Genomic DNA, 142094 nt, shown 5'->3' with positions numbered 1-142094 from the left:
TATTCTTGTCAGTATAATGGGACCATAGAGTAAAAGGACTTTAGTGGTTCTCAAATGTTGCCACACAGTAACAGGTCCATGCAGGCCCTTCCCTTCCTGTCCTGTGCAGTCCTGGGATACCATTTCCTTACAAAAGCACTCAGTCACTGTTGCTATGGTGCGTGCAGCTTCCCCTTGGAGCATAGGTTTAAAGATGGCTGAAGAGTGGCCTCTTTAGAGCAAGAGAATGACAAGAAACTGTCTCAGGACCTGGAGACCTCAGCTGATCTCTCCTCTCAGACATTTCCAAATGCTGGCACCAGCATCCCGAGGGGTGGCAAGATGGCTTTGATCTTTCCATCTCCGTGGGCATAGGGCACCTCCTCAACCACATCAGCTGCCAACTAGGCAGGATGACCAGCAGCCAGTGGAGGTTGGGTGTGTGGTGACACCTCTTTCCCAAAGCTGTCTCCCTGGAGACCCATGATGTTTGTGCAGGAGTTGCTCTGGGAAACTCAGTGATGTTCAGGGCCCAGTGGTCATTGAAATAGAAATCTCCACTCCTCCTCGAAACCCATGGTAAGGGTGACCGCAATGGCCATTTAAATGCACATCTGAGAGCCCATTGCTCTTCAGCCTGCATGGAGCACAGACAAAGACCTGGCATGTTTGGCTGCTGCTTGCAGGGGAGTTTGGTGCTTTGAAAGAAAAGAGGTTGGAACCACTCATGCCTCTGGGAGGGTCCCAGGCATGCTTCAACCGACTTGAGGATCCGTTCATGTGCTCCCCAAATTTCTTTCCTTTCTAAGTCAGAGGGACCAGCTGAATTCTGCTCCATCTGAGGTGTAGTCAAGTGCCCAGAGCAAAAGAACACCCCAACTCTATAAATATGGGCACTTTTAAAAAGTCCAGATGTGAGCTGGCTTTAGATGCAATAGGAACTGAGGACACACTCTGTCTGTCTGTCTGTCTGTGCCTTCCTCCTTACCCTGTGAACTTTCCCATGTGGCCAGTGTTACAATCCACTGACAGGACATCCAGCTTTCCATCTTGCCATCTGGATCACTCAAGAGAGAAGAGTGGAACTTTCTGGAAAATCTATGAGAAATGTCCTGGGAGTGGCTGGGTATGGCGAGGCCACATTTTAATGTCATAACCATGAGTCAGAGGTTGCTTTGATAATTATATTTTAAATAGTTTTTTTTATGCTAGAACTATTTTAGACTTATAGAAAAAAATTGCTAAGCTAGAACACACAGTCCCCAGATGTCCCAGAGTGGTTCTCCTGACTGCTAACATCTTAGAATAGCAGGGCACATTTGTTAAACTAATGAGCTGACATCAGTACATTAGCACTAACAAGAGACCATGTTTTATTCAGGCTCCTTGGGTTTGCCTTCTCTTTCCTTTGTGTCCCCAGATCTAGTGTGACACTTTTCATGTCTTCTACTGGCAGCTGTGGCAGCCTCTCAGCCTTTCCCCTGTTTGATGACCCTGACATCTCTAAGGAGGCCCAGTCAGCCCCTTTGTCAACTCTACCTTAATTGGGATTTGTCTGATACTTTTCTCCTGAGCAGTCTGGGTTGCAGGGCTAAGTATAAGATAAAGTATAGCTCCCTTGTGCTGGATAAAAGGCAAGGCCGTGTGTAGAGCTCATTGCCCATTGCTCTTGGCCCTGACCTTGATCAGCTGGCTGGGGGAAGTATTTGTCAAGTTTCTCCCTGTAGAATTATTCTTATTTCTTATTTATTTATTTATTTATTTATTTATTTATTTATTTATTTATTGGAAGCGACTATATGCAGCCCATTCTCCATCTCTGACTAGGCACAGTGTGCCCACATAAACCTCAGATTCTTCTTCTTCATGGGAAGCTGGATTCTCTCCCTCTGTCTCTTCAACCTCTGACTAATATCATTGAGACCTCATGAGAATCTGTCCTGTACACTGAGTTAAATGGCTGCTTGTACTTCTTGTTTACATTATTGCTCAATTTGCTTCACTCTTTGCTCTCAGATATCCTGTTGGTTCTAAGCCTCTTTGGCGCAGGTTTTCACCAATGGGCTTCACCTTCCTTTTCCCTTTTGTGAACAAACATCTCCTCGTCCCAGATAGGAAACTGATGGTGGACCAAAGTAAAGACACCACCAAAGTCCAAACTAGCTATGTCAATAAGTGTTTGGGGGTTACTCAACACAGTTGTATCACCAAAGCCCATTCCAGTGTAGGTGACAAGGCCAGGCATCCATCCCTGGGGTTCTCTGCACAGCCTGCAGGCACCTCTGTGCTCAGAGAGTTTCTTCATATCAGTAGTTTACATCTTAGATAGCTTTGGGGAAGGAGGAACCTTGCGAATCTGGTGAGTTTTAGAGACTTCCTGATACTTGTGAGTTGTTGAATTTCTGAATCTTAACAAGCTTCTCTCAGGGATAAAATATTTCGATTCAGAGAAATTACTACACAGCAGGTGTGTGTGTGTGTGTGTGTGTGTGTGTGTGTGTGTGTGTGTGTGTAAGAGCTCTTGGAAGTCAAAAAAAGGAGTCAGGCCCCCGGGAACTATGTTATAGATGGTTGTGAGCTGCCATGCTTGTAGGTACTGGGAACTGAACCCAGGCCTTCCATAAGAGCAGTAAATGTTCTTAACCCCTGAGCAATCCTGAGGTCCTCAGATTGATTGACAATTGATAACCTCACACTGCAGGAAAGGGGGACAGGGACAGGCTTCAGGGAAGAGGACTCTTGAAGAGGTAAGAATGAAAACCCAGTACAGATTGCTGTCATCAACCTGTATCAGTCTAATGCCAGGCGACTCATTGATGGTATATTTCAAACACAGGACAATTTGGAAAAAGGGTCCTCGGCAACACTCAATCCAATTCCAGGTGCACAATAAAGCTTAAGGTGTGGCTAAATAGAAACTCCTTTACAAAATACATATGACCATGCTGGCGGGTTCTGTAGCAAAGGCCTAGAATCTAGTGTAGTCTCTGAGATAGCATAGAAGTCAGCAGGCCATAAAGTACATGTGACATCTCCCACAAGGAAGGGTAATGGTCCAGGGAGGGATGAGTCTGGGATAATAATTTGGGGGAGTTTGGGTGATGTCTGTCTCAGCAGCATAAGGTGGGTGAGGTCTCCCTCTACAGATAGCAGAAAGATCACCAGGTCATTAACAAAATCCACTTCCAGCCTTCTGGGCAGGAAAATAGATATTTTCATCTATTAAAGACTCCACACAGAAAAGGTCCTTGTGTGTTTAACATTGCTGGCTTCCCTTAGTGATCTGTGGGCCTGAGGCTCTTTGTGCCTACAACATCACACCTTTCTGGGGCATGGTGTGAGTGTGGGTGTGTGGAAGAGCTGTGTGGTGGTCGGCCATTTCCCGCTGTCTCAGACTCTTCCCATTTCTTGGTGTGAGAACACTTGCAATCTTCTCCCAACTGCCTTTGCCCTACTGTACCTGTGTCTCTGGGGAGAGATTCTATGATCAGAGACATGAGTCGGTGTGCTTATGCACGTGGAGAAAAAAAAATGCATGCAACCCGTGCTCCCATCGAATGCAGCAGCCTGTCCTGCTTCTCAGGCTGGCTTGAGCGCTAGCTTCCTGCTCACGTCCTAGCTCTAGAGAGGGAAAGCAGGACACAAGGACTGGCATCAAGTCGGATCACCAACCTCTTCAGGAAGCAGGCCAGCCTTGTCTAGAAAAGTTCCTCAGCTGTGGAGTTGAGGTGTCTGGGCAGTGGGATTAACGGGTTACACAGCGGTACCTGGCAGGGGAATGGCCTCGCTTCCGGTGGATTGAGGACTCTGGAGTACCAATCTGGGCATCTGAGTGCATTTAAACCTCTCTGCGGCTGGCTTGAGGGAGGGGCTGTGGTTTCATTGCATTGTTGTTAAAGCCACTTAGGAAGCAAGAACTGTGCTGTTCTTAAATAAGCTAAAGGACATCAGGGTGTGCGCGCTCCAAGGCCATCTGCTCTCAAGCATTGGATGGTGCACCGTCTGCTGGGCAAATGAGAAGCACAGCTGTGACCACACAACACCCCTGCCTCCCGAGTGTTGAAATGTCCACCCTACCCTGTTGGTTATTTTGCAGTGGAGATGAGACGTTGTCCCAGTTTGCTTCCTGTTGCTGTGAAAAACACCATGACAAATGTGGAGGAGAGAAGGGTTCATTTGGCTTCCTCTTCCATGTCACAGTTTATCCCTTCAGAGAAGTCAGGGCAGGGACTAAAGCAGAGCGCATGGAGGCATGCTGCTTACAGCCTTGCTCTCTGTAGTTTGCTCAGTCTGATTTCTTACTATACCCCATGACCTAGGGGTGCCACCGCCCACAGTGAGCTGTGCCCTCTCATAGGCCAATCTGATGGAGGTATTTTCTCAATCTTCCTCTTCTCGGAGGACCCTGGCATGTGCCAAGTTTACAAGACCTAACTGTCACAGATGGCCTGTCGTGCCTTATCTTCCCTCTGAGGTTCTATCTCAGAAGCACTCGGAGATGCTGATGTTTATGTCATAGGCTTGTTTGGAATGATGCCGGTGTGGAGAGGAGAGGGGAGAGATATCTTGAGGATGGATGGATCTTGGACAGATAGGTGAGTGGATGGATAGAGGGTGGATAAATGAGTGGGTATGTGGATGGTGGACAGGTGAGTGGATGGATGGATTTGGTGGATAGATGGGCAGATAAAGTCATGAATGTGATATGTGGGTGCTGAATGGATTATGGATCTGTGCATCTATGAATGGATGGATGGATATTTAAATGGATACCTAAACGCATACATATATGTGTGGATGAATGAGTAAATAAGGATGACAGGTAAATGTCAGCGCCTTCACTCGCAGAAGCCCAATCATAGGCAGGCATGCATGCATGCATAGAGTACTTACTATGAGGTAGGTTTGCTTTTAGGGGCTGAAGATTTCCGTCTGGATGAGGCATCCCTTTTAAGGGTTAAAGACCACTACCTCTGATAAAGGATCTGAAAAACCTCTAAGGAAGTGGCATCTGGCCTGAGCCAGACCCAGGAGCCAGCGTTGCACATGGCAGAGTGTTGCCACAGAAAGAAATCCTGAAAGATCATGACAGGACATTGCTACCATGTGGAAGTGGTAGTCCACCGTGGCCCCAGGAACACAGCACATGCTCAGATGCCTCCAGCCCTACTCTCTGCCTTCTCTATACTCTGACTGACCCACATGGGGACACAGAACCACGATGGGCTTAGCCAAGGGAGAGCCCCATCAGAAGCTAGGAGACGGGATGAAGATCAAGTACTCACCTCTAGCTAGTGACCAAGGGTCACCTGCTCTTCAAAACAGCCCCTGCGTGTGACTGGAGGCTGCCAGTGTTGTGTGTAGTTTTGTACTACCCACCTTTGCTCCAGGAAGGGACCATGCTACCAGCCCCTTCCCAGTTTCCCTTGAATCCACAGATAAAACACACACACACACACACACACACAGTTGTTCATTTACAACTTGCCTTTTTTGGTACAACTCCTGGGTGCTACTATCTCCTGATGTGTTATTAATATCAATATATCTTTAGCGGATATACCAAACAGCAAACCAGGCCAAGGCAGTTCCACATGAGAGAGGTTTATTGTGCAGAGACAAAGGAGGGCGGCAAGTCGAGTAGAGGGGCAGAGAAGAAAAGAGAAAGAGGAAAGAGAAAGAGAAGAAAGAGAGTGAGGAGGGGGTGATCTCCTAATTTATACAGAAAATGACGTCACACAAGTGAGGGTGAGAAGTTAGCCAAGTGGGTTGTGGGATTGAGGGTCGTTGGCTTGGCAATGCAGGTCAAGGGTCACATTGTTAGGCCTGGGTTTGGAGTGTCCTGGTACTATCATCTCCTGCCTGGAAAGCTTGTCCTTTTCATTACTCTTAGCTCAGCTCCTCCCACCTGCCCTAACTTTAGTCAGTCAGTTGAATCTAGTCCTTGCTAGACATCTCTGGCCTCCCACCTACTGGAGTAGCCATAGCCCTCCTGAGAACCTCACATGGTTGCCTGGTTCTGCTCTTTCCAAAGCATGGCGAACTCTCTTCTTTCTTTCATCTCCTTTTCCTCCAGTGACCCAGAAGTCCTGCCTGTACCTTCCATTCAGCAAAGAGCCCATGGCTTTCTTTACTGACAGATCAAGAGCCAATTGGGGAACAGGACCCTAATATTCAGACCCTCCCCCTACACAGGGCTTGTTAAACACTTAAACTCTGGCCCCTTTGACACAGGGTGGTTCCAGGTCCACTGTGCTTGACCCCTGGTGACCACACTATTATCTGGACACCTCTGACCCCCTGCCTATATCTTTACCCCAGCCTCTTTCCATATAGCATACTTCAATCGTTTCAGTTTGAACTTTGTGTCCCGTGAGGACAACTGAGTTATGGTCTATCAACACCTTGACCAGAAAAAAAAATAGTCCTCAATGTGGACTGAGATGGGCTGTCATTTATAGGAGCTGGGTAGGAGGATCCCCTTGCTGGAGCAATGTGATGTGGGCAAACACGGACGCCGTAGCATCTCAATGACTAAGATGGTTACCAGTGTTAGCATGGAAGGAAGAGAGGGGAGGGTGAAGCCCTGAGGAGATGCTGGTGTTGCTATGGCAATGGCTGTGATTGAGAAAAGGGAGAAATGAAACCCACCAGTGTGGTACTTAAGAAGCCAAGGGACCAATAATCAAGCATCGCTGGGATATGTCACTTGTCATAGCTGGGAGGGACACTCCCGGGTGGAGTGTTGCTTATTGTGCTGTGGTGAACAGGACAGATACACAGAGACTTGTTTAGCTCAAAGGTCAACAATGCCCAGGCCAGGGTAGTGATGATAACAAGGTGGGGGCCCCAGTACATGGCATGGAGACCTTTGAGCATGAGTGACTAGCTCAGAGTCCCCTCAAAGCTCTCTTGCCCCTGTGCCAGGAGACCAGGGCTCTGGCCACCAAGCAGTTAATGTATATTGCTTTTTGTATCACCATGCCCAAACCTGACAGAAACAACTGATGGGAAAGGAAGGCTTACTCCCTGTGTGTTGGGGAGTGGGGGGAGGCATGATGAAGCAGAGGCCCTCATCTCACAGTGACGAGGGAAAAGAAAAGCAACAGAGGGAACAAGAGAGAAAGCTTGTCATAGTTGGCTTTCCCCCTTCTTCTCTTTCATGTGGCATCTCAAGCCACATTCAGGGAGGGTCTTAGTTTGTCTTCTCTGGAAAAGCTCTTTCACACTGAGCTGCGCCTTGGCCTCACAGGTGGTTCTAAATTCAGTCAGGAAGAGAGTGAAGAGGAGCTGTGGGTGCCACAGCCTGGTTCTGAGGGATGCGGACCTGCTCTGAGGAAGACTGTTATGAAGGAGAATTCCTGGAAACCAGCCGTGTCTGGAGGCTGACTGACTGACTGACTGAAATTTCAATGACTGTGGAGAGGTTAGAATGTTGCAGGTCCATATCCTAATTATAATCTATTGTGGGCCATCCCTCCATTCTTTGATGTCTCTGTGTCAGACCTAGCACACTAACAAATAGATTGAAAACCTTTTAGAATGTTTCAATAAGTAGAATTCCTCCCCTGGCCCCCTGTCAGGGTCTTCTTAACTACTTTAAATGACCTGGTAAAAGAATATTGTTGCCAGGCGGTGGTGGCTCACACCTTTAATCCCAGCACTTGGGAGGCAGAGGCAGGTAGATTTCTGAGTTCCAGGCCAGCCTGGTCTACAAAGTGAGTTCCAGGACAGTCAGGGCTATACAGAGAAACCCTGTCTCGAAAAACAAACAAACAAAAAATATTGTTAGCTGGATGTGGTGGCTCGTGCTTTTAATCTCAGTACTCAGGAGCCAAAGGCATGTGGATCTCCGAGTTCGAGGCCAGCCTGGTCTACTGAGTGAGTTCCAGGACAGACAGAGCTATACAGAAAAACCCTGTCTTGAAACAAAAAACCCCACAACCGTGTTGGAGAGATGGCTCAGAGGTTAAGACCACTGTTGTAAAAAGTTTTAATCTCAATCTGGGGTTTCTACCCTGCCTTTGGCCATTTAGACATTTGGACAAAAGACACGCCCAATCTTAATACTTACAAGAAGCCTTAATCAGCACAAGAGCTGGGCAGATATCTACCCTCCATGCTATTAGAATCTACTTCCCTATCAATAACTCTAGATTATTACTTAATATGTTTCGTCTGGGCTGCTCTTAACTCCAATTGGCCAGCCCTCAGGGCCATGTTTTCATGACTCACCTAACCCGTGGTGGTTTCTATCTCCTCCTCACCTCCTTCTTTCCCCTGTGAAAGTTTCTCCTCAGACCCAAGCCCAGGAATCCTAAACCCCACCCATGTCTCTTCTGCCCAGCTATTGGCTGTCCGAATCTTCATTTACCAATCAGAAGTAACTTGGGAGCCAGGTCGTATAGCTTCACTTGGGTCTATGTGTGGACTCTAGGTCTTGGGGGCCCACACTTAACATTACGATACACAGCAAGACCAAACCCCAACAGATCACTGGCTGCTCTTCCATAGGAAGAGCTCTTCAATTCCCAGCAACCACATGGTGACTCCTAACCATCTATAATGAGATCTGGTGCTCCCTTCTGGTGTGTAGGCAGAAATAAATAATTCTTTAAACAAAACAAAACAAACAAAACAACAATAAAACCAACCAACCAACAAAAGAATAATAATGTTAAGATACGCAGGGCAGGGCAGGACTGGGCCTCCGTGGAAGTACCTGGGTTCTAGCTTCAGCACCCATAAAAATGAAGTGAGCAAAACGTAACGTGTAGAGTGTAAATTACCTATCTCTTTTCCTCCTGCCCTATTGGGTCAGCATAGCCCTGCCCAGGTGTCAGCTCAGAGGCCACAGGACATCCAGTTAGTGTGCCTGAGGGACACAGGGAAGGGTCTCTCAGGAAGCCCTGCCATTGTGACTACCCACAGTTGAAATTTGGGTTGGAGATGAACTTAGTTTTTGCAAGTCCTGGAGTCTCTGGCAGCCTCTCCCATCTTCCTTGGCACAGCAACTTCTGGGAAGGACTTCCCACTTTGGCATCTTGAAACAGCATTAGAATGTCACTGTGAACTGAGGCTTTGGGGGGCTGTGAAGGCAGGTGCAGCTGCCTATCAGATTCTTTGTGGGGCTTGGTGGCCCCACAGCAAGCCACTATAGCAGGGACCATGAAGGAGGGAGGCAGAAGGCTTTAAGTAAGAGCCAGGGAGGTGCTGTAGTCTGAATAGCTTTCACCTTTAAACTGACTCTTCACTGAGTCCCCACAGGCAGCATAAAATGTCTCCTTTCTGATTGTATACATTGGTCCCAGTTGGCAGGGTGAAAAGGCGAGGCAGTGACATATTGTAGATGAGGCGGGTCTTGCCTCATTGTAGATGAGGGGGTCTGTGGAGACCCGCTGGTCACAGGGAAAGTCAAATTTCCAGCTCTCCCAGCTCTCCCAGGGGCCCACTACCACACTGAGAGATGGGAACAGCCGGGGCCAAGGACAATGTGAAGCCTGTACAATCTGTTGAATTGTAGCCCCCCTGTGTCTATCTGGCCCAGGACTGTGACACTATTGGAGAAAGGGGATGGGTAGATGTGGGTAAGTTAGTGTCCTGGTTTCATTTCTGTCTCTGTGGGGAAAGAGAGAGAGAGAGAGAGAGAGAGAGAGAGAGAGAGAGAGAGAGAGAGAAACAACCCCAGATGGAAAGCCACTCAAGAGAGAAAGGATTTGTTTCAGCTCACAGGGTTGCGGGGAAGGCAAGGAGGCAGAAACTTGAAGCGGCTGGTCACGCTTGATCCATACTCCATTGAGTAGACAGAAGAGCAGGCACACGTGCCTCGTGTTCGACTCACTTTCTCCTGCTCTTATACAGCCCAGGACTTGGACTCAGCGAACAGTGCCTCCTACTTGCTGGCTAGTTCACACCACACACACACACACACACACACACACACACGACCCCCCACAGAGATGCCCACAGGCCAATCTGATCTAGACAAGCCCTTGCTGAGATGCTCTTTCCAGGCGATTTAAGGTTTTGTGTCATGCTGACAGTTTAAAACTAAGGATTGTTGAGATGAGATGATCCCAGGCTTAAATAAGACCAAAATCCAACTCACAAGTGTCCCTTAAGAAAGGAGAAGGCTCAAAGTCAAGGGGGGCAGGGACATGAAGATGGGCGTGATTATTAAAATGCATTCCCATGGGGGAGATACACGCAACACCCTGGCCTCCTTCTAAGATCCTAGCACTCATCTGGGGGGGGGGGGCAGTGAGTTCCTTAGGCTTCCTTACCAGGCAATGGGATAGGGATTACAGTAGGAACATGGCTGATCTTCAGCCAGGATGATGGTTTCCTTAGCAACACTAGTCTAGTGGAAACTTCTACCCAATTCTTGCCCACTCAGATGCTCTATCTAACCTTTCTCCCCAGGCTACTTGTCATCAAGGCAGAATTGTGTGCACCTGGGTGAGAGGGACTGCTGGATACTCAGCTGAGGGTCTGAAGTCTGCTTTCCACCCTTGTGTCCTGTGTGTGCTATCAACAGGCCCAGCTGTGAGGAGCTTTCGTGAGCAATTTCAAGAGAACCAAAGATGACAGCTGTTTGGTTTAGAGGATCGTTTGGAGGATTGTCCTATTGTTCAGAAGACGGAGAGCCTGGAGCCAGGTATCAACAAGCTCAGAGAATACTGAGGACTGTAGGTGACTCTCGGGAGTCAGGAAAGAGGCATGAAGACTCTCCTCAGAGAGGACCAGCCCTGCCCCATGTGAGGTAGAAAATATGGCGGTGTGAAGGAAGAACTTCTTTGTGGAAGACAGGCGGCAAAGAAGGGGAAAGCAGGACGGGGCTAGGCGACACCTGACAAGTGACCTACTTCCTTCAACAGCTCATTCCCACAGTCCACCTTCGGTCACCTTTTGTGATTGCTTTGTATTATGAACCCGTCAAGATGATTAATCCACTGGTTATCATAGTACCTTTGAGATCTAGCTGGAAATGCCTTCAGAGACACACCCAGTGGTGGATCTCACTGACCCAGTAACAACCCAAGGCAAACCAGTATAAACGGGAAGGCGTACATGGAAAGGGGTCCAAAAGAGAGCCAGATCTGATGGCCTGTGAGTGTGTGTGTGTGTGTGTGTGTGTGTAGGGGGCTGTTGGGGGTGGGGGGTGCCGGCCATGCGTCTTCACATGTCTGGAACCTCGCTGAGCATGTGCGCACTGTGCCGCTGTGGTTCTGAGCTCTAGTGGATAAGCTTTGTGAAGACACCGAAATGCTAACCCCATGGCCACTTCCTTTGAGGGAGTTGCCTGCTTTTGTCTAAACAACGCTGGCAGACTGACTTCTTCCCCATCTCAATAACTCCAAGCCTGTGCATTTAAGATTTCTTGTTAGTTTTTTCAAGACAGGGTTTCTCTGTGTAGCCCTGGCTGTCCTGGGCTTGTTTTGTAGCCCAGGCTAGTTTTAAACTCACAGAGATCTATCTGTCTGCCTCTGCCTCCCAAGTGCTGGGATCAAAGGTGTGTGCCACTACACTTGAATGGCATTTATGATTCTAATTCCTGCACAAGACAGACTCTGTTGCAAATACCAGTGAAGATGCTTGCGGACGCCATAGAACGCGAGTGCTGTGTGGATATAGGCACAGCAGGGTCTTCCGTTTATCCCGCTGGCGAGGCAGGGGACTCCTTCAATGGAGATAATGGGGCTAGGCGGAGGCAGAGACAGATCTCAAGGCAGTGGTGGGCTTGGTGTTTGAAAAGTTGGCAGTAGCCTCAGCAGCAGGGCACACAGCCATGGCAGCTAACATGGCTGCTGCTGACGCCCTGGCTTTGTTTCAGTGATCTGCGACTTGGCTAGCATGCTCAGAATGCTAGCTTCTAAAGGCGAGGTTTATGCCAGTACTGGAAGGTCAGCGCTGTATGACCTGAACAGGGTGTTCTTCACAGCAAAGTAATAGGAGATCTAAGGACAGGGACGAGGACCACATCAGGGTCAGAATACAGACACTGCCCACCGGCACTCACGGCTCATTGTGCTTGGTTCTGAAAGTGAAGGCGTGGCCCGTTCAGGTCCCGGTGAGAGTCTCTCCTGTCTTCAAGTGGGCTGTTTCTGATCATGGCCTCTCAAGTAAGAGAGAGAAAGAGGACTCTGTCCCATTGCTTCTTTACATAATAATAATAATGATAATGGTAATAGCAATAATAATAATTATAATAATGTAGTTTGTTTTGAGGCAGGACTTCTTGATGCCCTGGAACTCACTTTGTAGGTCAAGCTGGCCTTGAACTCAGTGATCTACCTGCCTCTGCCTTCTTAGTGTTGAGATTCAAGGTATGCACCACAACATTAACTACAATACACATCTAGCTATTGTTACTATTATTATTGGTTATAGTAGTAGTAACATCAAAACAGGGTTTCCTGTAGGTCATACTGGCCTTGAACTTGTCATGTATCTTGAACTTTGTCTGATCCTCTCATCTCTATCTCTGGAGCACTGGGATTACAGGAGTGTATCACGCTTCGTTTATGCAGTGTTAGGATCTATCTAGCCCAGCGTTCAAGTGTGCTAGGCAACTCGAACTGAGCCACACCCCTGGCTCTAGACTGTCTTTTGTTTTAAATTTGTTTACTTATTTACTATATATGAGAACTCTGTCTTCAGACACCCCAGAAGAGGGCATCAGATCCCATTACAGATGGTTGTGAGCCACCATGTGGTTGCTGGGAACTGAACTCAGGACCTCTGGAAGAGCAGCCAGTGCTCTTAACCGCTGAGCCAGCTCTCCAGCCCCACTCTGTCTCTTCTTATGAGATCATTAATCCCATTATAAGAGCTTCACTTTTAGGACTCCATTAACTTTTGTTACTGTCTCTCTCCAAACACAGCCACTGGAGGGTTATAAGGTTATTTGGGGGTCGGGGGGACACAGTTAGTTTAGACACTTCTGCCACTAAAGCTATGACAGTGTCTTTGCTGTGTTGCTCTGTGTCCCTAATCTCACTGTAAACTTGTGTCCAGGGGGTGTAAGTCCCTGGACCAGGTTTCTGCAGAGGTTGAGGAATTAGGATTATTGATGTATAAACTTGGGACCCAAGCAAGTACTATGATGGAGAAACCTCTTTAGTGGAATACAGCATCTATATGCTCACCACTGCATGGGCAAACTCACCACTGCATGGGCAGGCTCACCACTGCATGGGCAGGCTCACCACTGCATGGGCAGGCTCACCACTGCATGGGCAGGCCCACCACTGCATGGGCAGGCTCACCACTGCATGGGCAAACTCACCACTGATGGGCAGGCCCATTACCAGATGGATGCAGACAACACAAGAGGTAGTTATCGGAAGACACGGAGAACAGCACACCGCTCATTTGGTGTCTATATGATGCAAACTTTTACCATCTAACTTAATGATATGGCTTGAATGTGAAATGCCTCCCACAGGCTTGTGTGTTTGAACACTTGGTCCCCAGCTTATGGTGCTGTTTGGGAAAGCCATCCATTCCCTTTAGAAGGTGGAAACTTGCTAGAGGAAGTAGGTCAGTAGGGGTAGGGCCTTGGGGTTTGACTCAACCCTCTGCTTCCTGATCACAGACACAAAACAACTGACCAGCTGTCTTCTGTCACCATCATGACTGGCTGTATCTTTGAATCCTTGAGCCAAGATAACCCTCCTCGTCTCAAGTTGAATCTTGTAAGATATTTGGTCAGCGCAAGGAGGAAAGTATTACACTCTTGGAAACAGCCATTTTTTTCTACACTGTTTGGGGGCAAAAGTGTAGCTTCTCCCATAGAGTAAGCTATTTGAAGCATTTAAAATAGAATTCAAGGTTTCCATTCAAGCATCGATGTGTATAGAGTTGTACCACAGACCTGGGTAACAAGGTCTAGGATGGGCAGATTCCAGGGCTGCATCCTTAGATCAGTTCTTCCAGCAGGAGAGTAGTTTGTCACTCACAGGTGTCTGCCTGGGGACTTCAAAATTGCCAGGGATACTAGGTATGGTGGAGTGAGTCTTTAATTCAAATACTTGAGAGGCAGAGGCAGGTGGATCTGTACAAGGTCAAGGATAGCCCAGCCTATGTAGTGAGTTTCTCAGTTAGCCAAGGGCTGCATAGTGAGACCTATGTCTTTAAAAAAAAAAAATACTGTTGTCTGGGTCTAACCTTGACCATAAGAATCAGACTCTGAAGGTGGAGGAACCTGAACTGTCATGTGTACTTGGGTGGCCCCGAGGTTACATCTCTTTGCTGCAAACCCAGAATCCATCTGATGCCAAGATATGGTGAGGCTCCAGCTAAGGAGTGAAGCCCACTAGGAATGGATCCCCAGGTCCCTCCGCTGAGGAGTGACACAGTTGTTTTGTCTCCTGATTAGGTGGATCTGGCCTCCCGATGACCCCAATACCGATTTCCATAGAGAGTTATAAGTTTGAGGAGCACTAACTGGGTCATCCCATTTCTTAGCATCTCCAAGCAGACAACCTTTTACTGGCCCCTCCTCCACGTTAGTCACTTATGAAGCCATCCCTAAATTAGCATAAGCACATAGCCATATGCATGTCAGCAAAGTGGTGACGGACAGCCTGTCCCAAAATGGAAATGCAGATGACAGAAGTTTCCTGTGAAGTAGCACAGGGATTATATTTTGAAGCCCTCACATGAGAAGCCCAGTCTGGGCAGTAAAAGAAGCCTAGTGGCCTTGACCCAGGCGAGCTGCAATGGGGTATCTCAGCAGCGCTGAGGAGTGATTCTCACTGCCGGTGCAGCAGACTAGACACTACTAACCACACACACACACACACACACACACACACTGGGCTGTGAGGTCCTTGACTCCTGTGACAGTTCCATACATCCCAGTGATTGCCATGGCACCCAGAAGGATATGAGGCACAGAATTTAACTGGTTAGCTTCTCAGGAAAGATGAGGGGACCAGCCATGGCTGGTTATCTAAGATAGAATTCGAGGCTTCTAAGAGGCATGTGCCATTGGCTACTGAGAGGCTCCTCCTGGGTCTTCATGGAGACTGGGGTGAGGGGTAAGAGCATTTGGCATTTCCAGGATGGCAGCAAACTGTCCTCTTCCGAGCCCAGCCACTGGCAGTTAGGATCGAGGGCAACAGAAGAAAGGCGTGTCCTTCAGGTTCGGCTGGAGAAGATGACTGTCTTGAAAGTAAGATCTTCATGCAAAGCTTTTATGAAGGAAGAAAGTAGACATGCTGCCAAGACCCCTTTGACTCAGTCATCTATTAGTAGGATGTTTGGGGTGTTATCTGTAATTGGACAGTGTGTTGAGAACCGGTCTGCGTCAACTTGGCCTGCCCTGGTAGAGGTTACCATTGAGCATGAAGGCAGACTATTGGTGAACAACTCCAGCTTCATGTGGCAAGGTTAAGATGGTACACGAGAAGCTCTGAGACTCAGATGAGGTGCACAGACCCTGCCCAGGGAAGGGCGCAGCCACACGGGGCCATCTCAGTCTAGAGGAGTCAGGGCAAGGGCAAAGGTAGCCTTCTGCTCTCTGATCATGGGGTCACTTTACAGTCTGGCCAAGTGGTATTGACTTTAGAGAATGAGGGAAAGAATGGAATACCCGACAAAATGATTAAAGAAAACTCTGGTCTTAGTTCATGCAGGTAGACCCCCCCCCCCCCAGCTTGCTGGACTTCTGCAGAATAACACGCTCTTTGCTATTGCATACCATTTGAGTCTGGGGTCTCATTGAGGATGGAGAGCCAATGTTCAACCACCTCTTCTAACTCAGCGCTTTATGACAATTCTCAGTAAGGCACAGGCTATGGCCAGAAGAACCCCATCCCCACCCCCACCCCGGCACACACACACCACACGTGCCATGCCCCGTGATGCACACAGATGCTTGTAAATGCCTATAGTTTCGTGGTAAATGCTGCTCTTATTTTTAGCCTTTGGTTGTGATCATTAGACTAATAATACAGAAGAAGATGCTTAAGATGTGGGATGTGCCCAGATGGAGATGGCTGCCGTGTGGCAGGTGCTTATATTTGTCTCGGAAATCTGATCTCTCTGTCCGTTTCTCTTTGCCAGAGTCTGCCTTGCAGTCTTTCCGGGGCTGGGATGAATGTCGCATTTTTCATTTGCATCACGCAGAACATAAAATTGCACCAGAGAAAAAGGTTATTTGACTCAAATAGCTATGCCCAAAGGCAGGGCTTACTCAACTCAAATAGGTACTTTGTTCAGTGAACGGTAGCTTACCCCACCCCCGCCCACAGCTGACTGAGTTAAGGCCTCTCATGGGTGGCTAGGGATGGTGACATACATCTTTAATCCAGAAGAGCCAGGGCCCCACAAAAAGACCCTGTCACAAGACAAAACACAGAAACAAAAAGATTCCTCAAGGCCAGCTCCTCTCAGCTCGCCTCACAGTGAACAACTGTGTGCTCTGTTAGGTCACAGATACAGTGTGAGAGTTCCATCTTTGTGGGGTTCCTGAATAGATTTTTCCATTAAGAGTGGGTAAAGACAGTGGCTGGGAATGCTTGTTCATTGTTTATGTACGCTGCTAGCTTACAGGCCATTCCACTAGGCTCCTCCCAGGGACCTAGCAACCCAGGTGCACCAGGTGTGGGCTGCATATAAAAAGGACTGCCAGCCACCCCCACCCCATCTCTCTCTCTCTCTCTCTCCTCCCTCCCTTCCTCCTTCTCCCCCCCTCCCCGCCTTCTCCCCTCTCCCTTTCTCCCTCCCCCTCTCCCTCTCCCCCTCTCCCCCTCCCTTCCCCACGTTCTCATTCCCTCCTCCCATTTTCTGTCTTCTGCATCTCCCCTTATCTGCCCTCATATACTCTGCCCCCACCCCCGTTCATCTGCCTGTCCACACGTCCACTCATCTGCTGCTACCCCATCCCAGATCCTCACTCTCCTCCCCTAATAAACCCCTTTATAATAGATCTCTTGCACGGCTTAAATTGCTCAGGGGCACACCTTGGCGTGGGCCTGCCAGGTACACCCTTCGCCATATTATATTTCATAATATACACTCTCATGAATTCTCTGCTAGATCCTGCTGGGAACGGGGCCTCAGCAATTTACATAGAGCAAATCATCATATATTTAAGTGCCCTGTACCCCGGATGCACCTCAATGAGGACTCAAAGAGGGTTTTTTTTTTTTTTCAGTCGACTCCTGTCTGAAACCCACTTCACAGGGCCATTAAAAAGTCCTTTAGTATTCTTTGCAAAAAAAAAAAAAAACTCTTTCAGGGAAATATTCGTATGTTTGGGAAAATATTCACGATATGCTGGGAAAGTTATGTGCTGTGAGGGAGTCATTAGAGCTGAGTTGAACTGCAACACCCACAGTGATTCCTGTGTGTGGGAAGCTGTCAAGGGCAGTTTTCCCTGAGCCCGACAGACAGTGGTGACTGCCTCCTCCAGATGGAGAGATTGAAGGCAGTCCCGTGGTGGTCGGGGAAACTAGAAAATGAGAGCTAACCACTCAGCACATCAATACCCTGTTCCTGTCTGGAAAGAGTTACCCGCGTGCTGTGACTGAGGTAGTAGCTGCATGTTGGGGTTACCTGATAACTGTGCAGTCAAGAGTACCTGTTATGGTTTGTCTATGCTGGGCCCAGGGAGTGGCACTATTAGAAGGCCTGGCCTTGTTGGAGTGGGTGTGGCCTTGTTTGAGTGGGCGTGGCCTTGTTGGAGTGGGTGTGTCACTGTGGGTGTAGACTTTAAGACCCTCATCCCAGCTGCTTGGTAGTCAGTGTTTTGCTAGCAGCCTTCAGATGAAGATGTAGAACTCTCAGCTCCTCCTGCACCATGCCTGCCTGGATGCTGCCATGTTCCTGCCTTGATGATAATGGACTGAACCTCTGAACCTGTAAGCCAGCTCCAATTAAATGTTGTCCTTTATAAGAGTTGCCTTGGTCATGGTGTCTGTTCATAGCAGTAAGACCCTAACTAAGACAGTACCTGTCAGGTATATTGTTGGCAAGGTCCTGTCAGGTATACAGTTGGGGGTACCTGGTAGGACCCCTCACAAAGGAGATTAGGACTCCAACAAGAGGCTCAAGAGGGATTAATTATCCCTTCTACGTGGCACTGTCACAATCTTCCACAGACTGACCGTTTGGCTAAATGAGTGGCCTTTCCTTGTGGCTCTTCTGCCATGAAGATGCTATGGCTTCTGCCTCATATCCTACATGTTAGGCCAGCTTAATGAGAAGTCACCTTCTCCACTGTCTGCAGTCACCATGGCCGAAGTGATTCTTGTGTTAGTTAATCTTGGCTCTCAACTTGATTGGATTTTTAAATCAGCACAGAAATACACCTTTGTGTGTGCACACAAGGGGGTTTCCAAAAAGGTCTTGCTGCCGAGGGAAGACCCACCCTGCTTTGGGGATCCACCATCCCACAGACTGGGACACTGGCTTCATCTCTCTCTGCTTCCTAACTGCAGACACAGTGTGACCACCCTTGGCACCCTGCCTCCATCACCGCCATAGATTGTCTCCTGAAACTGAGCCACAATAAATCTTTCCTTCTTTACAATGCCTTTGTCAGAGTAAGGAGAAAAGCAATCCATACTTTCTCTCAGAATGTCAGCTAGGCAGTGACCTGTGAGTAGAATGGCACAGGAAACTGACTACTGTCTACCTCAGAAGACCACATGTGTCCTTTGGGGGTCCCAGGACAATTGACCATTATTAGATTATCACCTAGGGCTGGAGGGCAGAAGTCCTACAGAGAGATGTATACAGTCAGAAAAGATAGTCTCTTACCTGCTCAGACCCCTGGAATCCCTTCACACATGCCCACATACACATATACACACAGGCTTACATTTTTGAGGGTGTCCAGATCCAAACCCAGGGCCTCATGAATGCTAGACAAGCACCCTACTATCAGAGCTACCTCCCCATCCCTATCCTGACTAGATTTTACAGGCAGGTACCTGCAGGGCTGACTCTGGTCCCTCCTGTGGGCACCTGAGGCTCACATAATGAAAGCCCACCAAGTTCCTTTGGCTCATGGCTGGGGGCCCAGGGATTTGAATCAATGGCTCCTCCTTTCTGGCCTGGATTCCCTGGCTGCTCTGTGTTTGCCTGCAATCCCGCCATTCAAGGACTGCTTGCAGACTTGAGTGGGAGCCACAGGGTAGCACATCTCCATGTGAATGCAGTGTGGGTCTCATCTGCTATTTCCAGATTCCAAAGATCTCAGCGGCTGGATGAAAAGAAGAATATATATATGATACATATGTATGAATATATATGTATATATATCATATATATATTGAAAACTGCACACTTGAAAGTCATAGCAAGGTCTTCTCCACTCATGAATTGAATTCCTGCTATACTGCTCTTAAAAGCAGTAGGGTGTGAGTGTGGCAGTAGGGTGTGTGTGTGTGTGCGCGCGCGCGCCCGTGTGTACACGTGCCAGAGAGAGAGAGAGAGAGAGAGAGAGAGAGAGAGAGAGAGAGCTAGCTTTCAGTTTCTGAAGCACTTGTCAGCAGGGCTCAGTCTGAAAGTGAAGGACTGCGGGATAGCTTTTCCTCGTGGGCCATGGGAGATTTTCTTTCAGGGCTTCAGTACGTTGAGCTGGATGCATGAACTCACCCTTGAGGTTTCCTGCACTGAATACCTGGTGGCCATGAGCTGGGAGTTCCCATGGTCATGGGATTCCACTGTCCCACACCAGGAGACATGATTGCTGAAGGCTCAGAGGAATCCTTCTGTAGGCAGAGAGCCATGAGTTTCAAAGAGCTTATTTAATTTTTTTTTCCCCACTGGGCAGGGGTGGTGCATGCCTTTAATCTCAGCACTCGAGGAGGCAGAGGCAGGCAGATCTCTGAGTTTGACACTAGCCTGGTCTACAGAACAAGTTCTAGGACAGCCAGGGCTACACAGAGAAACCCTGTCTCCAACAAACTAACATCTTCCAACAGGGTAGTTGTGTATATGAACTCACAGTGGTTGTGACAGTATGCACAAAGCCAGCTCAAGCCAGACAAAATCCCATCATGGAGGCTGGGAAGTAGGCACAGAGGAGACCCAGCCCCAGCTAAGAAGCTGTGGGGGTGGGAGGGGGTGGGGGAGGGGGAGGCGGGGGGGGGGAGTTAGGGTGTGGGGGGGGGGTAAGGGGGAGGGAACTCCTGGTCATGAGAACAGAACCTCCAGCTCCAAGGGGCTGAATGTGCTTGATGACTGATTCAGTCATTTTGGCATCAAGACCACTCGTAGAAAGGCAGGCTCAGGCTTGGGTACAGTGGTGCTAAAGACATGGGCAGAGCACTTAGTCCTTTAATGAGTGAGCCGCTGCTTTTCTTTCCCAGTGTCCTCATCCCCAGGGGATTATAGACCACAGCCTACAGACCTCGCGCCGCCAGGGCCCAGCTTTGTACTATCTCTTTTTCCTTGGCAATGCTTTGGGCTTTCTGCCTAACCTCCCTTACAGGCCCCGCCCCGCCCCACCAGACATTCCAGTTTTCGTGGGGCTTGTCCTCCATGGTGTCTGCCCTCTATGCTAGGTAAAGGCTTGGATTTTCCCTTCTGTCCCCCTCAGGCCAGAAGCTACCCTTTACAGCTTGTCTTCCTGGGGGCTTTTCTTTTAAACTCTAATAATCTTACTCTAATGCTTCCATTTGAGTCCATTCTTAAATTCTTTTATTAATGAGTCTAAATCTGGAAGCGGGACCCCACCCTGCCCTGTATCACGAGGATTGGTGACCTCTGTATATAGGAAAAAGACAATGAAGTCAACGTTTGTAGAGAGTTCACTTGCAGGAAGAAAAAAAAATTATACTTGTGGCAATAACATCAAAAGTAAAACAGCAAAGCCTCCTGCCCCACCCCCAACAATGATAACAACTAAAGAAGCCAGCCCAGTGATGGCAGTGGGTTTGCAGGGGTTGTGGGTGCTCCACCCTACCCCACGAGTCCGTGGCAGTTGCTATAGATACCACAGCAGAACTGCCTTAAAGCACGGCACCCCACCATTGGGAACAAGCACCATGAGAGCTGAGGTCACTGCAGGTCCCGGTGTCTGAGCATGCTCACTAAGCGCCATTTCAGTCAAGGACAATATCTGTGAAATCCCACAACTGACCAGATATCCAGAGCTTGATCTTCCTGGGCCCTGGCTCAGCCTCTGAGCTGAGCCCCTTTTCTGTCGCAAAAGTCATCAAAAATATCTTTGTAATGATTAATATTAATGAATATTAATTATTAAGATGAAATTATTATATTTTAATTAAAATATAATTAATATCAATTAATAATCTAGAACTACCAAAGAAACAAACCTTTGGGCATGTCTATGAAGAATGTTCTAAATTGGATGAACTGAAGGAGGAAGGCCCATGTCAGTGGGCAGCAGACTCCACGGCCTGGGGACCGTACGTAAAAGAGAAGCTAGCAGGAGCAAGCACCCATCTCTCTCTGCTTCCCGACCACCAGGGCAATGTGCCCAGCTGCCTCCAGCTCCTGCTGGCATGCCTTCTCTGCCACGAGAACCAAAAGAAAACTTCCTTTCCTTGAAGAATCTTTGTCAGGCCGGGCGTGGTGTCGCTCGCCTTTAATCCCAGCACTCGGGAGGCAGAGGCAGGCGGATTTCTGAGGTCGAGGCCAGCCTGGTCTACAGAGTGAGTTTCAGGACAGCCAGGGCTACACAGAGAAACCCTGTCTCGAACCCCCCAACCCCCAAAAAAGAATCTTTGTTAGGCATTTTGTCCCAGCAACATAAAATAACTAATACAGTCTTCAGTCTGAAGAAAACCAAAGTCACACAGTCTGTCTGGAGGCTTTTGTTAGCAGGATGGAGACTTGGATGGAAATCATCATTTGTATTATATGTGGGCTTTTTTTTTTTTTAAATAAAAACTCATTTATTTCAAAGAGCAGATACAATCAAGACAACAGATGGCCACGGAACAATCATGGTTTGCCTTAATAAATAACAAAATGCCATTTATGTCTCTTTAAAATCTATATAACACATCATACATTTAAAATAAATAAATCCCTGTGGGTCTAGAAACAACCCCAGTCTGGGATGAGTGGGATGGCTGGGTGAGACCCATTGCTCTCGGTAACCAACAGAGTCCCCTCCCCAGCCACCACGCTCTCTCCATTCTTCTGGGGACCGCGGCACACGCCGGTGCTTTGGAACTGGCCTTCCTAGTGCCCCTGCCTTGCTGGGGACTTATTGCTTCACAGACATTCACATCTTGACGTGGCTGGTCCTGAGCATGGGCCTTCATGATGGCTGGGTGTGGACTCCAGCTCAGTCTCTGACTGTGACCAGGCTTTCACATGCTATTCAGAGGCTGTTGGTTGGTTGCTGAGACATCTGTGACATGTCCCATCCTTTCACTGTGAACATTCAGGAAACAGCGGGGCGGGATGGCTGGGGCTCACAGGCTATATAACATTCTGCACTTGATACCTGAGAGGGGTGGGCTACCTGGGTGCTTCAGGACAGTCCTACCTGTCACTGTGCAGGCTAGAGTTCAGAGCTAAAGGGCAGTGAGCATCTGTCAGGCTGGGGCTGGCTGGACCACTGGGTCTTGGCCCATTAAGGCAGTGGGACACAGACAGACAGACTCCCCACTGTCAGCCTGAGCTCCGCGTCTGTCTATACGGCAAGTCCGAGTTGCTCCCAGGTGCACGTGGTAAGGCGAGCCTTCCTTTGTGGGACAGGATCCTTCACTTCATCTTTTCCAAAAACTGTGTGTGTAAGATGGGCCCAGGCACTCCAGAGGACTCCATGGTCAGTGTTCCTTCAGCCTAAAAAGCAAAGGACACGGTGACAGATGGGCCACATGGCAGATGCTGAACATACACAAAACACACAAACCCATACACAGCCCTGTGCCCTCCCCATTGCTTCTCAGTGGCACGGAAGGACAGGAAGACAGCTGCTAGTGAGACTGTCTTGGCTGGGAAGCCGCAGCTCACAAACTCCACAAACAAGGCGTTTTCCTCACATTCCCCTCCCTGGGAGTCTGAGGAGCGATTGCAGAATGGCACCCACACGGAGGCACTCAGACTGCGGTGTGCCAAGATCGGGGATGACTGCTAAGTTCTTTCCTTCTTGTCGGGCTGCCTGGAGAGTCGAGTTCTCTCCAGAGAGGCCTCAGTGGACTTACGGAGCCTGGATCCCTGCGGCTGGGCCTGGACAGCTCAACTCCTTGTGTATGAGGCGGACCAGGAACTGCACCCAAAACAGAGACAAGACATTGTCACCATCTGGGGACACAGGCAAAGGGTCGAGTGTGGCCTGCTGAGGCTGGCTGGACACCCCCCTGCTCCCCGAGGAGGTACTGTCATTAGAACAGAGACCTCGCCAGCACCTGCTTCACCTAAGTCCTTGGGATAATCCAGACGCCGGCAGGAAAACAGGCATTCAGCACAGACTTCAAAACCAACACAACCACAAGGTGCCTGCCCCACATGGGAACAAGACAGAAGATGCAGGGGAGGTGGCTCATGGTATGGAGCTGCATGGGGGACTCTGGAGAGGTGAGCAGGTCGTGAGATATATTGGGAGGCTGAAGTAGTGTCTCAGGACTAGCAGTGTGTGTATGTGCAATGCGTGCACTAGCGTGTGTTTATATATACCTTTGGCTGCCTTCCACATAATGCTAAATGCTAGGCTTAGAGCCACTGGCTCACCTAGTTAACTTTATGCTCTTCATGTGCTTTTGAAAGGCTTAGAATAACCAAGGCAGAGAAATGACTGGCTACCACCCACAGCTCAGGCCTTTACCCTGCCTGCAGGTCTCTGTGCAGCCAGGTTCGGGAGCTGTGTGGAAGGGGGTCCTGAGGGAAGTCTCAGCTTCCCATGACAAGTGCTTAGAAGGCAGCAGGCAGCCTTAATCCTGAGGGGCTTGGGGTGGGGAGCAGGCAATGTAGGCGCTAAGGGACCACGGCTGCCCGGCCATCAGCTTGACATTAGGCCTTAGGCGCCTAGATGCCTCATGTTCAGGAATGGAAGCCAACATGCATAAGCTAAGGATGATAGGATTATCTCCTATGGATAATAACAGTCCGAGCACTCAGCCTGGCCTGAGAACAAGGCTGTGGCAATCACTGGACAGCAGTAGGAACGAGGTAACACCAAACCCAGAGTTGGTGGCAATAGAATAACTCCAACTTCAGCTCTCACTACCCAGGGCTGGACTGGCAGTTACCAACACCACCACTCCTGCCAAGCACAGTATGTGGCAAGTGCTGGCAGAAGAGGCCTGTGGCGGTGAAACCAGGATGCCAAGAGGAAGAAGGAAGACGGAAAGCAAATGTTGCCTGTGGGCGTGGGACAGCTGGTGGCAGGGGTCACAAGGAACCAGGTCACCTTCCAACAAAGCTCTGTGCCCATGCAGGTGACAGTGACCAACAGAAAGGAGTCTGCCCATTCCCAGTGCCTGCCCCAAGATGCTGGGAACCTGGGCGGCAAGAACCGGAGAGGAGGCTAAGAGGCAGGGGGTGTGATCAGATCTGCTGCTCAGGTGGCAGATGCTAGGAATGTGGTCCCCTAGCATCTCTGAGGAGGTGACCTCAGGTCCCTGAGCACTCAGCCCCTGACTGGGAAGGAGGTGAAACTGGTTTATGTTAAGAGAGAAAAACAAAATGAGCAAACAAAACCCAAAAAACACTAGAAAGAGAAAGGGCCTGGCTGAGCTTTTATCTGTTTATACATAATTTGAGAAAGTCTCCTGCAAGCACGCTCTAAAACTGTTTGCAGTGTAGTGTTGGGAATGATCCCAGTCAGGGTCTGTGCACGCTAGGAAAGCATGCGTGACTGAACCCTGACACGGCCAAGGATGACCTTGCCCTTCTGACTCCTCTGCCTCTACCTCCCAAGTGCTGGGATTATAGTCACCACCCCAGGTTAATATACTGCCGTGGATTGAACCGGGGGCTCTGTGCCCCTTAGGCAAACACTTTGCCAAGCTGGGGCTGGACCTTATTAAACAGCTTGGGCTAGCCTCAAATGTGTGGCGGTCAGTCATATACATTCTGAGTGCTGGGATTATGGGCCACTGGGAGGTCTGTAGATCACTGGACATGCTCCAAAGGGATTGTGGGAGCCCAACACTCTTTCTCTATTTTGATCCCTGGCCGTTCGGTGAGTGGTTAGTTCCTTTGCAGAGGCTTGCCTTGTCACAGGCTCAAGGCAATCCTGGGTTGAAGTATCCAAAGCTGTGGGCTGAACTGAGCCTTTCAGAGCTGACTATGTTGGGCGTTTGCTACAGGGACTGACTGACCCAGCAGGCAGACCAGGACGGGGCTCTCTCTGCTCACTGGCTGCTTTAGTTCCGCAACAGGCCCACCATCACTATCAACACACCCTTTTATAATGTGGCTGCTAGGACTTGGGGGATGGTTCGGGGATCAAGAGCGTTGACTGCTCTTCCAGAGGACCTAGGTTTGATTTCACGTACCAACATCAGGAAGCTCACAACCATCTGTAACCTGAGCTTTGGGGGGGTCTGTTGCCCTCTTCTGGCCTTTGAACACATGTGTACACTCAGGCACACACACATACACATAAAACAATAAATAAAAAACTTGAAACGTGAATGCTGCTTTAAGAGAGAGGCTCCGTGATCTGTCCCATGCCAGCTTTGACTCTCAACATCCTACAGAGCAACAGCTTCACCAGTTTCTCACTTATTCCCCACGGGTGGAAAGAGAGAAAGCCTCAGCTGTGTGGACTTAGAGAAGGTGGCAGGTCACACAACTTTGCTAGGGGCTGTAGGAGTCCACAGGAAGACAGTCAGCTAGGGCAACATAGGTCATGACCCTCAACCTATGGGTCATGACCCCATCATGAAAATCACAGATATTTACATTACTATTTACAACAATAGCAAAATTACAGTTATAAAGTAGCAACAGAGAGGATTTTATGGTTGGGGGGAATGGGGTCACCCCAACATGAGGAACTGTATGAAAGGGTTGCAGCATTAGGAAGGGTGATAGCCCTTGTGGTAAGGTCTGACCCATAGCTACAGGGATGCTAACTGAAAGCACATAGGTTACAAGCAAAGAGACCCACCAGTAAGGCACAGGCATCTGCAAACATCAGCATGTAGAACACGTTGCTCCATCCAGAGGGGGAGATGAGCCCTGCCAGCAGGGGCCCCAAGGCAGCTCCTGAAATGGGCATAAAGATGCTGGTTACGGAAGGCTAACAATGGGAGATGAACTCAGAGCGGAGCAAGGAGTGGCTGGCATAAACGTCTTCTGAAACCCATTCTAAAAGCAGGTGCTAATCTTTGAGATGTCCACTCCGTCTGACACACCATCACTATAAACGAGCTTATATAGCTAGACTGGGTGGCACATGCCTTTAATCCCAGTACTTGGGAGGCAAGAGGATTTCTGTAAGTTCAAGGCTAGCCTGATTATATAGTGAGTGCCAGGACTATATATAGAGAGACTCTGTCTCAAAACAAAGCAAAACAAAACAAAAAACAAACAAACAAAAAAACCAAAATCAAACAATAAATAAAAGAAATCTGAACCCATATACAATTGTAGATACCCTTGTGCTCAAAGAAAGTGTTACTGAATAAATCTGTGTAAGATACACAAGACTTAGACTCTGCTGATGTCAAGTGCCTGATTCTGACCATTGCAAGTCAGGGGTCTCCCTGCCTTTTGAGAGGGATGCTGACCAGTTATTTGCAAAGGACAGTGTGTAGCTGCATCTTATAGTGGTGGTTCAGAAAAATAGGCCTGTACACGTGCAAAGTGTGTGTTCATAACTGCGCATGGGCATACATAATTATGCATACACACATGCATGCATGCATGCTAATCATGCATGTGTATTCATGTGTATGAGCATGTGTAGGTATGTAGCTGTACAAGTGCTATGTATGTACATGTGTGCACAAATGTGTATATACATCTATGTGTGTCTACATGGGAACAGGTGCGCATGTGTATGCATGTGTATGTTCACAAGTGTGCATGTGCATGCATGTGTGTATAAGCATTCATGTGTATGTAGCTGTACAAGTGCTGTGTATGCAAGTGTGCACAAGTGTGCATGTGCATGTATGTGTGCACATGGGCACAGGTGTGTATGTGTAGGCACTGTGTGTGCACGTGCATGCATGTGTATGTACAAGCATACATCTGTATGCAGCTGCACAAGTGCTGTGTATGCAGGTGTGTCTACAAGGGTGTATGAGCATGTACGTGTGTACATAAGTATACACGTCTGTACATGGGCACAGGCGTGCACGTGTACACATGTGTACAAGTATGTATGTGCATGCATGTGTGAATGGAGCAAACTCAAGATGTCTGGGAACTCTTTGCATTATGTTTGTGAGTTTTTTGTCTTCAAGTCTTAAATTATGTCAAATAAACTTTGAAGGCTACACAATCAAGAGACATCTGTAGGGGGTGGCTTGCTCCAGCACCCTGAGCACTTGCCTCACAGCGGGTGGGTGATTCTGACAAGAAGACGTCCTGTCCAGCATGCTAAGGTGTTTGGAGAACTGCCCGCAGGTAACTGATTGCCTTACAGTACCCAAGAGCTGGGCTCTCTGCTCTTTACCCACACTGACTGCTCCAAGTGTGTATACAGTGTACACATTAACCTGTGACCTGGGAAGCTACTTAATAAACTTTCTCCATGTCTCAGCACAGTTGCAGGCAAATGGCACTACTCATGTGAGTTTACTCTGCACATCCTGGAGACCACAGTGTGGACCATGCCCAAGTTTTAAAACTGTAAATCCACAAAGTAGAGAGCAGAGGAGAGAAAAAACATGATTTTTTGGTTTGGTTTTTTTTTTTTTTTTTTTGACACCCATAGGGCAGAACCTGGGGACATCTCCCCATAGCTATGCTGGCTGAGCATGTGGCACAGTGGAAGGGGCAGCAGCAGCAAAAGGCCATCGGTTGTTCCCTCCACCACCTCAGAGTCTGGGTACTTCCTCATCAGTGACTCAGTGACACCCCACAGAAGAGCAATTGCTAAACCTCTGGGGATAGCAGACCTTATGAGGGGTATGAGGAAGGCACCCAAGAGAGGACAGGGATCCAGGGGACAACACCAGCCCCAAAGCAGACATCCACGCCCCAAAGCAGATATCCAAGCCCCAAAGCAGACATCCATGCCCCAGCCAAGGCAAGAACAATGAGCTCCCTGTGGGCAGGCTGATTCCAGGCACAGCTGTAAAGACCACCAGGGGGCGCTCTCCAAGCAAAAGGACTGCTCACACTCATTTAGTGGCTTACTCTTAAATACAAAGATTCAATGTGGCAGTACAAAAATACAACATAACATGGCTGCTTAGGCCGGGTGGTGGTGGTGCAAGCCTTTAATCCCAGCACTTGGGAGGTAGAGGCAGGCGGATTTCTTTTCCTTTCTTTTCTTTTCTTTTCTTTTCTTTTCTTTTCTTCTTTTCTTTTTTGGTTTTTCGAGACAGGGTTTCTCTGTGTAGTCCTGGCTGTCCTGGAACTCATTCTGTAGCCCAGGCTGGCCTCGAACTCAGAAATCCGCCTGCCTCTGCCTCCCAAGTGCTGGGATTAAAGGCGTGCACCACCACGCCCGGCTGGCAGGCGGATTTCTGAGTGAGTTCCAGAACAACCAGGGCTATACAGAGAAACCCTGTCTCGAAGAACCAAAAAAAAAAAAAAAAAAAAAAAAAAAAAAAACCCAAAAAAACAACAACAACAAAAAAGTGGCTGCTTAGAGGACCCATGGCTGAGAACAGGAACCAGGAGGAGGGAAACTCAGGGGCAGTTAACAAGGCAGATAAAAACCCCCAGCAATTAATTTTCACCTAACACGGTGTTTGAGGCACTAAAAGGACAGCTAAAATAAGAACAGAGAGGCTGAAAGATAAAGTCAAGGATGCCATTGATAGAACAAGTGAGGCAGGAAGGACAAGCAATCTGGAAACCTGACATCTGACTAACGTTTTCCAAAAAATGAGAAAGGCAAACATGTCAAAGAAAACTACAGTGCCCAACCTCCCAAATGCAGGCCCTGCTTCCAGGTGGGTGGAGAAGAGCCTGGGTGGGTGGTAAAGGGGAGACCCCAAAGCCCCAGAGGAGAAGAGTCAGGTCTGTGTGAAGAGCAGCTGAGACTGACAACTGATGCCGACTGCCAGCAATGGAAACTGAGAGACGATAGAGCTCTGGAAGAGGTGCTGATGTTAGGTGGAGATGAAACCCCAGTTCTACAGCCGTGTAAGCCCCAGGGATCTTAGGAGGCTACTAAGTGACAGTCCTACCACAGACGAGCAGTAAGTAGGAATCTGGCAAACAGGGCTCTGATGTCAGAGGGAGGAGAAGCCGGTGTGAGGGATGGGGAGGAAGCAAGGCTTATGTAGCTAGTGGGCAGCTGTGTGGCCTGTAACCAGGCTGCCAGAGGGTGGTGGTATCAGGGTAGGGACAACCAGGACAGAAGCAAACAAAAAGCAAAAGGAGGAGGGATGACATATCTGAGGACCTGCAAGGCTGACTTCCTGGCTGGAAGGAGGCAGCGTCAGCAGGTTCAGTGTGACTGGGAGCAGGGAGTGGGGAGTGGGGTGGGGGGGTGGGGTGTTGCAGGGCAGGCAGTGTGACAAGAGCCATGTCTAGTTTTCTTGGTTAGAGGACATGAGATGGTGCCTGGACTGGCGAGTCTAGGAAATTCACCTATTCGAGGAAGCTAGAAGTAACAGCTGGGAGGGACCATCTCTAAGAAGAGGACGGAAGCAGGCAGAGCCAGGGCCTGTCCCATTGCATCATAAAAGTTTATAGAACTAGCTAGTCCCAGTGGCTACAATATGTATCACTTTGATACAATGAAACCCTGAAAACATGCATGGCTACATTTAACTGTTCTATACACACATGTAGGAAGAAGGGCAGCCTTGGGTCACTCTGGGCTGTCCCTCTGGACACTACAAACACATGAGCCAGAAAGCACTCCCAAGTTGGGAGAAGGTCCTGGCTGGGTTTGGGATCAGTTGAGCTGTGCCTTTGCCCAAGCCTGCACTGACTAATGGACATGAACACTTGACAAGCCCGTGGGGCAAGCACTTCTCCGTGTGATGCTTTGCTAAAGTGGTGTGGTGTCCCTCGGGTCTTCTCCTGCTTCATCTTGTGGGAAGCGTGGATGAGAGGCATAAAGCTGGGACTTGGTGGAGGACCAGTGTTCATGCCGTTTCCATGGTGACCAGCTGCTGAGTCCCTGTGCATTTGAGCAGTCAGGGAAGCATGGGGGCTGGAGTCTAGGAGTCCATCCTCCCAGGTCCAAATGTTACTGCTGTAGAAACCCAGGTGGTCCCGAGCTTTGAAGAGGGCTGGCACCAGATGCTGAGGGCAGGGAAGGCCCACTGGCCTTGCTGCCCTTCTGTTTTGAGCATGGTTCTTTCCTCCTTCACAGCCCAGTGTGCTGTGGCAAGGTTCACCTCTTCACCGAGACAGCCTCTCTCCCTCTAGCCTCATATTTGAGATGAATGTCAAGAAAGAAGAAGAAGAAGAAGAAGAAGAAGAAGAAGAAGAAGAAGAAGAAGAAGAAGCATTTTTCTACCTCCTTCCTGATTTTTCTTTCTCCTCTGATCCTCTGTCTTACTATAGTGCCCGGGCTGCAGGCAGGACTCCATGTTAGCTTTAAACATGCATCCTGGGAACAGCAGAGTGACCACAGAGACTTCTGTGGGACAGTGCAAAGTGACAGAGAGAGACAGAGACAGAGACAGAGACAGAGAGAGACAGACACAGAGACAGAGACAGAGAGAGACAGAGACAGACACAAAAAGACAGAAATAGAGAGGCAGACACACACACACAAAGATAGAGGTAGAGACAGAGACAGGAAGAAACAGAAACAGAGAGAGACATAGATATATAGATGGATTATAGATAAATGATAGATAGATAGATAGATAGATAGATAGATAGATAGATAGATAGCTGCGTAAACTGGGAGAGTAGTGGACCACTCCACTCAGGAAGGGCTGTGCTGCTTCTGAGACCCATCACCAGATACAGAGACCCTCCCCCAACACCTTCCATGTCCTGGAAACTCTCCAGGGTCCAAGAGGGACCAAAACAAACCTTTTCCTCTATTGAAGTTGACCATCTGTAGTGTTTTGTTACAGTAACACAGAGCTGACTAACACAGGGATGAGCTGTTCCCTCAGCACCTTTTGTCACTCTAGAATGTGCTAAGGAATCTCAGCCAGGTGGAGGATCTTGGGTACATCAGAATTTATTCATTTTTTTCAGTAACTTAAACTGAAATACGATCCCGTCTTTTCCTTGAGGGACAGCAATGAAAAGTTGGAGCCTAAAGTTTGCCAACCCCTGGGTCAAACTAGAGTCTGGAGGAGCACTCTCTCCCACTGAGGAAGCAGAAGCAGCCACCCACAACTGTCTTCTCTAAAGTCACATGCCACAGCCTTCAGAGCTTCAGACACCCCTGAGCTTCTAGGAGCAGCCGGTCCTGACACCCGCACCAGAGCCTTAGACACTGGTTAGGAACAACAGTTTTCTTCCTGCACCCCACAGAGAGATAAATGAGTGTTCTCTGCATACCTACAGACCCAGTGCCGTCGATGATGGCTGTCACGGTGGACAGGGCGTGGGAGTTCCCTTTCAGACTCTTGTGAGTCCCCTGTGGGAGTGGAGGAGAAGGATGTGAGACACAGGCAGCTAAAAAGTGAGAAATAAATTCACTCTGGACCCACTCAATACACAGAACCCTCTCCTTAGGAAGTCTGAACCCTGTAGCATTCTGAGCAGAGCTCCAAGGGCTTCTAAATGATAGAAATCCTTCAAAATACCGGCCCGAGCCTATTTAGTTATTTGTGACTCCCTTATTTAGTCTGAAAAAAATACAGTTAGGATTCCTCCCCTACTTCTGCCCCTTGTGCATTGACCATTTTGTTTAGTCAGGTGTGGATCCTTCAGGACCATTTCTTGGCACGGAGCTGAGTCTGAACTCTCATGTCTATCCAAGGATAAGCTTCCTATGGGCAGATTCAGAAATACAGCTAACATCAAGGCCCAGGCAGGGCCACCCTGCTGCCTTTCAGAGATGGTATGGGGTGGAAAGGTCACAGCTTCATCCCTGTGTCTCTCAGCTTGGCACTCTGTTGACCACTCAGGGATAGGAGTTATAGGAAGACAGCTCAGGGAGGGTGGCCAGGGACAGATGCTAGAAAACTCTCAAGACACAGGCTCTCTATGAACAAACTGTGAATGCCGTTTCACCCGCTAAGGAAGTGCTTGTCCCGAGTAGAGGAAGCAAGGTGTGACTTACCAAGTCTGCAGAGACGGCAGTGGTGATCAGTGCGTAGGGCCCGCTCACCAGGGCCCCACTGAGGAGCAACATGGCTGTGGAAAAGAGACAGAGCTCAGAGCAGAGCCTGCCCGGCCAGCAGTCCACTGGTGAGGGCAGGCATCTACAGGGAAGGGACCCATCCCACGGGGGCCATCTCCAGAACACAGGACAAATGGCTTCTGTACTGTGCCGGGGGTTGCATTATCATGCTGCCCCAAGCCTCTAAGGCCTGTTTGGAGGACCTAGAACTCAAGGTCCCTGGCCTCATGGACAGCAGCTGATGGCAGTACTGGGAGGGGAGGAGAGCCTGGGTGGATCAAGGCCAGGCCAACACTGGGTATGTGCTATAACATGGAATGTCCTCTTCACCTCAGGGGACAGGGACACTGAACCACATGTCCCCTCCCCTCAGCTGGCCCAGCTCATTTTCCTGAAGAGACTTTGGGTCTATGGCAAACACTGGCAGAGTGTTTTCTAGGTCACTAGTGTGACAAGACCCTCCCCTCCCCTGCTCCCTCCAGTCTCCTTGGCTGGCTGGCTCTCTACCTTACCCAAGGGCTTCCAGGGCTGTGGCTAATGTCCTATCCCCAAGCTGATCAGACGCTCCCCTAAGTAGCAGAGCACAGCACCGCTAGCCAGGTGGCCACTTAGCCACACTGACTGTCACACTTGCCCGGAAACAGGAGCCTGGCCTCCCCCAAAGAGGGATATGGGGCCACGTAGCGACTTGTGTTCTCATGCAAACTATGTTACCCAAAAACCTGTTTGCAGTGTCCCACCCGTGGGAAGCCTGTCCCCAGTTGGTTTTTGACTGGTCAATAAAGTTACCAGCGGCCGATGGCTGGGCAGGGAGACAGAGGTGGGACTTTTAGGATTCCTGGGAAGGGACCAAGGAAGGAGGAAGTCCGCCAGTATGAGGGCGTAGGAGACAGACTATGCCAGGAAGGTGCAGGAGGGAGAGACAGCCAACATGTAGGTGCAGGAGGAAAGCAGCCCTAGGAGGACTGGCCAGCAGGGTCCAGGGCAGCAAAGATAAAATATAGATTTGGTAAGTATTAACTCAGGAGTGTCGGAGGGGAGTGTGTGTTACCCTCGTGGAATAGGCTGGGTATGTGTATCTTTCTTTCAGGAATCCAGAACACTGGAGAAGCCCTTGTGCACCCTCGGGGGAGTTTAGAGCAGATTAACATATGATCACAACAGGGCCACACTGCTCAGTCACCCCTGCTTAATGCCTCTAGATTAGCTGTGTGGAGAGGCTTCACATACTCACCTATGGTGGCTTCTAGGCCCATTCTGCTGACGGAGGAGAAGACATAGAGCTACAGGAGGAAAGAACATGAAGAGGAAGGCTCAGCTCGGGCAGCTGCAAGGCCACCAGGAGCCCACGGGAGCCTGCCTGTAAGGGAGCCTGCCTGTCGAAGAGGGTAGCTCTGCACCTTGGGGAAATCGCAGGGTGGGACTCCAAGTGCCCAGAGCTGGTGGCAGGATACTGAACAGTTCCTAACTCCTCATCTGAGGTCTGGGGCTACCTGTCTGAACATTGTACCTTGAGATGCCATCCTCCTAGCAATGGGGCCATGCTGCTAGTAATTTCAAAGATTCCTTTATAAAACCTTAGGCCCAAGAGGACTCAGAACTAGGCCATATTCTGAGGACAGTCACAGCCTTGGGAAGAGAGGCACGTGGACAACTATATATGTTAACAGAATGGCCCCTCATCTCCCAAACAGCAATGACAGGCCAGTGCCACACTAGCTCTGCACAGCCACACTGTGGAGTTGATGCTACTCAGGACCAGATGAGGAATCGGAGGCAGGGGAATCACCTGACCAAGGTCATGAGCGCCTAAATGCTTGAAGAAGGCTGTGTCTGACACGACAGGGCTCACTGAGGGAGGGATGGCTCAGAGCTCCTAAGGGACAGGCAGGAGTATGACTGATACTGAAGAGGGACAGAGATGGGTGTGAAGGGTACCCCATGGAGAGGAGCAACCCAAGAGAAACACAGAGAAAGGGAGAAGTATGCCGCATGCAGCCCAGGGGCTGAGGCAGGCAAGCATGGAGGCTCTGTGCTCCCAGCTAGGCACCAGATGGGTTTCTAGGGATGTGGGTCTCAGGTACGGGACAGGGGTGGCTAGCAGAGACGAAAGTGACGGTCTGTAACTGCGGGCAGAGGCAGGGCTCACCGTGGGTGCTGCCAGCAATAGCATCAGACCACAAGTGGAGGCTCGTTTCTCCAGACGGTCGGAGATCACGCCTGCTAGAATCCCACCTGTAACAGAGATGGGGGAGGCTTCAGGAGCTGATGCCTGGCATGAGCTCCCCCTCCCCTGAGGAGACCAAGTCCCAGAGGCGAGAACAATAGCAACTGTCCCCGAGCCCATCTGAAGTGGCCACTTGGAGTCTGGCCTAGCAGGACACATCTTTACAGGCCTCAGGAGTCACAGGCTGTCTAGGGTCAGGCTTTAAAAACAACCTCAAAACCCCTTCACCTGGTAGGTACTAATGCCACTGCCACCTGCCTGGGACACCCGTGTGTCATTTCTGAGGGCAGCTGGCTCAAGGTCAGAGACGAGCTGCTTTCAAAGCAATGGCCATGGTCACTGTGTTACACGGTGCTTTCCTAGCAATAAAACTAACCAGAACAGGAATTGATAGATTTTTTTTTTTTTTGAGACAAGGTCTCACTGTGTAGCCCAGGCTAGCCTCAAACTTGCCAACCTGCAGCCTCAGCTCCAGAGTGCTAAGTCACAGGAATGTCAGTCACCCAGCTTTATTGTTAAGTTCTTGACAATGCAGAGCTCACCAAAGATCCCCGCCTTGAACTCACCAAAGATCCCGCCCACGTCAAACAATGTGGACAGCTCCCCAGCTTTCTTGGCATCCAGGTGATCTGTGGAATGACCAGCATAGGAGCCCGTGAGGACACATCCTGATTACCCCACAGGGACCCACGTAGGACCTTGCTCCAGGAGCAGAATTTTACCATGAAGAATCACCTAAACTCGGATTTTTAAAGAGATACTGGTTGACACATCTTATCCAAGCCTAGCACTCACTCACTGCTGGCCTTCCCCAGATGCTGGTGCTTGGCTATCACAGGGGCATCCAGAAAGAGGGTGAGCCTAGGAAGCTACTGTGTGTGTGTGTGTGTGTGTGTGTGCGTGTGCGCGTGCGTGTGTGTGTGTGTGTGTAGGTCCTGGCAGGGCTCCTCAGAGCAATGGCCAAGCTACTCAGTCAGTCACCCAGTGAAACAGAGTGTGGTATCATGTGCTATCTGACCCCAGTGGGGACCAGAGCCTTCTCATGCCTTAGTAGCAGGGCGTTGCCATTTCATGTCCCTTTGCTTCCAGCTGACTAGATGCTGGCCAGTCTGAGGAGACAACTGGAAAGCCCTTGGCTGGCAAGGAACTGGGGTTGACTCAAACCAAGACTCTGACTGGGCATCCAGCAGTTCGACATTGTGGCTAAGATTGTTCTCTTGTCAAAGGGAGCATAGCCTCTTACTGAGACTCCCTGTTAGGACTATTTACTGTGCATGTGCCAGGATGAGGTAGGGATGGTTAGGCAGTGCCCTGAGGTAGCTCCTTGCAGCCTGCTCACCCAACCTCTTCCTTTCTGCAGCCTGCTCTTGTTAGCCACATCCCAAGAAAGTCCCCACCTTGCTGCTGCCCCAGCTTCCTCGGCTGAGGTGACATTCCCTTCAGCTTTGGGGTTTTGGTCAACCTTGACATGGCCTTATGACACACCTTAGAATCAGTCTTCCATTCTCAAAGCCTTCTTTCCTATGCTGTCCCTAGAGCTCTTGCCCAAGCCCAAAGCTGTATCTACAAAGCCCCGCTCCTTTCGTTCCTTCCCCTGACTCACTCACTGGTTCCTGAGGCCAAGGTGTCACCATGCATGCAACAGCCCCACTTGGTTCCTGAGAACTGCTGAGCCAATGACACACAGCTATATAGTACTTTCTTTCTGGAAAATTCTATCAAGAGCCACAGCTCTGGACATTCTTAGACTCTGGGAACCCAAGAGACTGTCAGCCCTCCCACAAATCAAAACACATCCCCAGAAACAGTTTGTAGGTCAGATCTCAGCCCCTGGTGGCCATGCTCCTGCTTGCTGGCCGCTGTGTTCCAAAGCCTGACACGGCCTAGATTTAAACACAGGCAGCCTCCGAGAACCACAGAGGGGTCAGGGAGTAACCGGATGAGCCCGGTGAAAGTTACTACCAGAGCCACACACTGTGTCTACATCCACGTCCTCTCCCATCTGCCGAGCCACGCTGTCCAGTTGCTGTCCAGTCACCCTGTGTGGCCCAGCAGGAGGAAGGGAGTTCTGAGCAGTCTAGCTCACAGAGCGGAACGTCCCTTCCGGCAAGCACAGAGGGGAACCTCCCTTCCAGCAAGCACAGAGCGGAATGTCCCTTCCGGCAGGCACTCACCTACACTGGTGATGTACAGCGGGAGCCAGAACAGGAATGTGTAGCTGACCAGCTTGGCAAACAGCAAACACAGAGAAAACTCAATCACGCCCTGGAAGAGGGAGCCATTGTCAACTGGGGGTGGGATCAGCAGTGTGTCTCAAGGTGTGCCCCAGGACAAAGGGCTGTTCCTTGGCGGACACGCAGTGTTTCTACAGGGTTCAACCTTGCTTAGGGGAGAGCATGAGTGGGAAGCGAGACCTAGGAGATCCGGAGCACAGACTCACCTAGTCTGACTGCCAGCAGGGCAGAAACTCAGTGTTGTAACAAGAGCCAACGAGAAGCCCGGCCAAATGATAGCTAGTGATTTCCTCCCAGAGAGATGCTCATGAAGACTGGGCTGGGAGCCGGGCGTGGTGGCACACACGCTTATAATCCCAGGAGGCAGAGGCAGGCTGATTTCAGAGTTCGAGGCCAGCCTGGTCTACAAAGTGAGTTCCAAGACAGCCAGAGCTATAAAGAGAAACCCTATCTCGAAAAACCAAAAACCAAAGGAAAAAAAAAAAAAAGACTGGGTTGGGGAGAAGGCTCAGTACGGAAGAGTGCTTGCTATACAAATATGGCCTGAGTTTAAATCCCCAGTACCCACATAAAACGCCAGGCATAGTTATGTGTGTGTCTGTAACTCCAGCCCTGGAGAGTGGAGATGGGGCAGATCCCAGGAGCTCGCCGGTCAGCTATCTAGCCAACCTGGCAAGCTTCCAGTTCACACAGAGCTGCTGCTTCAAGGTAATAAGGTGGGGAGAGCAATAGATGAAGATGTTAGACATCTTCCTCAGGGCTCTGAATGGCTGCACATGGGTGTGTGCACCTGCATACTCATGTGTATGCCTCTCTCTCTCTCTCTCTCTCTCTCTCTCTCTCTCACACACACACACACACACACACACACACAGAGTCCCCTTGGGGTTTTCCGGTTGTTATTGTATCATAGGATGGGAGCGAGCATGTGGTACCTACTACAGAGATGCTTGGCATGCTCTGTACTGGGATAAAATCATCTCACTTCACCCTCAGATCAACAGATGGCATCATAGCTGGAGAAGAGCCTAGGGGTGGGTAAATAGATGCTCGCTGTAGACTCTTATGCCAACCATCTGGGTAGGGGCATGGGCATGGGCAGGGACAGAGAGAAGGCTGCGCCAGGCCTCCAAAGCATGTCCAGTCCATATTGCCCTGTGTCTCACATTTACATGTTAGTCGGCTCCCCAACCGATGCTAGCGGAAGTATCTGGGGTCTACAGCAGAAAGGTACCATAGAAGGGCTGCTAGCCAACAGTAAGAACACATCCTTAGAAATGACTTTCATTGAAAACTGCCATCTCCTGCTGGCTGGCTATGAAGCCTGTCCAGGAACCCAGTGCTCACAACTGTAAAGTGTGAGATTGCCACCTCAGGGCATTGTGAGAGCCAGGAGGCCCCAAGTGCCAGAGCACAATCAGATCCTGCCTCTTAAGACCTTAGCATACTGCTGGCTATTCTTCTGTAGCCTCAACCCCTTCATGCCTCTCCCTCTCGGGGGAAACACGCCATACTGGGAACTCAGAGCCTCACTGTGCTGTGAAATGGAGCAGGCTCAGTAGAGCCACAGAGCAGTGAGCACAGGTTGCCTCCTGTGTAGCACCCTACACTCTTAGAGCCAGAAGGCAAATGGCTGAGAGGGTGGAGAGCCAAGGGGGAAGGTATCATGGGTGTAGGCCCAGGGCAGCCAGCTTTCTGTTTTTTTTCAAGTGAAAAACATAATTTCAAAGTGTTCAGAGACAGTACAAAATGAAGGCATCATGCTGGGCTGGAGAGACGGTTCAGTGGTTAAGAGCACGAGCTGCTCTTTCAGAGGTCCTGAGTTCAGTTTGCAGCAACCACATGGTGTGGCTCACAACCATCTGTGATGGGATCTGATGCCCTCTAAAAATTAAAATAAAAGGCATCCCACACTGAGCCACGTTCTGCCTGGAGTGACCAGCCACACTGCCCACACAGGATGGGAGGACCTGACCCACCAACGCCACAGCCACACACTTCTCTTTCAAGCTCACCAAGGCCCAGCCCCTTCCCACACAGCACTGTCTCCCTGGCAGGCAGACTCACCGGGATCCTCAGGGCTCCCGTGAAGCTGATGGCGGCCATGTTGCCATCAGCAGGGAGGACAACAATATGGCTTGGGTGAAGGGGGTTCTTCCCGTCGGAGAGTAGCAAGCACTGAAGCTCTGGGTCCTGGACACACAAGCAAAAGGGACAGATGTCACGAGGGGCATCTGCCTGAGTGAGGCTGGAATTTTAAGCAAGTAAGATAATGGGTTTCCTGGTACTAGAGAGATGGCTCAGAGGTTAAGAGCACTGGCTGCTCTTCCAGAGGTTCTGAATTCAATTCCCAGCAACCACATGGTGATTCACAACCATCTGTAAGATCTAGTGTCCTCTTCTGGCCTGCAGACATACATGCAGGCAGAACACCATACACATAATAAATAAATAAATCTTTAAAAAAAAAAAAAAAAAGACAGTGGGTTTCCTACTAAAAGCCTTGGGCCCATGTCCTGACTGGTTTGTGTATGAACTTGACACAAGTTGGAGTTATCAGAGAGAAAGGAGCCTCCCTTGAGGAAATACCTCCATGAGATCCAGCTGTAAGGCATTTTCTCAATTAGTGATCAAGGATGGGAGAGCCCATTGTGGGTGGTGCCATCCCCCTGGGCTAGTGGTCTTGGGTTCTATAAGAGAGCAAGCTGAGCAAGGCAGAGGAAGCAAGTAACATCCCTCCATGGCCTCTGTATCAGCTCCTGCCTCCAAGTTCCTGCCCTGTGTGAGTTCCTGTCCTGACTTCCTTTGGTGATGAACAGCAATGTGGAAGTGTAAGTTGAGTAAACCTTTTCCTCCCAACTTGCTTCTTGGTCACATTTCACTGCAGCAATAAAAACCCTAAGACAGACCAGTGACAAACAATTTGCCTCCTCAGTCCTTAGCATCCACCTGGCTTATGAAATGCCATGTGCTCAGAAATAGTAAAAGACAAGAAAGAAAGGAAAAAAAAAAAAAAAGAACCCCATGTCGCTGTGGAGAAAGATCAGTAGGTTAAAACACAACTCTATGTGGAGCTGGAGAGATGGCTCAGTGGTTAAGAGCACTGGCTGCTCTTCCAGAGGTCCTGAGTTCAATTCCCAGCAACCACATGGTGGCTCACAACCATCTATGATAGGGTCTGATGCCCTCTTCTGGCATGAGTGTGTATAAGCAGAGAACTATATAAAATAGATCTTAAATTTTAAAAAAAGGATCTGATGCCCTCTACTGGCCTTCGGGTGTACATGCAGATAGAGCAATTTTAAAAATTTAGAATAAATCTTTAATTTTTTTTTTTTAAAGCACACCTGGGTGTATATTGTATCTTGTACCCAAACATCTGGAAGATTCTGGTAACAGGAGAAGATGCCTATACTAAACACCCTCTTAGATATAATCAGATTGGATTTTCATTATGGTCTAATCAGTTGTGTCTAGCCTGCAGCCCTGGGCTGCCATGTGGCCAAAGATAATTCAGGAACACATCCAACACAAACAACAGGTGGTTTGTGTGTGTGTGTGTGTGTGTGTGTGTGTGTGTGTGGTTTTTGCTTGTTTGAACCCAATTACACAGTTCTCTGGCATGAACCTTGCAGATGACAAAATAGCTGATCGTGCCTAAAGGGACTGTTTACATATTCACCCACAACCACATGATGCTTTTTTGGAAGGAGTGAAGCTAAAGTTTAACACAGCAACGTGGTCACTGTGCCATAGGACGATGTAATTTCATGGACTTGCTAGTGAGGAATTCTTCACAGGACTCTGGACCTTGCAAGGAGGTCACAGTGTACAAAGACTGCCAGAAACGATGTTATTTTAAAATTTATAAGCCAGTTCTGAGATTTGTGCCTTCCGATACCGGGGACATCCCCGAGGGACAGAATTTGTGCTTACTGGAGCACGGTGGAGAAATCCCAGCTCTGCGTGGAGTTTTAAGTCATAGCAAGGGTGATAGAAAGAGGCTTTCTCTGAATGAACCATGAATCCCAGTGGATTAAATAGGAGTGCTCCTAAGGGCTTCAGGCATGTCGTGCCGTAGGACCTAACAGCCATTGATGCATTTTGTTTTACTCTAAACCATGCAGGGTGAATATAAACCACAGAAGAATTTAAAAAAAAAAAAGATATTGGGGTTGGGGAGATGGCTTAGGTTAAGAGCACTTGCTGCTTTAGCAAAGGACCCAGGTTCAATTTCCAGCACTCACAGAATGCCTGTGACTTCAGCGCTAGGAATCCAGCGCCCCCTCCTGGTCTCTGTGGGGACTGCACACACAGTTCGCATACAGATTAAATAAAAGGCACTCACATACATATTAAATAAAAAAGATGAAACGTAGGGGACAGGTTTGACATGCAGAGACTCAGCATTGTGTGTGAGCTTGAGATGCCCACGTCACCCAGGCTGAGCTCAGTAGCCAGGACATTCTCACACTGAACGCCATACTTAAGAAGGCAGAGGGAAAGCTCAGGTGTGAAGGAGGGGCGCGTTCCGCTCCTCACGGTCACACTGCGACCTGGCAATGCTTTCAATGGATCAAGTTAGGTGTCCAGCTTGGGAGGCATGCCACCATTCCTTCATCATACCTAACACTGGCTTCTCTGAGAGCCCGGGACCTCATTCCCAGGCTGACCGAGCTTTAAGAATCTCTGAACAGCTCCAAGCTTCAGGGTAACCCCTGGCGACCAAGCTGAGACCTGCATGACTTTACGTGCCCTTTTAAATAGAAAGGGGCCCTGACCAGGGGTTAAGATGCAGCAAGCCACAAAGCAATTAAGTGCAAAGGGAGGAGCAGTCTGGGACCTGGATAGCTATAAGGACAGGTCAACCAGAGAAAACAGGGAACTCTCCTGTAGAGACTGCCTGGGAGTGTGAAGTGCCCCAAGGCGCCACCTGCTGGGATTGCTTAAAACTGCAGACTTAGACTGCTCAGGCAAAAGGAGGCGCTGTTTCCTTTGGAGTAAACAAGGAGCCACTGAGCAATGAGAGACAAATGGAGGGGGGCGGGCAGGAGGAGGGGCTTCTGCCTCAGACTCTATTTTTTTACTTACTCACTTTACATCTCCCTCACTGCCCTGCTCTTGGTCATCCCCTCCCACCATCCTTCCCCTATCCCTCCTCCCCTTCTCCTCTGAGCAATTGGGGGTCCCTCTGGGTATCCACCCACTCTGGCACATGAAATCTCTGTGAGGCTAGATGCATCCTCTCCCACTGGGGTCAGACAAGGCAGCCCAGCTAGAAGAACATATCCCAGACAGGCAACAGTTTGTGGGACAGAACCTCGTTCCAGTTGTTCAGGACCCACACGAAGACCAAGCTGTACATCTGCTACATATGTTCTAGCCTGCGTGCGTGCGTGCGTGCGTAATAAGCAGGTTCCATGTGTGCTCCAGCCCAAGGACTGGAGGGTGAATAAGGAGATTCTTCAGTCAGAGCCCTGTCCTTGGCTTATGCTGCCCAAGAGCAAAGGCTGCTCCTGCTATTGGCAAAAGAGTAGTTTGTGAACGCACTACACACACATGCACATGCCTGTAGTCCTACTATGGGAAGCCTGCCCTTGCTGAGGTCTGCGCTTCCTATTTAGGGAGCAAGACACAGGCGACTGAGTTTACCATTCTGAGGCTGATGTGGGTCTCAGCAGCATCTGAACCCTGGCCAGTCAGAGATGCCCAGGAAGAAGAGGATGGTGGCCATGGCGATGGGAATAACGACCAGCTCAAGTCAACCATCACAAGTCACGTGACCAAAGGGGGGGTCCCCTGCAGCCACGAGTGACCTCTGCATTAAGCCTTGTGTCTGGTAAGGAGCACCTGGGGTCAGACTGGAACACTCTGGGAAAGGGGACAACCAGGGGCTCCTGCCAAGCTCAGGGGACACCCTCCCACGCACATATCCTAACCCATGGCAAGGGCAAGACACCATGTGAGCCGGATCTGTCCCTGACTGACTGTCCCTACTGTTAGCTTGAATAAGCCAACTAGGTTGCTGGCTTCTTGGTGGCACTGAACAGTGTTGCAGAGGGAAAAGAAAAGGCAAGCAAAACGCTAAAACCAGAGCGAGCCTTTTCAGGTTAATCACTATGAGGAACAAAATGTCATCCTTCACGGTCACTGAAGAGGAGCGTCACAGAGGTGTTGAACGTTAATCAAGATGTGTTTTTTAAAACTATAACTTGAGTGAACTGAGATTCTTGCAGGCATGACCAACCTTTTGACATTGAAACACTACGCTGCCATCAATGAAGTCCACATTCAAAACAAAACAAAACAAAACAAAACAAAAAAACAAAAACCGTGCATTGGGCTGTAAAATTCATAGGCTGTAAAATTCATAGCCATCCTGGGGTGCGGTACATGCAGCCTCTGGGGTACAGGGTGGACAGATCTATAACCATCTTCCTTGGCATCTCTGACTGTCCAGGGCTCGGACACTGCTGAGACCCAAATGAGCCTCCAAATGGTAAGCTCACTCGCCTTTGCCTTGCTCTCTAGATGGGAAACACAGACCTCAACAAAGACAGGCTTCCCACAGTGTGGCTACAGGCACATCCGAGTGACTAGCCACAGCCCCACCTCTTCCTTAAAGTCTAAAGACCAGGACTTTATGGCATATCATGTGTCTTTCTTCCCACACTCCAGACACCACAAGTTAAGTTTCTCTGGGCAATAAAGAAATGAGAGCATGCTTAGCGCGCACAGATCCTTCAGGCAATCCGACTTAAGACGAAAGAAAACGGCTACAACTTCAATGGCTAAGACCGAGTCTACAATACTCCAGAGGGTTCAGCTCAGAAACTCAGGCCAGGCATGGGGAAGGTTTCTGGGCTCATTCTGGGGGTACAAAATCAGGAACCTAACACATGTGTGCCTCTGTTCCTTCTTCTAAAAAGTGGGAGAAAGCTGAGAGAAGACCTTTTGTGACATTTGCCACCTTTTCTTGGGCCTGTGGTATGGACTCTTGATATCACTTTGTACCCGGAGCCCACTGTGCGCTCTTCTTGCGCTGTGTACCTGCACCTGCAACACCCACCTCTCATACAGCTGTGCCGCAGTGACACCTGCTGAGGCCAGCTGGAACAGCACCTGGGGTGCAGGTGGCTGAGGTCTCTGCTCACTTCCCATCTGCATTTGCCTCCTCAGCCCCTACCAACCCTGAGTAGTGCTTCCTGCTAGTGAACAGTTATTGGATGGATTATAATTAATTGATTTATTAATTATTGTTAATTAATCATTGGATAATTTTCAGAGTTGATTTGAAGACATGTGAGTTTAGCTGACTGTCCAGAGAAAGTCAACGAGGCTGACTCAAATGGCCCTTAGGAATACAAGGAGATTCAATGGCTTAAAGATCCTGGATGTCTGAGCTGCGCCTGAGGCCCGGGGACAGCCAGTTGGTCCACGGGGGGTGGGGTAGGGGGGGTGGGGGGTGGGGGGGTTAGAGACTGGTTCTGAATCTCTAAAGACATCCCAGCAGGTGGAAGCTGTGTGTCACTCACCAGAGGTCCATTCTTTTCACTGTACGTGGTTTGCTTCTGCAGTCTAAATCTGTTTATGCCATTCTCAGAGGCTCTAGGGTGCTGGAAGAGAAGCAGCTGATTAGACTTCCATGAGAATGCTTACACTGGGGCTGGAGATGTGGCTCAGTGGTTAAGGGCACTGGCTGCTCTTCCAGAGGTCCTAGGTTCTATTCCTGGCACCCACCTAGTGGCTCACAACAAACTCCAAACTCCGGTTCCAGGGGATCTGATGTACTCTTTGTCTCCATGAACGCTCACAGACACACACACACACAGAGAGAGAGAGAGAGAGAGAGAGTATACAACCTCAGAGGAAGATGCTTACACACTAAAACCCAATACTTACTGTTTTTTGTATATGCGAGTACACCATCACTGTCTTCAGACACACCAGAAAAGGGCATCAGATCCCATTACTGATGGTTGTGAGCCACCATGTGGATGCTGGGCGTTGAACTCAGTACTTTTAACCACTAAGCTATCTCTCCAGCTCACCAATACATTTTTTTTTTAAATGAACACTTCTTTCATGACAGAAAAAAATTCTCAGGAAAAAAATTGTGATGAACAACCAGAAATATGCTGCTGTTTCATGACTTTCTGTTCAGTGGTCTGAGTCAGAGCCTTGTATCCAGCACTGACCGCAACCCCAGAATGCTCCTCACCTTTAGGGACAGCACTGTCACTGTGTGCTGTCCCCCCAGCCCCCTCTCCCCTCACTGATCTGCTTGTTCTCAGGATTTTTTCCCACTTCTGGATGCTTCCCACAGGGACTGGGCTATAGCTCAGCAGTCAAGCATTCATACAAATGGAACTGTATTTATGCTGTGGCTTTCTCTGAATCGCTTCTTTAGTTCAGCCAAATGGCTTCAACAGAGCTTAATTTCTCCTACTGCCTAATAATATTTCACCACAGAATGTATCACACTGAATGCATCTGTTTATCAACTGGCAGTTGTCTATTTTGCTCCATTTTTGGGATGCTATAACCCTATGGGTAACCTGTGTGCCCAAGTCTTTCGTGATTGTGATTCTCTTGGTGTGTTTCTGGGAGTGGGGCTGTGGGGTCAGATGTAACTGTTCATTCCACGAGGCTGCATCCCTTTCCATACGCCCTAGGGAGGCGGGAGTTCTGATCCCTCCACATTCACACTAACCCTCATGACAGCCACCCTGTGGATTTGACCAAGTCGCCTGATGCCTGCTCACACCGAGTGGTGAGACACACGTACTTCTTGCCCACAGCCCACCCGTGTGTCTTCTTAGAAGAAATATCTGCTGTGGTCCTCTGACCCTGCTTGTCCTTGGCTGTCTAAGTAATGAGTTAGTATTCTAGATGCAGGTCTCTGCCCAGACACAATTTGTAAATATTTCTCGCCCCACCCCTCCCCCATTCAGATGGTCCCATTTGAAACACTAAAGCCTTGAATTCTGATGAGGCCTAATAGACATGGTTTTTCTCTTCAGCTCAGCTACGCCAGGGCTGGGTACCCCCATGACTTCCTGTGTTGAAGCTGAACCCCACTGTGAAACATTAAGAGGGTGGAGATAGCAACAGTTCTGTTTATGATTCCGGCTCAGCATGCCATCGAGCCCTCAGGGCAGCTGAGCTCTGTGAGACCCTGGTGACTCACTCAGAGACTTGAAAAGGAGAAAATTAATAAAGATATGCTTAGACCTTTTGGCCAAGATCACGTATAGCATCGGGCAGACTCAGCCCTACCTCACATACGTGCCAGCAGGAGAGGCAGGAGCTTGTGCCTAGCCTGGTCCCCTGTATGTCTGGAGCTAGCAATGAGGAAGAAGCCACTTCTAGAATTCGCTGCTGCAGGATGTGGCCACAGAGGTTTTCTTGTCTGCAAGTGAGTATCCTGGTTCTATTGTGTTTAGAGCTACCCCACCCCACCCCCCAAACCCCAGTGACTCACGGAGGCCTCAGATCACAATGAAATCACCACCAGCTCTGTGAACTTGGACTCTGAAATCATCATGGCTTTGAGAACACTTTCAAATACCACCATGGCTACATTTCTAGAATATAGTAGCCTTCTTTGCTTATTTTTGTTTTTCGTTAATAAAGTGTCAGAATGTTCTCCACCCCCCACCCCCCCCACACACACATACATACACCCAGGACCCCTGGGCTGTTAAGCCTCAACAGGAAGAGGCTCTGGTGCCCCCTGCTGTACAATTTGGGCACTGTCCCTAGAGCAAGGGTCTCCTTGATATGCCTAACGCTTGCTTGACAGGGCAGAGGGAAAACAGGTAGAGGGGGTTTTATGGGAGCCACTGAGGGATGTCAGGCCAGGCTGTGGTGACATGTTTCAGGTAGCCTCTGTAGGGAGAGCGGAGGACTTAGAAGCAGGAAGGGCTCAGTGGGTTGCAATGGCTGAGATAGACTCTTGTCATGCGTGAGGCTGTGGCCAGCCTTTCCTTGCTGGCAGTGTGGGCTGTAAAGAGGAGCAGGCTGTACTGGGAGGTAACAGGAAACACAGGAGCTCTTACCGTGGGGAGGGTGGAGGAGCACTTGACGTCCTTAGGGTCTGAAAGAGCAAACAGGAGATGGGTAACTAAATACCGCCACCCACAGCCAATGAACTGGAGCCCTCAGCAGCGCTTAGGGTGCTGCTGGCAATGGACCCGATCTTCGCCCGGTGTTCCTGCTAAATAAGTTTTAGGGCCTCTTCCCACAGTGGTAACAGAAGAGGGAACTACAAGAGCATCCGGGTATGTTTCATTACTGTCGTTTTTTATTGGCTGTATGTCCTTGAATGCATGAAACAAGGTCCACTGGAAGAGGATAGGACTCTTATCTGGTGCTCCACTAAACTAAACAGAGCTTAAGGAAGGAAGACAGCCCAGGCCAAGGGGCCATCGAGGGAGGGGACGGCATAGCCCACCTCCCCTCCCATTCTTCCACAGAGTGGGGATGGGCGTGTGGCAGCCCGAGGGTATGAATAGGAGTTTGATAGTGGGATAAGTCAGCTTGAGCCCAGGACACGGTGGACCCTTGGACCGGTTAGACAGACACAGAAACACGAGAAAGGCACCCAAGCACTCTCAGAACAGAATCTGTAACTTTGTAAGGGACAATGAATTTCTAAGAAACGAAAGCGAGCGGAGATCAGACGCCTTCCGGGAGGAAAATGGAGCACTGGCATCGCTGCAACAAAGTGATGTCATGAAAAGGCCTTCCCTGTCCCTTCTGTCACCTGATGCTTATCTTTTCGTTGACCTTCTGGGCCTTGGGTGGTCACTCAGCTCCCCTAACAAACAGCAGCTTGTCCCTGAACCCTGGGAACTTGGGTGTATGTGGGAGAAGAGCCCTGGGGCCTGGCATGGTATCAGGGAGGCAGGCAGCCTTCCACATGGGGCAGTCTCTGCCTGCCACCCAGGAAAAGGCCCCAGGTATGACAGATGAAGAACAGGAGGGAAGAACATCTTAACCCCGGGGGAGGGGAGAGAGCAGGGCCAAGCTCAGATCGGCATGTGAGAGATGGGTGACCTGAGCATGGGAGGGACAGTACAGAGCTTTGGGGACACTGTCCTGCACAGCAAGGCCCAGCTGAGCGAGCACCAGGCCCTGGAGAGAGTCTTGCAGAGCTCAGGGAGGAAGATGAAGGGACTACTAGGGCACCATGACCAGGTCTGTGGCCTGGGTCACGTAGGGGGGACAAGCCACATACTTCAGTGAAGAGCCCAAGAGAGGCAGAAGCAGGAACAGGGGTGGGAAGTGGCTGCTGAGGCAAAGCAGCTGGTGCGAATGGGGTTCGGGGGCGTCCCCCACACTAGGAGAGCAGCGTGTGGAACAGAGGAGGAAGAGGACACGGAAGTGAACGGAACAGAGAGCTTTAAATAGATGGTCTTCCTCCATGCTTGGCAGCGGTCACCAAAGGCTTATAGATCTAATAAGAAAACCCAGGAATTGGGAAGGAGGCATAAGCACCAGGACAGAGATCAATTCTGAGACCAGGCTTGGGTTCTAGTTTTGTCTCTCTGCCTTGGCACTAGGATACCCCACCACTACCAGCAGCCATGTTCCTAAACAGAGCCAAGAAGGACCTGGGTAGGGGGGGAAGACACAGGCCAGCTCAGAGGAATGGTCCTGACCATGGCGGCTCTGGCAAAACTTCCCAGAGAAATGAGCACCACCAGGTCTGTGGCTTCTAGGTCTAAGTCAGCTGGTTGGAAGGCTGTGTGGGCCTACGGGGCGGAAACTGTCTGCTCTAGGACGGATGAGGAAGAACAGCACAAAGAGCTGGGGTTTGGGCTCATAAGAGGGAGGCACCGGTCCAGTACTGAAAAAGTAAGAACAGATTCTCTGTTCTGGATAATCCTGCTTTGAGTGGGGGTAACCCTCTGTGCAGGATGACATCATCTACCCTTCCAGCTACCGCCACACCTCTATTCTTCCCCCCTCCTCCTTACCCAGAACCGGCTCCTCCATCAGTTAAAGAACACATTCCCTGGGGACTCTAGAGGTGGGACAGGGTGGACACAGGGCCTGGAGCCCTAGTGAGGAGGCACTCACTGTAGCTCTCCAGGTGTGTGATATCAGATCAATACCTGGGGGAAGGGAAAGGGACAAGGCCGGGGAAGACAGCTGGTACAATGGCCTTTCTGAGAACTCCAGTGACATACCAGTTAGTTAACCAATTACCTGAGTACAGAAGCCACAAGGCCCTGCCTGTCCCACAGTGCCCTTCCCTGCCAGCCAGCATGCCATTTCCTGGGCCTCCGGAGGACACCGTGGGGTTAAGTGGTGGCCCACATCACTCAAAGACTGCCCTGGGTCTAGATCTGAATGTCCATTTTTATTTCACTACCCAGAGAGCTGATTGAGAGAGAGCTGCATCCCCCTCGCTAGGCAAGATGGAGGTCATTGAAAAACTAACAGGTTGGCTTGAGCAGCGGGCAAAAAAAGGCAGCGAGGAACTAAGCTCACTAAAACACGTTCTTTTCTTGGGTGCGGCAGCGCTGCACAGTGTGGAAGCTGAGGGTTTGAGGCAAGGTCAGCGTGTACAGAGTAAAGGGAGATAAAGGTGGAGGCCGGGGGCTACTCGGATATACCAGAGGCCTGTGCTTTCATCTTGCTTCAAGCAAATAAATAAATTAATTTATTTTTATTTTTAAAAATAAAAAACAAAACTTCTTTCTTTCTCTTTAAGATTTATTTATTCATGTATATAAGTACACTGTCACTGTCTTCAGACACACCAGAAGAGGGCATCAGATCCCATTACAGATGGTTGTGAGCCACCATGTGGTTGCCGGGAATTAAACTCAGGACCTCTGGAAGAGCAGGCAGTGCTCTTAACCACTGAGCCATCTCTCCAGCCCCCAGGATGAAGGGTCTTAATGGCCTGGCTCCTCACTCAGCATGGCTGTTCAAACCTTTCACTTGCAGGTCCTTTGCTTTAAAAATTATTTTCAAAATCGGAAGTCTGGGATTGACCGGAATAGAACATGGACTTCATTTTGCTTAATAAGATATGTGGTTTTAAACCACACCTTGGTTTTATGACATTGTTCCAAACAATGGCTCACTGCCAAGCACACAAGCTGGCAAAGTCCACGTGTCATGTGGAGGTGGGGGTGGGGTGGGGGAGGGGGGTGAGCAGGTGCAAGCATGAAGGGTTGGGCTGTGCCCTCAGGTGGATGTAAGAGGAAGATCTGAGAGTCTCTGATGATGCAGGTGCTCGGTGCTCAGAGAAGGATGAGGACAGGAAGATGAGGGGAAAGAACTTCTACAGGAAACCAGGAAAGAGCAGAAAACTGAGCAAGACCAAGACAGAATGGGCTGCTGTGGAACTTTGTACAGGGCCTGGCTAGGGGAGAGCCAGGGTGAATACGGGCTCGGACCTACAGCACTGGATCTATATTAACCAACTCACCATGAAGACTAAAGCCCAGGTGGCCTTGTCTAGGGCCAGGTCTACTTACGTTCGATGAGAAAGAGAAAGCACACTATCCCCATGGCTGCCACGATGGCCCCAGGCACGATAAATGACAGGCCCCAGCACGTAGACACCCAGTAGCCGGCAATCAAGGACCCCAGAATGTTGCCCACGGAGGTGTGGGAGTTCCAAATCCCCATGATCAGGCCACGCCTACAACACAGCATGATGGGACAGTGAGGGTGCAGTAGGGCCAAAAAAAAAAAAAAAGAAAGAAAGAAAAAGAAAAAACCAAACCAAACCAAACAAACCATGAGATCAGCTTTTAGGGCAAGAATGAGCGAGGTGGCACAACAGCAACAACGGAGATGAGATTGGGGTAGGAGTGGGGCATAGAGGAACCCGTGACCCTGAGAAACCAGTGTGACCCCAAGGAGAGAGACTGTGGATGCTCTGTGGAGAACCACGCCTCAGGCTGCATCAGTACGCAGTTCACCGCTACTCAGAGATCCTCGAGTCTCTGATGCAGAGGCACAAGGGCTTTTCCTACAATTCTTGGAAGGCAGAGGATTTCGATTTGTGCCTCCACAAACATGGTAGTCGGCTGACTATCTCGGTGACAGAAGCTCACACCTGCGCCCGTGCCAAATGACTAAAATGAGCTTTCTAAATCGAGCTTCTGAGTCCATCTCCCATTTTAGCCTCTCCCTCTCGGGTGGCGTCTCTATGGTTACTTAACCCCAGCTAAGCTAGGCAGGGACTACAAATGACTGCACTACTGTAGTCAGATCACCAGGGCTGGCTCAGGCCTGCTAATTATGGACCGGGTGGGTGACCTCTGCCAGAACGTCTCAAACTCCAGACTCTATATCCCACAAGTGTGAGGGAATCTGAGACCACACAGCTCTCAGGTGAGGAGTCTGGGGGGGTCACATTACTTGCCTAAGTGGACATGGGGAAGGGCTGGTTTCTGTAGGGACAGAGGCTGTAGACCCATGGTAGCTATAGAGCTTCCATCTTAGAGATTTTAGTACATTGCTCCCAAGAAGAGCCTCATTAAAGTTCCTGAAATAGACTGAAAGAAAACTTGAATATAATGTGGTCTAGTTTCCCTCTGAATCTGGCGGAAGGGGTGAGGGGGAGAGGGGGAGGGGACAACTGTTGGAAATGCGCCATAGTTTCCTCACCTTCCTTTTCCAAACCAGTTGCTGAGGCAGGTGACAACGCTGGGCCAGCCTGTGGTCTGCACCAGTCCATTAATGATCTGTAGGGAGAAAAGGAGGCTCACCAAGGGGAGAGGCTAGCCCCGCCCCATCCTCCCTGTGCTGGGGGTCTCTCTTTATCTCACCACCAGTGGTGGGATGTGAGGTTTATATTTACAGATAGCTTGAGCTATGAAATGTAAAATATATGTGTAGTTCACGTACATAAAATATATAGAAACATGGATATATTATAGAGTATAGATATAAACCAGGCATAGTGGTGCATGGCTGTCATCTTAGCTGCTGGGGAGGCGAGGCAGGAGGACTGTTGTGGAGGGGAGTTTGACATCTGCCTGGGTAATACAAGAAGATCCTGCCTCAAAAAATGAAATCACACACACACACACACACACACACACACACACACACGTAAAAAAGCCAACTCAAGCCTTACATAGTGGTTCGTATCTATAACCCCAGTACTCAGAAAGAATGCTGTGAGTTTGAGGCCAGCCTAGGCTACATATGAGACTTTTATCTAAAAAAATTTAAAAATAAAGCCAGCCCCACCAGGACCCACACTAAGGAACGTTCTGCTGACAGGCTGGGCGCAAACATTCCAGACTCCTTAGAAGCTAAACATTCTGTAAAGACAAGAGCTCTTCCCTTCATAGACTGCTTTATAAACTGCTACAAATTCAGCCTGGAACTGGCCCGTGCTCCTCTGACTGCCCATGGCAGTGCTCCCCTGACTGCCCATGAAGAAAATTCCTCCTCAGAAGCCAACGCAGCCTTGAGCCAGCCCTTGCATACTTGCCCTCTCCAAGGTGTCGGGGAGCAGGTGTGGGGCCTGCATTTAACAGAGGGACCAGTACCAGGAGGCTCACTTTGGTGTCATTAGAACTGAGGCCATAGCAAAAACCCAGCCCAGTGCCCTGCTGTCTCACTAGAGAAGTGCGTCTTCCAGGAAATACGCACAGGGAATTGTGCCCACCTGTTTCCAGATCAGCAGCTCAGTCTTTACTGCAGGAACATGTTGGGACTCTGGGAATCTGCTTGCTTTCCCTTCTACCTGTGTGCCATTACAGTCTGAGGCGTCTACATCCGGGGAGTCAAAGCAGAAGGACCTAATGCAGCATCGGGCTTACAAGGCACTCATACCGGATAGTCAATGGTCTCAACAGCGTAACTGGAGACACAGCGTTCATACTGCGCTAGAAACTATAAACAATCTAGAGGCCACTGAACGGCTACAGGAAGGTGCACCCTGGATGTATGTGTGCCCTATGCCACGAATACAAGGGACTTGAGTGGCCAAGGACATTGGCAACCGGGGGTAACTGACTTCATGCCTGCAATAAAGTGGCTGAACTTTAGAACTTTAGCAAGCTCGGTAGCACGGTCGTGAAGACCAAAATCAAACAAGGGTCGCTTTGGTTTCCCATCACACCTCCCCACCCTCGGCCCTATGGAGCAGGTGGCCAGCCCTATTTCTCTTATGAGTCAATATTTACCCACAGGATTGCTGGAGAGGGCAGAAGCCAAGAGGTGCCACAAAGGTTGGGCCCTCAAGGAGGGCAGGGCTGGGCTTCTGGCCCCACCCCTACACCTTCAGGACCCCTCCTTTCTCCCTGGCCTTGTAGTGAAGGCTTCATACCCCTACTCTACCAGCAATGGCTCCAAGCCAACCCTTCCTTGTCCTCGGGCCACCCCCATGGCCGCTTTGGTGTGATCATTAGCACTTCACACTCATTGACCTGCCAGGCTGACAGCTCCTAAAACAGGAAGTAAGCGTCCAGGTGCTTGCATACAAGGGAGGTGGGATGCTCTTCTGTCCCTCACTAGCCTCTGCCATCCATTTCTTAGCAGAGGTGGGCTTTGGGACCTGAACTTGCCATCCTGGATCAGACCCTTACCTGGGTCACCACGTAGAATCCCAGGCTGTGGATGTTGTAGAAATAGCCCAAGCCGAACAGGGCTGTGAAGGCGCCGCTGGCCAGCATCCCGAAAGTCAGGTAATACCTAATCGGCAGGCGTTCCCCTATTATTCCACTGAGGTAACAAGGAAAGAGGGAGGCATGAGGAAACAGCACAGCACTAAAAGCTCTGTCCACGTCTCCCGGATGTCCCCTGTCATCTATTGTCCGTGTTTCCAGACCACGGAGCCCCACTATTGGAGACCAGACAGGAAAGAATGTCATCTGTGGGACTCACATACCATCATGGGACCCCTTAGCTTCATTTCTCATTAAAAACAAAAACCTCATTTGTTTCTTATTAAGAAAAAAAAAAGTGGGCTGGAGAGATGGCTCAGCGATTAAGAACACTGACAGTGATCGGGCAGTGGTGTCGCACGCCTTTAATCGCAGCACTTGGGAGGCAGAGGCAGGCGGATTTCTGAGTTTGAGGCCAGCCTGATCTACAGAGTGAGTTCCAGGACAGCAAGGGCTATACAGAGAAACCCTGTCTCAAAAAAACCAACCAACCAAACAAACAAACAAAGAACAAAAAGCAAAACAAACAAACAAACAAAAAACCCCCAAGAACACTGACTGTTCTTCCAGAGGTCCTGAGTTCAATTCCCAGCAACCGCATGGTGGCTCACAACCATTTGTAATGGGGTCCAATGTCCCCTTCTGGTGTGTCTGAAGACAGCGACAGTGTACTCACATACATTAAGTATGTAAATAAATATATTTTTCTAAAAAAAGCACACACACAATACAGTTCACACCGAGATTCACATCAATACTGCCTATCAAAGCAGGACTTCTTGCCCTGCTTGTCTCCTTTTATACCGACAACAACACAGAGTCAGTATACAGAGCTGTTTAAAAATGTCAGCAAGAAGCTGCAAATGATGACTTGGAAAAGGGACGACTGTGAACCGACCAAGGCGCCTATCCTGGGCAGTAACCAAGAAACCTGCGGGAATGCACCAGTTGGTGGATCAGCAAAGACAACACCACTCCCCTGCCTGCGAACCACCAAGGAACCAAGGCTGCTAGGCTGAAAAGGGGGCGGAGCCTGAGCCCTACAATTTCAGTGAGGCTCAGTGAGCTACAGACATGTTAGGTCGGTGGTCAAACTGTAGCGGGGTTGAGAAGCCTGACCAGGCTCCAGCTTTATAACGAGGCAAATAGGAAACAGGTTGCTATCCATCACCACCGCAGCACCGGCTACAGCTTTACCCATCACCACGGAGACACACCGATCTCAGCGGGTACCAGAGCCCTTTGCACTCTCTTTCCAAACTCCATGGGGGCTGGAGAGACAGAGATGGCTCATTGGTTAAGAGCGCTTGTGTTCTGGAGGTTGTGAGATTTGGTTCCCAAGACCCACTGTCAGGAGGCACAACTGCCTGCCTGTAACTCCAGCTCCAGGGGACTGGATGCCCTCTGCTGGCCTCCGTGGATCTCTGCACGCAGGTGCACACCTGCCCGCGGCACCCTGGGCAAGTGACACTGTTCCCGAACCATCTCCAGAGCCTGCTTGCCAACAAGCTTTCCCTTCTGCGCCCACCAAACAGGAAGGATCTACCTAGAGCCATGCAAATGACCCGTGAACACTTTTACATGAGTGTCATCCAATGACAACACGCTCGGCTAATGTGTTCAGCTGAGCAGAACCTGACCTCAGAGACTAGAGACCAGTCCAGAATTAAGGTGTATATCCACTCGTCTGTGCTCACTTCAGAGGTCAGGAGACAGGTCATACTGGCTTCCAAGAGCCATTGGCTACTACTGGGAGGTGTCCCCTACTATGACCACATGTCACCAGCCCTCATCTCCCCTGCTTGTGAGATTTAAGAAACAATTCTGATAGAATGGACACCACCCTGCACCCTATCTGATTCACACAGGACTCACACCCACGCCACACCTGCTGATCCTGCCAGGCAAGACCTGGGTGTGCCCAACTCCCATGTGTGCTTTGGGTCTGCAGAGTCACATGATACCTACTGTCAAGACCTCGGTGGTAATCTCACAACGGTCTGAGGGCTGCCCTGCCTTCTTGCCACAGCACCAGCCCCATCAGTGGTGATGCAGGTGTCCTTACCTCCCTTTGGAGACTTTTCTATGGACTTCATGCCCAACAGAATCCCATTTCGAATAACTTGATGGTGAGCTGCCAGAGAAACTACCTTTGCCCATAAAGACGAGACAAGAAGCCAGCTTTGTTCACTAAGCTAGGTTTCTTAGGCCGGGTATCTTGGCTGGCGGGAAGGTGGAGACCAGGCTCTGCACCTTATTTCTCTTTGGCCTCATACACTGTAGACTTGCGCATCCAGTCTACCTCATACACTAGCACTTGAGCATCCTCTCCTACCCTACTCTCTCATCCACACAAGCTCTGAGCTCTGTGTGGTCTCTGTATCTGATAAAGAGGGCTATATCCACCACTGGCAGGAACCACTTGCCAATATGTCACCACCATAGGGCCCTTGGGCTGGGAAGGGCCCTGGGTCTTGATTCCACATATTGGGAGGCCCTGAGAGAAACAGTTAAACACTTACAAGGATACTCTAAGATTTCCAGGCTCCAAAGATCAGTGTCTAAACCAAGTCTCTTGGGATGAAGGTTGGCAGTCTCTACAGTGCTTTTCCTTATTTTTTTACCCCAGTACTGGGACTTGAACCTGGAGTCTCTTATATGCTGTGTATGCTAAGCATTCACCCTACCCCTGAGTGATCTCTCTAAGCCTTCCACAATGTTATTTTAAAACACGATGGGTCTGATAACATCAACAAGGTTTTAATCAGCCACTCATTTGCCCCCTGTGCCCAGGAACATCTAGTATCTCCTAGGTCTATCCTATGACAGAAAGGAACCTTTCTGCACTCAAGGGCCCACATGACTGGGAAGGTCTGAGTGTGGGTGTCCCTACCTCAGGTACATTCCAATGGCATAGGCGCACAGGAAGGCGTAGTCCAGGGCTCCAAGCAGCTGCTGGTAATTGTTCTTATCTGCGTGGGTTTGAGAACCAACAGAAAGGCTCAGAATTATTTGGTATGTTGTAGAGCTGGGCTAAAAAAAAAATACAAAACTTTATTCTGTAAATCCCTTTGAAAGGGAGGTGATCTAACTAAAAACAAAAAAACGAAAACATCCGAATTCTGGCTACTGGCCAGCTTCCTGTGAAAGAAAATAAAGTCACCTATTTTTTTTTCAAGTTGTCCTTGAATGTGACCTTCAGATTGGAGGCAAGCCACACTGGCTGGGGTGGGTTTGACTTTCTGTGTGACAGCACACACTGCCCGCTGTCTTCTAGAGACTTCCCCAGCACAGACATACTTCACTGAGCCGGTGGCCCTTTAGCATGTAGGCATGGTTGCAGAGTAGTGTTTGCTAGGGTCCAGTCGTCACTGAAAGGCACTCATGGCCAGGATGGCATCCCTGTCCTGAGACTAGCCAGGCTGTAGAAACTCCAGTGGAGAGCTGCCAAAATCCCCAGCGACAGGGGGTTTGACCCTAACTTACCGAAGGGGGCCCAGCCACAGTCGGTCTCATTGTTCAGGAGCCAGTGGGTGGGGCCATGCCTGGTGCTGCTGCTAGGGTCACTGAATGGAGACTCAGGCCCATCTCCTGCAGTACACTGCTTGTGAAGCTCGCCCTATGGCAGACAGAGAAGGGGAGGGGGAGGACAGAAAAAGTGTTTACTTGGGATGTCTCAGCCGGGACAACCTGAGTAGTCTCCCCTCCTCACTGAGCAATGGCTCTTTGAGCAGAAAGAGGCCCCTGGTAGGCGTCTGACATCCACAGGAGTTCCTGTTGTCGACAGGAGGCTCTGGCAGCATTTTGTAATAACTCCAATTCATCCCCACACAGCAGCCAACCCTAGCAGCAGCAGCCTCTCAAGGCCTAACATGGAGATAGTGTCAGGCAAGGGAGTGCCAAGCTGAGGACCAACAGCCATTCATCCCTGACAGGCTGCCCCTGCGGGGAGGAACGGGGTTAACGGCTAGATTTAGACAGAGAAATTCTACAGAGGAACGGAAAAATGAGAGTCTCAAAACAGAAGAGCCAGAGGAACTCAGGCCGTGCAATTTCATTTCCACCAGTTCAAACACAGACAAGACATCCCAGTGGCAAGTTAAATCGTTTTGCTACTTAGAAGGGTGATGATAGGAGCTGGCACAGGGGGCTGGAAAAGCCTTAACCTAGATCCTGGGTACCCAGGTGTATAGGTAAAGACCTGTCAAACAGTCGCTTAAGACTAATGCACCTTTCTGTGTACAGATAATTCTCCAATTTAAGAAAAAAATATATATATACATCCACACACATCCATGTACCTATCCATCTGTCTATCTATGTATCTATTTATGTATGTATGTATGTATGGATGTATGTGTCTATCTATCTATCTATCTATCTATCTATCTATCTATCTATCTATCTATCTATCTATCCATCCATCTATCTATGCTATGTATGTATGTATGTATGCATGTATGTGCCTATCTATCTATCTATCTATCTATCCATCCATCCATCCATCCATCCATCCATCCATCTATCTGTCTACACACACACCAGTAAGGCAGATGGCCACCAGCCTCCCTTACCAGGACCAGCAAGCTGTAATAGGACAGAGGCGCCTGACTGGTGGTAGGGACAGAGAGGGAACGGCATGGCATGAGGAGCATGAAGACTGACAAGTCACAAGCGTCCTGCCTCGATCTCCCATCTGCACAGAGGCTGCTGCTCGCTTATAGAACAGTGACTGCGATGCTGAATACCAGGCTGTCTACACGATGTGTAGGATGGAGCCACCTGAAGAAGGAAGCCATAATTCCGGCGGGGGTGGCCAGGACTATCTCCTGGGTGAACTGAGGGGCAGGAACTCACTCTGTCACATCTGTGTCCCCTACCGCTAGATTTAATAAAGGCCCTGGGTCACATGAAGCTCAGAGGGAGCAACCCATCAGGTATGGGTGAAAGTCGGCAAGGGGGAACTTCTGGTCAGGGAGATGCTCCTCTGGAGACAAGAAATTCTTCAAGTGTCCAGGAGCTGGATCCTGAGTCATGGGCCTGGAGCGGGTGCAGAAAGCTGATCCTGTCAGGCAGTGGTGGCGCACGCCTTTAATCCCAGCACTTGGGAGGCAGAGGCAGGTGGATTTCTGAGTTCAAGGCCAGCCTGGTCTACAGAGTGAGTTCCTGGACAGCCAGATCTACACAAAGAAACCCTGTCTCAAAAAAAAAAAACAAAAAAAGGAAGAAAGAAAGAGAGAGAGAGAGAGAGAGAGAGAGAGGGATGGAGGGAGGGAGGGAGGAAGGGAGAGGGGGAGGAGGGAGGGGGAGGGGGAGGGGGGAGAGGGAGAGAGAAAGCGGATCCTGCTTTATAGCATGGGGCAGGGAGCCACCAAGCAGGCAGTAGGCTTGTTTACTTCTGCCAGGACAGAATAGCTATCATCTGTCATCTTTCAGATGACAGAATAGTCTTGTCATCTGAAAGGCTGCCTTGGTCATCCTGGCTGGACGCTAGATTTCTGGACACAAGTCACTGAGCCCCAGTGTATGAATGGAGCTTCTCTACTTCATTGGCTTTGTGCACATCCCTGAGCTGTTCTGACTTAAACGTCAGCCCCAAAACTCAACACCTTATACACTGAAGTGATTGCCTCCCCACAAGCTTCCACTGGCAGTATCTATGTGCTATAGGGGCTCTGGCTTCTTTGTCATGTTAAATAGAACACAGTCACTTGGCCCTTCCCCCACTCAGGCCGCTACCCCTGCCAGGGCCACTAAATTGTGGCTCTGTGTGTGTGTGTGTCTATCCCATTTCTACCTGTGAGACCTCAGCTTTCTGGCTACCTTAGTAGGTGAGAGTTCCTGCCTTCCCTACACTGTTCTTCCTCAAGGCCACCACACCCAAAGAGGCTTCTGTTTTGCTGCTCACCTAGAACAGACTCAGGCCAGGAGGGACTCATCTGCCAGACGAGGCAAGCTTCTAATGCCAGCCTTGCACAGAAGTGAGGGATATGGATTCTATAGGCTGTGCTCGGAATAGAATCCCTGAACCGTCTCCTGTGGCTTAACCTGTCCGGGGTATATCACCCATGAAAATTAGAACAACTTAGGGATGATCCCAATCTTCCATACGTCTCAGGAAAGGTTTCCAGGTCCTGCCATGGTGAGCAGCATCGAGTGCTTTGGTTAGTTAGGGTCACGGGCTCTTGGTTACAGACAGGCGTAGGCTGGGACTGTGGACTACCGTGTCTGCTTATAACTGACTGACCTCAGTCACGCTCCCTGGCCATCAGCTCTGAAGCCAACATGACAAAGAATGAAGTCATAGGGTGGCTGAAGGATGGAGTTCACACAGAGGGCACCACCCAGGTCCTTACCCTCCAACCGGGCCAGCGCCTATAGGTTGACGCCACTCTGCCTGGGCAAGGCTTCCACAATTAACCTCTGGTCTCGATGGACATCACCTTTCCCCTCCCCTCCCCAGCCTTTCATGTCAGAATGTCATCTTTGCCTCTTCTGTAGCTCTGCCAGGAGGCTGCCTCCAAGACATAAAGAGCTCTGAGGATATCTAACTAAGCACATTAGTTTTCAATAACATTGCTCTGTTTTAATATTTCAATGATGTTTGTTCTGAAAACCTGACATTTGCAGGAGAACAAACTCTCACGTTGGACTGCAGTGAGACACACTAGGCTCCCACAGACTGATTGCCAAGGAAACATTTGGGGGAGGGGCGTGTCCCATTGAGAACCACAGCTTACGATGTCAAAGCAGTATCTTTCGCAAAAAAATTAACAGGATTATCTTTCAGCGGAGCTACACCGAAAATCTATCAGCCTGCTATAGCAGTTGGTTAATGAAAACTGATCAGGGAGTTAAAAAGTGTTTGCCTTGCAAGCATGAAGACCTCAGATCTCTGGAACCCATGCTGGGGTGGGGTGGGGCGCGGGGGGGGGGGCATCCATTTCCTCCACCTATCCCTGGGAAGGTGGAGACAGACAGATCTCTAAGCATAGCTGGCTAGCCAGGTTAGCCTACTTGGCAGGCTCTAGGCCAGTGACTCCAAAACAAAACAAAACAAACAACCATACAAACAAACAAGATGGAATCTGGCCAAAGAATGATTCCTAAAGTTGATGTCTGGCTTCTACATGCATGTACATATATGCATACCTGCATACACATAAGCATGCCTGCATACACATGTGCATACATACTCTTTCTCACACACACAGAAGACCCAATCAGTCAAAAGAGTGTCAGGGCTAGTGAAATGGCTCAGCTGGCACGGGTGCTTGCTGCCAAGCCTGAGGACCTGAGTTCAATCCCCAGGGCAGGTACAAGGAAAGACCCAACTCCTACAGAACATCATTTGACTTCCCAATGCACCCTCCCCACACATACATACATACATACATACATACATACATACATACATAAATGTAACTTAAAAAGTTAAAAAAAAAGATAGTGGATCCTATCTTTGGTGACCTAAATTTTTACTCAAAAATGCCGTAATTTTCTCAAATTTTCACCTATTGAATATGTCCATGCACTTTGTTTCCCCTCTGGGCCAGTATAAACGATGCTGCAATAAAGACATTTATACTAGCTGGGTGTGGTGGGACATGCTGTACTCAGAAGTCTGAGACAGGAATGCTACAGAGTTCTCAAGGCCAGCGGGGTTTCCCAGTAAAACCCTGTCAAAACGACAACGGAAGATGCTTCTGTGTTAATTATGGATGCTTGTTTTGATAGCTTTGACCAAATGCCTGAGAAAAATAACTTATAATTGGGTGTAGTTTGGCTCTTGGTTTGCTAGGACAGTGGGCTGTCTTTGGCCTCAGGTTTCTGAGCTGTGGGAAGGCGGGGCATCGTGGTGGGCGGGGCCTCGGCAGGATATGCTCTTCTAAGACCCACCCCCCAAGTGATCCATTTCCTCTGGCTAAAGGGATCTTCCACAATGTCCCAACTGTTCAAATTGAATCCAGTGGTGCTTAATCTACTGACAGGTCAGCGCCTTCGAGATCTACTAGGATTCTCTCACCTCCTGGGCATCACTAAGCCATCAAGCGACAAGGTTACCCATCCCAGGCAGCAATCTCGGAATTAAAAACAGTTGTACCCTCCTCTGTTTTAAGCATTTTGCCTGCTCTCGCGCAACAGCCTAATACTTTGATTATGGTACTTAAAGATGCACTACTTTTTTTTTTTTATATATATTTTTACTTTGTTTTATTTAAAAGTTATCTTTACCGGGGCGGTGGTGACCCACGCCTTTAATCCCAGCACTTGGGAGGCAGAAGCAGGTGGATTTCAGAGTTCGAGGTCAGCCTGGTCTACAGAGTGAGTTCCAGGATAGCCTGGGCTATAGAGAGAAACCCTGTCTCGAAAAAAAAATCTTTCTTTTGGTTGTTGTTGAAATAGGCTCTCTCTATGTAGCCCTGGTGGCCCTGGTACTCCCTATGTAGGTAGACCAGGCTGGCCTCGAACTCTCAGAGATTTTCCAGGCCTCCAGAGTGCTGGTATTACTGGAGCACTTTATCATGCCTGCCTTTTGGTGATTAATTCCTAAGGAGTATCTTTTCATATAAACTTTAGGATTCTTTTATTTGATTAAAAACTTGGCTGGGTGTGACGGTACAGGCATGCCTTTGATCCCAGCACCCAGGAGGCAGAGGCAGGCAGATCTCTGAGTCTGAAGTCAGCGTGCTGTACTTGGTGAGTGCCTGGCCAGCTAGGGCCACGCAGAGAGATCTTGTCTAATGCGGAAATCTCTGCTGAGGTTTTCCCATGACCACAGGAAGCACTGGAACTTTTCAGAAAACAGCTTTCCTTGACAGCGCTGGCCTTTTTAATTTTTGTTTTCTGTTTGCCCTGGCGTGGGTTTTGTTGTTGTTGTTTTGTTTTTGTTTTGTTTTGTTTTTCCATTTTCAATTTTGTGTGCAAAGAGGGCTGTCAACAATTATCCTCAAGCCAGCCTCCTCCAATCCCTCTCCCTCTCTCTCTCTCCCACCCTTCCTCGCTCTTCAGGGACCATGCAGTAACCTTTCTGAGAAACCATCTATTTACAGATTCTGCTCTGGCCCAGCCTGGAGGAAGGTCCCCCCAAATTCCCCTCCATTGGGATATAGACCCCATCTGCCTACCAGCCAGGGAAAACATCTGCCTCAAATAAAGATGTCTGGCTGCAGGCAGAGATCATGAGAGGGAACAACATTGTCCTCTCAGCCCCAGGTTCATCAGAACGTTTTTAAAGGCACTATTTTTTTTTTAAATCAGAGAAAGATAAAAGCAATCAGCAACGGTTGAGGCAAGTGTCACCCTGACTGACCTGATGTCATCAGTTGACAAATGAGTCATGGCCATTGGGCGAATCATGGCCCGTTCTCAGTCAGGGTCTAGTAAGCAAATGTATTCCAGTTTTGTTTATAATCTTCTGGGAAATACAGACTGCAGATGGTGACTCATGGGGTCCCTGATAGAATCATCCTCGTTCCTGGATCATTTGTGTCATTTATAGCGGGAGCTGCAGTAGCGGAGGCTGCATACTTCCCAGGGCTCTGTGATGTCTAAATCATAGGTGGAGACAGCCTTGTCTGTATCAGGAGGCAAAGCAGCCTTTGGGATTCAGCATAAAGCTATTGTATACCCGGGTTCACTAGAGAGCCTGACCATATGCAAGCAATTAGTTGCCCTGGAGACTCCTGGGCAGCCCTGTTAAGAGCAGAGCCCAGGGACTAGACTGATGGCTCAGCAGTCCTGAGCACTGGCTGCTCTTCATAGGACCCTGGCTCAGTTCCCAGCATCCTTTTGGGCAGCTCACAATTGTTCATCATTCTAGATTCAGGCTCTCTGGCACCCTCTTCTGACCCTGAAGGCAGGCATGCATATAATGCACATGCATACATGTAGGCAAAACACTCATACCCATAAAAAACCCTAAATCTTTAAAAAAAATAATAATAATAGAGGGCTGGAGAGATGGCTCAGCGGTTAAGAGCACTGTCTGCTCTTCCAGAGGTCCTGAGTTCAATTCCCAGCAACCACATGGTGGCTCACAACCATCTGTAATGGGATCTAATGCCCTTTTCTGGTGTGTCTGAAGATATAGCCACATACACATACATACTCATATACATAACTTAAATAAGAAACAAGAGCCTGGAGCCAGGGGACCAATGTAGAAGACATTAAGGTGAGCTCCCTTCCTCCTGACAACAAACACAAGTCCTTTCAACCATGGGCTCTGAGACTTTGATTCAAACTAAGGCGCCTCTTCAAAAAACCTAGAGGTCCCAAGGGTCACTTCTGCATACCTAAGGCAAGGAGAGTGTGACCTTGACCTGTGTTCATCAGAGTCCAAGGGCAAGGTCCTGCCCTGGAGACCCTCCAGTGGCCATGCCCACCTCACTCACCATTCCTGTCCCACAGGCAATGACTCCGTGGTGACACTCTGCCCTCTACCTGGTACTGGACGTGGTCCCTCGCCCACCCATGTAGGCCTAGCATCAATCCCGGAAGCCCCGGCAAGGCTCCCTGACTATGCTTGATCCCATGCCTTCAGTGATCCCAGAGGCCCCTTGTAGGTGTGGCCTGATGTTTGCTTTCTGTGATATGCCTCTGCCAGGAGCTAAGTGTGAATTCTCTAAGCAGGAAGGAATCACAGAGACAACATTCCAATTTCCAGGGCTGGTCACTGGTGCTGATGTCAGAGCCCTTGTCACATGTCATACACGGGGGCTTTTAATGCCACCCACTACTGTCCTCTGAAAGGCCTTCTTACTTGAAGGTCTCCAAGTGCTTCCCTGGAAAGTACTGGCTACCCCTTACTAGCACCGCCCTAGACAATGAAAAACTCTGGAGAAGGCACCCAGAACCCCAGAGGCAGTCATCCTTTATACTGTCTCCAGTGCCAGAAGCCTTTCGGGGGCAGCTAGCCCAGCTCAACTGGTAAGGTCATAACTCCAGAGTCCTGGGCCAGGTCCCTGCCGACTGTTGGAAGGCAAGCAGGGGACAGAGCTGTAAAGAGGTTGATCTTGGCACCAGACAGCATCCTTGGTTCTTCTACAATAGTCAGAAGCCATTCACTCCTGTAGTCAACCCACAAATCACACCCACTTCCGTCCCTGTTCTGATGTAAATACAAAGACTTGATGGCTATTGGGACACCTGTTCCCTAACTGTCACCTGCTCTCAAGGGTACACCCAGTGTCTGCACTACAGAGGCTGCTCCAGAGCAGGGAGAGAGGTCAAACCGCATCTAGAGTAGGAGCCACTTGGAGAAGCATTTAAGACTGGATCCACCAGGAAAGGAAACCCAGACAACATAAGTATTTAATTAAGTTTGGGAATTCTGGAACTGTAGTCTGATGGAGTCCTGCCTCTGAGGGAATAAAGCATGGAACATTGTAAAGATTTGAGTTCCTTCAGAAGGGTAGCAAGAACAAAATGTAGCAAAAAGGGCTGGTGAGATGGCTCAGTGGGTAAGAGCACCCGACTGCTCTTCCGAAGGTCCAGAGTTCAAATCCCAGCAACCACATGGTGGCTCACAACCATCTGTAACGAGATCTGATGCCCTCTTCTGGTCTGTCTGAAGACAGCTACAGTGTACTTACATATAATAATAAATAAATCTTTAAAAAAAAAAAAAAAAAAAAAAATGTAGCAAAAAGGCCCCACAACCAAGATGCTAGCTTGTCTCTAGCAACCCCACCCACTTCCTTCTGCTCCCCCACCTCCCACAAAGCCCTGTGTTGGAAGATCTCTTACCTTCACTATGCTGATAGGCTTTCGGGATAAGTGGAAGCTTGCATAGAGCAGAAAGGTCAGCATAAAAATGAAAGCCCGGTACCTGGAACACAGGAGAAGTGTCATACTGTGCCACCTTCCAGTTAGTCACACACCGGCCCCGTTTTCAATCTCACAAGGAAAGGCAGCCTTGAGCCCTGAGCCCCCAGCTCCAGTCCAGGTGCTAACAGCCAACATTGTTGCTGTCTTCAGACATACCAGAAGAGGGCATCAGATCCCATTACAGATGGTTGTGAGCCACCATGAGCCACCTGGGAATTGAACTCAGGACCTCTGGAAGAGCAGTAAGTGCTCTTAACCACTGAGCCATCTCTCCAGCCCACAGCCAATTATCTTAACAGCTGCTTATCTCAACTCTAACTCTTCCCTGTAGAAGGGACCTCAAAAGCCAGTGAGGCTCTGTTCTCTGAAACCCGGACTTAGGGGAGAGCAGTCGTCTGGCCAGTCCCTTGCGTACTTCTAAATACAGCTTGCTTTAATCAGACATTCATGGTTATGTTTTTTGTTTTGTTTTTGTTTTTTGTTTTTGTTTTTGTTTTTTGTTCTTTCTCTCAGAAGCCCTGCAGGATCTGGGAAAAGCGAACAGAACATCGTTTGCTCCCCAACCCCCACAACAAACAGCTCTCTAGTGGACTCTGCCTGGGAAGTCTACAATTCAAGCCAGGTTTGACACCCATCTACATGGCAATAGTGTCAGACTCCAGGATTGAAGAACCCATCCTCCCACACAGTCCCCACTAATACACTGACATCTAATAAATTGGGGTTCCTTCAGGCCCCGATGCTTGTTCAGTTCATTTGTGTGAGTGGCTCTCCACACCTGGAGAAACCCTCTTTTGCATTTGCTGTAAAGCCCTCAGAGCCCAGCCAGGTAGGCAAGAGTTGTCTCCCCTGACTAGGAGACTTCTGAAACCATAAACTGTAAGAAGTGACCATCTCTGCAGGATGCTCAGGGCTTGAGAAGAGTTGTCTAAAGCCTGGGCCAGCCAGTGTGGGGAGATCTGCGAGGAGAGTTGGCTCTGTGAGGGAAAGTACCTGACAGCCTCAGCTTGAGCCCCAGAACCCACAGAGTCAAAGGTGGGACTCCATCCCTGAGAGTCACACTCGACCTTTGCAACTCACCAGTGCAGGTGCGCATTCACACCCATACACACATAAACAAAACGAATAAACAGATGTCTTAAAAAAAAAAAAAAAAAAAGACTAGAGGCCAAAAACAAAACAAAGCACAAAACAACAAAACCAAAACCAACCACATTTCCAGACTTAGTTAAAGAAGTGAAGAAGGCAGGGTGGTGATCCTGTGGAGTGGGGCAGGGTGGGGGAGGGAGGAGCCAAACCACATTAAGAAACTTGCTTCTGAATAAAGAGCTCTCTTCTCTCTGGAGAAGCCTGGGGGGGACGTTCCTCTAGGACACTCCGTCCAAGTCCACGAGGTGACCCGAAGAAAAGCAAGCACTTAGTCTCCCGCACTTAGGAGACAGAGCTGGGCACATGCTGTCTCTCACTGTCTCTGCTTGTATGTGTGTGTGTGTGTGTGTGTGTGTGTGTATGTGTGTGTGTGTGTGTGTGTGTGTAATGCCTCTGAATGCCTCCCTAGAGCAGAACACAAGGTACTTTCCAATCTTTGGCTGAAGCTGCTCTGCTGCCCATCCCCCGAGCCTGAGGCTGGGTGTGATGCCATCCACTGACCTCCAGCAACCTTATTTCCGTTTCCAGCTCACAGCCGGACTCTAGCTCCTCTCCGGATACTCAGCCTGGGCAAGGCTATCCCTCCAGAGTCTCTCAGTTAGACCCAGGAGCCTGGGATATCTTCCAATGGCCCCTGCCCAGTCCTGCTTGGCTAAGGTTTTACCTGGTAGGGGGATGACTCATGGCTTTAGGCTGTGTCTGTCCGGTCTACTCCACTGCTAGAATTGAAACCTCCCCTATAGTGAGTGATAAGGGCAGAGGAGCCCAGCCCAGCCAAACTGCATTCCTCAGTCTCAGTAGGTTTCAGTCAAGGAGACTTGAAGATAAGTTGAGAGTAGCTTTGAGCCCTAGTTTCTACCAGGCCCTTCTGCAGGTGGCTCTGGGAAGGTGGTTGGGACACGCAGGCAAAGCGGCTCCTCAGGACAAACCCTCATTCATGCTGGGGAAGCCATGAATGTACCCCTTCAGGAAGAGAGAGCCTCACTCAGTCAGGGCTCCTCCTGTGGGCTGGAGTCAAAGGTCAATGCAGGGAATGCAGGCAGCATTTCCCCGAGGCAGAAAAGGAAGCCTTATCTTCAAGCCTACTTCCTCCATTTCCAAAGTCACCCTTCTTCCCCTTTCCTCAGCTTCTTAGGGGACCTGGGGTGAGGGAGAGGCAATGGCTGCCGACGTCCTTCACCTTTCAGGAAGGTCTGCTGGTAAGAGCTGCTCTCAGCTAGCGGCCATCCCGCCCAGCCTGGCCTCAGGGAGAAGAGCCTCCTGTGCTGTCATGGAGTTAGGATTCTGCTAAGGTCCCTCGGAATTCTCCTGGAATTCCCTTGTTCCACCTTAGTAGCTTTACCACCATCCTCGTCACCATTCCTAAAGCAGGAGGTGGAAGTTGTCCCTTCTGCTGGACCATTCCCCCACGGACAGGAACAGGGTTCCTAACATCCCTTATTCAGAAATAAGGTCCTGAAGATGTAATGAGTTAGCCTGAGGTCTTGTCAGGTTAGGATGGCCCTAAACACAAGGACTGGTGTCCTCTTCTGAAAAGAAGATGCTAGGCTCGGTGGCACATGCCTTTAATCCCAGAATTCAAGGGACAAAGGCAGATGGATCTCTGTGAGTTTGAGACCAGCCTGGACGATATAGTGAGTTCCAGGATAGCCTGGGATAGAGAAGGAGACCCTGTCTCAAAAAAGCAAAAGTCCATGCAGAGATACCAAGGAGGGAGTGTGGTCATAGAGACAGAGCTTGCCAGAGATGCTGCAGCGCAGGCATGACAGAGGAAGGAGGATGTTATCTGAAATCACTACATGGCCTTGACCCTGCTGCACTTTGACCTTGGTTGGCCCCTCAGCCTTCCAAGCTGTGATGGACACCGTTCTTGGTGTTCTGTTCCGGGAGAGGACCAGGTCTTTGGTTTTATGTGATGCTACAGGTAGGCTTGGAAGATGAAGTAAATAAAGAGAAGCCAAGGGGCTCTGAATTTTCTCTCCAGTGCCCCCTTAAGAAGGTATGACAAGCAGGACAGGCCAATACAAGAACCGAACCTGGGTTAACCCCGAGCTTCTAGCAAAAAGCTCACATCCCATGAATGCCAGCTCAGGGCCTGGATGCACCCCAGACTCTCCTCGGGGATAGCTCTTATATTTGACACTGTAACATAACACTATTATCTATGCCACTTGAGGACCAGTAAAGTCACAACAACAACAACCCAAAATCACATACCCCGCACTCCTAATAAGCCTCCAAATATTTTAAGACATGACTTTTGTCGGTAGGGCTGTACCAATTGCCATCTGCCTACTGAGAAGGAGATCTCTGAGGAGTGGGCCGTGAGGCTTACAGACTGGCCCTACTGTGCAGAGCTCAGAACAAGCAACCTCATGGCCCGTCATGGTAGATGACAGCAACTTCCCTAGCTATAATGACGGGACTCCCTAGCAGGACAGACTCTACCCTCTAGCATGCTGAAAAAGCCCTTCTTATTTAAATGACTTTTTTTCCAGGTATTTGGTTACAAAGATGAAACAAGTAGCCCCTGGGTGGGTGGGGTCAAAGGTCAATGAAAGGTAGGTTAACAGAGGCACTGTAGTCAGGTCTTGGCTCAGTGTCACCTGGCTCAGTCATGTAGGGATGCAACAGGCGCTTTTTTGAATCCAAGCTGCTTCTGAACTCAGAAGCCATGCAACCAGATACGGAAGGGAGGTCATGTCTTTGTCAGAGCCTTGATCAGGAGAGCCTGATGCCATTGAGTTGAACATTGCTCACTTAAGATTCCACCTACCTTGGCAATAGGACCGTTTTCCACACTAAGGAGAGCATACGAATCTTGTAGGAGCATACTACGAGATGATGGGGCTGGTCCATCAGCTTACAGCCACCCCAAAGGAGGCTGGCCGCCTAGAGAGAGAAGCATGACCCTGCTCCTGTGGCTCACCGCTTGTGACATTTGTGAGGATATATCAGGTGCTGTTCTCAGGTGACGGGCCACCATCTACTTCTAGGATCAATTATTTGATGTCTCAAGTTGTTCTAGACCTGGTCAGCAAGCACTAGTCTCTCTGGGTTTCACTCATGCTTTTGCTTCCTCCTGTCTATCTTCTGCAGTCCCCGCCCATCTTCTGCAGTCCCCCACCACCACCACCGACCCCTCCCATCTTCCAGCCAGTTGAGGCATGAGTGTGTCTTTGAGATTCTGGCTCCTGTCAGTGAGAGGAGTCACACAAGGGACCAGGAGCCAGTATGCAAACCTGTTCTGGACCTCTGGGGTCCCTTCTCATTCCACCCTGACACGCCTAAGTTCCCCCTTTCCAGAGTATCTTTAGCCCCTCCTCTCCCAGCCCCACCTGCCAAAAAGGCACTGTCTGACTTCCCAGCACAACAAACATCTACATGTCCAAAATGAGAGACAATCCATAAAACTCGAGTTTGAACCTTTCAGTTACTCAGGGTCACAAAAGACTGGGTCAAGGGACATTTCTGGACTACAGGAGACAAAACCACAGGATGACAAGATGCAGTGTGGTGGCCTTGTGTCCGATCCTGGACGGAAGAGGAACTGCCGGAGATCTTACTGGACACTATATGTGGCATTTAGCATGACCACTGCTTAGAGGCTTGAACCCAGGGCTTCATGCTTGCACGCACTTTACCACTGAGCTGTGTGCCCAGCAAAAGGTAAAATCTATATAGAAATATTTAAGAATTAAAACCATATGATGCCTGCCACACACATCTATACAAAGCAGGGGAACAGATATGTTAAACAGTAAATAGTAACAACCATCGATTTATAAAACAAGCTAAAAGTCTCCCATTAAAAGTGTTTAAAGGGGGCCGGGTGTGGTGGTGCACGCCTTTAATCCCAGCACTCAGGAGGCAGAGGTAGGCAGATTTCTGAGTTCGAAGCCAGCCTGGTCTACAAAGTGAACTCTAGGACAGCCAGGGCTACAGAGAAACCCTGTCTCGAAAAACCAAAAAAAAAAAAAAAAAAAGTGTTTAAAGGGGTGTTGGCTACAGTCTCAGCAGGCATCAAGGGAAAGCCATTGAGGGATGCCACCTGCAGACGTTTTCAAAGCCACCCTGTGACCTTTGGGAGCCCAGTGGTCTTGTGTGAAGCTGTGGGTGAATCAGAATGAGACTGTAGAGACTATAATACAGGCAAGACGGCCGCTGAGCTCCTGAAGTCTCTTAGGAGCCACAAAGCAAAGCTTCCAAAGGATTCAAAAAACAAACAATACACACACACACACACACACACACACACACACACACACACACACACGCCCACACACACAAACAAAACCTTCTGTCTCCCAGAAGCAACCAGAAAGGCGAGGAGACTTCTCCCATCAGCAGCAACAGGCATTACCAGTTCCCACTACCTGTGCTCTTAAGGACTTTCTTTTTCTTCTTCCCCCCAAATCCACTTGTTTTCCTGCTAGGTGACCTTTGCCACATTTCCTATTAAAGATGATAATGAGCCCCAGGTTCTAAACTCTCCCTGGGACGAACATTTCTCTGGGAACCACCATGAACATGTGACAAAAGTCTTTTTTTTTTTTCTCATTCACCTATCCCATTAGTGTAACTTGCTAGTGCCCAAAGCACTCAACATAAAATGGAAGGAGAAGGACTGAGGCCTCAGCTCAGCGCCAGAGTGTTTGTTTAGCATGCACAAGGCCTGGGTTCGAACCCAGCACCACAAAAATAAAGCACGAGGAGAAAGGGTACGTTTTCCCTTCCTGACAGACTAGGAGGAGGGTGGAATGGAGGCTGGGGAACTCCACTCTGCATCATCACCCTAAAGGAGGACGACAAGACAGGGTCCACCTGTGAGGAGGCGGAGTCACAGAGCAGCCAGGAGAGACACCCTCTCAGGTGGCATTCTGCTCTGCCAATTTCATCTCTGCTTGTCCCAGCCACCAGGCCACTCATCTGGAACCAGAGGTACTGGGGCTTACTTCATGAACATCATTTCCATCCCACTCACAGCTGGTTGTGGTGGTTTAAATGAGAAACATCCATTACAAGGCTCTGGCATCTGAACACTTGGTCCCCTGTTGGTGATGGTATTTGGGGAGGTTTAAGGGGAGCAGGCTTGCTGGAGAAAGTATGCCACTGGGGGTGGGCTTTGGGTTTAGACTCCACCCCTATTCCCACCCCACCCCCATTACAAGTTTGCTCTTTACCTTTGGGGACTGCACGGGCTCTCAACTTCCTGCTTCAGCTGCCACACCTACCACTTGCTTCTGTGCCTCCTGGCCTTGACAGTCTCTAACTCTCTGGAACCGTAAGCCAAAACAAACCCTACCTTCTTTAAGTAGCCTGGGCTGTTGTGTTCTATTGCAACGGGAGAGTAACAGGCCAGTGTTTTTCCTCTCTCTGCAAGAATGGTGGTTATTCAAAAAGTCACCAAAACCACCCAGAAGTCCAAATGCTATCTGTGATGCCACCACCAAAACACAGGACTCCTGAGGGCTGCAGGTCACAGCAGCCACGACTCACTAGCTATGGAAAAGACCCATGCTCCATGATGAAATATGAGTGAAGAAGCCACCCGATCCCCACTGTTTCTCTGTCCCCAACACACACGTCACCACTGCAGAAGACAGACCGTCAGCAGAGCTTACCACTGATCCCTGGAGAAGGAGATGATGAAGCGGATGCCCACGGGAAGCAGAGCCATTTATGTCGTCCCCGAACCTCGGTGCTCTAGTCCCGAAGTCACACACTTCACAAAACAGGTTAAAGTTGTCTGACAGCCCCGCAGTTCACACAGCCTGGGAAGCAACCTCAAATGGGTCCTACTGGGTGCTGCCCCCTCTTCCTTCCATCAGGGGGCTGATCTCTATGGGAGAAAGAGAGGCGTTGAGAATCTGTGATCCTGACAAGAGTACCTTGGAGACACAAGCAGGCACCAGTCATCTGCAGGTGGGGAGTTGCTAACCACGCCTGATCAAAGCCACAGGGCTGATACCAGAGGAAGCGCCCACCACAGGTGCCTTGGGAAGGTTTGCTCATATGGAGGTCACATGATACTCTAATGATTCCTGCAGGGAAGTGGGCATTTATCTCTCTGCCTTTAGGGCTTTCAAAGATGAGTCTGGCCCCAAAACACAGGTCAATGTTTAGTCATGTGGACATCTACTAGAGCCCCGGGTGGAGGTGGGCACTGGGCTCATTCACTTCATTACTACCCAGCAGACTTCCTGTGAGCCTCAGCAGTTGAGGACTGTGGGCCTAGGCAGGATGGCAGAGGGATCAAGCATCAGTTGCTTAGGTTGTGGGCCTGCAATTGAGTCAGACACGCCTAACATGGGGGGGTTGAAGGTGGCGGGAAAACTTCCCATCCGCTACTGTGGTTCCCTCTTCTGTGAGTGTGTCATTAGCCTGGGAAAATGAGCCTGTTCTGAGAGCTGGGCTGAAGAGGGGCAATTCTGGAAGGGGCAGAACAAAGCCTGCATACTATTAAAGGGTCCAGCCCTTTGGAAGATACACCTCCTATCCTGAGCCCCAAGCCACCTCAGGACGTATATTCTAAAGCACTGTATTTTTTTCCAAAGTGGAATCTTCCTCGCCTATCTCTTTCCCTCCCTCTGAGCTTTCCACAGGCATGTATCATGAGCTGGGGGTGTAGCTTGTGTGAACTAGCAGGATGGAGACTGATCCCAGCAGGTCACACATACACAACCAATAACCTCCAAGAGACCAGCCTCAGAACCATCATAGAGGCGTGGAGGCCCTTTTCACCCCAGCCAGGAGAGCTCCACCTTTCCTAGGGTTCCATGGGGTCACTCATTCCTGACCTTACCCAGACCTGCAGTGATGAGCCACTAGCCCATTTGCTCCCTTAACTTCTCCAGCTAAAAGATGACGGCTTAATGGCACCATCAATGTTACATAAAGACATGGTCTCAGGAAGGCCACGGCATAGCAGACAGTTCATCAGTGTGAGTGGTTCTGCAGGTGAGCTTCAGGGAGGGCAGGGTTCCCCGCCCCATATCCTAGCTCAGAACAGAAGCAAAGAAGCCAGGGGGAGTCAGCCTGCTGGCTTAGGCCTATAGTCTCATCACTCAGGAGGCTGAGATAGAAGGACCATTTTGAGTTGGAGGCCAGCCAGGGTTACCTAGTGAGCACCAGGCCAGCCAGAGATATGGCGCAAAGATGCTGCCTCCAGACTAAACCAGAAGTTGTGGGACTTTGGCTCAAACCTCCATATTTAAATGATATCTTTCAAAGAGGGTTTGCTCAAAATGAGTTTGTTGGGCTTGGTCCCTACATGTGTGCTTCGAGTGCACATTTGAAATAATTTTGAGGTTTGATGGTTTTGACTAAAGGATTTGTTTTAAATTGTACAAGGCTTAAAAATAAAAGCCAGGATCCACTTTTTTTCCTCCACTAAAATACTGAAAACTCACCCCCGTGACCAGTGAAATCAATCTATCATACCGCCAGGCAAAACCGCCCAGCAACAGTGCCAGACAGCCTTAAAGAGTTATCAGGGAAAAAAAAAAACCCTCCTGGCTTCTATAAATAATGCTAGCCATTTCACTGAGATGATGATGTAGCTGGATGGGGGTTGGGCATCCATTCTGGAAGGAGTGCACTAGAGGATGGACAGATGTCAACTCTACATTTGGGGTATTGAAAACTCTGCTTAGCAAAGTCCTTTTCTTGCTGGCCTGAACAGCATCTCTAAAACTTGTTCCCTCAAAATTCCAGGTAATAGCTGGGTGTGGTGGTCCACGCCTTTAATCCCCGCACTCGGGAGGCAGAGGCAGGCGGATTTCTGACTTCAAGGCCAGCCTGGTCTACAAAGTGAGCTCCAGGACAGCCAGGGCTATACAGAAAAACCCTGTCTCGAAAAACAACAACAACAAAGCAAAAACAAAACAAAATTTCAGGTCATGAAGGCTACTGACACAGCCTCTCGGAGTCCAAGACATAGCTTTCCCTCTAAGATGGCAGTTCTCAGCCTGTGAGTCTCCGCCTCAACAGGGGTGCATATCAGATATCCTGCAGATCAGATATTTACATTACCTACCATGCATTTCAGTAGCAAAATTACAGCTATGAAGGAGCAATGAAATAACATGAGGAATTGTATTTAAGGGTCACAGCATTAAGAAAGGTTGAGAACCGCCGTTCTAAGAAGAGATGAGGCTAGCCCAGCTAGGTGGGCTTCATACCTAGGCCAATTCCAGGCGTTTCATTTTCCTAGGGGGTGGGAGTGGGGGTGGGGCATGCCTTCTCAGGCACAAGTACACTTCCTCCTGCCTATCCCTGAACGGAAGGGGAGCACGTGGCTCTGCTGACAGGCCTTGGCATCTAGCCCAAGGAAAGTAGTTAAAGTAGTTTTTAAATGTCACCTCTTAGAAACTCCCAGTGAATTTCAGCCCATTAGAGAAAAGGACAGGAAGGCAGTGTGATCATTGGACAGGGAAAGGAGAGCAATTAGGAGTTTTTCCATGGTGAGGCAGCACCCGACCAGGCTCAGGAGCACACAGAGAGCCCAGCCAAGCAAGAGTTGAGGGACGGACAGACACACCCACGATCCTCCCAGCTACCGGGCTCTGAGCTACCCAGAACCCATCAACCCTTCAAGGAGACTCAGGAGTGGGTGGGAGTTAGCAAAAGCAAGAGCAATGCCCCAAGGGGGGTTTTCCAGTCTTTAGCACACAGGCAACATCAAGGCAGCCTAAGGCAACCTGTCAAAATGATGGCACTTTATAAAAGGGCAAACCTGGGAACCAAACTCCCTCCAAAAGCTTCAAGAGTTTTGTTTTAAACCAAGACAAACACTAACTCCTCTAATCGAGCCCTTTCTAAGCGTTTAAAGGCTCCATTGGCCGTGGGAGATAAACAGAAACTGTTATTTTCACTTGTCCTGAGCTTAAATACAAGGAGTCAGAATTCTATCCACCATAGCTCTTAGCCCACTCACAGCAAACAACGCACCCCGGGTGTTCTCCACCGAACCAGACCTGTAACAATACTCCCAGGAACTCAGGGTGCAAACAGGACCCCCAAAAGAGGGAATTCTGTGTAAAGCCGAATAATATATTTACCAACTCGCCCAACTTCACGCAATTTAAGTTCCAGGGCGAGAAGGCAGGTAGGGAGGCAGGCAGGTGCAGAGAGCTCTAAAGACCAGGAAAAAGCACCTTAAGAATTTAAACCAAGAGCAAGGGGAGGGTCTTCCGTTCAAATGCAAATCTTTACCTGCGGGCCACCAAGATCCTTGGGTGGACCCTAAGTGCGCGGAGCTGGGGGACTTTTCCGGTGGTTTAAACCCTTTATTACCGCCCAGACGGTGGCTGTCACTGCGTTGGCCACAGAGCCCGGGCTCCGGGAAGCAGTTCTTTTAGCAAACAAACAACCGGAGCCCAGGGTGCTGGCTGAGAGCTTTCCCAAGGGCTTTGCGAGCCGGCTCCTCCTCCCAGGTCCTACAGCCGCTTGGCCGGGTGGTGAAGGCTACAGGCACGCCCACGTCCCCTACGAGCGGCAGCAGACAAAGCGCTGGGTCTCCGGCAGGCGTCTTCTCACAGCTGTCACTCGCGGCCTGGGGCCGGGAGGGGACCCAGCATCACAGCTAGGCGACCCCAGCCCCCGGGTCTCAGGGAACCTTTTGCTTCCACTTTCCCCGGGAATTCAACGTCACCAGCACCGGATCGCCCCCGCACTGTCTCTCAAGGCCACTCTAGGAGCCCTTACTTCAAAGACGTCCCACTCTAGGAAAAGCGCTTGGTTTGTCCCCGGCTCTCCAGCCACACAGCAGAGGGAGACAAACGGCGGAGAGGCCGAAGCGGGGCCCACGGCAGGTGCGTGGCGGCTGGCAGGTGAGCGCCGCTGGGGAGGGTCCTCCGTTGTCCCCGCGCCTACCTGCGCTCCGCAGCCCGCGTCGCGTGCTTCCTGCCGTCGACTTCCTGGAGCGGCCGCCCTTTCACTTTCCCGGCCCTGTGAACGCCGACCCTGTGCGGCTCCTCCCTCTCCCGCGCGCCCCCTGACCCCGGCCCCGCGCGCGCCCAAGGGATGCTCAGATCGCACACAGCCCGGAGATGCTCAGCTGGAGCATCCTCTAGCTGTTCCTGGGTCCCCACACCTGCCTGTCATGCTCTCCTAGGCCCCGCAGGACGCCGGGCTCTTACTGGCATGGTGCCCAGCAGCCAAACGCTAGCTCCTAGGGGACCTCACCACCACCAGGCTTTTGTCCCCGAGGCGGACCTTACTAATGCCAGCGACATAGACAAGTTCCGAGGTAAAGATTTGCTCCCTCGGAGTCCTGGACTGAGGATGGCCTCTCTCGGCCTACCACATCAAGTGTCAAGAGTCAAGAGCATCCGGTATGCTACAAATGGAGCTGGCACACGCCTGGTACCGCACCTGTGTCAGTGTGATAAATGGCTTGCATGGTTAAGTCCTGAAGGCCAGCCACCCCGGTCATGAGAAGTGCCCTGGCACACAGCTTCCTGGTCAATTCCGGATAATTATCTTTCAAACCCCACACCTCCTGCCAAGAATTGATCCTGGAAAGTCCGGGAAGGGCCTGATTACTTTTCTAAAGGGCATCTGCCTCACGCCTCCACGTGTCGGCCTGGCCTGGCATCCAAAGCCAGTCCTGCCGCTCAGCCCCCTGCCGCAGATCAGCACCTGCCTGGAACAGCAAAACCAGGCAGGAAAACAACTTCCTAGGAACACCCACTGGGTAAAACCGTGCCTAAACCAAAACCAACCCGATGCATGAACAGAGAGAGCCAGGGCGAGGGTGAGGAGTGTTTGGCGGGGGTAACTAGCGCCCTCTTCAGACTGGTTGGTGTACAGGCGGCCCACAGCTTCACTCTCCTCCCCACAGCCCACCCGCGCCACAAGCGCGAACGCAGTCTGCTGAATTGGGGAAGGCCCAGCCATACTTCTATCTACAGGCTTTTGAGAAGTGTTCTGTACCCTACAAGCAAAGTTGACTTCCTGTTTGAGCCACCTGCACCCACATCTCATATAGAAGTGGCCGGGGAACTCTGGCCACTCTACCCTGTTCCTTTGGCTAGATGTTTCCCACCCCACCCCCCTTTTTTTCCTCCCTAACTCTCCATTCCTTGTAGGCAGCAACTCAAGTGGACGCTTACATCTACTCTAGGCGCCTCCTCCCCATGTCACTAGTTCTCAGGCCTGCCATCACCAAGCTTGCTCAAGAGTCCCTTGCCCTTATGCCTGTGTTCCGTGGTTTTGTTTTGTTTTCTGTAGCTGCCCCAAACTACCCCAGCCAAAGTAAAATTTGAGCTCCCCAACTTGATTGACCACTTTTAGAAGGCCTTTCCTTACAACAGAGAACACAGCCTCCCGAGGAAGCTGAGACAGGACCCTGAGGCCAATTGCTCAGCCGAAGAGCCTCAGAAAAACTTCCGGGTTTTTCAGTTCCCAAGAACGAGACTTTCCACATTAGTTAGTTAGGATTTCTTTTCTGAGTCTGTGGTTTTTGAGTGAGCTCAGACTTTGAGAATTGTTGAAATAGAAAGAATTTGAGATATCGTCTCTAGATTCTGTTTAAAAATAACCTAGTGAGGCCAGTTTACCTCCCAGACTCTAGGGGGCGCAGGATCTCTCTCTCTTTCTCTCGTTTTTCATTTTTCAAAACAGGGCTTCTCTGTGTAGCCCTGGGACTCACTCTGTAGACCAGGCTGGCCTCGAGCTCAGAAATCCGCCTGCCTCTGCCTCCCAAGTGCTGGGATTAAAGGCCTGCGCCACCACTGCCCAGCTAGAAAAACCTCGCTTAAGACAGTGAAACAGTTATGGGATTTTTTTTTCTTCCACAAATAAAGAAAAACCAAAATGACAATTTTCGCACAGATACTGGAGTCAGCCAGAAGGAGTCTGATGGCCTGTGTAGAGAGAGCATTTGCTGAAAATGCCAATCTTAGAATCTTAGTTAAGTAAGATTACATTTGCTTATTCCTTCACATAGGACGAGGTATATGCTGTGGATATACCTACACTTTCCTAGAAACATGACACATCGGAGCGATCCTGTTATTTTTGGTCATAGCCACTGCATTTGCAGGCTATGTACTTCCACGAGGACAGATATCCCTCTGAGGAACAGCAGTAATTACACACTTGACTTTCAGCCATCCCACACATCGGAAATACCCTAGTTGAATGAATCTGAGGAGGACTTTCAGTAGACAAAGTAGACAAAGCTATCTTAACAGGCTTCTTCGTATTACACTTGATTTTACCATTCATTATTACAGCCCTAGGAGTCGTTCACCTCTTGTTCCTCTATGAGACAGGTTCAAATAACCCAACAGGCCTAAACTCAGCCGCAGACAAATTCCATTCCACCCATACTAGACAATTAAAGACATTTTAGGCATATTTGTTATAATCCTATTTTTGGGGTTTTATTTGGGGGGGGGTTGTTTTGTTTTTTCGAGACAGGGTTTCTCTGTATAGCCCTGGCTGTCCTGGAGCTCACTTTGTAGACCAGGCTGGCCTTGAACTCAGAAATCTGCCTGCCTCTGCCTCCCGAGTGCTGGAATTAAAGGCGTGCGCCACCACGCCTGGCTATAATCCTATTTTTAAAAATAATCTTAGTCCTGTTCTTCCCAGAGAAGACCCTGGAGATCCTGACAATTATACACCAGCTAACCCACTCCACACCCCACCCCACATCAAGCCAGAATGATATCCCTTATTTGCTTATGCCATCCTGTGCTCCATCCCCAACAAAGTAGGAGGAGTACTAGCCCTAATTTTATCAATCCTAGTCCTAGCTTTCCTACCCTTCCCACATACTTCTAAACCATGCATCATAATCTTCTGCCAATCACTCAAACCTTATATTGAGTTTTAGTAGCAAATCTACTTATCCTAACCTGAATCGGAGGTCAACCCATAGAACACCCCTTTATTATCATTGGACTACTGGCTTCTATTAGTTACTTCTCTATTATTCTAATTCTAATACCCACTCTCAGGAATAATTGAAGATAAAATACTAAAATGCAATCTATGCCCTGATAGTATAGCACTTTGGTCTTATAAACCAAAAATGAAGAGCTGTCATCTCAAGGCATCAAGAAGAAGGAGTATGTCTCCACCATCAACACCCAAAGCTAATATTCTCATTAAGCTACTTCTTGGACAGTACATAAAATTATTTAATACAGTAGAACACTAATGTATATTGCGCATTAATTTATTTTCCGCTAGCATATAAGCAAGTTAATGTTTCATAATATATATTTCAGATGGATCTTTATATGGTTATAAGAAACACTCAAATGTGTTGAGGCAAGATGCGTGTGGGTAAAACTTTTAATACATTTTGAAGTGGAGATTTGTGGTGCTGGCCACAAGGCTGGCAGGTTTTATACTTCAGAGGCTATGAGAAAGCATTGGGTGTTCCCACCATGATCTGTGGACCACGGTCCTCTTGCCTCAGCCTCCTGAGTCCCGAGGTCTATGACTAGCTCCCCCCTGCTCTCTCCCCCCTAGGAATAGCCAGACGCTTTCACATGGTAGGTGCATGTTCTACCACTGTACACCCCAGACCTAGGAGTTATTTTTAAATCAAATTTTAAAAAATTAATGAAAAGACAGAAAAAGAGAAAGAAAGAGAGAGAGAGAGAGAGAGAGAAAGGAAGGGAGAGAGAGAGAGAAAGGAAGGGAGAGAGAGAGAGAAAGGAAGGGAGAGAGAGAGAAAGGAAGGGAGAGAGAGAGAGAAAGGAAAGAAGGAAGGAAGGAAGGAAGGAAGGAAGGAAGGAGTTTGTGTTAGCCCTAGGTAGTGACTTTTTTACCAATGGCACTGTAGGCACTACTACTTGAATTAGGGATGTATTTAGAGAGAGGAGCTTTGATCTATCTATCTATTTTCCTGAGATAGGGTTTTTCTGTATAGCCCCGACTGCCTTGGAACTCACTTTGTAGACCAGGCTGGCCACAAACTCACAGAGATTCTGGGATTAAAGGCAGCACCACCAAGCCTGGCTTGAGCCACGCATTCACAAGTGGCTTCACTAAATGACCTGTAGAAGACAGACTGGGCCAATGTTCTTGTTTCTAAGACCCCTTGGCAATGTCTTCCAGTAGAATAACTTTATTTTATTTTTTCTCCCTATCTGTAGGATATGGGAAGTGACCACACAGGATCTAAACTGGATCCTTACTGGAGTAGGGCTCATATAAAGCCTGGAATCAAATGTGGGGGAGGGTGCAGATCTTTGCAGGTCTCTGCAACTGAACTCTCCTCCAGTGCATCTGTCTCCCATGGTTTCCCTGTGTCTGCTGCATCTGTCTCCCATGGTTTCCCTGTGTCTGCTGCATCTGTCTCCCATGGTTTCCCTGTGTCTGCTGCATCTGTCTCCCATGGTTTCCCTGTGTCTGCTGCATCTGTCTCCCATGGTTTCCCTGTGTCTGCTGCATCTGTCTCCCATGGTTTCCCTGTGTCTGCTGCATCTGTCTCCCATGGTTTCCCTGTGTCTGCTGCATCTGTCTCCCATGGTTTCCCTGTGTCTGCTGCATCTGTCTCCCATGGTTTCCCTGTGTCTGCTGCATCTGTCTCCCATGGTTTCCCTGTGTCTGCTGCATCTGTCTCCCATGGTTTCCCTGTGTCTGCTGCATCTGTCTCCCATGGTTTCCCTGTGTCTTAAGCTTATAGTTAGCACAAGGCCAGATGCATGGAAACAGGAAAAAAAAAAAAAAAAGTCTGACCCCTGTGGTGTCATTCCTGCCAAAACAGCTGGTGGAGACAAATGTGACAAGCGAATTGGACAATTTCTACAAGGTCTCCCCAAAAGGATCAAGAACCTTCAGCTGTGGTTTGGAAAACCATGCAGCTCAAATGAAGAGGGTGTGCTTTTAAAGTTCCCTGTGGGCCTATGTATGTGATGATTTACGAAGAGAGAGTCTGCTTACTGAACACAGTGTGCTAATGCCTCTGTGGGAAACAACAACTCATAGCTTCTTCCTAAAACCCAAGTGGTGTCACTAGCATCTCCGGTCTCCTAGCCTGGGGAAAGTTTGCTTCCTGAGGAAGCCCTGGGTTGCGCCTCCTGAAGCTACGCTGCTCAACAGTGAGTGTCAGTTATTGGCCTCAGGAGCCTGCACCCTCTGTGCCTTCTTACTGTGGTCATGGGAGGTGCTGGGCCCTGGGCTCATCTGGGCACACACTCCTTCCCATTTTGCTTATTGCTTCAACTTCCGCCATCAGGAGCCTTCCTTTTTAACCCTTTGTTTGTTTGGTTGGTTTTTTTATTTTTTGTTTTTTCGAGACAGGGTTTCTCTGTATAGCCCTGGCTGTCCTGGAACTCACTCTGTAGACCAGGCTGGCCTCAGAAATCCGCCTGCCTCTGCCTCCCAAGCTTTTTAACCCTTTTTAAACCCTTTCTAAAAATAGACTTGTATATCTCCCTAACAAATTCAATCTTTGGCTATCATTCAAAGTCACTTTTATTGTGAACATTGCTTTCTGATTCCAGTGGGTAGTGGCCAAGCAAGAGTAGACACAGGATTTCAAACTTCCTGGGACCCTGTGGAGGCCCACTTTACTCTGATGAACTCCCCACTGTGATCATGGCAGGTGAGAGGTGTGGTTTGGGGGAACTGGGTGGAGGTGGGAGGTGAGAGGTGTGGGATGGGGAGGGAGGTGAGAGGTGGGAGGAGACAGGTGGGAGGTGGGGGAGGGGTTGAGAGTTGGGAGGTGGGGTGGAGGAAGGTGTTTGGAAACACCAAGTTTTACTTGTTCTGTTCACTTGTGGATCCTTATCTAGCACTGTGCTTGGCACACTCTAGAAGCTTAAGAAACTCTCACTATTGAAGGAACACTTACAAGGTTTCTATGGAAACAGTAAAACTGCTTTAAATGTCTATGGCCATCCTAATGACTGGGAAAAGGCATCTAAGATGAGCCCTGGACATAAGAGTAATTGGGATGGTGGGGGTGGGGAGGGGTCCTTCAAAGTCTCTTTAGCCAGTTTATTTTGTTACATTGTCCACAAAATAGAGTTTGAGAGCCCACCTTCAGTAAGTCCTGTTCAAGTTTGGTTCTTTGCACAGTTACCTTGTATCAATCACGGCTTTCTAAGACCAGTGGATGAACTTCCGTCCAGGCTTTTCATCTATAAGCCGGGTGCTCAGGAAAGCTGAGGCAGGAAAATTGCCATGCCTTTGGAGTCATCCTGGGCTAAGGTGTGAGACCCTGCTTCAAAAACAAACAAACAAACAAACAAACAAACAAACAAACAGGCTGCTTTCCATTGAGGTCTAGCTATACTAAGCCTGGTCAAGGAGTCCAGCACCCACATTCACCTCCTAAGTGCTCGCTCAGGCTGCTGTGCCCACACCAGCACTTACTGAATGATCCACACCACGGGCCATTTTTCCATGGGCCATTTTTAACCTATGCCGGTCTCAGTTAGCTCTGTTTATCTTATACTCATACTCCCTGCCTGCTACTGTGCTCCCTGCTTCCAGCTTTGGTCCCTGTCTGCTGCTATGCTCCCTGCTTCCAGCTGTGCTTTCTGCCTGCTGCTCCCTGCCTGCTGCTATGCTCCTTACTTCCAGCTGTGCTCCCTGCCTGCTGCTATGCTCCCTGCTTCCAGCTATGCTTCCTGCCTGCTGTGCTCCCTGCCTGCAGCTATGCTCCCTGCCTGCATCTGTGCTCCCTGTCTGCTGCTATGCTCCCTGTCTGCTGCTGTGCTCCCTGCCATGGTGGTCACGGACGCCAACTCTTTGGAACCGTTAGCCCCCAGTAAGTGCTTGGTCCTGTTTTTTATTTTGTTTTTATTTTGATTTTCTTTTGTTCAGTTATGGCAATAGAAAAGTAAGATAGAAACTGCACTCACTCCGAGATGCCTTCTAACCTATTAGACCGGCAAAGAAGAAAAAGGAAGTCTCAGAAGCCCCAAAACAGTGAGTCACATTCGGCTGGTAGAAGTGGGGATTTGCCATCCCAGGAGCCAAAGTAGCAGCCGCATTTATAACCTGTGATAGTTGCTCTTCATCAGCTTCACTGGGTTTTGATTCACCTAGAAGGCATGACACTAGGCTGTGAGGGTGTTTCCTGACAGGATTAAATAAGGAGAGAAGACAGCCTGATTGTGGGTAGCATCACCCTGTGGACTGGGGACCCAGACCTAATAAAAGGGGATAAAGGAAAGAGGCAGCTGAGTGCCTCACTGCAGACATGTGATCCAAACACCTCCTGCTCCCGCTGCCTGGCATTTCCTCTATGATGGTGGATACCTCCTTTCCTAAATCACAAGCCAAAAATCCCTTCTTCCCTATAATTGCTTGGGTCAGATGTTTCCTCTCAGCAGATTAGAGAAGCAAGTGAGCTGTAAACACCCCTCACCACTGTCCTCAACCTATACTCAGTTCTCTAAGTCAGGATTCTACCGTGTGAACTTGGGATGAGGACAGACTCAGGCATTCGGACACTCACACCCCTAGCTCATCTACTGGGACAGTGGGTGCGAGAGTGCTCACTGCCTTGCTCTGCCGTGTCATTAGCATGATCATCTCTTCCCCTCTTATTTTTATTTTATTTTATTTTGATTTTTCAAGACAGGGTTTCTCTGTGTAGCCCTGGCTGTCCTGGAACTCACTCTGTAGACCAGGCTGGCCTCAAACTCAGAAATCCACCTGCCTCTGCCTCCCAAGTGCTGGGATTAAAGGCGTGTGCCGCCACGCCCGGCTCCTCTCTCTCTCTCTCTCTCTCTCTCTCTCTCTTTAATTTTTTAAAAGATTTATTTATTTATTTATTTATTTATTTATTTATTTATTTATTTATTATGTGTACACTGTAGCTATCTTCAGACACTCCAGAAGAGGGCATCAGATTTTTATTACAGATGGTTGTGAGCTACCATGTAGTTGCTGAGATCTGAACTTGGGACCTTTGGAAGAGCAGTCGGTGCTCTTAACCACTGAGCCATCTCACCAGCCTTTCCCTCTCATTTTAAATTGAATTTCCATTTAGCAGAATTATGTGAACTCTTTAACCACAGTTTCTCTTTTTTTCCATTTTCTATTTTATTTTAATTAATTAAAATTTAAATTAGTTTTCATTTATCTTTTTCTTTTTTCCTTCTTTTCTTTTTTTGAGACAGGGTTTTTCTCTGTAGCCCTGGCTGTCCTGGAACTCACTTGTTCTGTAGAGCAGGTGGATCTCAAACTCAGATCTGCCTGCCTCCTGGGTGCTGGGATTAAAGGCATGTACCCCACCACTTGGCATTGACCAAGTGAGATTTATGGTAGCAGGCATTCACTCCTCCTGGGAAGTAGAAGAGTGGGCCTTACCTCCAGTCAGAATTTGGTTGATTACTGCACCCCAGCCACGCCTAGGCATTCCTGGGCATATCCTGCCATACTGGTCATTACCGTAGACCATAGGATTCACAGCTGTAAGGGCATTGATGACTCCTTCCCCAGTGACCTGGGTAACATCTATCAGTATGTTGGAAGTTACCTAGCAGGGAGGAAGCTTCCCCGGCAACATCAACTTGATTTCTCCCTGCCCTGTGACCAGTCTTCCTTTGTCTGAATCAAAAGCTACATAAGTACAACAACTTAAATCCCGATGCATATATGAGTAACGGGTGGTGCTGATACTAAGGTCTAGTTCCCTAATTGGTTCTTGATTTGTTAATAAAGAAGGCTGGGAGCCAATGGCTGGGCAGAAGATATAGGTGGGACTTCCGGTCCCAAGAGGAAAAGGCAGACACAAGGAAGGAGAGGGGCTTTTCTGCCATGCTCTGGAATGAAAAGAAAGCAGCAGTCATGTAAAGTCTTGGGGCAGCTTATGCCTGCAGCCTTGGCTACAGGCAGGGGCTGAGGAGGTTGGTGGTGGCTGATACAGGCACTAAGTTTAGGGCAGGAGGAGAAACAGAGATTATCATTGATGAGGGTATGCCTTTCCAGGCAGGAGATTCTATGTCCAGCAACTGTGCCTAGCCAGCAAGTTCTAAAATAATAAAGCTGTCTGTCCTTGCAGCTCCCGGGCAAAGGTGATAGCGTGTTATTTAAAACTACATGCTACATATATGTACATGTTATGTTTCTATAGAAACACATTAAGTTTCTGTAGAAACTCTGGATCATCTTAATCCTTGGTGTCTTACTCGGGCAACTCTTTTTTTTTTTTTTAAAGATTTATTTATTATTATATGTAAGTACACTTTAGCTGTCTTCAGACCCTCCAGAGGGCATCAGATCTCATCACAGATGGTTGTGAGCCACCATGTGGTTGCTGGGATTTGAAATCAGGACCTTTAGAAGAGCAGTCAGGCAACTTACCACTTTCCTGAGGGCAAATAGTGAACCAGCCTTTCAGTGTTGCTTCCTTCTCTGGCCCTCTGTCCTAGGATCTAATTTACTCTTAGGTATGGGAGGAGTCAGCCTTATGTACCATGTGACTTTGTACCACCACCATCCCCACAGGCCATAGAAAGGTTATTTATATGTAGTGTGTGGCATCAGAATCAGGACTCAGTGAAAGATTGCTGGAGTTCTGTGTTCAGCAACACACACACACACACACACAAACAGAACCAGTTCTAATTATCCAGTTAGTACATGGTACATTCATTTTAAAGAGAAGGGACAGCACACAGCCATATGGCATGGGGTTTTGGTAATGCCGTAAGGGTGCAAATCACTGGGACTGGCATGGTGGCTCACGCCTTTAATCCCAGCACTCGGGAGGCAGAGGCAGGCGGATTTCTGAGTTCGAAGCCAGAACTCACTTTCTACAAAGTGAGTTCCAGGACAGCCAGGGCTATACAGAGAAACCCTGTCTCAAAAAACAAAAACAAACAAACAAACAAAAAGAAGGCGTGCAAATCACTGCAGATATTGCCACATGGAGAATTAGAGAATCTCTTTCTCCTTTCCTTTAACCCTTGGTCTAGGACTCAACAGACACTCAGAGGCTGTTAAGCAACTGAGCAAACTCCTGGAAAAGGAGTCTGACATAAGAGAATAAGATCACAAGCTGGCAGAGGAGGAACTGAAACACTGCCACGTTCCACTTTGAAAGCACTGCATTAGGTATGGTTTTGCCACAGAATATCTGAAATTCTATTTGACATATGTGCGTTGATGACTTCCTAAATGGCAGGCACCTGCCATGTGGCATGTAGCCAAAACTGCTGTCTGTGACATCTTCTGTCTCTACCCTGGCCTACTCAGGCCAAGCTGTTTCTCCCCCTGCTGGGATGTTACTGTGCAATCTCATTTCCTGGGAAGAAGAGCCTTTGTTATTTCTCTCTTGACAACTGTACTTTAACATCATTAAACCATATGCCTCATGGAGGGAGAGAGATAGACATGCAAGTATAGATAGATAGATAGATAGATAGATAGATAGATAGATAGATAGATAGAAACAGAGATAGATAGATAGATAGTTAGAAAGAAAGAAGGAAAGAAAGAAAGAAGGAAAGAAAGAAAGAAAGAAAGAAAGAAAGAAAGAAAGAAAGAAAGAAAGAAAGAAAGAAAGAAAGAAGAGAGATAGATGACTAGATATATTTGGGGCAATTGTTCCATTGTTTCCATATGCTTAACATTGTTTCCAATGTTAAAAATCTAAAAATGTTCAACATCCTTAATCATCAGGGAAATGCAAATCAAAACAACCCTGAGATTCCACCTCACACCAGTCAGAATGGCTAAGATCAAAAACTCAGGTGACAGCAGATGCTGGCGTGGATGTGGAGAAAGAGGAACACTACTCCATTGTTGGTGGGATTGCAGGCTTGTACAACCAGTCTGGAAATCAGTCTGGCGGTTCCTCAGAAAATTGGACATAGTACTACCGGAGGATCCAGCAATACCTCTCCTGGGCATATATCCAGAAGATGCCCCAACTGGTAAGAAGGACACATGCTCCACTATGTTCATAGCAGCCTTATTTATAATAGCCAGAAGCTGGAAAGAACCCAGATGCCCCTCAACAGAGGAATGGATACAGAAAATGTGGTACATCTACACAATGGAGTACTACTCAGCTATTAAAAAGAATGAATTTATGAAATTCCTAGCCAAATGGATGGACCTGGAGGGCATCATCCTGAGTGAGGTAACACATTCACAAAGGAACTCACACAATATGTACTCACTGATAAGTGGATATTAGCCCCAAACCTAGGATTCCCAAGATATAAGGTACAATTTGCTAAACACATGAAACTCAAGAAGAATGAAGACTGAAGTGTGGACACTATGCCCCTCCTTAGAATTGGGAACAAAACACCCATGGAAGGAGTTACAGAGACAAAGTTTGGAGCTGAGATGAAAGGATGGACCATGTAGAGACTGCCATATCCAGGGATCCACCCCATAATCAGCATCCAAACGCTGACACCATTGCATACCCTAGCAAGATTTTATCGAAAGGACCCAGATGTAGCTGTCTCTTGTGAGACTATGCCGGGGCCTAGCAAACACAGAAGTGGATGCTCACAGTCAGCTAATGGATGGATCACAGGGCTCCCAATGGAGGAGCTAGAGAAAGAACCCAAGGAGCTAAAGGGATCTGCAACCCTATAGGTGGAACAACATTATGAACTAACCAGTACCCCGGAGCTCTTGACTCTAGCTGCATATGTATCAAAAGATGGCCTAGTCGGCCATCACTGGAAAGAGAGGCCCATTGGACACGCAAACTTTGTATGCCCCAGTACAGGGGAACGCCAGGGCCAAAAAGTGGGAGTGGGTGGGTAGGGGAGTGGGGGTGGGTGGGTATGGGGGACTTTTGGTTTAGCATTGGAAATGTAAATGAGCTAAATACCTAATAAAAAATGAAAAAAAATCTAATGCTTAGCAGTTAACATGTGCATGTTTGAAAATGTATATATGTATTTTTCCCTAGACACTTTAGCCTCTCACTCTTGTAAATCTTGGTGCTAACATGAACAGAAACAACTATCTGCTTATCACAAACTAACTTCTGACTGTCACAGTTACCTGTGTCAGGAATCTTTGGCATGAAAGAAACCCATCTAAAAGCAATTAAAAGTTCTCCAGAGATGTTATGATGGTTTGTATATGCTCATCCCAGAGAGTGGCACTATTAGAAGGTGTGGAGTAGGAGTGTCACTGTGGGTGTGGGCTATAAGACCCTTTCACTAGCTGCCTTTAGATGAAGATGTGGAACTCTCAGCTCCTCCTGCACCATGCCTGCCTGGATGCTGCCATGTTACTGCCTTGATGATAATGGATTGAACCTCTGAACCTGTAAGCCAGCCCCAATTAAATGTTGTTCTTTATAAGACTTGCCTTGGTCATGGTGTCTGTTCACAGTAGTAAAACTCTAACTTGTTGACAGACCAAATGTCCTTAGCCTACAGTGAGAGAGACAGCCGTTGGGCTGGGGTGCCACCCAATGAGAGTGCTAACTTAGCATGTGTGAGAGCTTGGGTTCCATCCCACAGAACAAATCAAAACAGCCAAAACCCAAAGAAAGTCAGTGTGCTGGTTTGAGTGAGAAATGTCTCAGGCATTTGAACACTCGGTTAGATTAGTGTTGCCATGTAGGGAGGTTTAGGTGGTACAGGGCTACTGGGGAAGTCACTCAGTGGCTTTGAGATGACAAGCCGAAGGACACTTCCAGTTTGCTGTCTCTGCTGTGTGTTTGGGGTTGAGATGTGACCTCTCTGTTTCCTGCTCCTCCGAGCATTCCTGGAACATGCCGCCTTGGTTCGCTGTCATCATGAACTCTTACCCTGTGCCAGAATAACCCCTTTCTCCCGAAAGTTAGCTTGGCTGTAGTGTTTTATACAAACAACAGGAAAGAGACCAATACAGTCAGCAACATCAGCGTAATTAATAAGAGGTGCTACCGATACAGAGTGCTCATTACAAATGAGGGCTTGATGCCACCGACTTCATTTTACTATTTTCTAAACAGACTGCGGGGACTCAACCCTGGACTGGACTCCTGCTACTGGCCAAATATGTGGTGCTATTTAAAAAAAACAACAACAAAAAACCAAACCAAAACAAAAAAACACTTTTTACAACAGAATTTTCTGTCACTACACGCTGTTAGCCAAATAGGTATAGTAGCTACGTGCCTTGCTAAATTTACAGGACCACAACAATCATCAGAAACGATGGTATGCATCCATAGTTTTACCAGATATGAACGGATTCTCCTGAAACCTGCTTTTTGACTAAGCAGTTGCATTTTCCGGACTTCCCTGGGTTCTTAAGACCTTTTTTTCCCACTTGAAAGTCCAAAAGGGACACACGCAGGGCCTTGGTCAGTCACCATGGCAACTGACAGGCTCACAGAGCCTCCTGTTGGGAGGTACAGAGGTGGAGCCCTAGTAGGTGGCCTCATGGCCAGTTAAGTTTCCTTGGCAATCTCAGCCAGAAAAACGAGGTACTCTTGGAAGCACCCTCCCCCCCCCCATTCCACCCACCTCCACGGAGTGTCAGTAAGCACGGTTCCCCTTCCTTTTTCCTCTTTTTCTTTTCTTTTCCAGTGAAATGGGAGCCAGGTAAAGAGACAAGGTTTCAGTTGGGGACGTGGAGCAGAGGGAGCGAGGCTCAGCACATGGCTGGTCACCTGGGCATAAAACACCTGCTGTGCTTCTGGCCGGGAATGTCTGCACAGCAAGGGCTCCTGGAGCTTTCTGGGAAGCCCTTTGCACTGCACGACGGGCGTGCCCTAGTGGTACATGTGGAAATTCTCTTCAGGGGCAGAATGAGAAAGAGTTCTTCCCTGGCCAACTTCTCTCTCTCTCTCTTTTTTTTTTTTTAAAGATTTATATATTCATTTTATGTATATGAGTACACTATTGCTCTCTTCAGACAAACCAGAAGAGGGCATCAGATGCCATTACAAATGGTTGTGAGCCACCATGTGGTTGCAGGGAATCCACTGAGCCATCTCTCCAGCCCCCTGGCCAACTATTAAGAGACACGAATCCCAATCTCTAGGAGCCCCGATCTCTAGCGACGCAAAACCTTTGCCAAAGCATCTGCGCCTTCGTCCCTGTCATTTCTGTCAACTATGTGGATAATTGCTACACACACAGTTGAGAGATTTCTGTAAGTTGCCGGAAAGCTCTGAGAAGATGACTCAATCCTACCGCACACTCGAGGGCTCTGTCGCACTGCTGACAACCCCTGCTCATGACTTGTCAGAGCAGCCATTTTCTTAAGCCGGTTAACTACATGCTTAAGTCACTCTCAAGCGTTTCAGTGGGAGACTCTCAGAGCCAATTGGTCCCTGCTTGAGAGACAGATAAATATCACTCTAAATGAACCACAGCTGCCTTTAAATCAGAGCTCAGGGGTTTCGCAAAAGTAGCTCTCCAGTCAGATAGCTTTTTGTACAGGCCCTTGTACTTAGCCGGCTGTCACTTCACTGTTGTACAGGTTGCTTACACAGTGCCAGCCCGATCTCAGAATTTAGACCAGGCATTCTCCTGTCCTTGTGAGCGCCAACACAAAAGCTGAATTCCTGGCTTGTAAGGTCCAAAACGCTAACATTCATTCTCACATACTTGATTACATTTCCATTTCAGTTCTTAACATTTAAAATATGTTTTCACTATAGAAATAAGACATGCGCAATGGAAACATGTGGACACTTCCAAAAATACAGACACAGTCATGTCCCCCTGATATCTTCACGCCCAGCTTTTTCCTCACTAGAGAAGCTGCTAACGTGTTTATAATCTTTTCATCTTCGGAAGTAAACAAACAAACAAACAAAAAACCCAAGCCGGGTGGTGGTGGTGCACGCCTTTAATCTCAGCACTTGGGAGGCAGAGGCAGGTGGATTTCTGAGTTCGAGGCCAACCTGGTCTACAGAGTGAGTTCCAGGACATCCAGGGCTACACAGAGAAACCCTGCCTCAAAAAACAAAACAAAAGAAAAAACAAAAAACAAAACCCAAAACAAACAAACAAACAAACAAAAAACCAAACCTGTAATTTCAGGGCCTTGAATGTTAATTGCTTGTGACTTGTGTATTCAGTCAGTGTTTGGGCCTGAGGATTCAGCCTTCTGGAGGAGGGATCCTGTTTGAGAAGAGAATAGGCACTGTGTGCTCTGGAAAGTCCACATTGGCTGAGCCCAGCAGCCATGCAGCACAGTAAGGGGACCAGGCTGCTGTGAGCATCATTGTATCTCTTTATCGCTTTTATCTTCCAGTTATTATAATAAACAACACTGACCAGGCATCATCTCTAACCCCACCCCTAACCCCGAAAGCTTATTAACTCTAGTTTAAGAAGAGGGAAACTGAGGCTGGAGAGTGGGGGAGTTCCTGAAGTTTGCTTCAAAGTAAAACCAGCAACAGGAGCCCAGACTTCTAAGGTGACCTTCAGTCGTTAATGTTTTCATCAAGTGCTGCTTAACTTTGTAGTCTGCTTCCTTCCCAATTGGAGCAGACTTTTAGATGAACTTAGATTAACAGGATAAGATGACTGTGTTTTCACTGCTTAAAGTGTTGCCTTTCAAAAGCAGCAGAGAGCACAGTAAATTGTTTTGAGTTCATATAAATTACAGTTTGCAAAACCACATAAGAGGCTGGATACAAACCTGGAGGATATAAACTCTGGATACAGAGTTTGGAGGCTGGAGGCAGAAAGATGAGGAGTTCGAGGTCAACTACAGAGCAAGATTTTGGTCAGCGTGGCTACCCTATCTCAAAAAACAAACAAACCAGACACTGTCTGATAACTCTTGTAACAGCCACAACGACCTACACTTGATTAATAGCGGGCAGCTTTCTTCATTTTTATCCTCATTTTAAACTATGATCATCGGGGGAGGGGAGGCTGGAGAAATGGCTCAGCAGTTAGGAACACTCCTGAGTTTGATTCCCAGCACCCACGTGGCCCTCACAACTGTCTGATGCTGTTCGGTGGTGTGCAGATGTACATGCAGACAAAAATCATATACATAAAATACATAAATAAATAAAATCTTAAAAAAAATACTAGGACCGACCAAGAGAGCCAAATACATACACTGGCTAATAGGTAATCTTTGGGAACCCTTCTCTCTACTAGGGACCCTCTGACTCTGTCCTTTTCCTCTCCTGAATACAGGTGATGGCTGCTGACTCCCTTGCCACAGAACTCAGAATAAACAGCCTTTGCTTGTTCTAGTTAGGATGGTTTAAGTTTCTCATAGAAATGTATATTCTGTTGTGATACTGAAAGATCCAACCCTCATCCTATTTCTATCTCAGCCTTCCCATGGTGGTCTTTTAGCTGTCTTCACATGGAGAAAGACGCAAGACCAGAGGACAAATCATGTGTCCTCTGATGGCTGGCAGAGGGCAGATTAATAGGAAGTGTGCTTCAGGGGGCCTCCCGTGTAACGGTCTGGATGCCCTGAAGAGATGTGCGGCCTCACGGCCTCATCGCTTTGCAAAGGCCTCACCTCAGCACCACTGGCATGGTTTGGAAGGGTTTCCCAAGGGCTCATATGCTAGGTCACTGACCTGTGGCACGAGTAGGGAATGAAGGAAGTCAGATCACTGGGACACGCTCTAAAAGGGGCTCCTGAGTCACTCATTCCCACGGTGACATGGTATGCAGAGGTGACAGATGTGACAGAGGTGACTGGATTTGAGGGTTTGAGTTTCTCCAGGACATTCTGTGCTGCGTGAGGACAGACCACACACTGGAACCCTGGTGCTAGAGCAGAGACTCTCAGGATAACGACTCATCTTTCAGTTCTAATGACATGGACCCATGGCTGTATCTACATACGCAGATTTCCTTGTCCTTTTTTGGAGATGGAAACTCTGTCGTGGGGGCAGATGCAGAGAAATTGAGAATTTTTCTCTCTCCACAGTTCAGGATAAGAATATTTAATTCATTTCCCCATGTCTCTGTATATACACTATGTTTTTGCTCTTAATGCAAGTAAGTATTCTGACCCAGAGGCAGACCTCATGACCAGGGTTCTCATCATGCTGACAGAAGTCTCAAAGTGGTAGAGCCAGTTACCCAGGACTAAAACCTCCATAACCATTAGCTAAGCTGTGGCCTTGTGTGATTTGCTCAGTGGTGGAAAAGCCGCTGGCATCTACCAACAGCACCTGGCATTCTGTAGGAGACATTTAAACCCCAGCTGCTGTGGGATGTAACAGGTCAAACTTACAGGGATGTTGGTCAGAGGGCACACTAGCTCATGTATAAAACCTAGTGAGGACAGTTTGGTTACCTACCATACATCACAGTGACAGTTTTACCTTGCCTTCCTGTTGCTATGGTAAAATAGCATGGACCAAAGCAACTCAGGGGCAGGGATGGCTTATTTGGCTTACGGGCTGAAGACCTAAGAGGAGCACTACCTACTGGCTCATGCCCTCTGGCTTGCTTACACATCCTAGAGATGGTGCCGCCCACAGTGGGCTGGGTTCTCCTCCACCAATGAGCAATACCCACCACAGACATTCTCACAGACCAGGACACAATTCCTCGATTGAGATCCCTTCTTCCCGAGTGTGTTGGGTTGACAACCAAAATTGTCACAGTGACAAGGACAGTTCACATGAAGTGTGAAGAGCAGATTCTAAAGGTTGCACCCAGGAGTGATTACAGTGGTCGTGTGGCTGTGGCTGTGGCTGTGGCTGTGGCTGTGGCTGTGGAAATCGGCACCTGGTATGTGTGTGTGTGTGTGTGTGTGTGTGTGTGTGTGTGTGAATTGGAACACTGCATACACATCAAGGCACATTAGCATTTTAAATTGTCTGTCCCAAGTTATGTTTTACGTTTTATTACACGGGGAGACAGCTCTTTAGCCAATCTTTGGGGAGGAAAAAAAAGTGTATTGGTGTGCTTTCAAGTGTGGGCAAGCAGGTATTCCAGGGAGCTGGTGGGCTAGAGCAGGCAGAAGCCAGAAGTAGGAACTAGAGGATTGGGCGGTTTGGTTTGTTTGCAATGTAGCTAGTGCAGGGAGGGGGGATCTTGAGGACATAGAGGGAGCCTGTGTGTGCTTGGGTTTCTGCACAGAGGAAAACTGTGAGACGGGTAGGAGGCCAGATACCGGGACAGAAAGTCTAGCTTAGCAGGAAGGTCTGAGCCTGGGATGACAGTATAGGGGTGGGAGGGGACCCAGAGGGGCCTTGCAGGGTAGAATGTGGCACTGGAGGGACCTATCTGTAAGAGACAGTCAGTGTGAATAAGTGGGTCTGAGTGGGTCTGTATGCGTGGCATGACAGGCTGGGCCTTTGAGAGGAAGCCCACAGGCACCAGAAGACAGAGCAGAATGAATGTGGGTTCTTTGCGAGAGAAAGCTCAAAAGTAACCTGAATTGGTTTGAGATGTTAAACCCTGACCCGGGTCAGTGAGCATGAGTTTGAGTGGTCAGAATTCATCGCTCCAGTGTATACGTGTTGACAGGAAACAGAAAAGACTCAAGAGTACACTCATCTAGAGACCACAAACATCTCAGTGTAGATGAGCCTGGGAGGGTCCTTGCATCCACGGGGGACCCAAGGGATTGAAAGGCAAGGCCTAGATTTGAGATACATCTCTCATCCTAATGGCGGGTCTGCTTTTTCAGGTGGTTCCTTGTAGAGCCCACAAACTAGACTACTAAGGACATTCCCCAGGCCAGTGACACTGCCCATGTTAGGAGGCCAGGTCTGCGTGGGTACCAAGTCTGCCAAGGCCCCGCCCACCCCCTCGTCCTGGGCGGCGATTGGCAGAAATGCCCTTCCAGTTGCTAGGACACTATTCCAGCTCTTGGCTCCTCCCACGCTTCTTTTGCAGCCGTTTTCCGCCACTCTTTCAGGCGGAGAGCCAAGTGGGGCGGGCAGTGTCTCCATGACGACGCGGGACGCGCGTGGGGGTGGCTGGTAACTGCTTGATAGAGACGTTGCTCCTGAGATCCTGTCTGAAACCAGATCATGTCGGACCTGGGCTCTGAGGAGTTAGAGGAGGAGGGAGAGAACGACCTTGGGGTGAGAGCTCTTGACCAGGGAGGGACTTCTGGAGTACGTCGCAGCTCCGGAGCGGGAGGCGTGGGGACCGAAGGGCCGAAAGGCCGGGGACAGAACCACGCCGGCCACACTGGCGGCGCTGAGTCCAGGAAGTCGCTTGAAAGGTGAAACGCCGTGACGTCTAGTTTCCACCCTCCTTCCCCGCTCCCATCCCGCCTCCCATTAAAGGCGAAGATTTCTAGGCAGAGGGTATGAGTTAAAGGGATAGAGAAGGTTGCCTCCTGACAACTCACCACTGTGCTGAGGTGGCCCGGGCTCTCAAGGTTTCACCATGTAGGTCTTGAATCAGTGTCTCTGAACCATCCCAAGTCATCGGGATCACTTCCCTAGTGTAGACAACAGAGGGAAGGCAAAGGACCCATAGCCAGGATGTGCTCTCATGGTGAGTGCATTGTGGGCCGGCTGTTTATCCTTAAATCCGAGAATGACCACGCCCTGGCTGACAAAGTGGGGACTAGGCCTGCTGTGTGTGAGCAAACGGGAGTTTGAGCATCAACTGAAGAGCCCAGCCCTATGCTCTGTAATGCAGTGTTGGTACCTGCTCAGACCTCTTTGCAGGCTTCCCTACTTAACTTCTTCATCCATGAGCAGGAGCAGCTTGGTCAGTGGGAAGATGCAGGAGTGCTTTGGAGTCCCTTGCTCCCAACACCAAGGAGCTAGTGCAAAAAAACAGGACTCTCTCAAGTGTGAAATCTAGACCTCATGGTCTCCGTGCTGGAGGCTGGTATTGCACCTGAAGTTTGCAACATGCGCCCTGGCTTAGCTGCCTCCTTTCCAATCTGACAGACCTGGTTTCTTAGGGTTCTCCTTCCATGGGGAAGATGGCTCTGTCAAGTAAAGTGCTTGCTGAGCCACATGGACCTGAGTTCAGATACCACTATCATGTAAAGAGCTAGCACAGGAGGATCCCTGGAGCTGGCTGGCCAGCCTACCTGAACGGGGGGGGGGGGGGGGGTGTCCAGCTTTCAGTGAGAGACCGGTTTCAAAATATAAGGTGGAGAGATTCGAGGAAGACATTGCATGTCAATCTCTGGTTTCTAGAGATGAGCATGAACGTTCACATGAGCAAACACCTACATGGTCATGGATATACCCACCTTACTGCACATCACACACACACACACACACACACACCACACATACACACACATACCCCATACCACACACACCACACACACACACACACCACACATACACACACATACCCCATACCACACACACACACCACACATACACACCATACCACACACCTCACACACACACAAACCACACCATACACCATCCACACACACTCTCTCATGAGAGACACAGAGGTCATTAATCTACCCTCTGCTTCTGCTCATACATATCTGATTTACACACAGTCTCGTCTTCCATCGGGGTTTCCGGTTTGTTCCCCGCCCGCTCCTACTGATTTGTAACATGTTTAAGCCTGTAGTCAAGACACCAAACCACCTTTAGGTGAACTTAAAGAATGTCTCTGTTAGTCACCCATACAGCTCAGTCAGTGTTAGGCATACTGGGAGGTCCCTGAGATGGCAGTAGGGATCCACTTCTGTGACTCAGCGTTGGCCATAATGGGAGACCTCCAAGATGGGAGCAGTGACTTTGTGCATTGTGGGTATTAGCTACCTTTCTATTGCTGTGATCAAGCACCATGGCTCATGGAAGGAAGGGTTTATTTGCACTTATGATTCCAGGGGGGTGAGAGTCTGTCCTGGTGAGGAAGCAGGCACAGGGGCAGACATGGCGACAGGAACAGGTAGCTGAGAGCTGACATCTTCAGATTCGAGCAGAGAGCACAAACAGGAAGTGGTATGAAACTACAAACACTCGGAAGTCCGTCCCTAGTGATGTGCTTCCTCCAGCAAGCCTCTACCTCCCAAAGGTTCAGCAGTCTCCCCAAACTACCACCAAACGGGGAATCAATGCAGAGATAGATACATGAGCTTATAGGGGGCGTCCTCACTCAAACCACCACACTGTTGTTTGGAACAACCCTGAGATCAAATTTGTAGGGTTAAACACTTATATTCTAGGCAGGAATTTCTGAGCTAAACTGCTCACGGGTTTGTTTATGAGGTTTCCCACGTGATGGCCTGTACCAACCCCGTGCATTATATTTTAATATGTAATAATATTTAATGTTATTGTCTATGTTGAAAGTATGTAGAGTGATGTTATAAGCTAGCCATGTTATGTCATTACTGAATGCTCTGGCCATTTTAGTATGTATTATATGTGCTACATCCATGTATTTTGAGCCAGAAAACATTCATCTTAAAAACTATAGGAAAAAAGGGGAGGATTGCAACCTTGTATCACTTTTTTATTCCCTTGATTTTAGGGTTGGGGCTCTGTGGCTCAGGTGTGGCCTTCAACCCCATGGCTCAAGTGATCCCACAATCCTGCTTCAGCCCCTACAAGTGGTACTCCTTGCAAAAGTTGTGTGTGTGTGTGTCTGTATCTGTGTTTCTCTGTATCTGTCTCTATTGCCCTCTGTCTCTGTCTCTCTACCTTTATGTGTGTGTATGTCAGTATGTGTATCTGTCTCTGCCTCTCTGTGTATGTATGTATGTTCTCTGTGTGTGCGTATATATGTGTGTTTTTCTCTCTTTCTCTCTCCTTCTCCCTTCTCCCTCCTCTCTCTCTCTCTCTGAGCCTGTGCGTGTGTGTGTGAAGGGGTGAAACCCAGGGTCTTACACACGCTAGGCAGTTTCACTAACACTGAGATCCATCTCCAGTCTAATCAGCTTACAAGATAGATTGATTCATAGCAATTTCAGATTGGTTTAGAAGTGGTTTATTTTTACATTTGGGTTTTTTAAAAAATATTAATTTTTAAAATTTTGGGTGTATGGGTTTTTTTCTTTTCTGCTTGTACATTTGTGTATCACATGCATTCAATGAATGAGGAGGCCAGGAGAGGTCATTGAAATCCCTGGAACTGGAGTTACAGATGGTTGTGAGCCACCATTTAGGTGCTGAGAACTGCACAGGGACCTTCTTCAAGACCAGCCAGCGCTCTTACCCACTGAGCCATCTTTCTAGTCTCTGGGTCAAGTTTGTCTACAGACAGCAGACAGACCAGGAAACCTATGAAGGGTATTTGCTCTTTAAGTCCTGAATGACTGGAGAAAGTGACTTGGGAGGTGTCTGTGCAGTCTAGGGACCTATTTTACCTGCGTGTGCTCTCTATGAGCATTCCTGTGACAACACAGTTCACAAAGTGTTTCCCGTATATTGGTTCATGTTTACAGTGTCAGGATTAGCATAATAAGTGACAGTCTCTCAGATGCTAAAGGGAGCGAGGCTCCCGCCATGGACACCCGCACTAAGTGTGAGATCATAGACCAGGGCTCTGGCCACCAGGCTTGGCTACCTGCTTCTCCAGCGCGCAACCTCAAAGGTGCATGCAGTGCCCAAGGTTGGAAGGCTTCAGTGGGACAATAGCTGTAAACTGCTTGCCATGGGCCTGGCAGGAACAAACAGCAGCCACAATTAGCTTGATTTCTTTTGCCCAGGAGTACGAAGGGGAGCGCAATGAGGTGGGAGAACGACACGGACATGGGAAAGCACGACTGCCCAACGGGGACACATATGAAGGAAGCTATGAGTTTGGAAAAAGACATGGCCAGGTCAGAAATGATGATGGAGGGAGTTGGTTTTCTCTATTAAATATCACTTTAGTACATGTGGGACTCAGGACTTACATGAACTGTTTGGTCAATGTGTTTCAGGGGACTTACAAATTTAAGAATGGGGCCCGGTACACCGGAGACTATGTCAAAAATAAAAAGCACGGCCAAGGCACCTTTATCTATCCAGATGGATCCAGATATGAAGGTACGAGGAAGCCTTTTCTTCCCTTTCTTGTTCTTGTTTATGTGTAGAGGCTGTTTCTGTTGTTGAATATGTCTGTTCACAATACCAAAGCATACAAGTTCACTGATCGACCAGGAAATGAAGAAAAAAAATTGTTCTTCTTCCTAATATTGTCATAGAGGCTAGAGTGTCCTTTTGGGAGGTTGGGGGTTTCTCTGTGTAGCCCTGGCTGTCCTGGAACTCACTCTGTAGACCAGGCTGGTCTTGAACTCAGAAATCCGCCTGCCTCTGCCTCCCAAGGGCTGGGATTAAAGGCATGCACCACCACGCCCAGCTGAGAGTCTTTTAAGTAACTAAACCTCTAATTAACCAACCTAGGTAGCTGGTCCTGTGGGCAGCAATGTCCTCCTGTGAGCCAGAACCTTGGAGTAAGGGAAGGGGCCTTGCTGAGTGGACACAGACTCTGGGTGTGGCTTAGATCCATGACAGCCCTATCACACCCTCCCTCGGAAGGGGTCTTTATTGTTTACTGGGTTTGCCCAATCCCTCTTCTGATGGTCATGTTTCTTTAGACCTTTGGGAGTCCCTTCATCTAAGGCATTTTGCCTCACTATGATGTCTTTCCGGGGTCTCTGATGTGCCTCAAGAAGACTCTTATTTCTAAGAACCTCTGGGCCCTATGTATCGCTGCTACCTGGTGGATGCATGTCTAGTCCCCGAGCCAGAAAGGGAGACGGCTGGATGAGTTTACTGATTTGTAGGTCTTGAGTTTTTCTCTATCCCTCTCCACTCCTCCGTCCCTCCTATTTCTGAAAAGGGTTTTCTGGTTTCCTTCTGATTTCCAAAAATATCTGTGCCTTCAGCCTTTGACTGTGGGGTCAGTCGGTGTGGCTCTGTGCATCCCTTTTCTTGTCTTGATATCCTTGCTGGTAGCATGCAGATGGGATAGACTGATGTGTGTGATTCCTATAGAGAGTTGCTTGCCTCGAGGGAAGATCTTCTTGGCAAGAACTGTGATGCACTTTGGTGAGACAACATTCTTTTCTTTTTCTCTTTCTTTCTTCTTTCTTTCTTCCTTTCTTTTTAAAGATTTATTTATTTATTATATGTAAGTACACTGTAGCTGTCTTCAGACACCCCAGAAGAGGGAGTCAGATCTCATTATGGATGGTTGTAAGCCACCAAGTGGTTGCTGGGATTTGAACTCAGGGCCTCTGAAAGAGCAGTCAGTGTTCCTCACTGCTGAGCCATCTCTCCAGCCCCAACAACATTATTTTCTAATGAGAATGACATATCCTTAAGATGCAAGCCATATTCCCACAACTAACACCTGGTGCATTCATCTTCAAGGAGAGGAAGGCTTAATTTGATTTTAGAGGTCTTAAGATTTGCTTACTTGCTGGGCAGTGGTGGTACATGCCTTTAATCCCAGCACTTGGGAGGCAGAAGCAGGCAGATTTCTGAGTTTGAGGCCAGCCTGGTCTACAGAGTGAGTTCCAGGACAGCCAGGGCTACACAGAGAAACCCTGTCTCCAAAAAACAAACAAACAAACAACAACAACAACAAAAAGATTTGTTTACTTTATTTCATGTGTGTGGGCATTTTACATGCATGGGTATTGTACCTGCATGTATGCTGATGAAATGCATCCATAAAGTGTCCACAGAGGCCAGAAGAGGGCACTGGAGCTATAGATGGTTGTGGGTTCTGGGAAATGAATTGGGTCCTCTGCAAGAGCAGCAAGTGCTCTGGACTGCGGAACTGTCTCTCCAGCACCTGATTTTAAAGAGACGGGGCGGGCGGGCGGGCGGGGGGGGGGGGGCTGGGGAGAGGGGGGTGAGAGAAGAATGAAGCCAAGCCAAGGTTCTTATCAAAGCTCCAAGTTGAATATTCAGCACTGCATTTATATAGGGCAAGCCCACAGACCCCATCCTTTGTTTCAACTGTGTTGCAAAGCAAGGCCAGGGGGCAGTCTAATCTTCTAAATTCCTGTGGGAACTTGCGCATGCCACCAAGACAGATGACTCCCCCAAGGTTGATAAGGTCCTTTGTGGTAAGCCCTCAAGGTCTGTTCAGCCTGCTTAAGGCTGGGAAGGAAACAGTGGGAGTGAGGATGTGTGGGTCTGAAGGGGAGTAGGGGACAGGGGTGGGGATGTGGGGGGGGGAAGAGCTGGTCAGAGTTCCTCCTATGCTCTGGACAGGCAGACGTGGGAGGGCTGCCAGATGCTTTCCACTCAGCCCCGGGTGGGCATCTAAGCCACTGACCCCACTCGACGGGGGTGGGGGGTGGGGGGTGGGGGTGGTGGTGAGCAAGGGGCAGCCCCTGATACCAGGGGACCCAGGGCCACACCATTGGGCCTGGAGTTACAGGAGAGAGGGAAAAGGGAGAGAAGTTCCCACGCAGGTGAGAGTCCTTAGGCCAGTCCGTGGCTGGAGCACAGGAAGGCCTTCCATCGGAAGATTAGAAATGGCTCATTAGAGGAAAGCCTATCCCATTGTCCAAGCACAGCTGGCCTTGATGAACAGAGACAATATATGGTTTTAGAGCTTTATTGTAGAAAGGCAGGGGGAAAGGAGAGAAGGTAGAAAGAGAGAGCGAGACCAGCCATGGTCAAGAGGAGAGAAGGGGGAGAGAGAGAAGAAAGGCTAGAGTAAGAGGTTAGAGAGAGAGAGAGCAAGGAGAGAGAGTAAGAGAGTGAGAGAGAATGAAGAGAGGAGAGGAGAGTAAGAGAGAACAAGGAGAGGAGAGAGTGAGGTGGGGCCAAGCAGCCCCTCTTTTGGTGGGCTGTTATCTTACTGTTGCTAGGTAACTGGGAGGAGTCTAGCCTGAAGGTCAGAAGCTTGGGATATTGTCTGCATGACTCATAGCCATGCTTCTCCTGTAGAGGCTGTGGGGGGCGGTAACTTCGACAAGAGCCTTGGGTTCCAGGAGCATGAGGGAACACCAATCGTGCCATGTAGGTGAATTATCACCACCAGGTCCCCGGGTTCCACACCTCAGCCTGACTGGAGACCAGACTGTCTGTGTATAGCCCAATGCCCCTCAGTCCCCATGTGATCTGACTGCTTTCACCAGCTTCTATCTCTCAAAGGTTCCATGCCTCCCAACAATACTATATTTGAGGCCTAAGCCTCCACACATGGCCTTTGGGAGACACCTAGCCAAACTATAGCAGTTACCTGCCTTGCTTTCAGACAAAACAACCCCCCAAAATAACAGATAGCAAAGAGAATTCTGCCGGACTCTGGGGTAGTACTTTAGTTAGGGTTTTACTGCTGCAAACAGACACTGTGACCAAGGCAAGTCTTATAAAGAACAACTTTTAATTGGGGCTGACATACAGGTTCAGAGGTTCAGTTCATTATCATCAAGTTGGGAGCAGGGCAGCATCCAGGCAGGCATGGTGCAGGAAGAGCCGAGAGTTCTACATCTTCATCTGAAAGCTGCTAGTGGAAGACTGGCTTCCAGGCAGCTAGGGTTTGGGTCCTAAAGCCCACACCCACAGTGACACACCTACTTCTACAAGGCCACACCTCCAAATAGTGCCACTCCCTGGGCCAAGCATATACAAACCATCACAGGTGGGGTAGAGACATTTATGCCCTTTGTTTTAAGACATGGAACTTAAATTGTTTGGTTCCTAAACCTTGGCAGGCTTGGTCGACCAGAAGTACCATCTGCTTTTTAATGAGCTTTGAACAATTTGATTTAGGACTTAATTTAATTCTTCCCAGATCTCTGTGAGCCTAATCTTGTTGTCACTTTTGATCTTAGTGTAGATGTTAATACAATTTGGGTCACATATAAAGTACATTAAAAGGGGGGAGGGATTTGGGAATTCTTTTTTTGAAACAGAGTTGGGTTCTCTTTACTAAAGACATTTAGGTGTGAAGATTAGGTGAAAAAGAGGAGCTCTGCTGGTAAGACATACCCAAGTATGGGTACAGCCTCACTCCAAGGGAAAGGTATTAAGAAGCCCCCCCCCCAGCATTTTTTTATGTAACCTTGGCTGTCCTGGAACTCCCTCCTTACAAGACTACCCCAACAATGCAGGAGGTATTCTGCAGTCTTTTCAAAAGTGAAAGAGGACATTTAAGCTGCAAACACCAGATTTCATGTTGGTGAGGACCTGACATCTCTTGCTACTCCCCTTGAGAAACTTGTGGGAGGCTCTGGCCAGCCCAGGAAACCCTGTGCAATGGGGCAGGGGTTCTCAGAGGAAGCTGGCCTACACCTGCTGCAGGCTTCAATGACCAGGAGTCAAGGCTCCTGGACGCCATTTGGAAACATTCCTGTTTTGAATTTGCATGTAACCTTTAAAAAAAAAATTTTTCGGAACAGTTCTCCCCTATTCCCTTCTCTCCTCTCCTGGTCTTGTCACCAGACCCAGAGCATTGAAGGGAGGGGATTAAGCCCTTAAAATCCCTTGAGTGAGATTTGCCGAGGCTTTGGGTTGGAATGGCCTATCTATGCCAGCATGACCATGCACACCAGCTTCCTAGGAACACAGGCTCCCAGCACTGGACCCTGTGAAAGCTCACACTGCACACCCTTCATCTGACCATTCATCGGCATGATGAGTAGCATCCTTTATGACGAACAACCAGTTTCCAAGACTTCTGCAAACTTTAAGGGAAGATCATCAGACTGGAGACAGGGTTAGGGAAACACCTAGTTGGCACTGAGCTGGACAGAAGTCTCAGTAACTGGGAAACATCCACCAGCTTCCTCTGAGAACCCCTGCCCCATTGCACAGGGTTTCCTGGGCTGGCCAGAGCCTCCCACAAGTTTCTCAAGGGGAGTAGCAAGTGATGTCGGGTCCTCACCAACATGAAATCTGGTGTTTGCAGCTTAAATGTCCTCTTTCACTTTTGAAAAGACTGCAGAATACACAACAGTTTTCTTGTCTTGTCAGCCTTGAGCCCAGTTCCCAAGGAAAGAGATGGGCTTTTTTTTTTTTTTTTTTTTTTTTTTTTTTGGTTATGGTCTTTTTTGTGTGTGTGGGGTGGGTGCAGATGAAGTAAGTTTGCCCCAGGGTGTGCTGAGCAGCTCCAAGTAGCTCACAGAAGCCAATTTTGCACTTCTTGAAGCTTCACAAACTGCTCCAAATTGGCCTCCACAGGAATATTCCACCACAGAAAAGTGGCAGATGCTGCAGACGCAGCCACAGTGCTGCCACCAAATGCTCACTAGATCTTTGTTTATGGTCACTACACATCTGGTCTCATGGTCACTACACATCTGGTCTTATGGTTACTTCACACCCAGCACCAAATGTCTATTTTAGTGAATTATCTTAATTTGGGGGCTCTCCATTTCTCTGGCTTGTGTTCCAGTCTTGCATCTTATCATGGGATTGAGTGCTTTCTGAATTTGTAGAAATCACCATCCCTTTCTCTCCATGAATGTTTGTCTGTGTTGAGCTGTCTGTCACTCACCTTTGAGGGCCTGTTCTTGCCTCTGCCCCAGGCTACTGACCACACCCTTGTTGGCTTTTGTCTTCATCTGGTGGACGCTCGTGGGGGCTGCATGTTGTCCATTTGTACAGACCTTCTCCTAGCTCATGAGGCAGCCAGAAAGTTGTCACTGTTAAATCGTTATCGGAGAAGTGAGGAAAGTCCTAGAAAGTACCTGTTTTCTGGATAAACTTTGGGGTTCATTCACGGAAACAGTTTGGGTAATTAACATTTTGTTAGCATAGTGTATGTGCCGGTGTTTCTAGTGCTTGTGTAAGCCAGAAGTTTACACACATGCTAGGGTCTTCTAAGAAAAAGGATATAAAGTTGCTGTAAAAATGAATTTTTATTTGTCATGGCAAACCGAAATAAACTAAACAACTTGAAATTAAAAAAATTAATACCATAAACACTGTATTGAAGAGGGCATCCCAGATGTATTTTTAATTAATGACAGACATCCTTGTCCCGAATCCTAGGACAGCTTTCTCCCACCACTGTCTTCACTTTTCTTCTGCACTGGGATAGAATCCAGGGCCTCCCACATTCGAGGCAGGCATCTTCCACCCACCTGTGTTAGCTGATGCTCTTTCCATATGAAAACAGTTTGCATTGTTTTCTAAAGAGACAATAGAAGATGGAACCGCCCTTTCCCTCTCTAAACAAACTGATCTCAATTGGTTTTAATTATTTGTAGCTCCAGTCTAGAAAGTTCCACCTGGGAAGTAATCTAGAAAGTCCTATTCTAGAAAGTTCCACCCAGGTGCTGGTTTGCTGTTGCTCACAGGTGACGTTTTAGATAATGTCCACCTCAGGAATCCACTGGTTGTGTGACCTGTGAGAGGTGAGGAGTTTTTGAGAGACTGATTTCAAATCCCTCTTTGGCTGACAACATGTTGTTTTCTCATTGATACAATTTCCTGTCAAGTGCATGAGGAATTACCAGGAGTCACACACATGGAGGGGCCTGGCAGGCCACAAGAGGGAATGTGTGAGGGACCCTGAAGGAGCTGGCAGGAGGAGCAGCCTTGGAACTGAGTGCCTAGGTGGGAGACAGAGTGAAGGCTGAGGCTAGACCATTAAGCAGCACCTCCGAGGATGATGGGATGTGGCCGGGCTCACTAGCAGTGGGTCAGACAAGCTTGTTTGAACCCTCACCGTGTGACCACCGGCCTATGAAAGCATGAACATGCCTGGGGCTCACCTGACATGTGTCCACCCTCCCGATCTGTGTCTCTGAGCTCCTAACTGGGCCCTCCTTAACTAGCTCTCACCAGAAGTTGGCACAAGAGGAAGGGGTGCAGAGGCAGGAAGTCAGAGAGGAGAGAGACAGCAGGCTTAACCCTTATGGTTACAAAGCTTAGATCCTGCTGGGCTAGCAGGGGCCATGATGTCAGTTTGCTCTTTTCAACTCACTTTTTAATGAGTGTGTGTTGTCCTTTGTAGGGGAGTGGGCTGATGACCAGAGGCACGGCCAAGGCGTGTACTACTATGTCAACAATGACACCTACACAGGGGAGTGGTTCAATCATCAAAGGTTTGGCTTCTTCCTGCAGTCTTGGGGGTCTGTTTGTGGCGTAAGCATAGAATGATGTCGGCCTAAGGCAGTTCCATGATGTAGGGCAGGTGTGTAGGGGAGGTGCTGCAGAGAAGGGAAGGGGGGATTCTCTGTCCACAAGCCTCAGGGAGTGAAGGCACAGAGGGCCCATCTAGTGGAGGTCAAGCAGCCCTGCATCCTCAGTAGTTTGTGTGCTGGCAGTTGGCTTGTGCGCGTTAGATGATGCTGGCCCCATGCTTCTCTTAATGTCCCATGTGTGGGGTGGCATGCCAAGCCTTCGAGTGGAAACACCTCTCCTTAGCTCCCTGTCTGTCTTAGGGTCAGTTCTCCACCCTGGACAGTGACCAAGTGGCCCTGTCTTGTCTTCACCAGGCACGGGCAAGGCACCTACCTCTACGCAGAGACCGGCAGTAAGTATGTCGGTACCTGGGTGCACGGACAGCAGGAGGGTGCTGCCGAGCTCATCCACCTAAACCACAGGTACCAGGGCAAGTTCATGAACAAAAATGTGAGTCAGTGCGCCGTGTGCCAACACTAAACACCCAGAGGAGTCCTCCATTCCCAGCAGATGAGGCAGGCTGCTCCACTCCAGGCTGTCCTGATGCCCACGGAACACAGAGTGGGGTGGGGGTGGGGGGAGGCAGACCTCTGGGCCCATTTCCTTGGGCTTCAGAAATGCTTTGTGCCTCTGTTAAGACCAGTGCCCTTGGTACCAGAGCATCTTCCACTGGCTAGGTGTGCTTTCTGCCCTCTGGTAAATCATGTTGAATAGGAGGGAGACTCTAGGGCTCCCCCTCATGCCTGAGGCCAGCCTGCCTCTCCTGGTTGGGGAGGGCTCTATGCACCCTGAATCTGGAAACCTCCACATTTTGACCTACTGTTCCTGTTTGGTGGGCTCTGCTTTGGTTGCTGTTTTGTGCAGAGGGGAAAGTCAGTAACTGTGAGCCTTCTACCCAGGCATTCGCAGGAGCTTTGGGCTGGGCTGGAGGAAGACTCCCTAAAAGAGAGAGTTTGCTGAGTGCACTGGCATAGAAGCCGGTGTGGGGTGTGGCTAGCTACATTCAAGGGGAAGCTCTGGGTCATTTGCATGTTTGTAACTTGAGGCTCAACTGCTGGAGTAATCAGTAGGCTCGCCCTGAGGCTTGGCTCTACCAGTTAAGTAAAAAAGCTTCCGGCCATACAATCCAGGCAAGAACAAACAAATTATAAAGCGTCTTGTGTTAAGATGCTTTGTGCCTCTGTTAAGACCAGTGCCCTTGGTACCAGAGCATCTTCCACTGGCTAGGTGTGCTTTCTGCCCTCTGGTAAATCATGTTGAATAGGAGGGAGACTCCAGGGCTCCCCCTCATGCCTGAGGCCAGCCTGCCTCTCCTGGTTGGCTCCCCCTCCCTCCCGTGGCTACCCTTCTCTCGCCCCTCCCTCAGGCCCTCTGAACACCACTTGCACACACATGCACACGTGTGCACACATGTGCATACTTACACATCAGCTTATGAAGAATCAGTTTGGCGTGTTCACGAGGTACCAAGACACAAAGAGACATCTGCTATCCTCTCACACGTCTGACCATGTGGAATAAAATGCAGAGGAAACCCCCCCCCCACGCCCTTCCCTGGTCTAAACAGAGCTCCTGCCCTGGCTTAGTGGTTCATTCAGTTCTACATCACAAGCCAGCCATCTGCCCTAAAAAACCGAATCCCCCCTAGCTGATTTTCCAGGTGCAGGGTGAGGGCATCCCCTCTGCTCTGACCCTTGCAGGGCAAGGAACTTTGAATGGGCCTAATCCACATTTGGTTCGTGTTTCTGCTTTTGTTGGCTCCCCTGTTAATCACTGCCCCCTCCACTCACCTCACCTGGAAACAATGGCCGATTTACAGACAGGTGGTACCCACCTCCAGAATGAAAGACAATAAGACTTTTTACTTAAGTTCGTTGTTGCTTTGTCTTCTGATAAATGCATTTACATAGGCTAGAGTCCTGGTTACTTTCCTGTTGTGGTGTGTTAAACACCATGACCAAATGCAACCTGGGAAGGAAAGGGTTTATTTCCTTTTAAAAGGCCGAAGTCCGCCTTTGAGGGAAATCAGCTCAGGCACTGAAGCAGGGCAGGAGCTTGAAACAGAGACCCTGGAGGAACACTTTACTGTCTTGTTCTCAGGCCAGGCCTTTCTTATACAGCTCTAGCCCAACTGCCTAGGGATAGTTCTGCCCACAGTGGATTCCGACCAGTCTTACATCTACTAACAGTTAAGAGCACAGCCCATGGTTCAATCTGATGAAGCAGGCACTTCTTAGGTTGAGGCTCCTTCATCACAGGTGTGTTGTCATCTGTGTGGATGAGACATCACAGCTAGATAATGGGGCAGCGGAGTGTAAAGGGCTGACACTTTGAAACACCAAAAACACCGCCCATTGTCTTGAAAGGCTGCATCAATTTGCCCCCTCACCAACAACAGAGCCTGAGTCTTCATTGCTTTCCTCCTCCCCCGAATCTCCTGCAGTCTTGTCTCCCACCCCCCAAACTGTGTTTCCATGGTTACGGGTGGGGTCAGGCATCTTTCACCCCCTTAGCACTAGTGTTTCTTTCTTTTCTTTTTTCTCTTTCTTTCTTTCTTTCTTTTTTTTTTTTTTTTTTTAGACAGGGTTTCTCTGTATAGCCCTGGGTGTCCTGGAACTCACTAGACCAGGTTGGCCTCAAACTCAGAAATCCACCTGCCTCTGCCTCTGCCTCCTAAGTGCAGGGATTAAAGGTGTGCACCACCACTGCTTGGCTAGTTAGTGTTTCTTTCTCAGATATTTTCCCTCATCCCTGTCCTTGCTGGCAAGCCATTAAAACAGGATGAGGCAGGATGGAGATGGAAGGTAGGCCAGAAGGAGATGAAGTTGTTGAACGTCTCACTAGGACATCCCTGAAGACTAATGAAGAAGTGAGGGGCAATAACAAACTGAGAAACTAGATAACTAGGTAAACCCAAATCACATTGCTGGGCAAAGTCTGGGAGGGATACAGATGATAACAGATGCTTCTGTCAACTCCCAGCTAAGGGAACGGCTAACATTGTATTTTTCAAAGTCTTCATTGTGCTTTAGCACTTTATAAAAGGGCTAGGGAGTCGGTAAAATTGGTTTGTCCTTCAGCAAAGGGAGAAAGGTATTTTCTGGAAGGAATATTTTTAAAATTGACCATGGACCTTCTAAAACGAATCAAAATAGGTGACTGTCTGCCAATGCAGAAATGAGGGAAAGAGCCCTTCAACAGAATTGAAAAGAAAAAAAAATAGATTTAATTTCATAAGAAACAGCATAATGACTAGAAAATCGAAAGCTCAGTGTGGCGGTGTAGGTCTGCAGACTCTGCTGAGACCAGCGCCAAAGAGACTTCTGAGCCAGCCTGAGCTGTGGAGGGAGACATAGTTTCAAAACACAACAAGAGTGTTGGCATAGCAACAGTCAACATCAGTATCCGAGTTGGGCACATTATAATTCCTGGTCTTAGGTGAAATCAAATGTCAGGTTGACAGTTGGTAATGTGTGTGTGTGGGGGGGGAATTTGTAAATCTGAGGCTAGGTTCACGCCAGGTTTTTAAGTCAAAGTGGTGTCAGTGTAATTGTGACGAGGTTTTTACTCAAAACAAAAAACTGAAAACCTCATGGGGCCCAGTAAAATGGATCAGTGGATAAAGGTGTCTGATGTCAAGCCTGCCGACTTGAATGTGACAAGGAGAGAACGGAGTCCTGCAAGATGTCCTCTGACTGACACATATGGGCTTCGACTCGGGCACCCTGCCCCCACTCTAAGTAAATAGTTTTTAAAAGGTGCTTTGCACTAAATCCAGTGCTGGTACAAGCATACCAAAGCATTGGTAGCCAGCCCCTCTCTAGTGAGTCTGCCCATAGACGCAGATTTCTTTCTTTCTTTCTTTCTTTCTTTCTTTCTTTCTTTCTTTCTTTCTTTCTTTTTTTTTTTTTTTTTTTGGTTTTTTCAAGACAGGGTTTCTCTGTATAGCCCTGGCTGTCCTGGAACTCACTCTGTAGCCTCTGCCTCCCGAGTGCTGGGATTAAAGGCGTTCACCATCATGCCCGACTGGCAGATTTCTTATGGGTTCTAAAGTGGATGCATTCCTCTTTCCTTTGATAAAGCAGTAAGACCTCCCCATTAGCTGTCAGTCGACAAAACCATTCTGCAACCCTCTCAGACTGTGCACAGTGAGGTCATTCGGGGTGGGCTTTCTGGGCACGGTGCTTGGGAAGTGTTTTGTTGCTTTCTGTTCAGAAGAATTTCTGGAGCCGGGCATGGTGGCGCACGCCTTTAATCCCAGCACTCGGGAGGCAGAGGCAGGCGGATTTCTGAGTTCGAGGCCAGCCTGGTCTACAAAGTGAGTTCCAGGACAGCCAAGGCTACACAGAGAAACCCTGTCTCAAAAAAACAAAAAAACAAACAACAACAAAAGAATTTCTGAAGAATAAAGTGCGTTGAATCCCTCTCTCCCCCTAGCCTGTGGGCCCTGGAAAGTACGTATTTGATATTGGATGCGAACAGCACGGTGAATATCGCCTCACAGATACGGTAAGTGGACTTGTTGCATCTGCTTTCAAGGGTTAAATAAATATCTGCTCACTCATATTGATCCCAGCAGACAGCCCAACTGCCAAAGTGGTCAATGTCATTTCACAATGGCTTCGGGGGTCAGAGCTTGATTTTGTGGCTGGGAACAGTCTAACCCTGAGTTCCGGCAGGTGTCAGTCCCAGAATGGCATCTGAACACTGTTAACCATCTGTACCGACGTCAGGTGGCTGATCACAAAAGTCCCAAGGGTGGCCTGCTCTTAAAGCCTAGTTAGTTAATAAGTTCCTTTGCTACACTGAGCATGGGCGTTAATAGCCGATTGCTCTTCTCTGTTTGGCAACAGTGTAGCCATTCTCAGGGTACAGGATTGTGTGAAGGGGTTGTCCATGTGTGAGCTCTTGATGTGTCAATGCCTGGCGACTGCCTGGGTGTAATGAGGTTTAGTAAAAATTTCCTGGTCCTAGTACTACCTCTGAGCCTTTGCCTTATTCCTGTTGTAAGAAGTTTTGTTTTTGTTTGTTTTTTTAGTGACTACGGACAATTTTATTAGAGTTTTTTCAAACAAACAAACAAATGCCCCAGGGCAAGCAAGCTGTAAACCTCAGCTGTTTTTCCCAGAGAAGTAGAATGGAAGAAGGAAAGGAAAAACAATACAAAACAAAAACAAAAGTTTGAGCTAAGCTGGCATAGGCCCCCCCCACCCCCACCCCCGCGACCCCGCCATGACAAGGAAGAAGTGCTTTAGAGACAGTGAGGAAGCCCAAGCGATCAAGAACATGCGTAGGTTCTGGCTAGCATCTCAGTTCTCAAGCTGTAGATTGAGACTCCTTCAGGGGGCCAACGAAACTTTCACAGGGGCCATATATCAGCTACCCTGCAAGTCAGCTCTCTACAGTTACGATTCATTACAGCAGCAAAGTTAACAGTTGTGAAGTAGCAACGAAAATAATTGTATGGTCGAGGGGGATCACCGCAACATGAGGACCTGTGTTGAAGGGTTGCGGCGTTATGAAGGGTGAGAACCACTGCTCTGGAAGTTGACCTTTCTGAGTCAGGATTCAGCAGAGTGGGCGGGGCCAGCCTTACCTCAGCTGAACCTAATGGCACAGCCAAGCCCGGGCACAGCCAAGCCCTGGCACAGCCCAGCCCCAGTCAGAAGCTTTAGGAGCCAGGCTGAGCCTGGCCAGAGAAAGTATCAGAAAGTATCAAATTGTGCTTTTTTTTTTTTTTTTTTTTTTTTTTCTCCTTGGTCCCTGAACCAGCTCCCTTCCTAGTGAACTAGGAACTGGAACTGTATTGTAAGCTGACTCTCCCAGGACTATCCTGACTTTCCTGGTGCAGTAGATAGTACTGGACCACAGAGTTTAATCTCAGGCACAATAAAGAGGAGACTTAGCAATAGTAATTAATAAAATAAAATGAAACAGTGATAATGTGGCAAACATGAGTTACATGAATGTTCTCCCTCTCTCCCTCCCTCCTCTCCCCTTCCCTCCCTCCCCAAGGTTTCTGCAACCTCAGTGTTTTGTTTCTTTTCTTTTCTTTTCTTTTCTTTTCTTTTCTTTTCTTTCCACTTAAAGGGAGTCTCCCCAGCACATCCCACAAATGTTCCCAGATGTTTTGGCTTAAAGGAAAAGTATCCATCCCTCTGTCCTCCCACCCCCATCTCATGAGGTGAATGCTGGAAACTGTAGAAGTGGGGACCTAATTGGAGAAACCATCAGCAGGGGGCGATATTTCAGGGTGCTGCATCTCCCTTGGTCCTTTCCGATTTGTTCCCATCCCTGTTTCCCATGGACTGTGCAGTAAACTGTTCCACCATGACGGTCTGAGCCTCTGAAACCTTGAGTCAAATACCCCTTCCCTCTTTTAAGCTGTTCCCTTAGGTAGTTTGTCTCAGCTACGCAAAAGGAACTAAAATACCACACATAGTAGGACCTCATTTTTACATGGACCACCTAATCTTCAAATAATAGGTCATGCTCTAAGGTCCTGGGGGGCTAGGACAAGGTCACAGTTTTGGGAGTGGGGCATAGTTTGTTTCATCACTCTGAGAAGGTCAACTACAACACTCTGAGGCACACACACACAGAGTTTATTGGGAGTTGACCTGAGGAGGGTCAACTGCGGAAGAACCAGGATTGGCTAGAAACAGGAGGTGACCAGTGCTGTGACGTCTCTGAAGCTGGGACCTGCCTGAACCAGGGGCCGTGCAGCAGGTGTGGGAGATGGGGGTGGTGCAGTGCTGAGGCTTTGCTGATGGGAGGGGGGGTCACATCCATGGGAGGCACCCAGGTTCTGAGCTATCAGTTGTGGATTGCCAGCAGCTGAAAGAAGGGTCACCCACCACCTGGGGAAAGTCAGCTAGTGCCAGAGCACATGGGCCCCTTTGGGGATAGTCTCTGAGTATAGTTCCTGGCTCAGCAGCCTCAGGGGTCACTTGGGATCCTATGCAAATGACCAGTCTGCAATCCTGACCTGGAACCTACGCAAATTATTAGTTTCTATTCCCAACTGGCCAAGTGAGAAGCGTGTGTGTTTCAGAGAGCATTCTGAGTGACTCTGATGCAGGGCCGGCTTGGTTACCCCTCTCCTTGAATACTTGTCTCACCCTATGGGTGAAGGCACTGAGAACCTATGGAACGAAAATGGAAGAATTCATTTCTGAGCAGCCAAGCAGATGTTTGGAATTCTGACTACCTCCCCCAGCCCCTCCCCCCGCACCCCCTCCCCACCCCCGGTTGTCATTTAGTATCCCAGACCAAATGACGGCAATACAGATGGGTTTTTTTTTGCCTTAAAATAGGAAAGAGGAGAAGAGGAGGAGGAGGAAGAGACATTAGTGAACATCGTTCCAAAATGGAAAGCTCTCAACATCACAGAATTGGCCCTGTGGACTCCAACCCTCTCCGAGGAGCAGCCTCCCCCTGAGGGCCAAGGCCAGGAGGAACCGCAGGGACTTACTGGTACAGACACCCCATGCTTGTCAGGGTCGCCCTGGGGCAAGCACCATACACACCTGTTCCCAGGCCTGGTGTAGCTGGGGCCTCTGGGAAATGGCCAGTGGGTCAGTTGGGGTGCAGGATGTTATAAGGGGATGAGACTCTCCCAGGGAGTAGAGGAGGAGAACAAAGATCAACTAGATGGAAGACATGTCCTGCTAAGATGCAGGCCCCAGGAACCCTGGGGGATTCTCTAATAGTCAGAGTTATCGCCTGGCCGTGGGAGTGACTTGGGTTGGGCAGCCGACAGCAAATGGGATCAGGTGTCCCTGTTGGAAGAAGGTTGCATTTCTCTGTATCCGTTTTACTGTGGCTTTGCCAAGAAAGTCTGGAGACAGGTCAGGGTGATCTGATGGCCAGGCCTGGGCTGGAGCGTGGGGGGTGGGGGGTGGGGTGGGAAAGGGGGCCATGCTCGAAAGCACAGGAGACATTGCTGGGCAAACCAGGAGGACCACTCGACACACAGACCTGCACTCATGTTCTCTGGTGATCTCATTCTATCTGCCGCTGCTGTCTTCATCCCAGGCGTGGGTGACCCCTCAGAAGACATCCAGGCAGAAGGTTTTGAGGGCGAGCTGGAGCCGAGGGGGGCCGATGAAGACGTAGACACGTTCAGGCAGGAGAGCCAGGAGAACAGCTACGACATAGACCAGGGTAAGAAAGCACACCCTTTGGAGTTGGCGGGGCTAGTGTGAGGTACCTTAGAAGGAGCAGGTTTCTCCCTCCTCTACCGAACTATCCTCCGGCCAGTCTGAGGGACCTGAGTGAGCCTGGAGAGACCAGCATAGATTCTCATAAAGTCCAGCTTGTCTGCACTTGATCCTGACCTCTGCAGGGACTGGCCTGGTGTGACTGGTCCTCTACATTATCCCAAGAGGGAGAAAACTAGACGTGGCAGGGAATAGTCACATCTGCCAACATGGTTTAGGGGGACAAACTGGAAGCTTACCCCTCTGCGATCCACCGAGAGCAGGGATTAGGGCTTGTTTCAGTTGGGGCTTTATTGCTGTGAAGAGATACCATGACCGCGATAACGCTTATGAAGGGAAGCGTTTAATTGGGGCAGGCTTACAGTTCAGAGGCTCAGTCCTTGGCATCATGGCCAGAAGCATGGTGACGCACAAGGAGACATGGTACTGGAGAAGGAGCCAAGAGTTCTACATCTGGATGGGCAGGCAGCATGAAGAGAGAGAGAGAGAGAGACACTGGTACCCATGTGAGCTTCTGAAGGCTCAAAGCCTGCCCCCATTAATTCACTTCCTCCAACAAGGCCACACCCCACTAATAATGCCACTCCCTATGAGCCTATAAGGGGCTATTTTCTTTTTTAAGATTTAGTTATTTATTTATTATATGTAAGTACACTGTAGCTGTTTTCAGACATACCAGAAGAGGGCATCAGATCTCATTCCAGATGTTTGTGAGCACCATGTGGTTGCTGGGTTTAGGACCTTCAGAAGAGCAGTCAGTGCTCTTAACCACTGAGCTATCTCTTCAGCCCGAGGGGGCATTTTCATTCAAATTATCACAGGGCCCCCTTTAAACTAGATTTTGATTACAAATTAAGAGTGAACATATTTCCTTTTTTAAAAAATATATTATTTATTTATATGAGTGCACTGTAGCTGTCTTCAGACACACCAGAAGAAGACATCAGATCCCATTACAGATGGTTGTGAGCCACCATGTGGTTGCTGGAAATTGAACTCAGGACCTTTGAAAGAGCAGTCAGTGCTCTTAACTGCTGAGCCATCTCTCCCGCCCTATTTCCTATTCTTAAAAAAAAAAAAAACCTGAAACAAAACCAGGCAAAACTAGTTTTCTATGTAGCTCGTAGGAACGCAGAGGTGGCCTTAGGCTCTTCCGGAGATAGTTGATGTGAACAGTGTAAGAACACACCTAAGAGGCAGGGTCCATTGAGCAAGCTCTGGTGGACTGCTCACCTTTCTCCTCTCATCCCGTAAGCCGGTAAGAACGACTCCTTGAGGGTACAATGCCTGCAGGATGCCGTGGGCACTTAGAGCAGTGGCCGCCCTGACCTTTGGAAAAGTCAGCAAGTCCCACTGCTCATTTGCATGCAGTTTTAGGTTGCTGGCACCTGCAGTGGCGGGTGGAGAGACAGGGGTGTCATCCAGTGCCACCCCTGCCCACGATTTCACTCTAGAGTATTAGGGACAGTCAGCACGTTGCCCGAAGACATGGGACAAGAACAGGAAGTATCTCCAGGAAAGGTCAACTCCAGGTGAGTGGAGAGGCTGAGAGGCAGAGAGAAAAGGCAAAATGGAGAATGAAACTCCAGACAGCAACACACCCTGGCATTAGGGGGAGTTGCGGGGAGGAGGTGGTCACAGTTTTCTCCAGCATCCTTTCTTGACCTTACATGGTGGGCTTTCGGACTGGATGCTCAGATCTGTGGTTGTGACAGAGGATACTTTGAGAAGCATAAGTCTCAAGTTGGTTGCTCGAGCACCGGGGGTAGGGTGGGGGGAGGACCAGTGGAAGACGAGTATCCCCAAACACTAATGTGGGAGGAAGAGAGGGCGGGATGGGATGAAGATGAAGAATTCTTAGAACCAGAGGAGCGGATGATGGCTGGCCCCTGAGTAAGAGGAGCTTTAGCTCAGGAGCTGGTCCCAGGGATCTGAGTGCCTTTGGGAAACAAGGCTTGGCAAGGACTAAGGGCTTAAAAAAAAATTGCAATTGGGGCTGGGAGAGATGGCTCAGTGGTTAAGAGCACTGATTTCCAGAGGTCCTGAGTTCAATTCCCAACAACCACATGGTGGCTCACAACCATCTGTAATGAGATCTGATGCCCTCTTCTGGTGTGTCTAAAGATAGAAACAGCAAATTCACACATATAAGATAAATAAGTCTTTTTTTTTTTTTTTTTTTGGTTTTTCAAGACAAGGTTTCTTTGTATAGTCCTGGCTGTCCTGGAACTCACTCTGTAGACCAGGCTGGCCTCGAACTCAGAAATTCACCTGCCTCTGCCTCCCAAGTGTTGGGATTAAAGGCGTGCACCACCACATCTGTCAAATAAATCTTTTTAAAAAATATTTATTTATTTTATGTATATGAGTACACTGTAGCTATACAGATGGTTGTGAGCCACCATGTGGTTGCCGGGATTTGAACTCAGAATCTTCAGAGAGCAGTCAGTGCTCTTAACTGCTGAGCCATCTCACCAGCTCCCAAATAAATAATTCTTTTTTGTTTGTTTGTTTGTTTGTTTGTTTTCGAGACAGGGTTTCTCTGTATAGCCCTGGCTGTTCTGGAACTCACTTCGTAGACCAGGCTGGCCTCGAACTCAGAAATCCGCCTGCCTCTGCCTCCCAAATGCTAGAATTAAAGGCGTGTGCCACCACTGCCCGGCGCTAGTATACTTTTATTGATAGTGAGCCTGGCTCTTAATTCTTTTAAAAAGAGTCTTCAGCATTTTTTTTATTTTTATTTTTTTAGTGTGTGTGTGGTTTTTTTTGCTTGTTTCCATCATTTTTATGTTATTTTTTCTGGTGTTTTCTTTTCTTTCCAGGAAACTTGAACTTTGATGAAGAACCGTCAGACCTCCAGGATTAAGATAGTGGAGGCAGAAGACCACAGACACACCAGGCGTGCCTTAGTTAACACCAGTCAGCTAGGGCTGGTATCCACCACCTGTCAATCTCTCTCTCTTAGCTGTTAAGTTGTTTTTTCGGTTAACAAAATAAATCTCCAGGTGTTCAGTGTTGACAAATGAGCCTCTGATGTCGCTTCTGGGAACTGTTCTCCAGCTTCTCCTCATCGGCCTCGTTCCATGGAGAGGTTCAGGGAAGGGGTATGGACCTGTGGGGTGCACTTCTCATAAAACACTGCGACTGGAGTGTGTGTGCCCCAGGCTCTGTAAGAAGCCATCTGCCAGCTTTCTCCACTCTCTGGCAGGCTCCAACAAGGTTCCAGCCACAGGCTGTGCAAGGCCAGTCATAGGCGTTGCTGAGGAGGTAGTGGGCTCCACCTTCAGGTTCTTTGGTTAACTGCAGTTTCCTGCCTAACTCAGGTCAAGCGTCCAGTGAACTCACACCTGCTGTCTCCTTTCCCTCCCCTGTGTCTGTTCCCTGCCTCACTCAGCCTTGTTCCTGGAGGCTAAAGCAGAAGCTCTTAAATCGCATCCCACACAGCTCCGCCTCCTCTTCCCTCGAGCTGCTCAGAAGGGAAGGGCCGAGCCCTGATGCCACCTAACTCCAGCAGCACAGCTCCCGTACTGCTCAGAGCATTCTTCCCATTGTCCCCTAGACTCCCCGGGACAGGGTGCTAGGGAGTGGCTGAGTCCGATGCAAACGATCCATTCATTTCTCTGCTTTCCTGGAGAAGTTGCAGCAGAAATTTCAAGCATTCTCGTTTTTCTTAGGACTGACTTGTCCTTGCTCAGCCCATTGTTAGCAGTGTTAGCAAAGGGAATGATTGTGCACGTCTTAGCATTTGAGTCCCAGGTGAGAACACCCCGATAGAATAGGCCTACCCCTAGCTCCTCTGTGCTTGGCCCTTAGAATCACCCAGCCTTCTTACTCTGCACAATCTCTCGTCCAAATGCAGCAGCTATAATGGCCAGTGCTTTCACCTTCCCCCACACTCCTCTTCCGCATTGACACTCACCAAGAACAGCATGAGGGGTGGTGACGTTTTAGAAAGCCTATGTGACACCTGGCTCTTGTGGAGGTTCTCTGCACCCTGGGAAAGTCACCTTCAGAGGAAACACAGATGGACAGGTACCTCTGAGTTTCAGCAAGTCTGAGGAGGCCCAAGTGTGCATTGGTTCAGGTTCCCAGGGGCTGCTGGGTCATAAGCCACATGGGGTGGAAGGCCACTTTCCATAGTATGCCCTGGTCTAGTCTAAAAGCTGAGAGGGTCCAGACTGCAGATTCAGGTCCCCACTGTGTGGGAAGTCAGCTGGGGGGATCTCTGTGTTTTTTTTTTTTTTTCTAATTTCTTCCTTATGACCCTCAGAGGTTGCCGTGAGGGCCATGTGAGGCGATGCAGGTGAAACAGCACACGCAGGGAGGTGTGGCCATTTCTTGGTATTGTGCGACTCTGTGGAATCAGATTCATTGGCGAGGGATTTTCTGCAATCTAGGTTTTTAAGAGTATATAAAAACAGAGTACACACGTTGCTGGATTTTATGACCCTTTGAAAAATGCAAGACAAATGTTTTTCATAAATACAAGAAAGTTCTGGACCTTACAAATTGCAGGCTGTGCTCACTATCATAAAGCCTGTTGTAATTGGGTTACAGTAACTTCACCACTACATTATAAACAGCAGCCAAGACTATAGGACTTGCAATAATACTCAGAGGTTTTCTTATTTGTTTATTATATGAGCGCAGTTATGAAAGGGGCTGTCATCAGGGCTCTGTGTTTGGAGTTGGGGTGGAGGACAGAAGACACAATTTGGTCAGCTGTGTGCATCCCGAGACAGTGGCTCCATATCTGAGTCAATAACAATAAGCCTCAGGTAAGTGGGGCGTGGTGGAGGGAGAATAGAGTTGGGTGGTGGCCCTGGAGTTACTGACAAGGAATGGAGGAGCAGGGATGACTCCCTGGAACCCTCAACAATGGTGTCATGGCAGAACCTGATTCCAGTGTAGGAACTGCTAACACCATCAACCCCAACTGTTTCTCCAAAGAGCTCCGAAGTAGCCAGTCAGCCATCCAAATCCTGTAACAGTCAGACACATATACAAGGGGCTACCATCATTGCTTGTCAGGAGTCTTTTCTAAGTGGGAGGAGGCATGGAGCACGCTGGCAAGCTGCCCCTCTGCTGGACCTGAGGGAAGCCTGGGGCAGTTACTACTGACTCTTCCGCTGCAGTACCCAGTTTCATAGAAGCATTGCCTTAGCCTCTCCCGCTTTACCGCCTCCCCCTCAAGCCCCCAGTTGCAGATCTGAACCCTTAGGTCCTAAACCCGCCTATACCATGCTGTCTCTAACACGCACATCTGTGACAAAGTTGACTTTGAAATTAGGCACAATGCGTTTAACAGTAGCTTCCACAAAGCAGAACGGCCTCAGTATTGATTCGGGTGGATTCGACACACCACCTTCTTCAACGTCTTATCATACTGTATCTTTGGGCCTCGGAGGATGGCACTGGAACTCATAGACACTGACACCGCAGAGAAAGTGCGAGCAGTTAGGCTGGCAAGATTTACCAATGAAATCACTCCTGTCTGTCACTCTTTGTGGACTGCTTTCTGCTAATCAATGCGAGGTGTTTCAACGTGCTTGTTTTCCAATGGTGGAACCCATGGCCTTGAGCATGCTGGGGAAGTGTTCTGCCGCCAAGCAGATTTCTTCAGATCCCTCCCTCCTCTCTCCTGCTCTCCCTTCCCCGTTCCCTCCTCTCTTTTCCTTTCTCTTCCCTTCCTCTCCCCTCTCCTTTCTCCCCTTCCCTTCTCTTCCTTTCCTTCTCCTTCTCTCCTTTCCCCTCCCTCTTCTCTCCCTCCCTTCTCCTCTTCTTCCCTCCTCTCCTCTCCCCTTCCCCCCTCTTTTCCCTCCTCCCTTACTTCTTTTTTTTTTTTTTTCTTCTTTTTGGTGGCAGGGACTCACTGTGCAGTCCTCACTTGGAACTAACTGTGTAGACAGCCTGGCTGCCCTCATGCCTCTGCCTCTTAAGGCTTGATTGGCAGGCATGTGGTGCAGGCCTGACCTCCAGTTATTTTCCTCTGTGAACGTGGTTAGCTGTGTTCTTAGGGAACTGTCTGTCTCACTCAAGTAGCTGCTTTCTTGGATAAAGGTTTCTGTTGGGTGTGATATTTCATACCTGCCATCTCTGTGGCCATGCCCCTCCCTGTTTCTGATGTTTTGGAGTTGTCTCTTTCTTGCTCTGGTTAGCTTGCGTGGGGTCTCTAAGTTTAATTGATCTTTTCAAAGTGCCAGTCTGTGTGTTGTTTTTAATATTTTTTCTCTTTTCCTTTTTGTTGTTGTTTGTTGTGTTGCTTGTTTTGTTTTATGTTGTTTCTAGACAGGGTTTCTCTGTGTAGTTCTGGCTGTCCTGGAACTCAATCTGTAGTTCAGGGTGGTTTGGAACTCACCGAGATCTGCCTGCCTCTGCCTCTGGAGTGCTGTGATTAAAGGCATGTGCTAGGCAGAGCCTGGAAGCTAACTCCTCAGGCAGTCCCACAACACCCAGAAGAAGCTCCACCCCCAGGTGCTCTAACACGCCCAGGACCACAGGATCTCAGGATCCCAGGATCCCAGGAGCTTGGTCACACCAGGATCTCAGGGTCCCAGAGAGCTTGACTCTCAGGAGTTCTGACACACCCAGGGTCTCAGGATCACAGGATCCCAGAGACAGCTGAACTCTGAGGAGTTCTGACACAACCAGGATCACAGGAAGGACAGGGTCCAGTCAGATATAGTGAGGGCAGGTAGCTCTAGAGATAATCAGATGGTGGGAGGCAAGGATAAGAACATAAGCAACAGAAACCAATGTTACCTGGCATCATCAGAACCCAATTCTCCCACCATAGCAAGTCCTGAATACACCATCACACCAGAAAAGCAAGATTCCAATCTAAAACAACTTCTCATGACAGTGAGAGAGGACTTTAGGAAGGACATAAATAACTCCCTTAAAGAAATACAGGAGAACACAGGTAAATAGCTGGAAGCCTTTAAAGAGGAAACACAAAAATCCCTTAAAGAATTACAGGAAAACACAATCCAACAGGTGAAGGAAATGAACAAAACCATCCAAGATCTAAAAATTGAAATAGAAACAATAAAGAAATCACAAAGGGAGACAACCCTGGAGTTAGAAAATCTAGGAAAGAGATCAGGAGTCATAGATGCACACATCACCAACAGAATACAAGAGATAGAAGAGAGAATCTCAGGTGCAGAAGATATCATTGAAAACATTGACACAACAGTCAAAGAAAATGCAAAAAGGTCCTAACCCAAAACATCCAGGAAATCCAGGACACAATGAGAAGACCAAACCTAAGGATAATAGGTGTAGAAGAGAGTGAAGATTCCCAACTTAAAGGGCTAGTAAATGTCTTCAACAAAATTATAGAAGAAAACTTCCCTAACCTAAAGAAAGAGATTGTGGGAAGCCGTTGCAGAGTGGCAGTTACAGAGTGGCAGTTACAGAGTGGCAGTTGCAGAGTGGCAGTTGCAGAGTGGCAGTTGGCTACAGCTGGCCACCACACATACATAGCCAGTAAAGGTTCTTTTGCCAAGGTGAGGTTTTGAGAATTGACAAAAGTTAACCAATCAGATGAGAGACAAGTTAACCAATCAGATGAGAGACAAGTTAACCAATCAGATGAGAGAGAACGCCTGTCCTAGGCCTATAAAAGCAGCACCAGTTCTGGGCTCGAAGTCTTTTCGCCTCTACAATCAAGCTCTCCCAATAAACGTGTGCAGAAGGATCCTGTTGCAGCGTCGTTCTTCCTGGCCAGTCGAGCGTGCGAGAGAAGAGATGACCATGAACATACAAGAAGCCTACAGAACTCCAAATAGACTGGACCAGAAAAAGATTTTTCTCCCATCACATATTAATCAAAACATCAAATGCACTAAACAAAGAAAGAATATTAAAAGCAATAAAGAAAAAAGGTCAAGTAACATATAAAGGTCAAGTAACCTATCAGAATAACACCGGATTTCTCATCGGAGACTATGAAAGCTAGAAGATCCTGGGCAGATGTTATACAGACCCTAAGAGAACACAAATGCCTGCCCAGGCTACTATACCCAGCAAAACTCTCAATTACCATAGATGGAGAAAACAAAATATTCCATGGTAAAACAAAATTTATACAATATCTTTCCATAAATCCAGCCCTACATAGGATAATAGATGGAAAACACTAACACAAGGAGGGAAACTACACCCTAGAAAAAGCAAGAAAGTAATCTTTCTACAAACCCCAAAGAAGATAGTCACACAAACATGACTACACCTCTAACAACAAAAATAAAAGGAAGTAACAACCACTTTTCCTTAATATCTCTTAACATCAATCAGAGGTTATAACAGAGAATGCTTACATGCATATACACAAGGAGCAATGATCTGGCTCACCTTTCACCATATGCCTTGGAGGGTCATGGGGGGAGTTTAAGACTGTAGTTTTGTTTAGACAAACTCAGTCAATATCTTATCTCCTGTTTTTGCACCTGTGGTATATATCTTCTTTATGACCTTAGGTTAATGGTAACCCTTGAAATGTGCCCTAAGTTTTAGAAGTCTGCTGTTATCTCAGAAGCAATTAAGCAATCCAGTTAGAAAAGGAACTCAAATGTCTCAGTAGGCATTGCCATTTGGAAACAATGGCAACCCTTGCATGCTGGCTGTTTCTGCAGAATAAACGCATACTATCTGAGTCTGGGGTCCTCCTTCAGAAATTTTCGGACTCTTACAGAGTCATTATTTTTTACTTGTTACTCATAGTTAGGACACTTAAGGCCATGTATTTTAGGTTTTTCTTCAAGTAATGACTTTTAATATTAGAGAGGTATTAATTCCCGCAGATTCTGATAGGTTGTATTTCCATTCTTGAACAAAGTTCAAAATTTTTCTCAGATTAAAAAATTATGGTGTGTTGTAGCAGGCATGGCGAGGTCACCTCTATATAAACGCTGGGGGCTGCACAGCTACAAAAGCATCTCCTACAGGAGGATCTAAGGGAGGACTGCCTGAGAGAGCAAGGATTGCTGGTGCAGACAATGCCAGCCAATCAGGAACTGTTGTTTAGAAGAGATGCTTTCTTGGGGCCAATGGGGACTTGGATGGAGGGTTTTAAAGGAGCTTGCAGCAGTGTTCAGAGAGCTTGCTGCTGTGTTTCTCACCTGCTCCCGGAATCTGTGTCATTGACTCTGCACCACGTCACCTCCAACCCCCAAGGGCAGGTAGGGTCAGGAGGCGAGTAGTCCGAGGCACAGACATGTGTGTATGTGTGCAAATGTGTGTGCTTGCACACCATGGCATGCACTCGGAGGTCAGAGGACAACTTGTGGGAGGGAGTTGGTTCTCTCCTTCCACCAGGTGGGTTCCGAGGATCAAACTCAGGTTTTTAGGCTTTTTGGTACACATGGCAGATGCGTCCTGCCTGTCCCATTTTGCCTGTTTTGGCTTTTGTCTCTGATCCAGGTACATTATTAGTTTACAAATATGTGGATTTTCTTTTTAGGTAGTCTGTCATCTTTTCTAATCTTTTTCATTTATGGAGAGAAAATGTATATGTCATGACTCAAATACTTTTACATTTATTACAATTTGCTTTCTAGCCTAGAATGTGGTCCTTTTGGCAAATAGAGCCATACTGTACTGGAAAAGAAAATAAATTATATACCACTGTGTGGTGAGCTGTTCCATAAATATTGATTAAGTCAAGTTGATTGGTAGTGCGGTGGGGTCTTTTATGTATTTATTGATCTTTCTTCCTTCCTTCCTTCCTTCCTTCCTTCCTTCCTTCCTTCCTTCCTTTCTTTCTTTCTTTCTTTCTTTCTTTCTTTCTTTCTTTCTTTCTTTCTTTCTTTCTTTCTTTCTTTCTGTTTTTAGTAACTACTGAGAGAGAGATATTAAAACCCATGATAAATAACTGCAGATTTTCCTACAGGTAGTTTCAGGGTTTAAGTTTCTATTGTTGCCTCTTGTCCATTTCTTTAAGACCATGCACGATGCCCTGCTCAGCATTAACTGTCAACTTGACACAGCCCAGAATCACCTGAAGAAGGTGTCTTAGTTGAGTAGTTGATGTCATCTGGTGTTGCGGTAAATATTTATAGGCCACTCGATGCTCCCAGCTCTGCACCCTCCATAGAGCTCTGGATTCACAAATGAAAGTCATGCCAGCTTAATTTTTATCATGCCTTAACAGTGCAACAGGGCTCCTCCCTAACTCCACATGGCTAACCCACTTTCCCCTCCAATATTCCTGAGTTATACTTGCCAAATCTATATTTCATCTCTGCTCCCCTAGACCCAATCGGGGGAGTGTGAGGCCACTTACCTGGAGTCTTACCTGTTAGTGGGCTCTTTAGTCTGATCGCTCTGCTTCCCAATCCTGGTCATTCTTTCCCTTCTTTCCTTAGCATTTCTTGCCTGCGAATCCAAAAAGTCCCGCCTCTCTCCCCTTTCCCAGCCATTGGCCGCTGGCTCTTCAATGACCCGGCAAAAAACCAACAGTTGGCAGGGACCTTCAGCGGATGTGCAAATTCCCACCTAAGCACAAAACAAACTCCCAATAATCAGGTTGGCCTGTGGGTGTGTCTTGGGTGGAGACTGTCTTGATTTGTATCTGATGTAAGAGGGTCCAGCCCACTGTGACTGGTACCACTGCAGGCAGCTGCTGTATCCTGGGCTGTATCAGAAAGCTGAGTAAGTACGAGCCTGAGAAAGAGCCAGTCAGCAAGCCGCATTCTTCCAGGTTTCTGCCTCCAGTTCCAGCCCTGACTTCCCTCAGTGATGGGCTGTGACCCGGAAGTGTAAGTCCAATAGCGTCCCCCCCCCCTCCTGGAGGCGGAGCTACCAGACCACCAGCTGGGGGCCAAGTGTTCAATACACACAGCCTGTAGGGATGTAGGTTCAAACCTTCCAGAATGTGTGGCAGAGTAATGGCTTGCATTACTAGATCACAGAAGAATGGAGGGACATTGGTGTGGAATGTGAGGATCTAAAAAATGTTTAGTATCTGAACAAGGGCAGAGACGTGAGAACAGAGTGGGATTTGGACAAATATTTCTGAATCCAAAACACCAAGGGTTAGAGTGTTTTCTCACAGCAACAGTAGGTCACACCTACTCCAACCAGGCCACACCTCCTAATCCATCTCCAGTAGTGCTGGTCCCAGATAACCAAGCGTTCAAATATATGAAGCTATGAGGACCGTTTTTTATTCGAACCACCACAATGTGTCTGTGTTCCTAACTACAGCAAGGAACATACCTCATTTTCTTTGCTTTATCCCTTTCTGCAGAACATTGATGTGGGTTTTTCTTTATGGCTTTTTCTTTCTTTCTTTTTTTCTCAGTTTGTGGCAATCTTACAACAGGCAAATCCATTGAAATCTACTCACACCATTTTCCCAATAGCTATGATGGTTGTTACCGGTTTCCTTTTCAGATATATATATATATATATATATATATATATATATATATACACACACACACACACAAAATACATATATATGCTCGTTTGTTTTTCGAGACAGGGTTTCTCTGTGTAGCCCTGGCTGGCCTGGAACTCACTCTGTAGACCAGACTGGCCTCAAACTCAGAAATCCGCCTGCCTCTGCCTCCCGAGTGCTGGGATTAAAGGTGTGTGCCACCACTGCCCGGCTTCAGCAATATTTTAAATTAAGGTCTATACATTGTATTTTAAAACATTTCCCTATCACATACTTATCAGAGAGCAGTGTGGTGTAACTTGTATGCTCACCGGGAGACCAGAGATTTTATGGGGTTCACTTTATTGCAGCATTTGCTTTACGGCAGAGTGGACCTGTAATAGCATGAGGTGTGCCTGTGGATTTCAGGGCCTTGCATCTTCAGAAGCTGCCATCTTCCATTGACTGTTGTCCATCTCAGTAATTTGCCCGTGTTTTGGGGCTAGGTTCCAATTATTCACAGTGGGAAGACAGCCCCATGCCTTGAATGTGGGACCTGATTTTACCTAATATTCTTTTCTTTTCTTTTCTTTTCTTTTCTTTTTTCTTTTTTTTTTTTTTTTACTTTCAGTCTCCAATATAATGGGTTCCTTCATGACATTTTCATTTCGTTTCATTATATTCCTCCAGGAAACCAGAGTTCACAAAAACCATTCTTGGACTCTGTGTCTTTTCAGGAGTCATTTCTGAATGTCTCTTATTTTTTCTTTCTTTCTTTCTTTCTTTTTTTTAAATACCCTGAATTTCTGACTCCAACAAAATTGCTATTTTACATTTTTGTTAATATGATTTTCTTGCATTTCAGGATATAGAAAATCTATTTTAGTCAATTTTCTCAAATCCCAGGTAGTGATAGCCTTCTCCCTCCAGGGAGTTGATGCTGTGAACTGGCATTTGGTTAGTCATGCTAGACTTGGCACACCTGTCCATGGGGCTACGAGGCATTCTAGAAAGCTCTGGGTAATCCAGCTGCCCCATGAAGGGTAACGGAACTGTTACTGCAGCTGGAGAAGACAGTTCCATCCCTGGGTGGGCTGATCACCACTCAACAGCCCACAGAGTGTGGTGAGGGCCAGGCTCTGGGCCTCTGAGCTTGACTCAGAGATATCTGACGTTGACAGGTCTATTCTTAGTGATCGTAGAAGACCATTTGGTCAGATACAACCACTTCCTGTTCTCAGAATAACCTTTGCTCCAGTCGGGAGCCCTCCAAGTTTCCCTGACTCCAGTGTCTGTTCTGTACCCTCAGTAATGGTTCCCTGGTGTTCCCTGTGGATTGGCTTCTGGATCCTTGTACAAACCGAGATCTTAGGATGCACAAAACCTTTACAAAGAATGAAGTCATCTTTGCTTACACCTGGCGTGTATCCTCCATGCAGTGCAGATCGTATGCACGATATGTAGACAGGTCTGGCCATTGGCACTTCATATGGAGCTGTATAGCCTGCCTAGTGTTCAACTCCTGGGTGGGAGACTTTGAGTGCTCTTGCATGCACTGGCATACAATGTACATGGACTAGATGCTTGATTCAAAGGAAATTCTCCATGGAGGTACCACCCAGCCTGCTTCCTCCTGAGCCCTCTCTCCTTGACTTGTAGAAGGTGTCTTCTTTTTTTTTTTTTTAAGATTTATTTATTTATTATATGTACACTGTAGCTGTCTTCAGACGCACCAGAAGAGGGCATTAGATCTCATTACGGTGGTTGTGAGCCACCATGTGGTTGCTGGGATTTGAACTTCAGACCTTCGGAAGAGCAGTCGGTGCTCTTACCCACTGAGCCATCTCACCAGCCCAGAAGGTGTCTTCTGATATGTCGTCACAGGCTTGCTTCTCGGTATGTGTGTCTCAGTCAGTGTTCTATTGCTGTAAAGGGGACACCATGATCATGGCAGCTTTTTAAAAAAGAAAGCATTCAATTGGGACTTGCTTACAGTTGCAGAGTTTAGTCTGTTATCCTCAAGGCAGGAAGCATGGTGACACACGGCAGACATGGTGCTGGAGCATTCTACCTCTGGATCTGAAGGCAGTAGGAAGAGAGAAAGCCACTGGGCCTGGCTTCAGCTTCTGAAAGCCTAAAGCCCATACACAGGGTCACACCTACTCCAACCAGGCCACACCTCCTAATCCCTCCGGTCCCAGATGACCAAGCTTTCAAATATATGAAGCTATGAGGACCCTTTTTTGGTTTTTTCGAGACAGGGTTTCTCTGTGTAGCCCTGGCTGTCCTGGAACTTACTTTGTAGACCAGGCTGGCCTCGAGCTCAGAAATCTGCCTGCCTCTGCCTCCTGAGTGCTGGGATTAAAGGTGTGCACTACCACGCTGGCTCCAGGTACCTTTTTTCAAGGTCCTGACTCCAGGCCAACAAAGATGGCTCAGAAGATAAAGATGCTTGGTGCTCAAGGCTGGCCTCCTGACTTCAGCATCCAAAACCTAAGCACCTTAGTTAGGGTCTTATTGCTGTGAAGAGATACCATGACCATGGCAACTCTTATAAGAGACAACATTTAATTGGGGCTGGTTTACAGGTTCAGAGATTCAATCTATTATCAAGGTCGGATCATGGCAATGTCTAGGCAGATATGGTGCTGGAGTTGCTGAGAGTTCTACTTCTTGTTTCAAAAGCAGCTAGAAGACTGGGTCCCACGTGGCTGGGGAGAGGGTCTCATTTCTTACCAGCACAGTGATACACTTCCTTCAACAAGGCCACACCTCCTAATAGTGCACCTCCCTGGGCCAAGCATATTCAAACCACCACACTAAATGTAGTGGTTTGAATGAGAATGCCACATCCCTTTCTCCAACCCTGGTAGGCTCATATGTTTGAACACTTGGTCCGCAGTTGGTGGACCTAGGAGTTTGGGAGGGCCTAGGAGATTGAAGAGGTGTGTCATGGTGGGTGGATCAAGATGTGAACTCTCAACTATCCCTGTTGTGATGCCTCCGCTCTACCATCATGGACTCTAGCCCTCTGAAGCTGCATGCCCAATTAAATGCTTTCAAAACTGCCTTAGTTATCATGTTTTGTCACAAGAATAGAAATGTAGCTAAGACACTATGTAAAGGTAGGTAGTGTCTGACAACCACTTATTCCCTGTAGCCTGCACACATAGAGTGCTTACATATATTCTGTCTGTCTGTCTCTCTCTTTCTCTCTGTCTCTCTTTCTCTTTCTCTCTGTCTATGTGTGTCTCACATGCACTTCTTCTTCTTCTTCTTTTTTTTAAACAATCCTATCTCCAAATACAGTCTCACACTGGAGTACTGGGATCAAGACTTCTGTGTGACCGATGAACTGATTCAGCCCACAGTGGTGACTCTCAAATAGCTTTTCAGGTGGCTCAGCCCCCAAGTCTCTTCCCAGACTTCCCCAGGTTCTAGGGTGGGGTGGAAGAGTGCCTTGAGCTTTTGGCCCATCCACCAATAGGATCATTTGTCTTTGTTTCCACCTCTGAACCCTGCAGAACTGTCTACTGGTTGAACTTGAGAAGAAAGAATGTAGCTCTGCCCAGGACATGTGTCAATCAAAATCTTACTTTAAAAACTCAAGTGAAAAGATCAAAGACTGTGGGTTGGGAGGTGGGCCAGGGCAGTGCCCAGAGGAAGGTGTCCTTCCAAATGTCACCAGCAGGGGTCAGACGAGCTCAGAAACATAAGCCCCCCCCCCCAAGACTCCCTACCCTAATTTCTCCCTCCCTCCCTTCCTTACCCCTTCCCTCACCTCCTCCCTCCTGCTTTCCAGGTCCTTCCTGCCTTGGGCTGCAGCCCAGAGCACAAATTTGTAAAAAGTAACCACAATTTTGCAAAAGGGGGCTGGGAAAGAAGAACACCCCCCCACCCACTTTTTAAGCATGGTGTGGGGATGACTGAGTGTAATTCACTTGTGCAGTGTCGGCCACTTGGGGACAGGATGGCCTCTGTAGGGTGAGGTGGAAGGACACTATGCAGAGAATCCCACTTACCACTGGATCAGAGGTTCCCAAGCCAGAGCTCGTGCTGAGTTTACATACAGTGCTTACACATTCTCTCAGTCCAGGTCTTAGGAACGGCCTTCCCCGCTGTGACAGTGCTGCCACCCCTTCCTATTAAGGCAAGGGGCTCCCTCCTTCCACTCACAAAGCCCCCATCCCTTCCTGCTCATTGAGAAGAGAGAAAAGGAGGAGCCAGAAAACGACCTGAGCGAAGTGTGTGTAGGAGGCACAGATCTTTATGTCTAGACCCTGGTACAACGGCCATAATGTGCTTGGAAGAACAGAGGCTGAGGTAGGCTGGAGGATGGCCTTCTAAGACACATCCTAACTTCCGGGACCATGAACAAGTGACCCCTGTGGCTAAGGGACTTTGCAGGCTTAGTTGCCAAGGATCTTAAGATGAGAGAAGATCCTAGGCTACTGAGCACAATTTGTCATGGCGTCTTTGAGACAGGAGGCTCAAGGCAGGGGCTATGTGACCGTGCCTTAGAATTTCCCCAAACTGATTGATTTGAATAGAATCATAAGGTAGTAGATGCCAGGAATATAATATAATAAATAGGATGCCAGGAAGGACAGAGGCCTCTGGATTCTGGAATGGCTGGGGAAGAGTCCTCTAGAATCTGTAGAGGAACACAGACCCCGCTAACCTCCAGAATCACACATTTTGTCTCTGTGCGTTAGGAATTTTGCATGGCTTTCAAGCACTACTGTCTCCAACTCTGTGTCCGAGCAACAGCAAGGAACCCCTAAAGTGCTGGTGCCAGCTGCTGTCCTGGTTTTGATCTGGTGGGCTGGCCACTTTTTTCATTGACCATTGCTCCCTTTTCAGCTGGTATGGCCCTGCCTAAAGAGCGATGGTTATAGTAATAAGGAGGGCTCCTAAGAACATACAAAATAGATGGGTGGCATCTTCAAGTGCGGGGAGTCTGTAGTTCCTGGAAGTGAGGCAGTTCCTCTGTTCTCTCCAAACCAGTGCACATGTTGCAATGTGGTATCCTAATCCAGACCTCTGCTCTGGCCTCTGCAGAGGCTGGCAGGACAGCAGATCCATGGGTGGCAGTGACGAAGGTCTGAGCCATGGCTATTCCCCCTGAGTATCGAGTGTGTTTTGTTCTTTCCTCCAGTCACACTGGGCGAGAGGCTAGGATAACTTTGTAATCATTGGATGCCTTTGTAACCATTATCACAGCCCCTTGTGCCTTGGCATAGGGCAGTCACCTCTTCCTGGAAAGCTCGGGCTGCCTCAGTTGCTTGAGATCCAGTTTCTCCAGTTAAAGACCGAGTTGGCCCCATGTGTCAGCGTCTTTACTGGCGGATTCACCAGGTCCCACTTTCCGTCCTCTCTGTTTTCCTCACAGAAGCACATGCCCAGAGATGGAATCTGGAAGAGGGTTTAGTATGTTTATAATATTCTGTTACAAGTCAATCAACGTTGGAGCATTTCTTAAACCCACTGAAAATGTGCCTCCCAGTCGTGGAGGGGACCCAATGGTCCCAGGCTGCCAGGGAGCCATGGAACCAATGCCAGCACTTACCATTTAATTTCGCCTGGGGATGATCAATGCTCCCGACAATGGGTTACATTGTTACCTAGAGATTCGTTACAACTTGGAGTGGGACTGCTAAGCATTCTGGGAGCCATGGGTCAGTCTTCCTTTCCCACAGAATTACCAGGCCCACATATCTACGAGGGTGGGAGGGTGAGAGACCCTGACAACTGGCTATAAGCTATCTTACCTGTGCCTCAGCAACACAGAAAGGTTCAGGATTGTGGGTTTAGACTATAGGACAAAGCACAAGGTGAAACGTTGGACCTCTGTGCCTTCATCTGTAAAATGGACCAGCCCATTGGATCCTTGTGTTGAGGCTTCTCTGTCCACATGCCTTTTTTTTAAATATTTATTTATTATATGTAAGTACACTGTAGCTGTCTTCAGACACTCCAGAAGAGGCATCCGATTTTGTTACAGATGGTTCTGAGCCACCATGTGGTTGCTGGGATTTGAACTCAGGACCTTTGGAAGAGCAGTTGGTGCTCTTAACCCCTGAGCCATCTCACCAGCCCCCCACATGCCTTTCTTAACAGTACTGCCTCACCCTCTTTTTAACGTCTAGGAATTCTTTGGTTAGACAAAATTTGCAAACATCCCAAGATGCAGGGAGGAATCTAAGCAGATGCTACCACTGACTCAGGGGGAAAAGAATCATCCTATCTGCAGACAGGGACTGCCAGGAGGGTGTAATGGGCTAGTCAGTGGAAAGCCTTGAATACTCAGGGTCCTGCATGCTGGTCCTGATTAGAAGGACCAGTCCTTTCAATCATCTGTCAGCAGAGCCCTTGGATAAACTTCTGATCTGGGCTGTCTAATTTGGAATGGGGTTGATGTAGACTCTTAAGTGGTCAGCATAAGAAAGTTCTAGAGTTTAGAATTTATAGGAATCATTTTTTCTCTTGTCCTTGTTCTCATCTTCCTCCTCCTCCTCCTCTTCCCTTTTCCTTCTCTCTTACCTCCTTTCTCCTTCAACTGAGGTTCCCTATGTTGCTTAGAGAACCCGTAACTCATAAGCTCATGAGGTCAGCCTGCCTCAGCCTGCCGAGTAGCTGCAATTACAGCAAGCATGCTCCATCATGCCTAGCTCTTATCAGTAATTTTCTATACCAATAGAGTCAGGGTACAGGATCACTGGTTAATTATCTTGATGAGGAAGAGAGACAGAACTGGTCACCAGGGGAAAAGAGCTAGTCTAAGATGAATAATTCATGGTCTGGCCACCTCCCTCTCTGATCTGCTGGAGTATATTCAATAGGTCACTCAAAGTGCCACCAAAGCATGTTTGTCACCAGTTTGTCATTGGAGTCTTTCATGAGACTGGCCCAGCACCTGGTCATGCTACAAATAGCTACAGTGAGTTCCCATTTGTCCTTTGACAGATGACTCAGAAGGTGAGTAGGTGGAAGTTCCTTCTATCTGTCAGTACCGCTCCCAGGCCCCACTGAGGAAGGCAGGACCACACAGGGTCTAGCCTTCTCTTACTCAAACAGTGACTCCTGACTCTTCACAGGACCCTTATACTCTTAGAGCCACAGGAGATGGGCTATGGGCTAGCTCTGAAACTTCTTGACATTGCTGCCTGCAAAGAACCGGGGAGACTGCCACTCAGGTGTTAGGGTGACAGGTTTACCCACAGCTCCTGCAGGTATGCCCTCCATGAGAGCAGGTAGGCACATTCACATAGCCAGCCCTGGATTTGATGGATGCTTGTCATTCTATAAAGAGTGCATGACCCAGCGCTTGCTTCACTTGGAGGTTAAAGAGGTATAAGAGGGTCACATACCTTTCTTACCAGTTGGGCGAAATCCCCACATTCTCTGGGTGGGAGCCCGAGGAGTGGCCTTGTGCAGGAGTCGAGCGCTGAGCTGTGGCTCACGATGAGTGTAATGCCCACTGTAGACAAAACACCTCAAGGTCAGAGCAGGCCCAGAGAGCACTTTGCAACATATAAGCCTCTTCAATGTCTTATGGGTCCAGCTACCGTGCCCCTATGAGGTGGTGGGTGGGAAGTAGCAAGGGTAGGAAGACCCAGTCTTTTGCCATGATTTAGAGCACACCACCTTGTGATGTGGGGCCTAGGGCTAGGGTGTGGTGTCTGTGTGCCAGCTTCAAGGATGGTATACGGATGATCTGAGCCTCTATCCTCTTGTGGCTGGCTGCCTAGGTCCTGTCAGCCACAGGTGGGTGTGTGATGGCTGCTATCCAGACCCGAGCCAATCACTTTATCTGGCTTATCACTGTGAGCCTGAGATGCTGCCTGCTTTAGATAAGGGTTAGTGGGACTTGGGGAGCCACCTCAGATGACATGATGGGATCCAGCACCTCGGTGTGTGTCTCACACTGGACAAAGTGAAGCTGGGAGAGGCAGCGGTTGATGGTGTGGAGCCAGGAGAGCTGGGAGCGTGGCTGGTGGTTAGGGTGGAAGGGCTATGGCTCAGCCTCCTTTTCCTTAGGCATTGGCTACCTGATCCTTCTGTCATTCTGGGCTTCTCTTGTTCCCATAGTTGGTGAAGACCCTGATGTTCTAGGGCCATCCATGCTCAGCACCAGATAGTTTGTTTGCATATGCTTGACCCAGGGAGTGGCACTATTAGGAGACGTGGCCTAGTTGGAGTGGGTGTGGCCTAGTTGGAATGGGTGTGGCCTTGTTGGAGTAGGTATGTCAGTGTGGGCATGAGCTTAAAGACCCTCATCCTAGCTGCCTGGAAGTCAGTCTTCTCCTAGCAGCCTTCAGATGAAGATGTAGAACTCTTAGGTCCTCCTGTACCATGCCTGCCTGGATACTACCATGTTCCTGCCTTGATGATAATGGTCTGAACCTCGAAACCCAGTTCAATGTTGTCCTTTATAAGAGTTGACTTGGTCATGGTGTCTCTTCACAGCAGTAAAACCCTAACTAAGATGGGCTACATGGAGTATGTGTATATGCATCCACTCCCTGTCATGGTGGAGATGATGTACTGTCTTGGCCAGAATATGGGAGTGAAGAGGTAGAGACGCTAACAGGCCAGAATCAGCCAATCCCATCCCAGGGAAGCCTGAGGCTGCCCTCCTCAAGCCTGCGGGACACTCACTGTCCTGTGGGCATGTGTTGATGATCTGCCCCATGCTCACGGCACATCTCTCCACGTACTGGTCATAGCTCTCAGCTGGCATGAGGGAGCAGCGGGGCAATGCTGGCCTGAAAGAAGATAGAAAGAGACATGGGCTGCTGTTCTGGAGCCTCCTGGTGAACAAGGGTATGCTGGAGTAGCTGAGTGGGACCATGATCCTCTAAAGAGCCTGCCAGGCAGGGCTCGTGGGTTTACAGCCAGCAGGGGCTCCTGGATGTGCTCACACTGGCAAAGGGCTGTGGCACCACCAGCATGGAGGTTGAATGAACAGCAGGAAAGCTGTACATCTCACTCTACCTGGAGATAGTCACCCCAGGGGAAGAACAAAGCCACTCCCCATCCCAAACCAGAGTCAGGACCCTCTTCTGGGTGAGGTCCCTCTGTGTCCATCCGTGCAGGGTCAGCTTTATCAGGAATACCCCCATCTTCCATGCGTGGTCAGGTTTCCCAGCCTCCCTCATCTCTAGGTGGTGTGTGTTCACTGTAGCTGCCTTCGCCAGGAGTTTTGGGTTGGCTGAGCAAGACCATAACCCTCAACTTCTCATTGCCCCGATCCTGCTGGTACTATATACACAGCTCAATCTACCTTACTCTCCACTGCATGGTTCTACCTCAGTAGATAGATCTTCTTTAACAGAAGAAATCTCTGGGTGGCAGAGATTTGCAAGGTACATACCTATAATCAAGGTCAACATTGAAGTTTGCTTCTTTCAGCTCCTCCAAGGTCAAGAAGGTCAGTGTGGCCTTGCTGGCTTCCCACTTCATCCACTCGAAGATTCCAGGCTCAACTCTTATCTTCAGCTTCTTCTCCAGTTTGAGTTCTTGGGTCAATGGAAACAAGCATTTGGATACAACAAACCTAGAGAAACTCCTTCATCCTATATCCGCCTTGGTAATTAGTGTTTTTTGTCAACTTGACACAAGCTGGAGTCATGATGGGAAGAAGGAATCTCAACTGAGAAGACTGGTCTGTAGGCAAGTCTCTAGCTGTCCTGGAATTCACTATGCAGAGTCCTTGAACTCACGGAGATCTGCCCACCTCTGCATCCCAAGTACTGCGATTAAAGGCATACATTATTACATCCATATCCTTGATTAATTGCTGATGTGGGAGGGCCAAAACCACCGTGGGTGGTGTCACACCTGGGCGTGCAATCCTAGGTGCTATAAGAAGGCAGGCTGAGTAAGCCACGGGGAGCAAGGCTATAAGCAGCACCCCTCCATGGCTTCAGCTCCTGCTTCCGGTTCCCGCTTTGAGTTCCTACCACTACCGATCCGATTGATGGACAGTGATGTGGAAGTGTAAGTCAAGTATGCCTCTTCCTTCCCCGGTTGGTTTTGGTTAGTGTTTTATCACAGGAATGGAAAAGCGAACCAGAACACCAACCCATAACCGAGTCCAAGGAAACATGTCACATGTGTGACTCTTGGCTGGCAAACATCATCCTGTGATCCAAGTGAAGCAGTGCTTTCTCTAAGACCCGGACCACCAGGCATTTGGAGGGATCCAAGGGCTGACAGCATGCTGCCCATCAAGAGGGGCCATGATGCTTGGCTATGGGGATACCGTAGGCAGTGGGCTCACCCTGGGGTCTCACTATAACCGCATATACAGCTCACTTAATCCACGCCGCAGTTTCATCCTTGATGGAATGATACAGTGACGGAGACAGGGAGTCCCAAGGGGGTGAAGAGTAGGGGAGGAAACTTCTGGAACATTCTGATTTCTCACAGTTCACCCCTCCCAAGCACTTTCTATCTTGACCAAAAAGACCTGGTCAAGTAAGGCTCTCTGTGCTTGGGATGAAGCAAGAGGGGTTCAGACTAGGGGCAGGGCCTCTGCCCCCTGGTGGCAGGCAGGGTGCTGACTTTGTTCAGGAACTTTGTTCTGCAGTGAACAAAGAAGGTTTCTATCTCCTGATATGGACACTTCCTAAGTGGGGGCAGAACCTTGGTGACCACCAGCCACCCACATGGCAATGTTGTCTCACTGGCTGAGAGGATCTGTGAATGGTTTCCTGACAGTTGAGAGATGCTGGACAGCTCCCCTCCAGTGCTGACCCTGCCCTGGGAAGTCACCTGTGGATCTAGAAGGGTTCTCAGTAGCTCCAGGTCTCTAGGCTTGTGAATGTTCATTCCCAAGTACCGAGACACTTGGCAGAGCTGAGCCACTTGGCAAAGTATGATTACAGATGTTGACCCTGTGACACCAGTCGTACAACCCTAGCACTTTGGGATATTAATGGGATATTTCTGCCAGCAGCACCTAGAAGGCTGGCTTCTAACTGTCTTTTGGCTTAGTTGTGGCCACACCCTCATTGCTCCCCATGGAGAACATCCTCAAGATCAAGCCAAAGGCAAGGCCTGCTGAGTTTCTTACCTTCTAGGATGTGCTTGGCTGTCTGCACGCAGCGCAGGGCTGGAGACGCGAAGACCGCGGTGACTCTGACGCCGCTGTCCAGCAGGGCTTCTCCTAGGAAACAACAGGTAGGGAGCTCCCTTCATGCATCAACCCAGGATGGGCACTTGCCTTGGTAGCAGGCAGGGATAGATGAGACTCTTACCCACTGCTGTAAACACCTGCAGGGTCCCCAACCAGGTTAGGGTAGAACCTGCAACTGTGACCATCAATGGTCTGTAACTACATTATATTGTATGGTGGAGGTGGTGGTACAGGGGTTGTTGAGGCTGTAAGCAGTGCAGGTTCCTCCCAGCTGGCCACAGAGCAGAAACGAGCAGACATTGAATGTGGTCGTACTTGGCATGTGAACCATATCCTTTAGCTGTGTTGAAAGATGGAGCGTCCCACGTTACCAGACATGGGTGTAGCCTCAGAAGTGGAAAGTACCAATAGCAGCCAGGGGAGACCCCAGCCCTGCATCCCTGAGGACCTGAGCTCCGCCCATAGCCTGGGTGAGTCTGGAAGGAGGCCTGGGCACCAGATAAAAGTGACTCTGTGGGCTGAAAACCCGCCATGCTCCACTCAAGTCACACCTGCACTGTAAGCTTAAGGTGCACATAGCTCTATACCTTTGCAGCCATTAAGTTGGTCAGATCTTGGCTTGTGGAAGGACAAGCTGTAATCCAACCATGTCTTCTCTGTAATACTAGAAGCCTAGCTGGTGGCAAAGGAAACCCCATGGCACAAGAGATTTCTGACAAGAGGCTTGGGGTTGTCAGTTATGGGCAAGTTGGAATACTGACATCCATAGACTGGGACCTTAATCAATGGATCTGTGTCAAAGGCTTTGACCAATAGGAATAAAAAATATCAGAAAGTTGTGACTGTACCAAACACACAGATTTCATGCAAAATGTATGGGATATGTATGTATGTATGTATGTATGTATGTGTATATGTATATATGTATATATGCATATATGTATATATGTATATATGTATATATGTATATATGTATATATGTATATATGCACATATGCATATATGCATATATGCATATTGTATATATGTATATACATATATACATATATATATGTGTGTGTATACGTATATACGTATATATGTATATACGTATATATGTATATATGTATATATATACACACATACATATATACATGCATATGTATATATGTATACACATGCATATATACGTATATGTGTGGGATTCTGTGCCCACAAAGGATCCTGCCACCTATCCCCCAGCATCCCATGGGGTAACTGAGAACAAGTTAACATAAGGCTGCGTTCTGTACCAACATGTCTTCTGCAAAGGAGAAGGCTGAGTAGAGAGACAGACAGAAAGGAATGATGTGAAGATATCAGGGCAAGACCCCATTGAGCAATAGGGAGAGATAAGTCTTCCTCATAGCCTCAGAAGGAACTATCTGCTTGAACCATGATCTTGGGATTTCAATTTCTGCCACCAAATGGTGGCAGGGATATAGTAGCTAGGGATACTTGTTACCTACGCAACACATCCCCGGATGCTCCCATGTATATACACCAAGAGCTGTTCAAACACCTTTGTAAGTATTTGGGCATGAGGACAGGACTTCTGGGACACACATACAGGCTCACATGACATATGAGCATGTCATGTCTCCTAGGGAAGGAGGAGCCCAAATGGGCTGTGTACAGTTGGGGTATCCCAACCCCAGAACTAACTGTTGTCTGACTGGGAGCCTGAAACAGTCACAGTGTGAACCCAGCCTCCCACCCTGAGAGCTGGCAGTGAGCGCCTGTGGCTCACGCAGGGTGAGAAGCAAGAAAGCTAATTCTAGTGGGTTCCTGTAGCTAAGCAGCCAGGGACTGGGATGTCTGCTTGCCCCCTTAGGCTCAGCTTTCCGAATTTGTATGATGTAACCAGAGAAACATCACAATCTCTTAGATGTCACAGAAGAAGACACCCCAGTCATAAACTTAAGGGCATGAGTCGTAGTGCAATATTACCTGTAAGGGTGTGTGTGTGTGCTTTTAAAGTGTGTGTGTGTCTGTGCATGTGTGTCTGTAACTGTGTGTGTCTGCATCTGTGACTGTATCTGTGTGTGTGCATGTGCATGTGTGCACACATACGGGTGTGCATGTATGCTTGTGTGTGGAGGTCAGAGATCAGCCTCAGCAGTCATTATCAAGAATGCCGGTCACCCTTATATTTAAAATGGCATTTCTCACGGGCCTGGAGTTAACCTTGTAGGCGAGCCTGTCTGGCCAGGGAGCCCTGGGGAGCACCCTGCCTCTGCTTCCTCAGCACTGGGAATACAAGTGCATACCACCACACCCGGCTTTTCCACGTAGGTTCTGAGGATCAAACCCAGGCCCATGTGCTCACTGGGCAAATACTTGACCAACTGAGCTATCTCCCCAGCTTGGTTTTAATTCACTCTTGGTGCATATAGTGTTTATTGCTATTTCTTCTCCCTGCAGTGTTCCCTCCCTATATTTCCTTGCTTGCATCACCAATCATGCACTCCTGGATCAGACGGCTCCACTTTTGGCCACTAGCTGTGTGACCCTGGGTAAATGATCTAACATCTGTGGTGATTTGAATGAGAATGCCCCCCCCCCCCACCACATATTTAAATATTTGGTCCCCAATTAGTGGAACTGTTTGGGAAGGATTAGAAGGTATGGTCTTGTTGGAGTGGGTGTGGCTTTGTTGGAGTGGGGGTGTGGCCTTGTTGGAGGAGGTATGTCACTGGGGATGGGCTTTGAAGTTTCAAAAGTTCATGCCAGGCCCAGTATCCCTCAGCCTTCTGCCTATGGGTCAGGAGGTAAGCTATCAGCTGTTGTTCCAGCACCATGCCTGAAGGTCTGCCTGCCAGCATGCTCCCTGCCATGATAATCATGGACTCACCCTCCGAAACTGAAAGCAAGCCCCCAATTAAATGCTTCCTTTTATAAGCTGCCTTGGTCCTGGCGTTTCTTCACAGCAATAGAACTGTTACTAAGACAATCTCCATTTCCTGGTGGGGCAGAGTAGGGAAGATGCCAGTACTATCAAAGGATGCACAGCAGGGGCTCAGTGGATACAATGTAGTCATTATTGTTAGTGTTACTCTCCTGTGGGAATACTCTGAAACATACCGGCAAGTCTGGCCTGGAAAATTCCACAGGATGATAGCGGTGGATCGTTTTCAAAGTCTTTGATGCCGTTGCTCCTCCTTGGCAGGCTGCGGGGGAAGTTCAGGTCTGGCCTGTAGTATTTTCCTGAGGTAGAAACAAGTAGCAGACATCTGAGGCCACGGAGACAAATTCCACTCGTTACCCAAGACCCCCAAGACAGAGATCCTCTCTGCAGGGAAGGCTATTGTCTGAGTGCTTGCCAAGGATGTCGTTTGTGAAGTGTTCTTATAATGAGAACTGACTGCATAGAACAAATATTGCAGGCCTGTAACATGTTCTCAACTGCAGAGCGCTTAGGTTTGCACCCCAGGGGCCGGGAGCCCGCTTTTTCCTTTTAACCTTTATCACTCACAGGGGAGAGAAAGCTGCATCCCCAGCATAAGCTTTGGAGTAGTTATCAGTTAAGCGGCTGCAGTGTGAAGCCTCCCTTGTGTGTTGCTGCCGGTGGGGCAGTACACACTGGCTGGAGGTGCCCTGCCATGGGAACTCTTCAGTCAGGTGCTTGAATGCAGGACCAGAAAACAGGGGCTGTGTGACACCCTGGTCCCTTTGATGTTGATCTCTAAGATCTGTCAATCTGTTAGAAATCCTGAGCCTTAGCTGTGTGACCAGAAACAAGTGGTTTAACCTCTCTCATTAGAGAAAAGGGGAAACCAGAATTGTCACCAATCACTGACCTGATGCCAAGGGCCTGGCTTAGACATGTGGACAGTGTGTATGTGGGTGGGTTTCCTTATCCACATTAGTGGTCCCAAAGCCTGAGGGCACTGGCATCTCCCAGCAGGAGCTATGCCATGGTCTAGGGTCCCTCAAGGACAGAGAGCTAATAATCTGTCTAGAGTCATCTGGACTCCACCTACCATCAGCAGTAGTACACTGCTGTAGCCAAGACTTCCCAAAGACCTGGTCCACTCTCTCGCCATGACGTACGACCAGAATGCCTCTCCTCGAGATGGTAGCCTGGGGTGGGAGCAATGGGACGTGAGTTATTAAGCAGACTCTGCAGTATCCACCAGCCATTGCCTAGGGTCGGAGCCTCTCCCAAACTCCTCAGCAACTGTGGTCGGTCAGGCTGCCAGTGTCACAGTGTGAGGCTGGAGGATTGCTTTCTTTTTTTTTTTTTTTTTTTAAGTTTCCTACAAAGCCTCCATCCCAGGTCAGGCTGTCCACTCTGAGACAGGGGAAAGGAAAACAAACCAGACAGCCCAGAAAATGACATTATATACTTACTTATTTATTTATTTATTTATTTATTCATTCATTCATTCATTCATTTATTTATTTATTTATTTATTTATATTATATGTAAGTACCCTGTAGCTGTCTTCAGACACACCAGAAGAGGGAGTCAGATCTCATTACGGATGGTTGTGAGCCACCATGTGGTTGCTGGGATTTGAAGATTGCTTTCATTTCTCCCTACGTTTAATTTCCTGGGCTCTGTGACTTCATAAAAGAGCTGGAAAGAGGATTGAGCCCATCACAGACACTTTTCAACTGTTTTGTCTCTTCCAAGTGTCTGTATGTCTGTTTGTCTCTTTCCTTCTATCATCATCTATCACCTGTCAATCTATGGTGGCTGTAATGAGAAGTATCCTCTATAGGCTTAAGTATTTGAATATTTGGTTCCCTACATCTGTCTGTCTGTCTGTCTGTCTGTCTGTCTATCTATCTATCTATCTATCTATCTATCTATCTATCTATCTAATAACCAAATAACCATCTCTCTTCTTCCCTCCATCCCCTCCTACCTTCCTTTCTTTCCTTCCTTCCTTCCTTCCTTCCTTCTCTCCTTCCTTCCTTTCTCTCCTCTTTTTTTTTCTCTCATATATCAATTTATCTCTAGTTTACTCAGTTACTCCTACTCTTCCTCTTCCAAGGAGCCCTCCAGGATTAGCCATACTTGAGTCCATCCCGAGGCAGCTT

General features: G+C 48.6%; 3 protein-coding genes and 1 long non-coding RNA gene across 15 annotated transcripts in view; 2 read left to right on the top strand and 2 right to left on the bottom strand.

Moving 5' to 3' along the window:
- Window positions 1-21830: 21830 nt before the first annotated feature.
- On the bottom strand, window positions 21831-77405 carry Slc37a1 (solute carrier family 37 (glycerol-3-phosphate transporter), member 1). 6 transcript variants are annotated; one of them, XM_006524097.4, is made up of 20 exons: window positions 76285-77405; window positions 72033-72250; window positions 65179-65260; window positions 56914-57046; window positions 56321-56399; window positions 53350-53485; window positions 51416-51492; window positions 50275-50441; window positions 46837-46874; window positions 44311-44391; window positions 38843-38968; window positions 36716-36806; window positions 35108-35170; window positions 34464-34549; window positions 33549-33597; window positions 32255-32328; window positions 31528-31606; window positions 26033-26130; window positions 23121-23185; window positions 21831-22758 (listed from the first exon to the last, which is right to left on the bottom strand). In XM_006524097.4, exons 2-20 carry the CDS (start codon window positions 72086-72088, stop codon window positions 22743-22745), a joined length of 1596 nt encoding a protein of 531 aa, XP_006524160.1. In that variant the 5' UTR covers window positions 72089-72250; window positions 76285-77405; the 3' UTR covers window positions 21831-22742. The 6 variants fall into 6 exon arrangements, with proteins under 6 accessions (XP_006524160.1, NP_694702.1, XP_011244698.1 ...); NM_153062.2 differs by having other exon boundaries at window positions 76786-77057; XM_011246396.3 differs by having other exon boundaries at window positions 76627-76853.
- A 273-nt stretch (window positions 77406-77678) lies between these two features.
- Gm30139 lies at window positions 77679-87056 on the top strand. 2 transcript variants are annotated; one of them, XR_001782201.2, is made up of 3 exons: window positions 77679-81979; window positions 86310-86448; window positions 87016-87056. It is a non-coding gene; the product is annotated as a predicted gene, 30139 (long non-coding RNA). The 2 variants fall into 2 exon arrangements; XR_385529.4 differs by lacking the exon at window positions 87016-87056 and adding an exon at window positions 83206-83310 and having other exon boundaries at window positions 86310-86781.
- An 8187-nt stretch (window positions 87057-95243) lies between these two features.
- On the top strand, window positions 95244-117521 carry Rsph1 (radial spoke head 1 homolog (Chlamydomonas)). Of its 2 annotated transcripts, NM_025290.4 has the most exons (9): window positions 95244-95338; window positions 98902-99015; window positions 99118-99223; window positions 106107-106197; window positions 106591-106726; window positions 110714-110785; window positions 113593-113752; window positions 114314-114442; window positions 117321-117521. In NM_025290.4, the coding sequence occupies exons 1-9, from the start codon at window positions 95285-95287 to the stop codon at window positions 117362-117364; spliced, it is 906 nt and encodes a 301-aa protein (NP_079566.1). In that variant the 5' UTR covers window positions 95244-95284; the 3' UTR covers window positions 117365-117521. The 2 variants fall into 2 exon arrangements, with proteins under 2 accessions (NP_079566.1, NP_001351845.1); NM_001364916.1 differs by lacking the exon at window positions 98902-99015.
- The window catches only part of Ubash3a (ubiquitin associated and SH3 domain containing, A), a 51814-nt gene continuing 22578 nt past the window's right edge, over window positions 112859-142094 (bottom strand). Inside the window, exons 8-14 of one of the 5 annotated variants that reach the window (XR_003952136.1) lie at window positions 141029-141128; window positions 140130-140252; window positions 136965-137057; window positions 124502-124998; window positions 114257-114951; window positions 113806-114057; window positions 112859-113421 (exon numbers count right to left, since the gene is read on the bottom strand). Coding sequence is in view for 2 of the 5 variants with exons in the window: in NM_177823.4 (NP_808491.2) it covers window positions 131162-131299; window positions 133255-133364; window positions 134546-134652; window positions 135261-135405; window positions 136965-137057; window positions 140130-140252; window positions 141029-141128 (816 nt within the window). In the remaining 3 variants the exon portion in view is untranslated. Of the gene's footprint in view, window positions 113422-113805; window positions 114058-114256; window positions 114952-119123; window positions 119481-124501; window positions 124999-130136; window positions 131300-133254; window positions 133365-134545; window positions 134653-135260; window positions 135406-136964; window positions 137058-140129; window positions 140253-141028; window positions 141129-142094 lie in introns of those variants that run through there. The other 4 variants (NM_177823.4, XR_876514.3, XR_876515.3 and 1 more) reach the window with 4 other exon arrangements.

Source organism: Mus musculus, chromosome 17, assembly GCF_000001635.26.
Source record: "Mus musculus strain C57BL/6J chromosome 17, GRCm38.p6 C57BL/6J".
Taxonomy (NCBI): domain Eukaryota; kingdom Metazoa; phylum Chordata; class Mammalia; order Rodentia; family Muridae; genus Mus; species Mus musculus.
Note: the sequence above shows the minus strand (reverse complement) of the source record. Positions and strands in the feature narration are given on the sequence as shown.

Coding starts and splice junctions, on each gene's coding strand:
- Slc37a1 (XM_006524097.4), bottom strand. CDS start 72,088: ATGGCTCTGCTTCCCGTGGGCATCCGCTTCATCATCTCCTTCTCCAGG. Junction 35,171..36,715: donor GCTGTACATCACCAGTGTAG/GTGAGTGCCTGC, acceptor GTCATTCCACAG/ATCACCTGGATGCCAAGAAA. Junction 32,329..33,548: donor GGGCCTAGAAGCCACCATAG/GTGAGTATGTGA, acceptor TCTTTTCCACAG/CCATGTTGCTCCTCAGTGGG.
- Rsph1 (NM_025290.4), top strand. CDS start 95,285: ATGTCGGACCTGGGCTCTGAGGAGTTAGAGGAGGAGGGAGAGAACGAC. Junction 95,339..98,901: donor AGGGAGAGAACGACCTTGGG/GTGAGAGCTCTT, acceptor TCTTTTGCCCAG/GAGTACGAAGGGGAGCGCAA. Junction 110,786..113,592: donor AATATCGCCTCACAGATACG/GTAAGTGGACTT, acceptor GCCTTAAAATAG/GAAAGAGGAGAAGAGGAGGA.